Source organism: Myxocyprinus asiaticus, chromosome 43 (assembly GCF_019703515.2).
Source record: "Myxocyprinus asiaticus isolate MX2 ecotype Aquarium Trade chromosome 43, UBuf_Myxa_2, whole genome shotgun sequence".
In the NCBI taxonomy this organism is placed as follows: domain Eukaryota; kingdom Metazoa; phylum Chordata; class Actinopteri; order Cypriniformes; family Catostomidae; genus Myxocyprinus; species Myxocyprinus asiaticus.
The window spans coordinates 29,402,416-29,536,422 of record NC_059386.1 but is presented as its reverse complement, the minus strand read 5'-3'; the positions used below and the strand labels follow the sequence as shown (position 1 = coordinate 29,536,422).

At 38.5% G+C, this 134,007-nt stretch overlaps 8 protein-coding genes across 8 annotated transcripts; 3 read left to right on the top strand and 5 right to left on the bottom strand.

Annotated features, from left to right (window-relative positions):
- Positions 1 to 63,232: 63,232 nt before the first annotated feature.
- On the top strand, positions 63,233 to 63,910 carry smtlb (somatolactin beta). The gene is made up of 2 exons (XM_051685613.1): positions 63,233 to 63,337; positions 63,680 to 63,910. The coding sequence occupies exons 1-2, from the start codon at positions 63,233 to 63,235 to the stop codon at positions 63,908 to 63,910; spliced, it is 336 nt and encodes a 111-aa protein (XP_051541573.1).
- A 6,033-nt stretch (positions 63,911 to 69,943) lies between these two features.
- On the bottom strand, positions 69,944 to 71,080 carry kcnj1b (potassium inwardly rectifying channel subfamily J member 1b). Its single transcript, XM_051685119.1, has one exon. The coding sequence runs from the start codon at positions 71,078 to 71,080 to the stop codon at positions 69,944 to 69,946; it is 1,137 nt and encodes a 378-aa protein (XP_051541079.1).
- A 10,924-nt stretch (positions 71,081 to 82,004) lies between these two features.
- Positions 82,005 to 87,111, bottom strand: dcps (decapping enzyme, scavenger). Its single transcript, XM_051685124.1, has 6 exons — positions 86,499 to 87,111; positions 86,143 to 86,293; positions 83,683 to 83,828; positions 83,436 to 83,549; positions 83,240 to 83,350; positions 82,005 to 82,866 (listed from the first exon to the last, which is right to left on the bottom strand). Exons 1-6 carry the CDS (start codon positions 86,694 to 86,696, stop codon positions 82,600 to 82,602), a joined length of 987 nt encoding a protein of 328 aa, XP_051541084.1. The 5' UTR covers positions 86,697 to 87,111; the 3' UTR covers positions 82,005 to 82,599.
- Positions 87,112 to 87,296: 185 nt separating this feature from the next.
- cry5 (cryptochrome circadian regulator 5) lies at positions 87,297 to 95,786 on the top strand. Its single transcript, XM_051685117.1, has 11 exons — positions 87,297 to 87,441; positions 88,678 to 88,898; positions 89,084 to 89,278; positions 89,354 to 89,472; positions 91,305 to 91,459; positions 92,371 to 92,511; positions 93,300 to 93,467; positions 93,573 to 93,713; positions 94,925 to 95,076; positions 95,300 to 95,520; positions 95,636 to 95,786. Exons 2-11 carry the CDS (start codon positions 88,684 to 88,686, stop codon positions 95,692 to 95,694), a joined length of 1,566 nt encoding a protein of 521 aa, XP_051541077.1. The 5' UTR covers positions 87,297 to 87,441; positions 88,678 to 88,683; the 3' UTR covers positions 95,695 to 95,786.
- Positions 95,787 to 95,894: 108 nt separating this feature from the next.
- Positions 95,895 to 102,187, bottom strand: foxred1 (FAD-dependent oxidoreductase domain containing 1). Its single transcript, XM_051685118.1, has 11 exons — positions 101,665 to 102,187; positions 101,063 to 101,283; positions 100,526 to 100,636; positions 99,679 to 99,797; positions 99,270 to 99,364; positions 99,070 to 99,171; positions 98,816 to 98,892; positions 97,754 to 97,914; positions 97,469 to 97,598; positions 97,247 to 97,351; positions 95,895 to 96,895 (listed from the first exon to the last, which is right to left on the bottom strand). The coding sequence occupies exons 1-11, from the start codon at positions 101,777 to 101,779 to the stop codon at positions 96,641 to 96,643; spliced, it is 1,491 nt and encodes a 496-aa protein (XP_051541078.1). The 5' UTR covers positions 101,780 to 102,187; the 3' UTR covers positions 95,895 to 96,640.
- A 509-nt stretch (positions 102,188 to 102,696) lies between these two features.
- LOC127433321 (dolichyl-diphosphooligosaccharide--protein glycosyltransferase subunit STT3A-like) lies at positions 102,697 to 110,313 on the bottom strand. The gene is made up of 18 exons (XM_051685116.1): positions 110,228 to 110,313; positions 109,498 to 109,623; positions 109,336 to 109,396; positions 109,131 to 109,252; positions 107,764 to 107,909; positions 107,580 to 107,670; positions 107,062 to 107,168; positions 106,767 to 106,931; positions 106,303 to 106,483; positions 105,887 to 106,042; positions 105,691 to 105,782; positions 105,351 to 105,506; positions 104,780 to 104,968; positions 104,567 to 104,683; positions 104,369 to 104,471; positions 103,978 to 104,166; positions 103,714 to 103,829; positions 102,697 to 102,766 (listed from the first exon to the last, which is right to left on the bottom strand). Exons 2-18 carry the CDS (start codon positions 109,583 to 109,585, stop codon positions 102,728 to 102,730), a joined length of 2,118 nt encoding a protein of 705 aa, XP_051541076.1. The 5' UTR covers positions 109,586 to 109,623; positions 110,228 to 110,313; the 3' UTR covers positions 102,697 to 102,727.
- Positions 110,314 to 111,058: 745 nt separating this feature from the next.
- LOC127433326 (etoposide-induced protein 2.4 homolog) lies at positions 111,059 to 122,816 on the bottom strand. The gene is made up of 11 exons (XM_051685123.1): positions 122,716 to 122,816; positions 120,662 to 120,792; positions 120,250 to 120,395; positions 120,101 to 120,161; positions 119,924 to 119,990; positions 119,709 to 119,833; positions 117,327 to 117,446; positions 117,137 to 117,248; positions 116,939 to 117,050; positions 113,020 to 113,094; positions 111,059 to 112,927 (listed from the first exon to the last, which is right to left on the bottom strand). Exons 2-11 carry the CDS (start codon positions 120,701 to 120,703, stop codon positions 112,765 to 112,767), a joined length of 1,023 nt encoding a protein of 340 aa, XP_051541083.1. The 5' UTR covers positions 120,704 to 120,792; positions 122,716 to 122,816; the 3' UTR covers positions 111,059 to 112,764.
- LOC127433571 (beta-galactosidase-1-like protein 2) lies at positions 121,559 to 132,671 on the top strand. The gene is given in 20 exon segments (XM_051685612.1): positions 121,559 to 121,580; positions 123,020 to 123,125; positions 124,040 to 124,225; positions 124,311 to 124,379; positions 124,942 to 125,037; positions 125,249 to 125,357; positions 125,889 to 125,981; positions 126,177 to 126,258; positions 126,360 to 126,424; positions 127,712 to 127,796; positions 127,969 to 128,106; positions 128,534 to 128,614; positions 129,535 to 129,641; positions 130,639 to 130,785; positions 130,877 to 130,948; positions 131,174 to 131,252; positions 131,436 to 131,523; positions 131,920 to 132,031; positions 132,118 to 132,234; positions 132,536 to 132,671. Coding segments are annotated over 20 exon segments (1,938 nt in total). The 3' UTR covers positions 132,620 to 132,671.
- Positions 132,672 to 134,007: the final 1,336 nt, after the last annotated feature.

The window sequence follows — 134,007 nt, the reverse complement described above, 5'->3', positions numbered from 1 at the left end:
CCAGGGGTGGTAGTCAGTGTCTTTACTCGCTGAGCTACCCAGGCCCCTATAGATACAACCTTTAATTAAAAAAAGCAAAATTGCTAATGCATATCAGTGGATTTACTGTATATAAGAAATGCTTTAATTTTTTCATGATTTCACTGGAACGAATATATCGCCTCTACCAGGTTTGCAGCCTTTAACACCACTAGGGGGCACTTTGAATACTTTGTCATGCCCTTTGGCTTGGCCAACACCCCAGCTGTCTTCCAGGGGCTCATGAACGATGTGCTTTGAGACATGGTCGATCGGTTTGTTTATTTAGACGATATTCTGATCTTCTCCCAGAATATCCAAGACCATGTCTAGCACGTCAGGAGGATGCTCCAGTGGCTGTTAGAGAACCTGCTCTTTGTTAAGGCTGAGAAGTGTGTTTTTCATGCACAGTCTGTTCGTGTTGTTCTCATGGATCAGGGCTGTTTTGGATTGGCCAACCCCAGATTCCCAGAGAGTGGTGCAGTGGTTTCAGGGGTTTGCAAATTTTTACGGTGGTTCATCCAGAACACTCCTCTGACTGATCTCACCTCCACCAAAGTTCCTTTTCAGTGGTCGCCACAGGCTTAGTTCCTATTCCTCAAACTTAAGGAGAGTTTTTGCATGCATTTGCGTGGACAAACATCTAAACTCCAGACAGGAACATTGGGCACTATTTTTTTGGGTTCTAAAAACATCAAACCCAAAACTCTCTCTCTATGTTTTGAGGTCGAGACCTCCACCAACGCCCCAGACACCATTCTTCCTCCCTCACGGGTGGTGGGTGTGGTGTCCTGGGAGGTGAAGTCCAAAGTGCACTCCGCCCTACACGATATCATCATTCCTGCGCAGTGCCCAGCGGGCTTGTTGTTCGTTCCGTGATGCACACATGTCTGACAGTGGGGTCATTCATTCAACGTAGCCTGCCATACAGGAGGCGATCGCACTCAGGCCCTGATTAGACAAAGATCCTGGTGGCCATCTCTAGCATCAGCAACTGTCAGTTTGTGGCCGCTTGCCCTGTTTGTGCTACCAATAAGACCTCCCAATGCCCTCCGGCAGGGCTCCTCCAACCACTGTCAGTCTCTTTGTTACCCTGGTCTCACATTATCATGGATTTTGTTACTGGTTTACCCCATCCCATGGCAACACGGTCGTTTTAACCATAATGGACAGGTTTTCGAAGGTGGCTCATTTCATTCCCCTCCCCAAAATACAGTTAGTGAGGGAGACAGCGGTTGAGGTCGTTAACCACATCTTTCGCCTCCATGGCCTCCCTTTAGGCATAGTTTCCAACAGGGGCCCCAATTTGGGTCAAGGTTTTGAGCATAATTCTGTCGACAGCTGGGGGCAAAGGTGAATCTGTTTTCTGGGTTTCATCCCCAGACTAATGGTCAAGCGGAGCGGGCGAACCAAGACTTTGAGAGGGCGCTGCATTGTGTAGCTTCTCGGAATCCCTCGTCTTGAAGTTCCGAGCTGGCTTGGGTTGAGTACGCCCACAACTTGTTGCTTCTATTGTCTACGGGCTTATTGCCCTTCCAGTGTTGCCTGGGATATCAGCCACCTTTATTTCCAGACCAGGGACCCGATGTCATTGTTTCCTCTGCCCACGCTTTTATTCAGAGGTGTCAGCACACCTGGAAACAGGCCAGAGAAGCCCTCTTGAGGACTAGTGTCTGTCACAAGACCCAAGCTGACCGAGACCAGTCTAGGCCCCCAGTTTATGTGTGTGGGCAGAAGGTTTGGTTGTCCGCCAAGGACATCCCACTCCGACTTCCATCACGTAAACTGTGACCCAAATTAATTTGTCCCTTTGCCAGTCCCGGTGCTTAGCCCGGTGGCGGTTCAGCTCAAATTACCCCATCACCTTAAGCATGTCCACCCAGTATTTCGTGTTTCTAGAATTAAACCGGCCATCTGATCAGCGACAGCTATGGTTCATTTCCTTTCTCCCCATTTAAGCTCCCCAGTGTGTCATGTCTGTTGCCAGATTGTTGTGTAGTGATTTTGAGTTACCTCACTATGTCTCGCCTCGGTCTTGTCTCTCTGCTGTGCTGTTTCCTCCAGTGTCAGCTTCGGTCATTTGGATTACTTACCTGTCCTTGGATTGCTCACGATTCTTCGCTGTGTCGGCTGCTCACCCGCATTGCTCTACTTGCCTGGGGGGGTCCAGTCTCATCTCACACTCCTCTCCACCAGTCAAGCTCAAGATACGGTTCTTCGCCTCACTGCAGTCTGTGCCGGTTGACTTCTTCAGCTTGTTCAGTGACTATTTTTGCCTCTTTTGTTAATACATTCTGAACTGTTCCTCTGCATCTTGGGTCCTTTATTACATATGGTGACAACTTACTGTAATGTATTTTATAGGTTTTTTTGAGTACACTACAAGTACACTACATTGAGATTGAATGTTTGTACTGGATCAAACAAAAACTGTAGTGGAAAAGCAATGAACTGGGAGCAAACTGCTAATATTTTTTATGTATTCTCTTTTTAATCAAGGGTGCCGGAATGCCTGTAGACTAACTGAAGATTTTTTTTTTTCGTTTGGCAGAAGCTATTATCTAAAGCAACTAGCAGTGCTTTCAAAGCATACATTCTATCAGTCCATGAATTCCCAGAGAATTGAACCCATGACCTTGTGTTTCTAGCACTACTGAGCTTAGCTGTTGTCTGTTAAAAAAAGGGGCAAGCAATTTAACATGTCCTGCCCCAACTCCAATGACCTCTCTGAAACAATCCATCCAAGGGTCGAGAGAAATGTCAACTATATATATACACTCACTGAGCACTTTTTTAGGAACACTATGGTCCTAATAAAGTGCCCAACGCTATTTTCTGTTGTAGCCCATCCACCTCAAGATTTGATGTGTTGTGCATTCTGAGATGCTATTCTGCTCACTACAGTTTTACAGAGTGGTTATCTGAGTTACCGTAGCCTTTCTGTCAGCTCAAACCAATCTGGCCATTCTCCATTGACCTCTCTCATCAACAAGGCGTTTCCATCTGCAGAACTGCCACTCACTGGATGTTTTTTGTTTTTGGCACCATTCTGAGTAAACTCTAGAGACTGTTGTGCGTGAAAATCCCTGGAGATCAGCAGTCACAGAAATACTCAAACCAGCTCGTCTGGCACCAACAATCATGCTACGGTCGATATCACTGAGTTCAATTTTTTTTTCCCATTCTTTAATGCTCTCGTTAGCAACATGTTAACATCATTTTGTGAGGGCACTTTATTGTGTGGCACTTAAGTATGTCTATGTAGACATTAGACAGCTCACCAGGTTTTGGAACACTGCTATAAGCACATTTATCTGGCAAATTTTATCTGGCTGAAATAAATAAAGTTACATATTTCTCAGGAAATTTTAGCAATGCAGAGTTCAATGTTAAGTATTGCACATTTAATGTATATCCTTTTGAAAGCTCATCATGTAACTTTCTCCCATAACTAAAAGACTGCAATACACGAGGACACACTTTTCGACCGACAATAGAACAGCTAATTAATTTGTCTTTGCAACTTTTCCACAGGATGTGGAGGAGGGAACGATTTTCTTGTCGTTCCTGTGTTACCGATTTGTCTGGTGATTAAATTCATATGTCATCAGGACTCTGATGCAGGTTTAGGTTGGCTGATCTGGCTTTGAAATTCCAGGCTGAAGGGTTTTAAATGAGATTTCTCACCATATTTGAGGCAGTTTGAGTGATTTGTCTATTACGAACAGAGAGGAAATGTAGTGTCCAGTGGGCTGGAAAACTAGAGACTGCAGATGCCTCAGACTAGAAGTGATTGCATGACTTAAAAACCGAATGAATGGATCATGTGACTCCTGCATGTTCTCTCATTTTTTATCTGCTCTTTATCGCACCAGCACATTTGTAAGACCATATACTTGAATATAAATCACTCATAGGTTCATCTCTTGGTTCATCAGCATTATCGATAACAGGAAACGTTTCCAAATAATTCAGTCTGCTGCATGTAGCCATGATAAAGGTAACTGCATGATGCAGGGACCCTTCACCAGTAGATTTAAGTGCTTGTCCAAGGCTTACATCTTTGATAAGGAGTGTATTATTCCTGTATATACTTAAAATAATAATAATAATACAAAATTTTTTACTTATAATTAAATGGTTAGTTCACCCAAAAATAAACATTCTCTCATCTTTTACTCACCCTCATGCCATCCCAGATGTGTATGACTTAGTTTCTTCTATAGAACACAAACAACAATTTTTAGAAGAATATCTCTGTTGGTCCTTTCAATGCAAGTGAATGGTGGTTCATTATGCTGCTTTTATCTGTTTTGCCTGCTTTTATCTGCACCATTCACTTGAACTGTATGGATTTGCAGAGCTGAGATATTCTTCTAATAATCTTAATTTGTGTTCAGCATAAGAAAGAAAGTCATACTATCTGGGATGGCATGCGGGTGAGTTAATGATGAGAGAATTTTCATTTTTGGAACAATTATCCTTTTAAAACAAAGGCTCCAATTAGAACCAAAAAAGGGTTTTACTTCCAGATGCCATGTAGGAAAACATTTTCATTCTCTAGATGCTGAGAAAATCATCTACGTACTGGTGCTTAAAACCCCACAGAAATCAATAGGCTAATACATGCTGAAAAAAAAAAAAAATTTAACAACCTAAAGTGGTTTGCTGGTTTTAGCTGATTTGCCAGCCTGGCCTGATTTTGAGCACTTGGAAGACCAGCTGGCCGAAAAACAGCTTGGCCAGGCTCGCAGGCTCGCAGGCCAGCAAGACCAGCTAAAGACCAGCTTTACAAAGACCAGCTTTACGAAGACCAGCAAACTAGCGTACACTGGTTTAAGTTGAGTTACACTCATAAAGAAATAATATAAAAAACTAAACTTTCCTATTCTTGATAGGAAAAGGTTTCTTTGGTGAACCAGTGGTGGCGCAAACAACTATTTAACAGTGTTGTTTTAGTCTATTTCAAACTGATTCAGAATACATACATATTTACTAGGGCACAGAAATATGTTTGTCTCAAGATAGGATTTCATAACATTGTTTACTTTTTGGTCAAGAGGACATTTCAGAAATGTTTGAATAATTCACTAGGCGCCACGTCAACAGTTTCGATTCGCAAAGCTTCTGACCTCTTGCACTTAAGCTAGAATTATGACCTTAAAGTTCTCGCTGGTGCGGTGCTCAGAGCTTTCCACCAGTCCATACAAACATCCTGTGAACCCACAAAGAGCACGCTTTTCTCACTCGAGTTCGAGTGCCTCCAGGATGAGTGAAAATGATTGCTGAAAAATAATTTCCAAAAGGTGCAAACAGAGGCTGTTAATTACCCAATGCAGATACTGGGTACGGATGCATTTGCCTTCGGCAATAAACATCTCTGTCTGCTCCAATCCCATTCACTTCCCATGCAACATAAACATCAATGAGAGCCCCAGGACTGCAAGTTGTTGCTTTTTGAAAAGGAGGAATAAAACAAAGGCAAACAAACAAGCCATTAAAAGGCACGGGATGGCAGTGAGCATCCGCATCTGTGAGGTGTTAGAACTCTCAAGGTTCATTATGACACCACGGGACAGTGATGGACAGTCAGTCCATGATGCATTCGGGGTCTCGTTAGTGGGCAGATGGGGCATGGAAAAAGGCAGGCATCAGAGACTCACAGGCTCATTACCACGTGTTGCAGAGCCTCGAAAACACCGAGTGTGTGTTAGCTGCTGTCTGCCCGCTGCACATCTGATCATGTAAAAATGCTTAAATCTGTATGTGCGACCTGCAGGCCAAACTCAGCCCTGGCATATTGATTGATTCAAAGCAGAGCAACAGTACGCTGACCGGACGCTTGCGGTTAGTGCCTTCCTGCGAGAGATGTGTGTCAAGAGCCGAGAAAAATAAATAAATAATTAAATGCCTCTCGATTTCATAATGAGACACTGACGAGAGGAATCATGAGATGAACGTGCCACACCGGAGGTCGCTGCTGATGTTTTGATCGATTTGCTGAAAGATGCACTAGGTGACAACTTTAACACACAGTTTCTACCAGAATGGTTGCAGAATGTATTAATCGTGGGTATTTCTACAATGGCACTGGTAACCATAAACAGTTGCTTTTGCAAAATTCTGCATCCATACCAACAGTTGTCAGCATGAGGTCATATTTTGTCCTTTACGGCTCAGGTGATTGGTTCAAAAAAAAATTTCAGGCTGCATTTGCCAGCCAAGCAACTGCCAGCATATGCTACCATACAGTTCTCACAGGTCTTAAGGCCCTGGCACACTTCCTACGGAATCGAAGAACAAAGACGTCATTAAGAACAAAATCTGGCCAAAACAAAGGTGTTTTTGCATTCTTTTCGGTGGTACGTAACAGCTCATCAGGGTGAACTTTCAGGAAAACTTCTTACCAGCTGCTAAACACTTTCTTACCGCCATTGGTCCACGTCATTGGCAGGTGTGACCTGAAGCTCCACTTAATTTGAGGCCAACAACTAATTCTCATTCAGTCAGTAAAAATACATAAACATAAATAAACATAAACACACCGGCGTAAAGTGTTATGAGCGAGCTGGTGTAAATTTACCTACAGTACATCTGTACGATAGTGTGCATAAAGACCATTTTCCAGGACCATGTCATTAAATTTTTTTTTTTTTTTTTTTTTTTTTTGTGTACAAAAGGAATCAAATCTACTCAGATACTCTTAAGTGCCCATTGACTCATGTGCCCAAAGTAATATATGCCTATCATTATTATTTTGTCTGTATTCTTCCCATTAACACTCTTTTATACACTAATCTCTAGTATCAGTGTCATCATATATTACAATAACAGAGTGTAACCGGTGCATGTTATAACCGTGTATAGCCTGTTAGCCCAAAAGCGACACATGAATTAAGAATGTAACCAAGACATATTACACTTTTTCAACTGCATATATGGTATATTGCTTTAAATCATCATCTAGTGGTTAAAAAAAAAAAATCTTTTACTGATCTCATGTGAATTCTACTCATAGAATGAAGCTTGAAGGCATTTTTAACACATTTTAATGACACATTGGTTAAGTGTTTAGATGTAGTCTTGTGCATATTGTATTTAATTGCTCCTATAAACACCACCCCCAATGATGTTGCCGCGTCTGAATGTTCGCAAACAGTATGTCGTTGCTCAGCTGTTTAGAACTTCTTTTTGGCTCTGAGCGAAGAACAAAGAAGAACTTCTCCGTGAGTGTGCTGGGGCCTTTATATTATCAGTCCTCCTTGTCGGCTACCAAAAATAAATATTTAGCACCCCTTTATAGTACCTTTAATTTTTTCCTCATTAAAAAAGTTGTACTACTAAAGCAATGAATTGTAATTTTGAAACATAAGAATAAAATCATGACCACTCACATGAGATGAGGACCGCAGTCATTTCAGTAATCTTATAAATGCTGTTTTATTCTACATGGAGAGAGTCCCCTCATGGAGGATGCCATGTTAGAATCACAAGACTAGTAGAATACTACTCACTTTAAGGGATAGTTCACCCAAAAGTGAAAATTCTCTCATCATTTACTCACCCTCATGCCATACCAGATGTGTATGACGTTCTTTCTTGTGCTGAACACAAACAAAGATTTTTAGAAGAATACCTCAGCTCTGTATGTGTTACAATGCAAGTGAATGGTGACCAGAACTTTGAAGGTCCAAAAAGCATACACAGGCGCATAAAAGTAATCCATATGACTCCAGTGGTTAAATCTATGTATTTAAAGCCTGCAGTGTATGATAAGTGTTTGTGAGAAACAGATCAATATTTAAGTCCTGGTTTACTATAAATTCTACTCCCTGCCCAAGTGGTGATATGCATGAAGAATGTGAATTGCCAAAAACATAAGAAGAAAAATGTGGAAGTGAAAGTGGATTTATTGTTAAAATTACTTAAATATTGATCTGTTTCTTACCCACACATGTCATATTTCTTCAGAAGATATGAATTAAACCACTGGAGTCATATGGATTACTTTTATGCTGCCTTTATGTTCTTTTTTGGACCATCTGAGTTCTGGCCACCATTCACTTGCATTGTATGGACCTACAGAGCTGAGATATTGTTTTTTTTTTTTTTTAAATCTTCATTTGTGCTCAGCAGAACAAAGAAAGTCATATACATCTGGTATGGCACGAGGGTGAGTAAATAATGAGGGAATTTTCATTTTTGGGTGAAAAATCCCTTTAATCTCAGTAACCACCCTGTTACTGGCCACTTTATCTCTTTGATTAAATTAATTGTGACTGACTGTGAATTTATACAATGGCATCTGTAACTGAAAACTATTGTGTTGGAATCATGCTGCATCCACTCCACTAGGTGACAGTGTTAGTCCAAGATGACACAAACAATAAAAAGTTAGTGAGTGCACCTTTAAACTAAAATAAATTGTACAATAAACCTATTCTGATCAATTCTGTTCTGTTTATAAGTTGTTGCCGTAAACACAAGACTCGCATATAATGTTGCATATATGAAATCGACTGGCGTTAAAGTGGTACTGGCCTCATACTGCTTCTATTTCCCTGATGCGCCCCTCACACTAACAAGCAAAGCTTTTAGCAAAAGGTTATTGATTTTAAAACCCCAAAATTAGATTCAGCCATTCACTAAGTTAAGATACAGTGCGCCTGTATATTATGCTTGAACGTGTGTGCTTGTGTATACAGCGTCAAGCTCAGGGAGGCTTTATATAATATCTAGACTGTTTCAGCCCTCTAATTAGAGTCTCTCATCTAATGACACACGGTTGTGATGCAGGGAGCCACTCTGGGGTTTCTTTTGTCCTCGGGGATGTTATGATCTACTTAATTAACTAATGGCCTCAAATTCAGCTTCATTCGTCATCAGCAAATCGCTGATGGTTTCTGAAAGAGATAGAGTGCTTTTAAACAGGTGCTTCGCTAAGATCAGGAACAGAGGTGTTTGTTACAGCATGGCTTGAATTGATTTTATACACCTACCTTAGGATGTTTTGCCATGAGCTGAACGCTAATGGGGATTATTTTGAGTACAACTTTCAATCTGTCTGAAAAACAGCAGGGTCCAAAAGTCTCATACCATGTTGACAATCTGGATTTCTTTCCATTTAAACCTACATTTAAAATGAAAGATTTGTGACATAAAATGAAGACGAAATATTTAAAGCTGTTTGAAAACTGTTTGAATTGCAGGAAGTGGCACAGAAAACACACACTTCACCTTTAAATACATTTGATTCTTCTTCATCCATGTTAAATGACACAGATCTGGAATATAGTTTAATTGAGAATGAGCTGATCCCATTATTTCTTACTTGTGGCTCAGTACATTTGTATTGTGTTTTATTGATGAATAGCTTTCTAACATAATTATCTGATTAGCTGTGTGTTTATTTTAATATTAAAACCAGGTAAAATAATAATAATAATAATAATAATAATAATAATAATAATAATTTAGCAAAACCAAGGAGACAAGTTTAATCTATGACCCCATGTGTACAAAATGCATAAATAAACATGATTTTAAAAATATCAAGAAAACACTGACCTGTGCAGATGAATCATAAACCTCAGTGCAGTTTTCTGGAACATCATTAAACGAAGCAACCTAGGGTGTTTTAGACTTTCATAATCAGAAATGATCATGTTGGTTCTCCAGCAGAGGTTGATCAGATCTCAGCTTGTCTTGATGGTATGGTGCCGTGGCTGCGAATTACACCTACAGCTTCCTTTTAATCGCAGGCACCGTGAGTCACCTGTGAACTATTTTGCCTTATTGGCTGCTCGTTGGTCCTGTAACCACCTAGGAGTCTATTTCAATAGGCATGTTTGAAATAAAGAAGTTCTGCACAGAACTGGTCACCGCCAGGTGCATGTCGGTTAGAAATGTGATTAGTCAAACTTACTGTGACATCATGCTGACAAAATCCGGGTTCGCACACCTTTTGGCCAATGGATTTCCATGACATTTCCAGGTGTTCTTGATTACTGGGATAAGTATTTTTTTTATTTTATTTCTATCCTCTCATAAAGAAATTTTAGCAGATTAAATTTTTGAGCTTTGCACAACTAAAAAAATTATATTCATTCACTACAGAAATGTCAATGATTTTTTTAACCGTTGGAACCAGACACAACAGTCTTGCAACAACAAGGAATATGCAGATTTCAGAGTCAGGTGCACCCGTTGCTCTCCAGCAACTGCGCAATCTAAGCAACATGATCACACAGGAACTCGTCATGTTGCTACCGAATGTTTCAGTATCCTGACATCGACTCCATTCGGCAGAGTTACTGACAAACAGCATCTCCCATCAGACATCTTTGCATTAATTTACATATGTTTACCTTTTCCTGTGGCACTACAGATACACGTTCTGGTTCCATGGAAACTCGGAAAGAATCACTTTCACATAATCAACGATGAACGTGATTTGAAGGTTGCATATATTTTTACTCTACTGATGGTTAGGTTTAGGGTTGGGGTTTGGGTTAGGACATACTGTTAATAATAAATGCATTCTAGTTGACTTTATTACATATTTTACAACACAAAACAGCTCGCTTTACAGCCCGCTTTGCGCCACTCTATCGATATTTCACCCCGAAATTGGAGCTCACACGTGCCCATATGTTCAACAACACTTCCAGCTTCGGCCACTGGGGGGCAGTGGTTTGAATTTAAGGACGCACAAACCGATTTCAGCTGAAGAACCTTTGACCTACTTTCAACAAATTCATCTTTCTGAAACATCTTTATTAAACTAAAAATGTATGACTTTTGGTGTGAATTACAAATGAAACTCACTTACAAAAATCTAGAGTTTATGGCAAATTTGCCGCAAACTTACCGCAAATTCGCCAGTAATTATTTACACATGCAGATGAGCTTTGCGACAAATTGTCCATTGTTGCCAGAGGTTTGCTGCAGGTTCACCACAAACGGTAAAGAGCTGCAAATATCTGGAGAACATCTGCAGTGAATCACATGCTCATTTGCGGCTAGTTTGCCAGAACTCTAGATTTTTGTCAGGGAGGTTCATCCGATTATTTTTGTATTTTTGATTTTTCCCCCTTTTTCACCCAATTTGGAATGCCCAATTCCCAATGTGCTTTTAAGTCCTCGTGGTCGCGTAGTGATTCACCTCAATCTGGGTGGCAGAGGACGAGTCCCAGCTGCTTTCGCGTCTGAGACCATCAACCCGCGCATCTTATCACGTGGCTTGCTGAGCGCATTGCCACGGAGATATAGCGCGTGTGGAGGCTTCACGCCATCCACCATGGCATCCACGCTCAACTCACCACATGCCCCACTGAGAACGAACCACATTATAGCGACCACGAGGGGGTTACCCCATATGACTCTACCCTCCCTAGCAACCGGGCCAGTTTGGTTGCTTAGGAGACCTGGCTGGAGTCACTCAGCACGCCCTGGGATTCGAAATCCAGGGGTGGTAGCCAGCATCTTTTACAACTGAGTTACCCAGGCCCCTTGGTTCATCCGATTATTATATCATATTCGTCTTCACATAAAAGCATCAATATTTCAATTGCATCCATTTCAAACACAATATGTGTCTTGCTTGCTTTCCTAGATTACTACAAGAAGCAGGAATTGTTTGACTCCACAGCTCTTTTTTAGATTCTTCCCTTGACTGCAACTGCCTACTCTTGTCTATATTCTAGACAGAACACTTGACATATCCAACAAGCCTAATGAAGACACATCAAACTAGTTTGCATTGATTATTATGTCACTCCATGACCTCAGCCAATCAGTCTCCAGATGAAATAGAAAAATCTGCTGCATTTTCTCACTTTGCAGATAGTGTTGCATAGTTCCTGCATCGTTTTTACGACAAAAAAGTTTTTTGCGGATTTGTAAACCAGCGTGAGAACTTTGATTATTGACGACTTAGCACAAAGTCTCTAAAGTTTCTCTTTAATTCAGACTTGCCCATTTAAATCAGTTGGAATAATTTCCAAATGTATCCACCCACGAGGTTGGCTCAGCGTGGTATCATTAGAGAACCATTTAATCTGAATATAAGCTTTAAGTTTTAAAATCGTATCTATGAACTTCCTATGGTCTTTTTTAGATGCTCAGCGAAGTGTTTCTAATTCTAGATATATTTACACTACCCTCTTATTTGAAATAAATTGGTTTAAGAAGAATTAGCAATCCTTTAAATAGAAAAACACTCTAAAGAAATTTTTTATAGACAGAGTTCCTAAAGAACAGTGTTACAGAGTTAAAGAGTTTTCATGGATATTTTCACACTGTTTTTCTACCTTTTCTATGCTGTTATTTTTAGTGTGTTGTTTGTAGGACGTGAGTCAGTGGGGAAGACGCCTCCGGCAAGCGTTTGGGCGATGGTGTCCTGGTGACAGACCCCTCTCTCCTGTGGAATGAAGCTTGTCAGAAAACATCAGCGTGACTCTCCTCAAGAGAACATGCTGGCTCATTCTGCACTGCTAGCTGAGGTGCATGTCTGTTTTGTGAATCACATGCATTTGAAATGTGATTATTGCATTTATTAATGGAATAGTTCACCCAGAAAATTCTGCCATCATTTATTCACCCTCATACTCACCCATTTATGTCTTTTGTGGAACACAAAAGGAGAAGTCTGGAGCTCTCAAGCTTCAAAAGTAATGCAAAAGCACAACAGAATTATCATAAAAGTAGTCCATATTACTTTTCTGAAGTCCAGCCTGGATTTATGAACATTACGTGATCGTGGCAACATTTTTGCAAAATGAAATTACAAGCTTCATTACAAGTTTTGATACAGTTTCTCAGTGAAATGTCATGCGGGGGGTGCCAAAAGCGAGTGAAATGGTGTCGTAATCAGAAAAAGTTTTTAAGGTGAAAAGCAGATGGAGGTTTTAGTGAGTAAATGTATTTTCCTAATCTAAAACATTGACCTAAACATACCCAATAGTGTTCTAAATGCAAATGAAAGGTGAACAAAACAGACATCCTTTCCCTAAACCAACACCTAAACCTAACCGATAGTGTCCAAAAAAGCAAATGCGATATGAAGAGGAACTTTTCTAAAGTAACATCATTTCATGCCGTTTCTATGACTCTTTCAGTTCACATGTCAGCTCACATGCTTGGCTGGGCTTAAGCCTTGGTCTTCTGAGTCCAAATTCCTACACTTTATCAGGTGAGCTACCGCGCAAGCTAATCATGTTGGAACAAGTGTGTAAATGTAGGTGGATCTGTGATACAAATGTTAAAATGTATAGTTTTTCAAATGATGTGTTATAAAGTCATAATCATCCGTTGTAGTTGTGATTTGTGTGAAAGTGAAAAAAATGCAGTTGTTCTAGTGCCTCTATTAATTTCACCAGGAAACTGCGGCAAAACATACTGTAGAGCACGGCACGTAAAACTGGGTTTGCAAAAATTATAGTAATGTTAATTCTATGAGGTTGCTGAAGTCATACAATAGCTTTGTGTGAGAAACAGACCAAAGTCATGCTGATGAAGTCATTAAATTAGATAAGATTCAACCTTACTGTCATTGTGTAGAGAATAGTATAGAGCCAATGAAAAACAGTAACTAAAAATTTGAATATCACATTGAATATTCAAATAAGATAATTTGAATAATATTTAAATATTCAATTTTATCTTTAAATGTAAAATTTTTGTTTCATTGTAGTTTCACAATACTAAATACCTGTAAGAACCTAATCAGACTCATGAATGGGATTTGTGAATGAATCAATCAGACCGGTTCTGTGAATCGAATTATCTGATTTATTGAAAATATCCGACTGATATGAACAATTTGTTCACGAATTGGACATCATTACTTCTCTCATGAACACGTCAAGGAGATGTCAGAATTGTCTGTGAATAACTTTTTAAATTTCAGCATATTTTTCACACAGAGCTTTTGTATGGCTAGAGAAGACTTAAAATGTAGCACACGAGTCATATGTAACACTTTTATGATACTTCTATGATCCTTTTTGAAGCTGAAATTCTCCAATCCCTGTTCACTATAATTGAATGAAAAACAGCAACCAGTGCATTCTTAAAAATGTGTCCCACGCACAAAAATAACAGCAATAGGGTTTTGAACAACACTGGGATGAGTAAATAATGACATCATTTTCATTTTTAGGTAAACTTTTCCTTTAACACACAAATCTGGACTTTTTGAATGTGTATCTGATGTTAGTTTTTTCTTCTTTATTATGCCCTGGTCCTTTCCACAAGATCTTTAAGTGTCTAAAGGCAGACGCCTACATCGCAGGAACAGCTCTGTGAACTACAATCTAATTTACATGTGAATTCCAGGACTCTCTTTGTGTGCATGTGTGTATAAGTGTGTATGTGTTCCATTGGGTCTATAAATGTGGTCTGGACCGAATTGCTTAATTAGACACAGAGGGATATGAAGAGGGATGGTGATGTGAGTATACAGCTGAAGTCTCCAGGGCAGAAGCTCTGTGTTTGTGTGTTGTTCCAGGGAGATAAATGCCTCTTCGCTGTCCATGTGTACTACTGTTCAAAACCCCTGATGAATGATCTTCACTACTCCATCTGAACATGTGCATTCTTTCTAAAAACAGCTGGAAACTGATCCATAGATCCCTTATCCCAGAGATGACATCATGCATAACATGCTCATGGGGAAAATGAACTACAATGAAGAAACAACTACAAACTTCCAATGTATTACCCATCAGTTATTACATGGCTCTCAGGAATACTTGATTCTGATTGGTCAATCGTGGCATTCAGTGGTTAAATATTTTTGTATAATGACAGCTAAAATTTACAATTGGCCATTGTCCCAGGCATGAAATTAAAGTGCATGGAAATTATGAAGAAATTATAAAAAACATCAATGGCCCTAATTTTGAAGTCATCTCAACATGATCAAAATTGGCAAACTGACCAATTATTTTCCATATATGGGGCAATCGTTGATCTATCATTAAAGCGTCCAACCAACCGGAACGCTTATTAGCTAATGCGTCAAGCTGGCAAATCATGTGAAGGCATGTGTCTCGCTTCACTGTAAAAAGGAACAGATGTAAGTAATACAACAGCAGGTGCAGTTAATGGTTCTTTTCCACCCCAGGACTCTGTGCAATATCAAAAATTCCAAAAGCATGGGGTAATCAGTCATACCACTTTTTATTTTCTGTGAAGTGGAGAATCATAGCTTATTGTTTGACTATCTTTTTAACACTATCTTTTTAAAGGTAGCAAATAAAGGATCTAACTATGACCACAGAGAATAAATTTTAAATTGCTTTGAATCAAGCGCTCCTTCATAAAGATGTTATCTCATTACAGTGTTAATTGCTTCGTGTCACACAATAAATTTGCCAGAAAATAGATACAAACATTAAATATATAAAAATCCAGTGCATTGTCTATAGCGTCTATGGTCACATAAAGTACTGTCTATGGATCTTACATAATCCCAACGAGACTATCTTATTTCATATTCAATATTTACCCATATGCCAACAGCTCTGGTTACCCTTCCTGACCCTGTTTGTGGTTAATGCATGACCTTAACATGTGTTTGTCCAGTCATTAACCTTCATGTAAGTATTGGATACAGTGGGAATCAGATCCATAAAACAGGAGGTACAGATGGGTTTCCAGATGGAGGACTGAACAGCAGAGAGAATCAACTTCCATCTTTAATGTGTCATTCAGAAAATTGGATATACCTTTCAGTGGCAAACACTCCCCAATATTTAATGGAATAAATGTTTTATTGGATTCGTAGGTGACATAATGGTTGCTCATGAAAAATTTCTCTTTAACCAATAATATTTAGATTTTAAAGCTATCGTTTTCTTCATACACCATGAATTTCAGAGCATCCCAAATGGGCCTTTCAGTAAAACAGATGGACCACTTTAACTTATGCTGAATTGACCAATTTGTTAATGAGCTATTAAACGCATGTTGTTAAATATTTTAGAGCAAAGTGGTATAATTCAGAATAGTAGTTAGTCGAGCATGGTTACCCACACATACACAGCTTAATCCGAAACCAACCAACTCCATTAAATCTCCTGAGCAATGAAAGAGCAAGAACTGAGAAATACATTTTCCTCTGGGTTACCTGGCCTGTTCTGTTTTTCTTTTTTTCCAACTGTTTTAGAGCCACCATTGGCTAAGATATGATCAGTACTGATATCTCTACTGAACCTGACTGACTGAGCATCATCTCTTTATAAAAAGGTTCATTCACAGGCCGCATCAGTGCAGTTTCGCTCTCCACAGCCATGGCTGCCCAATGCCAAACGTCATCCTTTATAGAGTCAGATGGTGCAAATGCAGATAGATTAGCCCATTCCTTCCCATCTAGGTTTCTGTTACAGGATCTCCAATATGTTTACCGTGAGATTAGTTTCAGTATCCGTGCATTGCATGGAGGAAGTGTTCTGTGACAGAGCCGCATGGATTTCTAATCTCGTCTGTGCATAAATCCTCGCCTTATCTGGAACCTGCCTTCCCCTGCCAAAAACACTGAACCTTAACGATTAGAACCAGCCTTCTGCGAAAACTATCCGTGGCTATACTGATAGAGCGCTGTTGGGTTTTGAAAACAGGAGCTGTTCGTTTTAAATTGGCAGTCTGCTACAACTGTCAGACTTAAAGGTTTGGGTAATTTTCGAGGTGTCATCTTCAATTTCGTAACATTGTCACTGATGCGCTTTTCAAGAGCATTTTTCTATCTATTCACACTGGCTATATATATATTCCCGACTGCAATTCAAGTGTGTTTGCATTGGGTTGGCTGGAGTAAATGATATTTTAGTGGGATATTTTGCACATTTTATGAGCATTCACTTTGTAAGAAAGATATTCACAGAAATGGAGCACAGTGTGTCAAAATTCATACAGCAACATTCCTGGCGTTTGCCAAAAAGCGCTTCTCCTCTGTCACCAATCAAGAGGTCTCCAGTTTCCAAAGGCATTTCGCTAATTGGACATGACATAATAAGGACACGTTCACAAGTGGGATAAATGGAGAGAGCAGACAGGAAGAGGAGATGACATGAGCCATGTTTATCATCCGATTGATTGATGTGTTTTCAAACCTTCTTGTCATGTAAACTGTTCCTGACAGTGCGTTCTCATAAAAGATCAAAAACTCTCAAGGCTTGATGAGAAATGACAAGACCTGATACACTATTTTCCTATCAGTCGCTGAGAGTGCACCAAAGGTTCAGTTTCAATGGAGCTTGAAATAGCATCATGCAAATTGCGCGTGTCTTATTTGAAACAAAACAAATCATTTCTCAAAAGTATTGCCGTGTTATCCGTATCCCTTGCTGAACACGCATATACTTGAATCGCACATGCATGAGGCAAATTCAGTCAGGAGTTGTTGGACAGAAGGCACTGGTTAATGCAAAATTACTCGAGACACAAAATATGATGAAGATCTGGTTCTCGACTCTTGATTCTCATTCAATGGATTTCTCAGTGTGAGTTCCAGACAATTTTGCATCAGAAAGAAATGCTATTTTCTCCCTGAAAGAAATCCCATTTTCAAAACACAGAAGTGCAAATGCAAATATAAATGGTGCTGCCAAAATGTCAGAAGATTACATGCAATAATTTTTGCTTTTTGCTTGTTTATTCATAGTCATTACTGAAACAGGCAGCGTTGGAGGCACATCAGATAGAATCAGATCACAATAGCCCAGTGATTGAAAGCCAATTAGAGAGACAAAAAACATTATCTCCCTTCAGCCGCAGGGTGAGCAAGACTATCCTTAAACATTTCCTGGTTCATTTTCTGACAAGGACCTAAAGTTGTTGTCTTTTGTCTGAACTTATTCAAAAAGCCTCTACCGAGAAATTTACAGGCATCTGGTGTGCAATAAACAGCCACTTTAATTAGAGCACTTTCACCCACAATTACTCACTAAATTTAGCCCTAGCAATTTGTATGAATTAGGCCATTTCTCTATAGTATGTGCAGTTCAATAATAACCTGCCCGTTATGAAAGGCCATCACCGAAAACACCATGTAAATTAAGAATGGTTAAAAAATTGACCACATGGTTTTAACTATCTTGCAGCTGATGTCATAAATATAAAATATAAGAGGTAATTTTATGCATTTATTCAGTGCGATTAACTATGCGAAAATTAATGTTTTATCGTAGTAAACTCCACACACATAGTTAATTCCAAAAGAATTGTTTAGTGTAAAACATGTTGAAGATTAACGGACAGACGGTCAGCTGAGTACAATAGACTGCAGGGATCTCGAAACACGTTATTTAAAGTTTCAAGCTACTTTTAACTTAACACAGCATCCAAGAACGCAGAGTTTACTGCCCAAGACGCTTCAAGAGCATCCATCTGACTCGTTTGTACATAGAAAAATCTTTCAAATAGCACAGACGGAAAGCAAACTGTGAAAAATTGACGAACTTACGAATTTCACAATGGATTTCTGTCTAGAGTAGGCCAATAATACACTTACGTATGTGTAATGATAAGGAAATAAAAGAACAATGAATAGACTTCTAATGCCTTATAACACTTTTTGTCTAATAAATGCTTTACTTGTGTGCTCCCATAATAATGAATTTTAATTATCTGAATTATTTACATATATCGTATTATGTTTCTAATTTTTTGAATTACTATATACTAAACGTCTTGGTTACTGATGTAACCATGGGAACGAGACGTTGTGTCGATGTAGTGACACTAGGGGTTCGATCTTGAGAGCCCCAATCACCTTTGCTTAAAATAGAAAAGGCCAATGAAAATTGGCGAGTGGAATTTTCATGCCAATCTCCGCCCCGGACATATGGGTATAAAAGGAGATGGCGTGCATCACTCATTCAGATTTATGCTGAGGAGCCGATAGAGAGTCCCGGCCATGTCAGCGGCCTGTTCAGCGCCGTGGCAGGAGGGACACAACGTCTCGTTCCTTCCATCAGGGAACAGAGGTTACATCAGTAACCAAGACTTTCCCTGTCTGTCACTCACTTGACGTTGTGTCGATGTAGTGACACTAGGGGTTCCTATAGGAAATGCCGCAGGTGTTGAACCGTGTCACGAGGTACAGAAGAGTGGACAGGGGCAAGCTTCTGCGTGCTTCCCAGTGAGCACTCAACCACGTCGTGACCTTCCAGCGAGTTAGGTAAGGCATCTCCCTAGTCCCGTTAAGGGGGAGGAGGCACTTACCCAAGTAGGCTACCGGCAGTGCCTTTCTTAATTTTCTGTTAAGCAATCTCTTTCTAGAATTTTGCTGGGAAGTGCTCTTCCCTCTCCAGGAAGGAGAGCACTACGGAGACCACATCCTGCCAGAGGGAGGTTAACATGTGGAGCATACCTCACATGGACTTTCCAACGGGGAAGTTTACATATGGAATTATACCACAGGAGGACCCTATCTACAGAGAGGGTACGCAGCACAGTGGCCGAGGCAGAGAAAGCTCTGATGAGGGGAAACACAGGGTTCACCTAAGGGGAAAAATGAACAGTGGAAACTCATCATACGGGATTACCAAGGGGGAATCACCACGCATGGAGCACTGAGCCCGAGCACACGGGCTCACCTGAAAAAGGGGAATACCACAAGTACTGGGCCTGGTGGCGTTACTCCTCCACCGAGTTCGTCACCGAACAGTGCTTAAGAATTAAAGAGGTGTCCGGAGTTCACCGGGTACAGGGAACTGTTGTGGACCAAAAGGCGCAAATTATCACCTTTGAAAAAGGGGAAAGACGTAATGCAAGTGGTACACCCAACCAGCCGCCCAGTCTACCTGCTGTTACCGCGTAACACTCGGGTCGAAACCAGGTCTATGCGTAGGTTATAAAACCTCGCAAAGGTATTGGGTGTAGCCCAACCCGGAGCTCTGCAGATTTCTGCTAGAAAGCCCCCCCTCTAGTGGAGTGTGCCCGGACTCCCAAGGGCACGGCAAGTCCTGAGACTGGTATGTGAGGAAATGGCATCCACAATCCAATGGGCTAATCTCTGCTTGGAGACAGCTTTCCTTTTCTGCTGTCCTTCAAAACAGACAAAGAGCTGCTCCGAGCATCTAAAGCTCTGCATGCGGTCCAGATAGATGTGCAGGGTGCGAACTGGACACAGCAACGACAAGGCTGGGTCTTCCTCCTCTGAAGAGAGCACTTGCAGGTTCACCACCTGGTCCTGAAAAGGAGTGGTGGGAACTTTGGGCATGTAACTGGGCCAGGGCCTCAAGATCACGTGAGAGTGTGCCGGCCCGAACTCCAGGCATTCACTGGTAACAGAGAGCACCTGCAGGTCCCCCACCCTCTTGATGGAAGTGAGTGACACCAGGAGGGCCGTCTTAAGGGACAGAGTGCTGAGCTCGGCCTGTTCCAGGGGCTCAACGGGGGCTCTCTGTAGGGCAGGTAGGACCACAGAGAGATCCTAAGAGGGGATCAGGCACGGTCTAGGAGGATTCAACCTCGTGCCTTTGAGGAAACTGTTGAACAGGTCGTGCTGTCATGAGGGTCTCCTGTCCAGTGTATCATGGTGAGTTGCTATGGCAGCCACGTACACTTTCAGGGTAGAGGGAGACATCCGTCTCTCCAGCCCTTCCTGAAGGAAAGACAGCACAGACCCAACAGCACATCTCTGTGGGTCTTCCCCACGGGAAGAACACCAGCTACCGAAAAGACGGCACTTCAAGGTATACAGCCGTGCTAGGTCTTCCACGTCCCGTCCAGGAACCAGACGTGGAGATTCCAGAGGTCCGGCTGTGGGTGCTGGAGCATGCCTTGCCCCTGAGTGATAAGGTCCTGCCTCAGGGAGGTGCTACTGTCAGGAGCATCAGATCCGAGAACCAAGTCCGGTTGGGCCAGTACGGCGCAATGAACAGGACTTGCTGCTCGTCCTCCCTGACTTTGCACAGAGTCTGTGCAATGAGGCTCACAGGAGGAAACGCATACTTGCATAGCCCCCGAGGCCAGCTGTGTGCCAAGACATCCTCGGACAGGGAGTACCACGGGGGCAGTGAGAGGAGTCTTGGGAGGTGAACAGGTCTACCTGTGCTGAGCTGGACTACGTGGGGGTGGAGTCTCCACTGCCGTGACAGCGCATCCGCTGAGTGGCTCGCAGAGACTTCAAGGTCTGCTGACTCCAAAAGAAGGAGGCGGCGGGCGAGTTGCGACATGCAACATAAGTGTACACCATCTGGTGGTTTAAGTATGCTACGGTCGCTGTGTTGTCGGTTCGGACCAACACATGCTTGCCCTGAATCAACGGCCGAAGCCTCCTCAGGGCCAGCAATTCTAAGCAGTTGATGTGCCATTGGAGTTGGGGACCTGTCCAGAGCCCCGACACTGCTTGCCCATTGTACACAGCGCCTCAGCCCGAGTTCAAGGGGTCTGTCATGAGAATGCTCCCTCAGCAGGGCCAGGGCAGCCTTTGCGACCTTGGTAAAGATGCGAGGAGACAGGGACAGACCGAAGGGAAGGACCTTGTACTGGTATGCTCGTCCCTCGAAGGCAAAACGAAGAAAGGGCCTGTGTTGAGGAAGGATCGATATGTGAAAGTACGCATCCTTCAGGTCGATGGCCGCAAACCAATCCTGATGTCGTACTGACACCAGGATGTGCTTCTGCATTAACATCCTGAATGGAAGCCTGTGTAAGGCCTTGTTCAGGGCACGCAGGTCCAAGATTGGGCGCGACCCTCCTCCTCTCTTGGGCATGATAAAATAAGGGCTATAGAAGCCCTTCCGCAACTTGGCTATGGGGACGGCTCTATTGCTCCCTTTGCCAGAAGGGTGCCCGGGCAGGGTGGTTCGCGGCAAGGCAGAGCAGGCGCCCCACCTGGAAGACAGCTCAGGGGGGACGTGCTGCTCCACAAGCCCGCAACGGTGGCCGGTGACTGGAGCGGGCGAGCGGCCCCAGAGACCAGCACACTTACCTGTTCACCGGCTGTCTCTTGATGGAGAACAAGGGAATGGGAGGTACTCGCGTTCTCCTGTTAACCGGAAAGACATCCAGTGCCTGGCTGTTGCGAGTGCGCTGGCCCAGGGAATGAGGAAACTGCTGAGGGCACTCAGCGATGTAATACTCACCACGCACTGGCCCAGGGGCGATGGTGGGGCTGGAGAGATGGACAGACTGGTCAGGAGTAGTTGCCTCATCCCTGGGCGGCCCATGTCAGGACCACCTCGAAGCCCGTCTGGGGTTCTTGGAGGCCGGCTGATGGGCAGGTGAAGCCGACTTCCCGCAGGAGGATCTTTTTCTCTGATGCCGGCGTGCGGGCTCCAATGGTACAGGAGCCGGGGCCGGCACCGCAGGGGAACGGCTCAGGCGAGAAGCAGACGGGATGCAGGGCCTTGGTCATCGTCCGGCTCAGGGCACGCGCCGTGACCTTCGTCACACATGAGGCGAGGTCGGTTGCAGTGCGCAGTTCCTGCATCAGCCCCACTGAGTCGGTCCTACCCTCATGCAGATCTTTCAATGCCTTGGCCTGGTGGACCTGGCCATGGCGTGCAGGGTGGAAGCAGCCTGACCTGTGGCCTTGTAAGCTTTCTTCATTAAAGAGGAAGAGAACTTACAGGCCTTGGAAGGGAGCCTTGGTCAGTCGCGCCAGGTGGCTGCGCCCTGCGGGCATAAATGCACCACTACGGCACGCTCTAACTGGGGAAGCACGACATATCCCTTAGCCGCCCCGTCGTTTAGGGTAGTCAGAGTGGATGAGCCCGCGAAGCGTGTACGGGAAGAAAGGCACCGGGTGTGAGTCACGATCCGAGCCCAGAAACCAATCATTCAGCCGCAAACGCTCAGGGCAGGGTGGAGGGTTCCACTTCAGCCCAATGTTCGCAGCTGCCCGGGCAAGCACAGCTGCCATCTCAGCTCAGAAGATTCGTCTGCTTCCGATAGCAGAAGCCAATGCCGCGACCGAAAGCTCATCCTCGTCGCGAGCCGTGAATGACACATTAAACCCAACCGCAGTGGATCCTTGTTTCATGAAGAAGTGAGCCACGACTGCAACGTTCTCATGGGCATGTTCTCGCAATGAGAGTACAACCCTTCCACGAAAGCCACCTTGGCATGCTGGCGCCCCAGACAATCAAGGCAGATTTCATGGGTATCCGAAGGGGAGACATAACGGCCACATCCAGTAGCGCAAACGCGGAAGGACATCTTTAAAAAGACGGCAAGCGTTTGCGCGAGCTCTTTTAGAGAATTTATACTCTTTTGAATATACTCTTTTAGCACCCACAGACTCAGGCTGCCGAAGTGCCCAGGGGAAGCACCACACTCGACCATGCGAGGGTGACCACTGTTTTGCGGCATAAAAACTCCAGCAGCACAGCAATAGGTGAGAGGACAAACACACAAGCATTTGTCTTAGAATTAAAAATCTGAATGAGTGATGCACGCCATCTCCTTTTATACCCGTATGTCTGGGGTGGAAAGTGGCATGCAAATTCCACTCATCAATTTTCATTGGCCTTTTCTATTTTAAGCAAAGGTGATTGGGGCTCTCAAGATCGAACCCCTAGTGTCACTACATCGACACAATGTCGAGTGAGTGACAGACAGGGAATTATCTTTATTTGGGGCCTTTATCAGTAATTATTGATACATGTGATTAATTGGCATATCATGTTATTAATTAGATTAAAGAATGTTATCCACTGACAGCCCTAATAAGAAGCTAAATGCTTTTGCTCTGTTACTAGCCAAATTTCTCTAAAAGCCTTGTGACCTGTCTCTTAATAGATGGGTGCTTCAATTGACTTCGAGGGAGGGAAGTCTATAGTCCTCCAGCACTGGAGCTTGTCTGTTGAGCAAAAAGGAATATTCATATTTAATTCAATTCAGATTTGTTTTTGTATTTTTTGCTTTTTCCTACTGACTAACATATTCCGACGACCCCTTACCACACCCTCCACAGTTTTAGCATGTTTTAGCTCAATGTGTGGACTTTCCAGATGGCCTCTTACCTATCGTAAGCATGTGTCTGTTAAATCCGCATGTCTGTTAAATGTTTTGATGTAAAAAACTTTTAAAAACTCTATTATTTCAAATGTCACGCAAACACAGTTTACTTTCGTTGTCAGTCAGCGTTTTGTTATGTATTTAAAAGCACTCATAAAAAACAGATAGATGTAAGGCTGGGTATCGATACAGTTTTTATGATTTGATTCGATACTTATTCACAAGCTCTTGATTTGATTCGATTCCAGTTTCGATACAAGACTTGATTTGAATGTGATTAATTTGGGAATATTTCAGTAATAATGTCCATTTTGTTTACATATAAAATAATTGTTTCCCAGCTTATCTTGTAAATTATCCAAGGAACCTGGAACTTGGTACATTACGAAAATATTAATTTTCAAAAATTAACAACAGGACCCAAACTATGTGATTCAATTGCCATGTATTTAACAGATAAAATAATCAACACAGCCAAAACTGAAGTAAACATTAAAGTACCAGTAAAAGTAAAAAATCGATCTTGGATCTCATGAATCGCTAATGGGATTGTTCAAAAGAAGATCATGATTAACTGGGGTGCTAAGTAATTGAGTAAAAATACTTATTATATTGAAGTATTATTTTTTGGGATTTGTACTTTATTCGAGTGCAATTTAAACAGAATACTTGTACTTTTACTTAATTACATTTCAAAAGAAAAAATAGTACTTTTTACTCTTGAAAAGTACTCACTACATTTTTGAAGCCACCTTTTCACTGCAGCCGATAAACGACAGACCAGAGGTCAGTCATTTCAAATGGAGTGTCGCACGTGGCTGTGTGGAGTTCCGACCATCTGCAGAGGCAGAATTTCAGATCAGATTTGAGTATCAGATACATTGAAATATTTGTGCAACTAGACCATATTTGACCACCCGACTGAATGTGATGTATTCATTCAAAATTATGAGCACGAAGTGTGAAACACTGACAGTTTTTGTCATAAACCTTATTCTACGCCTGCTACCTCTACAGATTGGACAGTTTTGAAATAAAAAATGATCATTCATGTTGCAAAAATATATATAAAATAGGGGTGTAATAGTTCACTCATCTCACAGTTCGGTTTCTTTCATGATTTTTTAAACTAAGCCTGAATCAAGAAAAGTTAAGATTGAAAGTTTTATTATTATTATTATTATTATTGTTATTACTTTATAGGCATATGAAAACAGTTTGTTTCCTTAACCCTTGTGTGACCTTAAGGACATTTTTGTCTTTTTTGTTTTTCAATCATTTTGGCTGTGTTAATGCCAGTAGTGGTTCTAGCTTGTATGGCGCCCTGGGTGAAATCCGCTACAACACGCCCCCAAAGTTATTGACTGGTGCAAGATGCCACCGCCCCCCCCGCAAGATGCTGCCCTGGGCAACTGCCCATGTTGCCCATGCCAAAATCCACCACTGGTTAATGCCAATGGCATACATTTTTACAAAGGTGTGTATTTTTGGGGGAATTTTGATATTTCAACCTCAGTTCCTATGTACACAAAATAGTTACACTCAGGACCTTAAGGACAAAAATGTCCCCACTGAAACCCCTTAAAACTGCAATATTTGATCCCAGTGCCATTAAAGCATAAAATCATGAATTCTATGATATTAGGCTTTCATTCCAGAGCCCTGGCTTCAAAATTTTAATTTTTTATATTTTCCACCAGATGGCACCATTTTTCTCATGTTTAGCCTATGGAGCAAATACATGCTTTTTTCCTATTTTCTGTTCAGCTGTATTATAGAGCACTGCAGACCTATTGAATAAATTATGCAGCTAAAATTGTGTAAAAGTGTGTTTTGTATGTGTGTATTGAGATATTTGTGTTAAAATCCTGAAAATGAATGAATATTTGGTAGTTATGATCAGGACTGGTGTTGGTTAAAAAATCTAAGTCAGTGAAAGTGGAAAATAATATTAATATATAATCTTTTTATGGCAGTCATTTGACGTGGAAATGTTTGATCTCTAAGGTCCTGAGTGTGAGTTTGTTTGTTGTTTTTTTAAACTCTGACACTGCACAAAAAATAATAATGCATCAAAATCAATATTGTTGCTAATCAATAACATATCCCAGAAAGTGATAATCCAGTTGTCATAAAAAACAACTGTGGCATTATATAAACAAACTTGCATTTAAAGGGTTAAAATCCTAAAAGTTAATGAATATTTGGTAGTTATGATCAGGACTGATGTTGGTTAAAAACAATTGACTCACTGAATGTGGAAATTAAATTAATATATAATATTATTATGGCAGTTTTTTGACACCTCTGAGTAACTTTTTTTTTTTTTTTTATTGACACACAAGGGTTAAAAATGTAGCTAAAATTATTGTTCTTAAAAGTGCAAAATGATCCATCAAAGATGTACTGGAACTAAAAACAGCCCAGAACAGGGCAATGGTTTTTATATTATGGAATTATGTTAGATACATATGCTGCTATAACACTGTCACTGATTACAAACATTTAAAATATTTTACATTAAAATTGTTATTTTCTAAAATAGTATTGTCTTTGATTACATCTAAATATTCCTTTAAAAAATACATATGTAATGGAAGTGCATGCTTATCCAGATAAATAATAATAATTTACTGATATAATCAAATTGGACATTACATCTGACATTTGGAACATATTCCCCCATAGCATTATTATACATAATATTCAGCATTATAGGCTATAGAGTAGATATATGGCTGCCAATGTGTGTGCAATCGTACATTAGAGCTCCTTGTGCAAATTAAGCGATTTGAATTTGTATGCTCATGTTACTTAGGCGTAGGACATCACGTCGCATGTATTGGATAGAACAGACGCTAAAATAATAATTTAAAAAAATTAAAAAAATATGTCCCATCTCCATGATGCGTATCGTCACATTTTTGAACCGCGATGCATCGTGCCACAAAAAACCGTTACACCTGTAATATAAAAGCAAAAGACTTTCGTAATGAAAATGTCATTTGTTTGTACACTTGCCTTCATATTGAAATCATATCTATGAAATATTAATTATAATAATAACTATAAAATCAGAAATGATAATGAAAATAATAATTTTGATAAAAAATAATTGAATTTGAGTAAATATTATTTATGCATTTTATTGAATTCATCCATCTGCTCAACAGCAAGGTTTGGTAGCAAACCTCAAAAACAATTCACAAAACCAACAACATTACTTACTTTCTTCAAAGCTTATTTATTTATTTTTTATCTTCTCTGTTTCTCAAGGGGCTGGGTGCTCTTACATCGCCAGTAGCAGTTTTAACCACCATGCAAACCACGCAATTGCGTTGGGCCCTGGACATCGGGGGGCCCCCGCCCCAGTAGGAAAGCTCTGCAAAAACCGCTTGAGGGGTGGCATGCCACATGTTGTTCTGTTGTCACGCACGAATACGCTGTTGTCAGCGCTCTAAAAGCTGTTCATGTTAGATGTCCACCGGATTGGGTCATTTTTTTCAAGTAGGTCTTTTAGTTCGGGTTTGTAATTTATGAAAAAAATTATACAGGCCTTTCGAACTTGTTTCGCCCACACGCTCTCACTCACAGATACGTGCGAATGAATGAGTTAGGGGCCGTTCGTACCAAACGTGTTTTTTGTCTGCGTCTGCTCTGTTTTTCTATTATTTTCCTATGTAAACATGCGCTGGATGAACGTCCATGCCTTCTGCACTGCGTCTCGCTGTTTCTTCAGTGTCTCACAGGACCGGCACGTTTTTAGACACAGTGTCAAAAGTTAAAAAGGTCTCAAAAACACTTTTTCGTTTCATTCGTTGTGCTGCGTCTAGATTGTTTTTAGATATGCCATAAAGATTTAACATTCTGAACAAGTTCAGGTTGCATAGAGGTGACTGTTACAATGTTTAACATTATTCCAGATTGTTCTGCACAAGCAAAGTTTCAGCGCTTTCAGCAATGTTTTTTTTCCTTCTGCTCTAGTGTGCTGAAGGGCCACCATGCCTTATATGTCTACTGCAGCCGCGGGCTGTGCATTTTAAGTCTAGGCCTTCAGTGCGATTCATGCCATTAAGAAAACACAGTTTCACAATGAATAAGACACTATGTCTATCATACATTACGTGGCAGTCAACTAATAATACCAACTGACATTTTAAAAACACATCCACGCATAAAAGCCAGAATTTGAAACGACACTTAATGCTCAAGCAAGCCTAATTTTAACTGCAGCATGACTGTATTGTGAAATGTACGTCTCCCGAACAGACATTCAAAAATTATAATTTTTCATATGAATCTACCAAGGAGGTCTATAATACCTGGAAAAATCTATCTAATAATATTTGCAATTTAAATGTTGCTTGCAATAAATTTCGTTTCGTTAGGGTACACGGTTATGCTGCATTTCATTCATCATGGATGTGGGATATTCCTACTTGATATCTCCCTCTGACCATAAATGCATTCCATTCCCCGATATTCAGAACTGCAATGCTCCCGTTGGCTTAGCAGGAGTTTGACTTTCATTAGAGATGTCTCCTAGCAACCCAACTGATAAACAATGCTGCAGCGCTAGCATTTGTGCTACAGGTATATGATTATCAAAAGAGATTATAATGTTTTATACACCTGTTTCTGCAGGCATTTGTTAAACAAGCTTTAATATCATGTAATGTGGAAACAAACTCATTTATCGATATTACTTAATAAAGTGAATGTTTATCACTTACTTTGTACATCTCCCTGAGTTTCGACATGTTTGTGTGACATCATGCCCCTGCATCTTGGCGAGTTGAGAATTTCTGCACGAGCCTACAAGTTGTAATTCTGACTTAAAGATGCATTCCATTGCACTTTTCATAGTAGGAAGTTGTAAAATCCGACTTTCCGAGTTGAATGGAATGCAGCACTACTTCTCAAAACTTGATCTGACACTAAATGCTCAAGCAGCCTAATTTACACTTAGAAAACTTCTGATGTTGCTATAACAATGCAAAAAAGCACTTACCAATTTGCTTGAAGTGAAAATCAGTCCTCCTTTCCTGATTAATAAATTAAGCAATCACACGGTCATGCAGAACATTTTGTGTTTTTAAATCCATAAGGATCTCTTTCTCAATGGCGGTAGCGGTAGTAATGACAGTTGACTCCTCAGCAAGATCTCGCACTCTTCGCTTTCAAATTATATCACTTAAAGTGTGATGGCGTCACTCAAGGCCAGCTAGAAGGCCTAGACTGGGAAATATCCTAAAGATCACACCCACCAAGAACAAATAAATCAATCTGATTGGCTGATGAATCTGACAATCTGACTTTAGTTGCTCATTCATTTGCACTTTTGAGGGATTCTGTGGAAATTCTGAAGGCCTAATGGTGTGGAGCTCAGACTGACGTGCTGCTTCGGGCATGCGATTTGTGAAACAGTTGTCACGCTTCGCTTGTAAGCATCAAGGAATAAATTCTGACTGGATAAACTTTTTGTTTTTCTCTATTTGTTTGTAGATTAATTAAGAGTGGAAAGCGATTAAAAATACATAGACAAAAAGGTGATTGAGAATGAAAGAATGAAAAATATTAATTTATTTGACATGTTACACCAGCAGAGAAGGCTTTGCTGGCCCTGAGAATTCGCCACTGGTCTACTGTTACAATGCTGTAACGAATGTTGCCAACGATGTTAACATAAAATACAGCCTTTTTTCAACATGGTGAAAAATACACTGCAGTATCAGAATATAAGATTCTGGTGAAAATAAATTAAATAAGACAGAAAAATATTACTATTGTATACAACAAATCCTCAAAGTAATAATAATAATACTGTATCAAATTATAATGACAAACTGGACAACAATAAATTATTGTTGGCTTATAATAATAATAAATAAAAACTGAATTCCAAAAATGTTAGCGAGTATAGTAGGTTTTATACACCCTGTTCATAAAAAAAGAGTGTTTTGTAAAAATATATGTAGGTAAATATTGTTTTTTATCACTGTATTGCGGAAAACTGGAAAACATGCATTAATTAACTTTAACTAGATTTTTATGTTTCAGTAAACATTTTGAATGTACTTGGCTACAACAGCTGAGAGGATGAATTTAAAATTATGATTTAAAATAAATTTTATGTTCTTTTTTTAAGCAACAATGTTCTAAATGGGGCCCTGGGTTGATCAGTTGCTTGGGGCCTCAGAAATCGTAAACCCGCCCCTGGACATTGCAATTATTGAGTGCCTTCTTCCAAGCAATGAACATTGTGTGACTGTGGCAAAGTTTTTGCAAAATAAAATTATCTAATTCATTACACATCTCAGGGCAGTTCTGAAGTTAAATGCCACTGTGTGCTGCTAATGGCAAGTGAAATGTCTTAAACCTAAACCTATCCAATAGTGTCATAAAAAGCAAATGTGAGATGAAAAACAATTTCTGAACCAACCACGTCATTTTGTGGTGCTTCTATGACACTTTTGGCTCACGTGTAAACTCACATGCTTTTCAGGACTCGTAACCCGGTCCTTTGTATTGCATATGCCACACTCTATCAGTTGAGCTACCGTGCGATTTGATCACACTCAAATAAGCTTGAAAATGTACTGTAGTTGGTTGGTTGGTTGTGTAATGTAAACGTTAAAATGTGTTGTGCTACAGTAAGAGTGTTTAGATGTCATAAGACAGCATTGTGTGGGAACAGAGTGAAAAGTAATTGTTCATGAACTGATAATCTGCTGTTTTACTCATGATTTGATTGAAGGGGGATAAGTCATTGTTTTTAGTGCCTCTAGTGTTCATTCCACCAGGAAATTGCTATGTTACGTACAACATTTTGCAATCATTTTGCAAAAATGTAGTTAGTAACATGATTCTATGACCAGTTTGTGGATGCCACTGGGGGAGAAATATGACAGTTGTCAGAGACAGTAAAAAGGCGACATAAGAAACCAATCAAATTTAAAAAATATCTCTCTCACACAATCTCCTCTCTTCATTTCATTCTAGCTAGAAAAAGGGTACTTTTTGCAATTTAAATAAATACATTTTTACTTTCACTCAAGTATGTTTTTGGCTAGATACTTGGACTTTTAATTAAGTACAATTTTCACTCAGTGTCCATACTTTCACTTAAGTATAATTTCTGAGTAATTTTTACAAAGATCCATCTAGTGCCTTGACCAACGATTAAAAATAAATTCAGAAAAAGGCATCCTGACACCTCAAGAGACTATCTTCTTCATGTTTATTGTATCCGATAGAGCTGACAGCATTCACTATTTGGTGAACGCCACACATTTCACTACATATGGAAAGACGAACTGAATTTGTTCAAATCTGATGACCATTTAGACCAAATCGTATTTCATTAAAAAAATGTTCTTTGCTTTTTTTCTTTACGACTACAGACAACTACACGCTCAGATTTTTGCTGCCTGTCAAAGACAGTGTTTATTGTCAAATGACCATGGCCAAAGTTATTTAAGTGACTTCCAGTCCACTCACAGTGGTCATAGAGCAACTTAAGGTAAAGTGCATTGATCAAGGGTAAAATGGTGGAAGTTCATGGGTCATCCCTTGCAGGGTTTGAAACTTAACCTTTCAGTTTGCAGGCAAGATCTTAAACCTCTGGGCTACACCACAACCTACATATTCCCAGTGCTTATGTCTTCTGCTGTCATGCTCCCTTGAAGTGGTGATGAGCCACTTAATGTGAGGTTTTAACAGTAAGAGATCACAACCTGCGAACTGCCAGACACATCATCGGAGGTGAGCTTCCCTCCCTCCAGGACATATATACCAGGCGGTGTGTGAAAAACCTCGGAGGATCATCAGAGACTCCAGCCACCCGAGCCATGGGCTGCTCTCACTGCTACCATCAGACAGGCAGTATCGCAGCATCAGGACCCGCACCAGCCGAATCCATGACAGCTTCTTCCCCCAAGCAATCAGACTTTTGAACTCTTGATCTCTCACGATCAATATACATCAGCACTGCACTTTATTAATCTTATTATCTCACACTGGACTGTCATAAATTATATTCTCTCTTAACAACACACTGGCAACTGACTATCAACCGACAGCCTGAATGTCAATATAGTACAATACAACCTACTGTATATTTTATATATACTTTATATACTATTTTTATTGTATGTGTATTCTATATTGTGTGTATTGTATACTGTACATTGTATATTATTATTGTGTTGTGTAATTATGTGTATATTAGATATGTAAATTGTGAGTGTACATCACGACTCATGACTGCTATGTTGATCGGAACTGCACCCAAGACTTTCGCCCACTGTTGCACTTGTGCATATGGTTGTGTGACAATAAAGTGATTTGATTTTGATTTGATTTGAACCTCTCTCAAGATAGTGCAAATAATCTGTGCATATGTCACAAGAGCATGTATATAACATAAAAGAAACAAACTATGTTTGAGAAAATTGAGCTTTTCATGAAGAAAACATATTCCCAAAAGCCTGCCAGTAAGAATCCCAACACAGTTTGCAAAGTTGCTTTATGTAGTGCTATTTTTTATCAAGTTGTTGCCAACTACAGGTGTTGTATTAGTAAAATGTGACTTTCTGTTCAATTTCTTTAACTGTTTTTTCTGACTGTGGGGTGCAACACTGTGTAGCTCGGGAACAAAAGCCTCTCCTTAGTACAAACAGCAGTTCCTCCATCTGAAAACAGTCGCTTAAAAGCTTCTGTTCCTGTGCTCCATTCTACTGCCTTAAAAGGTGCGCATAAATCATGTGAATGCCATTAATGGAAGCGCTTCCTCCCGCGCTCTCCTCCGCGTTCACATCAAAACACGCCCAGGTGGAGCGGCTCAACCAGCACTGATGTGAGAAGTCTTTCCAGCCTTTCAAAACATAATCTACATAAATTTACCTGACTCGCTAAATCTATTTTATATTGATGTGGATGGAATTTTGCAGGAAATATCATATTTGTTCTGTGCGTAAATGAGAAGAACTGTCTTTTACTCTGTAAAGTAAACGTGAAAGCTTTGAGTTTTTCACCGATGTCTTCCTGGCATTTAAGAGGGAGTATCACGTCTCAGTCTTTACATATGTAGCTTATGCTGTTTTAGAAGTGCTTCCAGACACTTTCCCATGTGTTCTAACTGAAGAAAAGCCTAGGAATGTTGTTTGAAGTCATGAAACCCCTGATTTCAGCACAGGTCAGTTTCTCACAACAAATTTTAAAAAATAATAGTCAAAATGTACCTACATTAACAATTAAAATAAACACTTAAAGAAAAATAACACTTGCTATCTTCCATCATTTGTAACAACCATAACCGTTAATGTTAAAAAATGTGTTTTAGTATTTTATGACCCTTAAAGTTTAAGGTGACCGTGGGAGTATTTAACACTCTGAACAGCAATTACCAGCTCATGCCGAGCTGCGTGCATGCACACGCTCGCCTCAGCATGATCTTCATCTCAATTAACTCCTCCTCTGTCATCAGTGCTCTAATTATGACAACCAGGTGCAAACAGCATGTAATCCTGTTTGTCACTCCCCAGTCGCGTTTTTCATACCACCCATATTTATCATGCGAGCAGGAAAGGGGAGGTACGTTTTTGTAGGCCTCTGTGCCTGGGGCAAACACAGTTGGGGAGGAGAGAACATGGAGTTAGTGTGCTAAAAAGAATCGCTCACATGTGGGCCAGTGCCCTTTTCTCCAGTGGGTTTTCATCACCTAAATTATTTTTTTAGGTGTCTTTCATCTTCACGGAGATATGTGCATGATTATCAGCTTGCCGCCGTGAGTGTGTTTTTTGGGGCTTGTGTGGTGCTCAGGGTGGGAGGAAGGGCTGACAGTGGCCATTTTTTTTCCTGCAGCCTCAGGTCTGGTGCAAAACTTACATAAATAAATCAACATGCTCAAAAGAGGACATGCACACAAACTTTAATTCGAGACTCTGAAGTTTTGCACATTTGTCTATCTACACACACTGCATGCTTACCCCATCATACAATTTTTACCCCCAGATATGTTAAAAATATTTAAATAATCATAAGGTATGACACATCCCCTCCTCCTTAGACATGTTAGTGAATGTCAAAAACAACATTAGCCTTTTAATGACCTATTCAATCCGTGTATCATTCGTTCATTTCATATTCAAATAGGAATTCAAAATCAGAAAAATTTTATTCGTTTACAAAGCCAATATTAAAAAACATATAATTACTTGTTTTTTGTAATTTCGATTTAAGTTAAAAAAAAAAATTGGAAATTGGGAAAATAGCCACGGGACACTGTGCATTTTGATTATTTGATTTCATTAATATATGGCTTGAATATTTGATTCGCACACCTGGGTGGGCCTGAAACATCCCTTTCTTCTGATTGGTCAACCTGCACCGTCGTCTTCCTCAATGCTGTGAGACAGAATAAAAGTTCCCTGCTGTTTAATTGTTCAGATGAATTTGTCTCAGTTAATATTAAATTCTATATCATTTATACTCCAAAACGTGCTACGTTTATTGCAGCTGAGCTATCTCCCTCATCAAGTAGCCAGATTTATCAGACAGCCCTACACATAAACCTGCTGTCTTTGACATTGCTCCGGTTTGAAAAGGCATGGTTTTAAATGAGATGACGAAAATAACCATACATTCATAAGACCATTGAAGCATATGCCTACATTGTAAAGACATAGTCTTACTTTAACTGCGGGGTAAAGTTAGTTCTAGGTTCGATATTCGTTGGATATTCGTCAGTGGTGCGTAAGGGACCTTCTGAAAACTCCACCCACAACTAAAACGTCACTGGTGTCAGAGCACTCATTTATTTGACTATTGACTTGCATGTTCTATCATTAAAAAAAAAAAAAAAAAAAACATTGTTATTTAAAAAATAAAACAAACAAAAAAAATGGTTGTAGTTGTATGTGATGAGTAACGGACCAGATGCCATTCCAAAAGCCTTTGTTATGGAAGGGCCCCTCTCTACTTGTCAGGGGAAAGAAAATGTATTGGATTGGATCATGGTGGAACAACACAAACAAATGCCAAGCAGCCATCAGATAAACTCTTTGGACAACTGCCATATACCTTTTATGGGGAAGGAAGGAATGCCCCGGATAATTCCCCACATTGGAGGATACTACCCATTGGTCCAACGTGGGGGTTTTTCCCGCCAAAACCCATTGGCACATCTTGATTCTCACCCTAAAGTTTAAGTTAAGGAGGCCATAAAAAGTCCTCAGGACTTCCGGATGAAGCACATTAATTAACTGCCCACGTGGCAGCAGTGGCTGAAACAAAGAGAAGCCCCAAAGGACAATTTCATCAAATTTCATCCTTTCAATGGACACAAACTGCAACACATACACTCCATGTTCACTCACAGAGCTGTTTATTCTAATTGCGGTTGAGTGTTATCACAATAATTCATAGAAATTGACCTATTAACATATAAATGAATGTATGGGTGATAGCTCAACCATTTCAGATCATGTTTGGTCTCTATAAGTTCAGAATAATGCCTAGACCATTTTGAAAGAGGTTTGGAAAAGAAATAAAGCACTGATAAAACTTTAGGGACATTGATCTAACCGTGTACTTTAAGACATGCAAATGAGTTCCACACCAGGGTGGGCCATGCTGTGGCTACTTCTAATAACAACAGCCAACCACGTCGTTGGAATGGAAAGGCGGCAGATTTCAATTCCCGCCTTGTCAGAAAGGGATAAAGTATCTCCCAAATGGACACGCCTGTGTTCTGAGTTTCAAACCTGACGAGGAAAGAGACAACAGCACGACTAAGGTTAAGCTCTTGCAAGTAAAACCTTACTTGTACCTCTTCTCCAGCTGCACTCTATTTTGCAGAAGACCGCAGCATCTACAGGCTTTGCCGAATCCTCACAATTCCTTCAGCATTGCAGTCCAGTCTGCAAAGGAACCTTTGACAATTTCATCATCTGACCAGCTGCACGACCAAGACTCCAAGGACCCTCTTGGTGCAACAGGAATTCAGCATCCTCCAGCAATTTGTGGCCACGATAGTTGGAGTGCAATCCTGTGCTTTTCCCACTGCATGCAGTTTACACAGCCAGTGGAAGATGTCTCTGCTGCCAGACTGATCACCCGACTGTGTGGAACGTAAATATAACCTGTCCAAACCTCTTTCTTGAGACGTTGGCATTAGTTATATCTGCAGCTAATAATTATCTCTCTTGCTTAGATAATTTGTGTCTGAGGTCAGTTCATGACAAGTAGTAGTCAGATTATGTTTTTAAATAAGTATTTATCCACTATTATTTACCAGAGACCCTAAGCAGTCTTTCCCCCAAGAATGTTGGCTACCATATCATTCTATTTTATTGCTATATTCAACTCAACAGCATTGCATTGATCCATTCTGTGTTTATTCCATTTATTGATTCATGTATTGATTCAGTATTCTCTTATCAAGTTATTGGTTATTATTCATTAGCACTGCATATTCATTCATTAGAAGCATTTAGTAGTTGCAGTATTTACTCTTGCTTATCTTGTGTTAATAAAATTCATTTTATTATAATTGTGTCTGTCTTGTGTTGATGACCAGAGGCTTTACTAGTTATAAAAAAAATCTCACAAATCCTTCATATAAGTAAGATGTCAAACTCACTCTAATTTACATATTTCTTTCTAATTCATTGAACCATCCTCTTGGATCGTTCTTATATTGTTATGGTGAAATTCCCTAACTGGTGACCCAAAATCAGGGAGGGGCCATCTGACAGTAACACACATATTTGGATGAACGTGTGATTATCACTGTATCTAGTAGGTTGTAGCAGATCGCCAGAGTGATGGCTGTGCATTTGAGTGTACAGTATTCACTTATATTATGAAAAAAATGTTTACTAAATTTAATCAAAACATTATTTTCACATTCCAAAGGTTGTAGTAAGTTCCCAGTGGGCAGACTGACTTACATGTGAGATTTTTACAGTATGTCCAATAATATGAGTTGCATTAGATTATTTTAAAAATGAATTAACTAAAATTCACCAAAATGTTATTTTCACATTCCATAAGTTGTAGTAAGTTCCCAGTAGATAGACTGACTTACTACATGTGAGATTTTTTACAGTTAGTCAATCTATCCACTGGGAAGTTACTATAACCTTTGGAATGTGAAAATAACATTTTCAGGAATTTTTATGTGGTACATGACTTGTAAAATCGGGACTGTACCTGGTTTTAAAGTGACGTCTGGTCACCCTAACTGCGAATGCCAGTCGAATGCCCAGCGCAGTGTGGACCACCAGTGCCCAACTGATCAGCTGCACTGCATGGTACCACTTATAAATTAATAAAACAAGTTGTGTGGCACGAAGAAGGATAACTGTGAGAAGACATTTGGCATACACAGCGAGAGATTCATCTTAATAAATATCTTAAAGGTGCAGTATGTAACACTTTTCATGTAATATTCACCTTTTTTTGCCAATGTGTGAACGGCTTGTAACACAACTTAAAAAATAAGCCCCTCCCGGACTTTCTAGGTTGCCTATTAAAGCCAGTCTGATTTTCATGAAGGGAGCGGGTCGGTTTTACCGGGAAAATCTAAAGGATGTGCGCGCTCCCAAGAGCCTTCTACTGAATCCCGTCTGGCTAAGCGGGAACGTGATCGTGGTTGAGCGAAAACTAGAGTGAACTTCGGCAGGGCATTTGATTCCTGGAGGGACCTTCGTTCGGTTTTGGGGATCAAAACCGACCCTGAATTGGCGTTCTTCTTATTGGACAGGTAAGCTTACATAACTGCAAAGCATGTGAAATATAGTGCCATAAGGACTGATCTGTGTAATTTTAGCTAACTTGATCTTGCCTGCTAACGCTGAAGAATTGCAAGGTACCTTGCTTCGTAACTTTCAAATAATTTCAACAATTTTCTCTTTATACTAAAAGTCAGGTATACAGGATAAATTTAAGCAAATACACTGGTTTCTTAATCGTAGTACAACATATGACATACAAAACATACAATAGTGCAACATAACTGTGCAGTGCAACAGTAAACTCTCTGGTATAGTTCAGTAGTATGTAGCTGTATGTGTGTATCAGTATGCTATGTTAGCCGATAAATAGTTTTAGTTTAGTCTCAAAGTTTGTAGTAAAACAATCATAACTGTGTAATTTTAATTATGCTACCTCATCTGTCAGCATGATGCCGGTGGATCATGTTCAGTCTCTTTGTATGTTACGTCATTGTTTTGGCCGATGCTCACTCGCGTCCCTGTGGAGTGTGTGCACGAGCGCGAGCACGAGCAACAGGTAGCTGACTGCAGTTCACTTAATGGCCACAGGTGTCATTAATAACAAGGGTCTCTGAATCTTAAATACTGCACCTTTAAAAATGTGTGTGTGTGTATGTGTGTGTGTGTGTGTGTGTGTGTGTGTGTGTGTGTACATGTTTATGCTACATTGTGGGGACTGAATGTCCCCACAAGGATAGTAAAACCTAAGATCACCTACCTTGTGGGGCCCAGCCAGCAGTTCCTACGTGGGAAATGGCTTATTAAACATACTAAACTATGTTTTTTGAAAATGTAAAAATGCAAAAAGATTTCTGTGAGGGTTAGGTTTAGGGTTAAGGGATAGAAATTATCATTAGATCTGTATAAAATCCATAAAATGCATGGAAGCCTATGGAGAGTCCCCACAATGATATAAAAACAAGTGTGTGTGTGTGTGTGTGTGTGTGTGTGTGTCGCTCTTATCAATTGCTTCACGTGGCAATGATTGTCCCAATGCTTCACGCATGAAGACAAAACCCTGTCTGCATTCAGTGAACATTTTATGGTTGTGTGTAGGCACTGTGTCTGACTGTTTGATGAGAGAGATAGCTCAGCTGTAATAAATGTGGTGAGTTTTTGAGAATCAATTGAAAAGAATTTAATATTTAATATTAACTGAGATATTTCAGGTCCACCCATATGTGCGAATCAAATATTCAAGCCATTTTAGTGAAATCAAATAATCAAAACGTACAGTGTCCTGTGGCTATTTTTCCAATTTCCTATTTTTAACTTGATCATTAAATCGAAATTATGAAAAACAAGTCATTATTTGTTTTTTAATATTGGTTTTGTAAATGAACAATTAAATAAGTCATTTTTTGTTTTTCCAATTTTGAATTCCTAATTGAATATGAAATGAACGAATGATACATGGATTGTATTCCATATCTGAAAACAATTTATAATTATTAATTCTTTGTGCAGGGTTGGGAGGGTTAATTTAAAATGTATTCCACTACAAATTACATCCTCTAAACTGTAAATAATTTTTTCGTCATTAAAAAAGCTGTACTCCTTAAGAAATGAATTCTAATTTTGAAACTCGTGAAAATCATGAGCACTCACATGAGATAAAGACTCCAGTCACATCAGTAACCTAATAAAAGCTGTTTTATTCTACATGAAGAGGGTCCATTCATGGGGTCTGCCATGTTAGAATCACATGACCAGCCGAATACTACTCGCTTAATCTCAGTAACCGCCCTGTTATTGAACACTTTCACTCATTAATTAAATGAATAGTGGTTGACTGTGAGTTGTGAATTTTTACACTGGCATCTGTAACTGAAAACTATTGCATCTGAATGATACTGCATCCAGGCCACTAGGTGTCTGTGTAAGTCCAAGACGATATGAACAAAAACTTACTGAGTGCACCTTTAAGGCAAGTAAAGTGTTAAACAAGTGTTTTTTTTTTATTTTTTATTAAGAAATGCAATATATATATATATATATATATATATATATACACAATTGTGCTCAAAAGTTTGCATACCTTGGTAGAAATTGTGAAATTTTGGCATTGATTTTGAAAATATGACGGATAATGCATATTACTATGCTTTATTCAAGGATAGTGATCATATGAAGCAATTTATTATCACATAGTTGTTTGGCTCCTTTTTAAATCATAATGATAACAGAAATCACCCAAATTGCCCTGATCAAAAGTTTACAAACCCTTGAATGTTTGGCCTTGTTACAGACACACAAGGAGACACACACACAGGTTTAAATGGCAATTAAAGGCTAATTTCCCACACCTGTGGCTTTTTAAATTGCAATTAGTGTCTGTGTATAAATAGTCAATGAGTTTGTTAGCTCTCACGTGGATGCACTGAGCAGGCTAGATACTGAGCCATGAGGAGCAGAAAAGAACTGTCAAAAGACCTGCGTAACAAGGTAATTGAATTTATAAAGATGGAAAAGGATATAAAAAAGATATCCAAAGCCTTGAAAATGCCAGTCAGTACTGCTCAATCACTTATTAAGAAGTGGAAAATTCAGGGATCTCCTGATACCAAGTCAAGGTCAGGTAGACCAAGAAAGATTTCAGCCACAACTGCCAGAAGAATTGTTCGGGATACAAAGAAAAACCCACAGGTAACCTCAGGAGAAATACAGGCTGCTCTGGAAAAAGACGGTGTGGTTGTTTCCAGAAGCACAATACGACAATACTTGAACAAAAATGAGCTGCATTGTCGAGTTGCCAGAAATAAGCCTTTACTGTGCCAATGCCACAAAAAAGCCCTGTTACAATATGCCAGACAACACCTTGACATGCCTCACAGCTTCTGGCACACTGTAATTTGGAGTGATGAGACCAAAATAGAGCTTTATGGTCACAACCATAAGCGCTATGTTTGGAGAGGGGTCAACAAGGCCTATAGTGAAAAGAATACCATCCCCACTGTGAAGCATGGTGGTGGCTCACTGATGTTTTGGGGGTGTGTGAGCTCTAAAGGCACGGGGAATCTTGTAATAATTGATGGCAAGATGAATGCAGCATGTTATCAGAAAATACTGGCAGACAGTTTGCATTCTTCTGCACGAAAGCTGCGCATGGGATGCTCTTGGACTTTCCAGCACGACAATGACCCTAAGCACAAGGCCGAGTTGACCCTCCAGTGGTTACAGCAGAAAAAGGTGAAGGTTCTGGAGTGTCCATCACAGTCTCCTGACCTTAATATCATCGAGCCACTCGGGGGAGATCTCAAGCGTGCGGTTCATGCAAGACAACCAAAGACTTTGCATGACCTGGAGGCATTTTGCCAAGACAAATGGGCAGCTATACCACCTGCAAGAATTTGGGGCCTCATAGACAACAATTACAAAAGACTGCACGCTGTCTTTGATGCTAAAGGGGGCAATACACAGTATTAAGAACTAAGGGTGTGCAGACTTTTGAACAGGGGTCATTTAATTTTTTCTTTGTTGCCATGTTATGTTTTATGATTGTGCTATTCTGTTATAACCTACAGTTGAATATGAATCCCATATGAAATAAAAGAATGTGTTTTGCCTGCTCACTCATGTTTTCTAAAATGGTACATATATTACCAATTCTCCAAGGCTATGCAAACTTTTGAGCACAACTGTATATATATATATATATAAAGACTATGGGATCAATTTCCCACCAAAAGTATTCTTATGATTGGCAGTGGTGTTTGAGCCCTGCCCCTTTAGGTGCGCATTTGCCCTATATAAGCGGCTGCTCACACAATATTTCTTCAGAATTGTATTGCTTGAAGACTGACATCATCTCGTCTTGACTATGCACCTGGATCAGCCCTTTTTTTCACCATCGACGGACACCCATCAGCGGATGGGATTCCCTGCAGACGCATCAGGACGTTCTTCACCTGAATCTCAGCGTCTGTAGTGAGGATCATCCTCTACTGTTCCGGTGAAGAAGTCTCTCCACCTCACAGCTGGATCAGGTTCTTCACTCATCGAGACATCTACCCGCTTCCTACAGCATCCAGGCAGGAGCTGTATCCTTTCATATATTTTCGGAATATTACAATATATATATATATATATATATATTGTAATATTCCATCCAAGTGACGTAAAAAAACTCGTAAAAAAGCCGCTTGTGTGTACACGTCTTTTTAAAGATGTCGTATCGAGTGTTCCTGTGAGCGACACATCGTTCCGTCAGACCAACAAGAGAGCTGCATTCACTGTCTGGGCCACCCATGCTGAAGCACTTCTCATGGGGACTGACTGCTCTGCTCTAGGGTCGCACTCTTTCTGAGGGACGATTCCGACTCACGCGACCTCCCGACTGCTTCCTCTGTGTAAAGTCTCGAGGGACCACATGAGGAAGCACGGCTGAGGAAGAGCTGGAAGAAGCCGAGGAGGATCTCGTGCCGGCGCAAGCCCCACAAGCCCCTCAGTCTTCCCACGCAGTGCCTTTGCCAGTGCAGTACGCACGTGACGACCTTCAGCCCTCTGTGAATGAGCACGGTGTTGTCATATTCAGCGGGTCTGACGATGATAATGATGTGTGTCCATCGCAGCATTGGAGAATGGTTCATAGAAGATGCTGCAGCCCCTCCCCCCAGCGAGTGTGAGTAGCGCACACTGGCCATTAATACTAGTTACTCCGCGTCATTGTGCGGGTGGTCAAGGATCTTGGCCTTGAGTGGTCGACTCTTGTCGAGCCGGAAAAGTCGCGTCTGAATGAATGATTCTTGCGCACCATCTGCCGTCAAAACCATGGTTCAGAAAGCAGTGCCATTCTTTCCTGAGGTTCACACGGAGCTTACTGAGACCTGGCGCGTGCCCTACTCTGCACGTGCTCAGATCGGAGGGGCTGCCATCCTCAGGCATGTTTCAGCATCTTTGTACTGTGACGCAAATAGCGCTGTTAATCCCCAGCGGGACGAATCCGCCTAAAAGTATAGTGTTTATAGGAATCTAGAGCTCATGCCTATTATGTTTCGACTCGCCCTTCCCTGCTATTTTCGCTGTGAACGAGTCCATTTTTTATTGCAATACTTCCTATGCATTGCTTGAATAGCACGCGTACCTCGTAGCGACTTCCAACCAAACTCACTCGCCATGATAACCGTGGGTGATCGGTGTCTATTGTTAGCTTGCTCGAGCCTTTACACTATTAGTGCTGTACATGGATGTTTGACACGCTCTGAGTGAGAAGCTCCTGTCTGATAAGCGGCAACTATCTGTGCCCGTTATCCACGCCCCCTTGCGCGTTTCGCAATCGTGTGGTGCACTTCCTGGCATCTCACACGTGGCACATGTTTCTGAGCATTTCTCAGTGTGTTAAAAATACGAGGTAGTAAATCTCCTTGTGAAAGAGGCAATGGGGCCGTTCTCCATACCGTGCACAGAAAGAATGTCACAGCCATTATTTTCTCATCAAAATGCAGAAGGACCTTGGCCTTTGGCATACCTGTCACCTGTGTAGGCCGCTATCCAATTTTCTCCCACTAGAAGTCACTAGCACTTCCAATAAAAATAATAAAACCTCCCTCCCTACCTCTGGTACAAAGGGGTTAAATTATACTCTGTGTATTATATGACTCATACACATCCTCAGACTAAGATTAACTTCCCGCCTGGTTTTCACCATGTGGGGTTATTCATTTTCATACACACTAAGAGATATTATACTAAGTCACCACCTGATGGGCCTGTGACCTTATATACATATTTTTCTAAGTGTTTAATATCCTGGTGCATACATTACGTAGTACAGCATGATGGGACTCCGTTCCCCAAAGCATTCAGCAATGTCTCGTGAACTGAATCGATTGGGAACGTCTCCGGTTACTCTTGTAACCTCGAATCCCTGAGATGAAAGGAAAGAGACATTGCAAACTTGGCTGCACAACTACTTCAGAGTTTCGAGGTACGAGTGATGCGTTCTTGTACTCAGTCAGAAAATTCTGAAGAAATGGTGTGTGAGCACCCGCTTATATAGGGCAAATGCGCGCCTAAAGGGGCGGGGCTCAAACATCATTGCCAATCATAAGATTGGTGTTGTGATACAAAGGCTTCAACTAGGTCGTGGAAAAGGAATTCCCCAAAGCGTTCAGCAATGTCTCGTTCCCTTCATCTCAGGGAACCTCTTGGTTATGTACGTAACCTCGGTTCCCTGAGATGAAGGGAAGGAGACACTGTGTCCTGCTAACGCATATGGGGAGTGTCCTTCCACATGACCTAGTTGAAACCTCTCTACTATAACAGCAATATTCTAATATTGGCTATAGTGTTTGAGCCCCGCCCTTTTAGGCGAGAAGCTGTCTGCTATAAGCAGGCGCACAAACACCATTCCTCAGAATTTTCTTCCTTCAAGACAGCAATTCATCTCTCGTCTAGAAGCCCTCTATTGCTTCGCCGTCGACTACACGAGTCAGCGGGCGGGATCTTCATGACAACGAGAAGACTCTCCACTCCCCTGCAGTGCTCCGGCGAACATCACTCTGACGCTTGACACTTCACTGGTGAACAGGCCGCTTCAGCATCCTGATTCCCCACAGCACTTTTTTTTAAATTATTATTCCATAAGACTCCAGTGGATTAATCCATGCCTTATGAAGCAATCCAATAAATTTCAGATGAGAACAGCCCAAAATATATCACTTTTTTCACTGTACATTTTGCTATTGTAGTCTCTAGGCATGATCATGATTTCAAGCTCGATTACACTTTGAAGTGTGCGCAGAGCGCTAGATGGAGTGCTCAAGAGATTGCTTTCCCAAGCGCTTTTCAGTCATCCATGATTTTTTAACAGATAATTCCAAATGTTTTCTGTTATTTTGACATTAAAAAAAAAACAGCAAGAAAATAAAAACCATTTGAAACTAGCACATGAGTTTTCATTTATTCATCTGCACATGATATATACGGCTTCTCTCCCTCTCCGCACGCTTTTCAGTCATTGTTGTCCTACACACTGCAACTCCAAAAATCATATGTGTTATGTGTAAAGAAGACGCTTTAAAAAGGGATTGGGGTAATTGCCTTAAACTTAGCCCAACAACAACACAAGATAAAGTAATCAAATGAGCTTCAAACTCTGTCAGGCTCAACACAACAAACCCAGCACACTAAGGCCTGGATTGCCCATTCTGTGAATGCTCAGAATATAATGCATGAAATAACACTGTTAAAGCATGAATAACATATCATACGTGTTAGCTGGGTAACTTTTAAATGTAAGCTACACCCTGGTAAAACTGTCCGCTATTGGCTATGCCAAGATATCAAATACAAATAGAACAGCATACGTATACAAACAAAAAACTACTCAGATCGCTACTCGGCATCAGCCAATACCTAAAACTAGGTACTTGGTACTTGTATCAGTTTTCAAAAAAGGGTATTAGTGCATCAGATAAAATGTTGTCAAAGCACACGTTGTAGAAGCAGGTGTAAAACCAACTTGGACCCAGTTTCAATTCATCGGATCCTCCAAATCAAATCCTCATTGGATAATGCACATTTTTCCAACTGAATATACTATTATTATTGTATGTTTATAGATTGAATTTTAAATTAAACAAATGACAGTAAAATTCAAAGTAAGCCATTCAGTAATCTAATGTAACTGTAAACTGACTATGAACTATTCAATTGTAACTGCTACGGAATACAGTGCAGCAATGTGGCAACCTCCTGCGATTTAATCGCTGTCCGTGTGAATGGAAATGGCTGATGTAAGACAGCATAAACTTTTAGACAGGATGTAATGTGTTTATTTTACAATTTCGCACCTATTCATATCAGATTCAACCAATTAGATTCCTCTGTTGAATGACACCATGTATTGCAAACCCATGATGTTGGAAAAGTACAACAAAGGGATGCTGAAGTTTGTCCTATGTGTGAGATTCTCAAACTTCTAACTAAGCAAGATGACACTGGTTTAACCAGCAGCAAGAGGTAAATTTGAGCCCTATGCCTATTTGGAGCAGTTCAGGGCATGCAATATTGTTCTATTGTCGGGTTTAATTGGCTCTGAGCTCCCAATGCTGGCAGTCCTTTTACCGCTCACTTTTAGGAGCTCCATCCTCCTTTTTTCACATGCGTTTGTCTGTCTGTGTGTGTATGTGTGTGTGTGTGTGTGTGTGAGAGAGAGAGAGAGAGAGAGAGAGAGAGAGACCCACATTGCTGGTATTGGTGGTATTTCTCATCTGAAGAAAATGTTCCTCTGTGTCTAGACCCTGGAGAGCAAAGACACAGAAAACAAGCTTTTGTACCAGGATCATGACGCATTTTTTGTCTTCTCATTCGAACACAGGCGGATTTCCTTTGGAAGTTCCAAAAGCCTGCCTGCAATTTACCTGGAACAGTCTGTTATAAATAGGTTGTGGTTGTGGCTTTCCTTCCAATTTCCCCTTTTACCTCATGTTATTAAACTAAGAAGTGACTCTTTAGAAACATGAAAAACTCCCTCTCACAGAGAACCAAAAGTTAAAACCCAGTTAATGGAATTTTTCAAAAATGAAAATACTGTCATCACTTTTTCACCCTCATGTCGTTCGTGAATGTGAATAATGACAGAATTTTCATTTTTAGGTGTAATATTAGTTTAATGTAAAATAGCTCTTTCTTCTAATAGATTTGGATAAACGTGTCTAATAAAAGTTGTGTAATTCATAAATGTCCTTTTATGTAACCTGTCAGTCAAAGAGGTGAATAGAGGATATTTCAGGCTAAACAGTTATATATGAGTTTGAATTTCAAACTGGCGATAAGAGGGACAGCATATATAGAGATGAAGGGAGGCTCGAAGAACAGAAAATACCACAAGGCTTTCAATGGGTTCAGGTTTTTCTTAGGGCTGCCAGGCTTGGGTATATATCTGAAAAGGGGATATGGTTTTATTCTTCCTATCGACTCACCCAGGTCCCCGCAGTATTTCTCTGTCTTTAATTATTAATTTCATGGAATTTGTTATTGTATTCATTCAAAGGTTTCAGCCTTCTCTTCAGCTCCATGGAAATTGAATCTCTTTTCGGCTGGAGCTGAGACAGCTGCTTCAGTTCCTAATGGATTGAGTGAGTATTGAATACTTCAGTGCCTCCTCGGGGTAGGTGCAGCTTAGTGAAGGAATTAGCTGAGCGGCTTGAAAGCTGAGAAGAGAGCCAAGTCTGAATTGAAGAGCCGCTCCATCTCTCCAGCCCTTTGGAAATGCTCAGATGTGATCAGAAGGCAGACGGTGGGCTGATTCTATGACACTGGCTTCCGTTGTTGTGTGGACTCTCAAAGCACTGGAATAAAGCACTGCCGTCACTCTGTTGTAGACTTTAAAAAACTCAGACATACAGTTGAAGTCAGAAGTTTACATACACTTAGGTTGAAGTCATTAAAACTAAAAATTGTAACCACTCCACAGATTTATTATTAGCAAACTATTGTTTTGGTAAGGCGTTTCACAACGTATTCCAACAATAGTTTACAGTCAGATTGTTTCACTTTTAATGGATTATATCACAATTACAGTGGGTCAGAAGTTTAAATACACTAAGATAACTGTGCCTTCAAGCAGCTTAGAAAATTCCAGAAAATGATGTCAAGCCTTTAGACAATTAGCCAATTAGCTTCTGATAGGAGGTGTAATGAATTGGAGGTGTACCTGTGGATGTATTTTAAGGCTTACCTTCAAACTCAGTGCCTCTTTGCTTGAAATCATGGGAAAATCAAAAGAAATCAGCCAAGACCTGAGAAAAAAAATTTGTGGACCTCCAAAAGTCTGGTTCATCCTTGGTAGCAATTTCCAAATGCCTGAAGGTAATATGTTCATCTGTACAAACAATAATACACAAGTATAAACACCATGAGACCACACATCCATCATACCGATCAGGAAGGAGACGCATTCTGTCTCCTAGAGATGAACGTATTTTGATACGAAAAGTGCAAATCAATCCCAGAACAACAGCAAAGGACCTTGTGAAGATGCTGGAGGAAAAAGTCATAATAGTTACCACAGCAGCGTTGGGGTTTCTAATGCAGCTGCTGACAGAATGACATTATATTTGGCGTCTTCTCAATTCTGACTGTCAAAATCCTCTTGTAGAAAGTTGTGGAAACAATAGTGGGTTTTTCTTTTGCTGTTAGTGCAAATGGTTTAGTGAAAATACTATTTGCTGTTGTCTTCCATTCACCGCTATTGAAGTTTACCCTGCAATAGTTTAATTCCGCATTCCAAAATCCGGAAATGTGAGGAAGAAAAGGTATATTATCTGTTTATCTGCAATTCCGGAGGTGATATGAAATGTGTGATAACTGCAATTCTAGAACGTTAAAATGAAGTATCCAAATTAATCTCTTTAGACTTTTTTCTAAAGTTTTTTCCTATTTGTCATTCATTCTTTTGTCCTATTAGTGTGGATCTGTGAAGCCACAGTCAACAGTGTGATCAGCAGTACTGGAGCTAAATGCTATTGATCTCTTTAGACACTGACTCACTGTGCGTCACTCACAGTAGGGTGTTTTCTAATGAGAGTAGCGGAGCAGCCTGGGGTAGCAAAGAGAACAGATGCAAACTTGAGAACTTGGCAAAACTACCATGCAAGAGAAGCTCATCAAAAAAGTGAGAAGTAGAAAGAGTGATATGGTGAGAAAGGTGTAAGACTGAACAGATGGACTTGTGTTTTTAGTCTCTTGAGAGACTTTTCGTGAGGTTTATCGTTCACGGTTAGTATCACTAGTCAAGCTGAAATGGCAACTATTTTAAGGTGTGTGGCACGTTTTCCTAATTAAAGGAACATTCCAGGTTCAGTACAAGTTAAGCTCAATCAGCAGCATTTGTGGCATAATGTTGATTACCACAAAAAATAATTTCGACATGTCCCTCCTTTTCTTTTATAAAAAAATCAGAAATCAAAACTCGAGGTTACAGTAAGGCACTTACAATGGAAGTCAAAGGAAAACTGTTTTGATGGTTTAAAGGTAGAAATGTGAAGTTTATAATCTTATAAAAGCACTTTTATTAATTTTTCTGTTAAAACTTGTGTATTATTTTAGCTGTAAATTTGCTTTAATCATCGTTTTTGTAGCAGACTACCAAATTACCTGGATTTTAGGTTTATGGCATTAAGTCTTCATGACAACAAAGTTGTAAAATTGGATATAACTTTAAACAGAAAAGGTTAGTAAGCAATTTTATCACACTAAAATCATATTAATGCATGTTGTTTACATCTTGTGGCTATACTTTTTAAACAGTGAGTATTTAAACGTTTACAAATTGGCCCAATTCACTTCAGTTGTAAGTGCCTCACTGTAACCTCGGTTTTTGCTTTTTTAATGAAATGGAGGGACAAGACTAAATTAATTTTTGTGATAATCAATATTATGCCACAAATGCTGTCAACTGAGCTTAACTTGTATTGAACTTGTATTTGGGGGGGGGGTTGTTGCCCAAAAGTATTTGGACTTAAGACACATTTTATGTACTCACACAGGTGACCTCAAAGTGTAACTATAAGTGTAGTTCAAATACTTGGTCTTAATTTTGAACTGTATATTATTGTTTTCATGCAAACTTTTTTTTATGAAATGCTTTGCTTTGAAAGTGCTCCTTTAAAATAAAAGACAGTCACTTCGATAATTTATCTAGTGCAATGACATTCATACATTTTAATGTGTAGCTCAAATGTATTTTTGGGTGTGCATGTCTGCCAGATAATTGCCAAGATTTAATCTATCACAAAAGGAGAAAAATGATCTTATGATGTTCAAACCACTTTACCTTGATCTTATTTTTTCAAATGTCAGTGAGAGAGTTTGGATAAAACAGACTACTGCGAGCAAGCCAGAAGACGAAAAAGAAAAAAAAACACTGATGGAACAAAGGATTCTCACACATGATAACCTTTAAAAAAAATACTGCAAATATTTTTAAAGGCCTCAGATAAACTTGAGCTGAGATGCAACAAAACTCATATAGCATCAGACCATGGTCTTGACCAGATTGTACAATGCAAAAACAGCAGCTGAGACTGATAAAGAAATTGAATCTTTAAAGCCATAGCATGCAAGTGTAACTGCATTCCAAGTGTTTCAAACCTTTTTGATTATGTAGTCAGCCGAACAGTCCCACAGCTTTTAGATATACCCATAGAAATGCTTATACTGAAAATCTACCCTGGTGAGCTCTTTTTACGGCTCACTTTGGTGGTGTCTCTTTTGAATTCAGTCTCTCTTCCTCTTTCTATTAACCCTTTACTGTCGTAAAACTAAAGTATTTAATATCTGCGCCACTAGAACCAAACGAATTTGCAAAAAATAATGACTGTAAACAGGTTTTCCCACCCCAAACTCTCACTATTGGTTGAGCTAGTGTTGCTATTTCAGGCTGGTTGGGACATTCAAAGAAACAATGTTTTGAAAGTCCCACAGTGTTTACACTTTTCAGGTGAATCATCTTACAAATGGCTTACTTAGTGCTTTTTCACACCTGGTTAGTTTGGAGCATTTGTTTCGGAAAATGGTGCGTTTTCTCCCTTAGTTTGGTTAGTTTAGGTATATCTAAACACGGCAATTGCACTCGGATCTGCACCAAAACAATCGGACCGATTGCAAATGAACCCTGGAGCGGTTCGCTTCTGGTGAGAATGCAATCTCAACTCAATGGGCCAACGAACCAAACAATATCCCTATAAAAACCATGAACATGCCTGATGAATCTTTGGAGAAGACATCTGTAAGTCAGCACCTCACTGAAATTCATCATCAAAACATGTATATAGCTTTTTGGCGAGTATATTAGATAGTTGCAGGTTTAAAACAGGAGCTGTTTTATAATTCCTGAGGCAATTTTAGGATGATCGGTACAATTTAGTTCTCTCGGATAATGGCAAAACACAAGTTGGATAGCGTCTGCAACTTTCTGACATATTTAAAAAAATAAAAATCCTTGGTTTCTCTCTGCTGTTTGTTTGTGTGTGTGTGTGTGTGTGTGAGAGAGAGAGAGAGAGAGAGAGAGAGAGAGAGCCAGCTCTGTGACAATGAAAACAGGCACTTTTCATTAGTTGCAAAAGCAATGAATGATGGATCAAATTTAACATCACATATCATTCGTGTTGGATAAAGTGTATTTTCTGTGACTGGAACGTGCATTCTGTACAATGCGGTGATGTTTTGCATAAGCTTGACATAAACAACACTTGAAAATGTGTTATGGTTGACAACATTTTTAAAGGTATATCCTTTTAACCGGTATATCAATGGATGTGCTAAATCCCGGAACAGTGCACAAACATTCTGACCAATAAGGGGAGAGTTTGCTTACATGTGACTTTTATAGACACAGTTTTGGTCCATTTTAAAATGTTGCCTTGTGAAAGCGAACCGAACCAAGAGGAAAATGCTGCACAGTGACAATTTTAGCTCCTGATTCAGAACAAATCAAATGAGCTACAGGTCTGAAAATGCCTTACACTTACTGAGCACTTTATTAGGAACACTATGGTCCTAATAAAGTGCCCGAAGTGTTGTATCCCATCCGCCTCAAGGTTCGACATTTTGTGCATTCTGAGATGCTATTCTGCACACTACAATTGTACAGAGTGGTTATCCGAGTTACTGTAGGCTTTCTGTCCGCTTTAACCAGTCTGGCCATTCTCTGTTGACCTCTCTCATCAACAAGGTGTTTCTGTCTGCAGAACTGCAGCTCACTGAATGTTTTTTATTTTTGCCACCATTCTGAGTAAACTCTAGAGACCGTTGTGCGTGAAAATCCCAGGAGATCAGCAGTTAACAGAAATACTCAAACCAGCCTGTCTGGCACCAACAATCATGCCAGGGTCGAAATCACTGAGATCACATTTTTGCCCATTCTGATGGTTGATGTGAACATTAAAGCTGCACTATGTAAGATTTAAAAAAAATAACAAATTGCCTTTATTGATTGAGTACATAAACAATCAGTGTTCAAAACAATGTTCTTATCTTACCCCAATTCACTAGGTAAGCCTATAAAAATCATTTGTATTTAAGCTGTCGTGTTGGATTTGGCGCGAAATCGCTGGCTTATGATGTACATCCTTGCGTCATTACATCGTGTCCGTGAACATAGGAAAGAGCCTACTGTCTCCTCATGTAAACAGTAGATGGCGGTAATACACTGTATTAGTTTGCGAGTAGCCATTAAAAAGAAGAAAGAAACTACATTTCAGTTTAGTCACACTCACACTGTTCCGGACAGCATCGCAAAAATCTGGATGGATGTTTATCTGTTATCCGTTTGGCGAAGTTGTTTACCTGCTTTAATGCTGGGATTTGTTGTCTGGTAGGGTTGTTGAAGCTAATATTGCTTATCATGCTTGTATGAATTGAACAATTCTCGTGTTAACCGATCGCAGTGTATCTATGTTGTCTGGGGGAGTTACTGTGACATGTTTACAAATATTTATGACTTCTAAAAATGACTGTTAACTATTATATTGCATTTTAAAGCATATTATTTTCATATTTAAAAAAGAATATTTTATCCCCAACATTACTGAATCCTCGTTTTAAGTTTTTAGTTTACTGTGTTATTGTGTGCATTCAAAGACACTCTATTTTAGTATTACGGTTCACTTGCATTAACAGCTGAGGCTTTACAATATAATATAAAAATAATAAAGTCTTCCATTGAACTCGTATCAGCCATATCACGAGTATCGCCTCTTAAATTGATATGTAATACAATACAAACATTAATAGTAGATAAAACACTTGAAGAATTATATTAAAATATACTGGTAGTGATTGAGTCCCCTGTTCTTTATGTAAAAGCACTTTGTGTAGTGTCAGAAAAGCACTATAGGTGTAAGTGTAAAATTAATTCATTGAAATTATGTGAATACGAGTGTTGTTTACCTTCATCAAAGCAAGTACTATTTCAGTTTTAAATGTTTAACCGTATAACATTATATAAACATTAAATAGCATGTTATGACTCTGGCACTGAATATCTCCAGTCATGATCACACACAGGCGATGTCCAGGTAAGCTCAAATCATGAGATTCATCTGCCAGAAGAGCAATGCGGAAACATGACTCGCGTTTAGTGTTCTTCCGCAAATTGCTTTTAATTTTAAGTTTCAACCACAGATGTCGCTAGAGAGCACAAAGTTACATAGTGCAGCTTTAACTGAAGCTCCTGACCCTTATCTGCATGATTTTATGCATTACACTGCTGCCACACGAATGGCTAATTAGATAATTGCATGAATAAGTAGGTGTACAGGTGTTGCTAATAAAGTATTAAATGAGGGTATATTTGCCTCTGCATATTTATCTGGGTTAGTAGAAAGTAATTAAACATTTTTTTATTTTTTTTTAATTACACACTTCACCTTTAAGTAGTGCAAAGACAAAGACACAAAAGTATGGTGATGCATCCATGCCATGAACAGTGTATCCACAAATGCCAGTTGCAAAGCCGTTCTAACTTTTTCTCTCTCACTCCTCATCTAACAAGCAGAGAAAACTATGTGCGTATTATTTTAGAAATGCCAGAGAAAGCTTTCAGGACCTCAACCAATTATTACATTTGCTGAAACATCCAGGGCACTCGGGCTCAGGCTACAAGTGAGATTTCTCAAATGTGTTTTTATTAAAATACCTTTTAATCTATATGTTTTTTTTTTTTTTTGGGGGGGAGCTTCCATCATGTTAGAAGATCAGTCTCTATTCATTCTGTTCTGTCCACTCAAAGAGTTCAAAGTTTCTATGCTTTTGCATTTAAAAGCACAGTTAAAAATGAGATGGGAGAGAGAAAAAAATGCCTGAAAAAAAGCTGCAGATGATCAGTAACAGAAAAATAAAGCAACAAATGTCACACAAGCGCTTTCTAAACAGTTCTAAACCCATCATAGAAAGACCGACTGACAGTCATAACCTGCTTCTATCTCTTGATCTTTGGCTGTCTTTGTCATGCAAAAATGTAATAGACAGAGCCATAAAAAATCCATATCCCACCAAAAGGTGTGTGTGTGTAATGACGGTTGCTGTGTGCTGATGTTCTCTTTGTGCAGGAGAGTATTAAAGAGTTTAATGAGGTAAAACCGTTACTCTTTTTTATTCCCTGACTATTATTCAAACACACCCTATTAACTTGATGAATTGTGATAATTAATGGATATTTCTCTGTGTGGTTTTGTGCTATCAGGTATGCCGTGAATGTTTAACTGTTTATTTCACAGGTTCTTTCGAGTACTTTGCCAGGGGCTCCTGCGGGCCACAATTTACAGCTGTTTATTTCCATGCATCCTTACTCCCGCTCATGATTTAATTATGAGTCACACATTTGAATGAATAAAGTTCAGTATTAGCCAGCTGGCAGCAGACCAGCAGGGTTCAGTGAGCGAAAAGCCGTGTGATTTTCAGAGGGGATGGAGTCCAGCTGGAAGCCCGGGCACTCAGAACTACAGAGACAGTTGTTGGAGCCTTTCGTCTCCTCAGGCGATGACCTCCGTGCCACTGCAAAAACAGTGAAGCTGCATTCAAACGGTGCCAATGGACACTACAGTAGAGAGCATACTGTAGCATACTGTACATAATGCTGTGAAGGGGGTGATTTGCCCCCCCCCCATCATGCATCTATCCTTGTTTATATATTTTTTATCAACGCTGAAAATAATTTAGTATGAGATACCTTACAATTGTGTGACTGTGAGTCTGTCATAATCAGATAAAAAACTGAAACTTTAGAAAACATGAAATATATTACCTGAATAATGACACATCCAGTTGGATGGCACAGATGTTTAAGGTAACTCTATCACCCCCTTGAGTACTGGGGTTTGTTCCCGCCCCAATAACGCAAGAACACACATTAAGCATGTTCAACTGGACCGCGCGTTGGCAATGCGGTGGCAGTGCGGTGGTCAAGCAATCTCATCTGCATTCACGTACTTGCTTAGAGTATGTCTCGGCATTTATTATGCACTGTGTAATGTAATGAAACATTTCAAAATCTTCTCAATTGGTCGTGAGACTACAGCCGCTTTTCCACCATCAGGCCGAACGGTTACTGTGCCGTTCTGTACTGATCTGGGCTCGTTGGCACGGTAACGGTATATTTTTCCACTGTGGTGCTGTGAAATCCAATCAAGTGACCAATCGTGTGAGCAAATGACTAATTGTGAGTCACTATGTCACTATAGCCATTCCACCGGCACCATTCTTGAGTCTGATAAGCTAACCATGCCGAGAAATTTGGGAATGCTTTGTAATCGTACCCTACTGAAACGTGCTCAAGTGGAAATGCTACTGGAACCATTACCGTGCTCAGAACAGTGCGGCCCGATGGTGGAAAAGTGGCTTATGTTGGATAATCATGCAACTTAAATATCAAAAGCACAAACAATTTCATTGGAAGTTGCAAAATCCACTTAAGCCTAAGAGGGTACTGACATTATCTAGATGTAATATCTAGCCACATATGCTCTTACAACAGTTTAGTGACTGGTCTCAGAGTGTGTTGTGAATGTGAACAGTGTGATTTGAAACCACTAGATCATGTCAGTGCCGCAGCTTCAAGCTGTTTGCCAGCAAGTCCTTTATCTGACAGCACTGCCGAGCAAATACTGATCAGAAGAAGATAGCTCATAAGTATGGCAGAGCTATAAAATCCACCCCATTAAAGAGTCCAGCTCGGTAAAAGAGAACCAGCCCAGGGGGTATGGGCCTTACTCTTTGAAATGACCAATTATTTCGAGACATGCTCGCCGAGTTTTCCGCAGGCCTGTTTAGAAGATTGCACGTCAACTGGATGAGATTCCAAGTAAATGCGGCATTAGGAAGAGCATATTATCCTCTCAAATAGTTCCGATGCAATCTGCCATCATTATGTGTCTCGTAGATCCATTCACATGGGCATTATTTGAAAACTGCACGATGTGGGCTGAACTAACCTGTGAGAGGGAAACAGATTAAACCCATGTATGGTTCAAAAACATCTGAAACACAAATCAAACCAAGGAAGAATCTCCCATCTGCTTTATGAATACAGCCCTAATGTATATAAACCCTGTGCCCATATAAAAATACTCTAACACATCCATGATACTCTGATGCCCACAGCCAATCAAAATATCTTTCTTCTCTTTACTGTGCTTTTAATTAGAACATTCATGGTCTGACACAAATCCCAAATGAGTCTGATTTGATTTGGCAAACAAATGAACTCTCATCAATAGCAAACAGATCCACCGTGTGTGTTTGTGAGTGTGTGTGAGATGTACTGAAAGTAATGAATTTGTAAAGCTCATTCCCTTCCCTCAATTAAAAGAGAGCAAGAGCAGAAGACAGTCCAACAGGTAATCACACATTTCCATTCGCACTTTCATTTTCCTCCGTTTCATTCTTCATTAAACTTCACTTGATTTGTTTTCCTTCTTTGCACATCTGATTGATAGAGTGTATGATTTCACAATCTGTCTTTGTTATCATGACATCTCTCCTCTGCACAAATGAGCCCGAGCACTTCAGTGTTGGAACTAATGAATAGATGACAAAGTGCCCCAGACTTTTAGTGACACCTAGTGGAAGACAAATAAGATACACTATGTGGCCAAAAGTATGTGGACAGTGGAGTTTAGCTATTCCAATGATTTTTGTAAGAACATATCTTAATGCTACGCCATACCGTGACATTCTAGAGAATTTTATGTTTTCAACTTGCAAGAGAGGGGCCTTTTTCTACTCCAGAATGACAATGCGCCTGTGCAAAAAGCAGTCCATGAACAATAGTTTACTAAGTCTGATGTGGTAGAAATGGAAGCCTTACAGTTGTGCTGAAATCTTACTCCCCACTATCTGATTGGTTCATATCCTAAAAGCCCACCCCTACACCCACCTCTAACCATAGTTTGGAGACATTGGTCCCTATCCCTAAAGGCCAAACCTACATTTATATTAAACATAACCATCCTAGGGAGTCAGAAATGGGCACGACAGTTGGAAAGATGCCAGCTTGATTTTCGAATGTCTAAAGTAAACAAACAATGTTAATTTATTACACTTTTGGAGCAATCAGGTGGAGGGGAGTAAGGATCTGGCATGAAGTCAAATCCTCTCCCCTTCCCTTATCATCTTACGGCAGAATCTGATGGTTCAAGCAAAAATCTGAGCACTGACCCACAGAACGAGACTTGCACCAAAGAAAATATTCTCTTACTTTATTCACATTTTCTCCCAGTCTTTCTAGTAGAACTTCACATTCATACACAAAGCCAAGACCTGAGTACCAATTGAACACCTTTGGGATGAACTGGAACACAGGCCTCATCACCCAGCATCAGATATGTTTTAACTGGAATAGCCAAACCCGTTACTTAGAAGGTGATTTTCCACATTCTTTTGGACTGTATTGCAGGTTGTATTAAGAATGATACAAATTTCACAGTTGAAATAGTTAGTTAAATATTCTTAAAAAAAAAAAAAAAAATCCTATTTTTTAGTGGTACTTGCTATGGCAAATCAATTTAGTCCACCAAATCAAAGTCAGGTGGTGTAACCAAAATGCAGGTAGCCATTCTGCTGTCATGTGACAAGACAACATTAAAACAGAGGCAGAGTTGGAAATTGCATACTACCATACTACTCTTACTATTTCTGCCATATGGCAGAAGTAGTAGGAGTAGTATGGGTAGTATAAAATTCCAAACTCAACCATAGAGGACTGATTTAGACCTTCATGACTATGTGTGTTTAAAAAAAAAAAAAAAAAAAAAGTTAAATGTAAAAAAAATAATAACAGAATTGTAGAAATTTATGAAAAGGCACATTTTGTTAATGTCAAATGGAGTAACCCTAAGAAAACTGCTTAATATTCTGGACTGATTTTTTTTTTTTTTACCTTGAAACATATGTTTGAAAAATGTTTTAAATGAATGATTACGTTGTGGTTCAAGGAGCAAGGAAAGTATTTTAAAACTTGTTACTTAATGGTGACACCACTTTACATTTTTTAAGTCATATATTTATTTATTTATTTATTTATTTTATTCTAGAAAATATTTTTACAAAATTCATGAAACCAACATGGACATACATTACATTTATATGAACTTCATACATGTATTTGAAACTAGATTTTTAAATGATTTCTAATCTTTATCAGCTTGTCCGAAATAAAAAAAATTAAAAGGACTGAATGGAAATGTGCTTTTGATTTTGATTGAAAACCATGTAACAGTCCTGATATAACGCAAAACTGTTTCATTGGCGGCTTTTAGCTTGGCAGAGGTTTAATGTGGTGTCAAGGGGGGTTGTGTTAATTGCTAATTAGGAACTATTTAGCAAATGCATTTCACACAATTCAACTTACAAGAGACTAATTGCAATGCCAGAGGTAGGTCAAAACCTCAAGGGCACAACAGTGATAGAACAAGACTGTGATTTGAGGAACTCAACTCATGAGATAACAGGCTAGAGGAAAGCAACTGTGACATTCAGAGGAGCAATCAGATCATCAGATAAGATCAAAGTTGGTAAAAACAGGCCTGAGCAAAAGAGAGAATTTTAGTCCATGGACACACACACACACACACACACACACACACACAAACAGAGATAACAGCAAATACATAAATATGGATAAGATTATATTCTTTTGAAAATCATTTTACACTCCAGTACTGGACAATCTTTCATACTCTTTCTCTCTCAGAGGACACCTTGACAGCAAATGAAGAAATTTCAAAGGCAAGCACATTATCAAATCTGATAAAAACTTTGTTCACCCACTCGCAGGAGACCTGAGCTGCATCACAGTCCCGGATATTTAACTGAAATTGTGCGAGTCTTGAAAGAAGCCCTCAACATTTTCTCCGTTTTTGTATCAAGGGTTTGTATTACCATAGAAGTAATGCAAAACACCCAGTTACACCAAGGTTTTAAATAACATTAATAATATCTGCCTCTCACCTCAGTTACTCTTTGTCAATAAAAAAAAAGTAAAAGAAAGAGGAAGAAAGTAAAGTGCTTTTCACCTATCTATGTCTTTGAAAAAAGTAAAAATCGCAAGCTGGAAGGGAGTTTTCTAATGGCACAAAATATTTATTATATTTTATAGACTTGTTTATTTCATAAATATCAAAGGCTGCATATTTTGTCATTGTTTGAACAAAGTATAAAGTAAAAAGAATATTTTTTTCTGTTTGATTTTCCTTTGGTTATTGCAGGACTACATTCTGATAATTACCTGTGATTAGTTGCATTGTATGATGATAAACACAACAACAATGAAAAACAGTGCTTACTGCTGGTGACCAATGAGGCCTCAGGGTTTTTATTCAGGAGGTTTACTATGCCATTTAAAGTGTGTAATTTTTTTTATGTTAAAATAATTTCTCCTCATTTAATATGCAGAGATAACTATAATAAGCCATTTTGTAGGCTGGAATACCCTAGCTTATATGGCAGTTTTTGAACAGGCAACCACTCACATTTTCTTCAGAAAGTGGGGTTAAATATAGAACTTTTGCCATCTGAGCTATGTGTGAGTCAGATCCACTGTTCCACTTGTTCTGTTTGTTGGATCAGTCAATGTCATCAGGAAAGTTTAATCCTTACTTGCGTCATAAAGCAAAGGTGACTACATGTGTTTTGAGATGGCGAGCTTCAAAAGTTGAACCTGATCTCTGGACAGACCTTAAAATGTCCTTTCTGTATTCCTGCCCTGTGGACACATTGATGGAAATGGAAAACTATGAATAAAGAAATTTACGGGTGTCACAGCAGACTTCCACATGACTTTTAGTTTAAAATTTAGGTCTGTATGAATGTATATAAGAAAGTATATACAGGTGCATCTCAATAAATTAGAATGTTGTGGAAAAGTTCATTTATTTCAGTAATTCAACTCAAATTGTGAAACTCGTGTATTAAATAAATTCAGTGCACACAGACTGAAGTAGTTTAAGTCTTTGGTTCTTTTAATTGTGATGATTTTGGCTCACATTTAACAAAAACCCACCAATTCACTATCTCAAAAAATTAGAATACATCATAAGACCAATAAAAAAAAATTTTTTTTAGTGAATTGTTGGCCTTCTGGAAAGTATGTTCATTTACTGTATATGTACTCAATACTTGGTAGGGGCTCCTTTTGCTTTAATTACTGCCTCAATTCGGCGTGGCATGGAGGTGATCAGTTTTGGCACTGCTGAGGTGGTATGGAAGCCCAGGTTTCTTTGACAGTGGTCTTCAGCTCATCTGCATTTTTTGGTCTCTTGTTTCTCATTTTCCTCTTGACAATACCCCATAGATTCTCTATGGGGTTCAGGTCTGGTGAGTTTGCTGGCCAGTCAAGCACACCAACACCATGGTCATTTAACCAACTTTTGGTGCTTTTGGCAGTGTGGGCAGGTGCCAAATCCTGCTGGAAAATGAAATCAGCATCTTTAAAAAGCTGGTCAGCAGAAGGAAGCATGAAGTGCTCCAAAATTTCTTGGTAAACGGGTGCAGTGACATTGGTTTTCAAAAAACACAATGGACCAACACCAGCAGATGACATTGCACCCCAAATCATCACAGACTGTGGAAACTTAACACTGGACTTCAAGCAACTTGGGCTATGAGCTTCTCCACCCTTCCTCCAGACTCTAGGACCTTGGTTTCCAAATGAAATACAAAACTTGCTCTCATCTGAAAAGAGGACTTTGGACCACTGGGCAACAGTCCAGTTCTTCTTCTCCTTAGCCCTCTGACGTTGTCTGTGGTTCAGGAGTGGCTTAACAAGAGGAATACGACAACTGTAGCCAAATTCCTTGACATGCCTGTGTGTGGTGGCTCTTGATGCCTTGACCCCAGCCTCAGTCCATTCCTTGTGAAGTTCACCCAAATTTTTGAATCGATTTTGCTGGACAATCATAAGACTGCGGTTCTCTCGGTTGGTTGTGCATCTTTTTCTTCCACACATTTTCCTTCCACTCAACTTTCTGTTAACATGCTTGGAACAGCCAGCTTCTTTGGCAATGAATGTTTGTGGCTTACCCTCCTTGTGAAGGGTGTCAATGATTGTCTTCTGGACAACTGTCAGATCAGCAGTCTTCCCCATGATTGTGTAGACTAGTGAACCAAACTAAGAGACCATTTTGAAGGCTCAGGAAACCTTTGCAGGTGTTTTGAGTTGATTAGCTGATTGGCATGTCAAAATATTCTAATTTTTTGAGATAGTGAATTGGTGGGTTTTTGTTAAATGTGAGTCAAAATCATCACAATTAAAAGAACCAAAGACTTAAACTACTTCAGTCTGTGTGCACTGAATTTATTTAATACACGAGTTTCACAATTTGAGTTGAATTACTGAAATAAATGAACTTTTCCACGACATTCTAATTTATTGAGATGCACCTGTATATATTAGTTAAGGGGTTTTCAAACCAGGGTCCGGGGGTCCAAGAACATTTTTAGAGAATTGTTACAAAGCAATTTTGGAATGATAATTATTGTGAAAAGTTCTGAACAAATAAATTACATAACCTTTAATTTGAAAAACAATTAAAATACTATTGCAATTAACATTAGGGAAACATTTTAAAAAAAAAAACTGTCTTTTATTTAAGGATAGTGATCATATGAAGCCATTTATTATCACATAGTTGTTTGGCTCCTTTTTAAATCATAATGATAACAGAAATCACCCAAATGGCTCTGATCAAAAGTTTACATACCCTTGAATGTTTGGCCTTATTACAGACACACAAGGTGACACACACAGGTTTAAATGGCAATTAAAGGTTAATTTCCAACACCTATGGATTTTAAAATTGCAATTAGTGTCTGTGTATAAATAGTCTTTAGTTAACTCTCATGTGGATGCACTGAGCAGGCTAGATACTGAGCCATGGGGAGCAGAAAAGAACTGTCAAAAGACCTGCGTAACAAGGTAATGGAACTTTATAAAGATGGAAAAGGATATATAAAGATATCCAAAGCCTTGAAAATGCCAGTCAGTACTGTTCAATCACTTATTAAGAAGTGGAAAATTTGGGGATCTCTTGATACCAAGCCAAGGTCAGGTAGACCAAGAAAGATTTCAGCCACAACTGCCAGAAGAATTGTCCAGGATACAAAGAAAAACCCACAGGTAACCTCAGGAGAAATACAGGCTGCTCTGGAAAAAGACGGTGTGGTTGTTTCCAGGAGCACAATACGACGATACTTGAACAAAAATGAGCTGCATGGTCGAGCTGCCAGAAAGAAGCCAATGCCACAAAAAAGCCCGGTTACAATATGCCCGACAACTCCTTGACACGCCTCACAGCTTCTGGCACACTGTAATTTGAAGTGACGAGACCAAAATAGAGCTTTATGGTCACAACCATAAGCGCTATGTTTGGAGAGGGGTCAACTAGGCCTATAGTGAAAAGAATACATCCCCACTGTGAAGCATGGTGGTGGCTCACTGATGTATTGGGGGTGTGTGAGCTCTAAAGGCATGAGGAATCTAGTGAAAATTGATGGCAAGATGAATGCAGCATGTTATCAGAAAATACTGGCAGACAGTTTGCATTGTTCTGCACGAAAGCTGTGCATGGGACGCTCTTGGACTTTTCAGCACGACAGTGACCCTAAGCACAAGGCCAAGTTGACCCTCCAGTGGTTACAGCAGAAAAAGGTGAAGGTTCTGGAGTGGCCATCACAGTCTCCTGACCTTAATATCATCGAGCCACTCGGGGGAGATCTCAAACGTGCGGTTCATACAAGACAACCAAAGACTTTGCATGACCTGGAGGCATTTTGCCAAGACGAATGGGCAGCTATACCACCTGCAAGAATTTTGGGCCTCATAGACAACAATTACAAAAGACTGCACGCTGTCATTGATGCTAAAGGGGGCAATACACAGTATTAAGAACTAAGGGTATGCAGACTTTTGAACGGGGGTCATTTCATTTTTTTCTTTGTTGCCATGTTTTGTTTTATGATTGTGCCATTCTGTTATAAAATACAGTTGAATATGAATCCGATAAGAAATAAAAGAAATGTGTTTTGCCTCCTCACTCATGTTTTCTTTAAAAATGGTAGATATATTACCAATTCTCCAAGGGTATGCAAACTTTTGAGCACAACTGTACATTATACTGTGTATATATGTACACTTCCCATGATGACCCCTGTCCACCATCAAAAGCGCCTACAATGGGCATGCGAGCGTCGGAACTGGACCTTGGAGCAATGGAAGAAGATCGTCTGGTCCGATGAGTCCCGTTTTCTTTTACATCACGTGGACGGCCGTATACTGTATGTGTGTGCCGTTTACCTGGGGAAGTGATGGTGCCAGGATGCACTGTGGGAAGATGACAAGCCAGTGGAGGGAGTGTGATGCTCTGGACAATGTTCTGCTGGAAAACCCTGGGTCCGACCATTCATGTGGACGTCAACTTGACACGTGACACCTACCTAGTGTTTCCTTAATGTTTTAGGAAGAGATGTTTTTTCCAAACTCAGTGAATCAGCAGGTTCATGGAGGGCCAATATGTGCATCCAGAACGGTGCTGGTTCCCACTTCTAAAAGTGAAATCCAGCAGATCTTTGTGAGTAACACTAACACCATCTCCTCTGTCTTACTGTACACTGTAAACCCTAATACTCAAAATAATTAATTGTTTTGAGTTGACAAAAATTAAATCATACAAATTAGTTCAAATAAATTAACCTTGATGAGTATTTAGAACTTTTTCTTTTCACAAAACTGACACATTTTATGTATCGAGTTTTGCACAGGCAATATTCTTCATAAAATTTAAAAATCTAGTAATTATTTTCTTTGTGAATGCTCAAAATGTTCACATTTAATTAGATTTTTACTTTTATTTTATTATCTCAGGGACAGTAATCTTTCAGTCTCTCTCTCTCTCTCTCCCTTTCTCTGTCAGATACTGGCTGAAGGCGGTTTGCTGTTGGAGGGCCCTGAAACTTCCTCTGTTCCCTTCACCTCTCCTGACATGTTTGAATCAGTGAGAAGAGACTACAGTGTGCTCTACTGCTTCAGGAAAGATGCACACAAGATGGAGATTTTCCTAAAACTCCTAAAATGCCATCAGACTGAAAAGCAGAATTGCTCCTTTTTCTGGCTCTGTCAAAATTCTTCTGCCAACATATTTTGAGTGTTATTATTCTGCCACAGTTGATTCTTTGTTTGCATAATATACATTTGTTCAAAATATGTTTGCATCCTTATTTATTATAAATTAAAAACCCTAATTAGAAATGAAGTGTTTCTTGTTTGTTTTTCAAATGTTAATTTTTTCCAATGTCTTCTGAAGCGATCCAGTTTGTTTTAGGTAAGAACAGACAAAAATGTAACTCCTTTTTCACTGTACATCTTGTCATTGCAGTCAAGCTCAGTTACACTTCTTAGCCCTTGATGCATGTGCAGAGTGCTAGATGTCACTAATCACAAAGGAGACTGCAGATGTCATGTTTTATAGTGAAAAGGGAGTTATATTTTGGTTTGTTCTCACACAAAATCAACTGGATCGCTTCAGAAGACATTGATTAAACCAATGGAGTCATATAGATTACTTTTATACAGACTTTATCTCCTTTTTGGAGCTTTTGGAATTCTGGTCACTATTCACTTCACACTGTATGGACCTAGATGAAATATTCTTCTAAAAATCTATGTGTTCAGCAGAAGAAAGAAAGTCATACACTTCTGGTATGGCATGAGGGTGAGAAAATTATGAGAGAATTTTCATTTTTGGGTGAACTATCTCTTTAAGTTCAAGACTGAAATGTTATTTTCCATAAAAAAATGCATATTTGGGAGAATATTATCACCAGAAACAGACATAGATGTACAGAAAGAGCTGACAAGTGATTGTCTTGAAGTCTCAAAATAATGTTTGAAAATTTTTAAATAAAGCTATGACATCTATATTTATTTCACTAGTTAAATATAATAAATTTGTGACATTGACCTTTGAATGAAATGTCAGATTTACATGCTTCCATTGAAGCACACAAGATGGTCTTTGAAACTTTCTCAAATCTGGGATAATTGATCTTCAGATAAACAAACTTGTAGAATCCATGCCAGCTCAATTACATGTTGTCATTAAAGAAAAAGGGGGACACATCAAATACTAAGGAATTTGGAAAATCATGTCAATTTGTACAAAATGTATGTCGATAATATAACTATGTAAATATTCATATTGGAAATATTGTTTATTTAAAAAAAATCTAAATAAAAGCATAAATAGTCTCAAACTATTGGGCCCCAGTATCAGTGTATGGTGAGGAGAATCCCATTATTTTGTTTAGCTCTTGGGCTCAAGTCCCCATAATGTTGTGGATGAAATACACAGACTGATCAGAACAAGAGCTGTCAAACTGTGTGTTTAATATCGTCTAAATGTGGCTTAACAAAGTAGCGATTCATCCAAGAGTGATCGTGGCAAGTTACACTGAAAGGCTTCACAATATCCCACAGCAAAGTCCTCTAATGAGCACATCTAAGTTTCTGGCCAATTATCACTCAAGAAGGAGAAAATTAAATGCCTATCCTGAGCCGAGTCTTGCACATTCTCTCACAGAGCTGGTTAATTTGCAAAAACCAAGCGGCCGGGCTTTATCACACTCTGCAGCACATCTCAGAGGGACAATCTCTTTGATAAAACAGAGGAAGACTTTGTCTCTACCAAAATCTCTGTCATACAGGGACTGGGAGAGAGGTGTTGATGCTGCGAGCCTTTCGTGGCTGAAAAGTAGTTCACGGTCACAGTTTTAGTGACATATTGGCAAATTGAAATGGCCCACAGGAAGCCATATACATAGAAACTCTCAGAGTCTGGGAAATTCTAGGAAGGGTGAGAATTCAGCAACAAATTAACCTAACAAGTGAGGAAAATGTGCAACTTTATTTCCAGGCCATTAGGGGGCACTAGATGATTTAGTGTCTGATGATTTCTGTCCTAATACTGATTGTGTCTGCTTGAATGTCCATTGATTGTTTTGTGCTAGTGTAAAAGTTTCTCTTTATGCTATGTGAAACATACTCAGTTGTGTAAATATGCTTCACTCCACCAATCAGGCCTGTATGGTAGAGTGGCCAGACGGAAGCCACTCCTCAGTAAAAGGCACATGACAGCCTGCCTAGAGTTTGCCAAAAGGCACCTGAAGGACTCTCAGACCATGAGAAACAAAGACTGAACTCTTTGGCCTGAATGGCAAGCGTCATATATGGAGGAAACCAGGCACCGCTCATCACCTGGCCAATACCATCCCTACAGTATGCTGTAGGGATGTTTTTCAGCGGCAGGAACTGGGAGACTAGTCCGGATCGAGGGAAAGATGAATGCAGCAATGTACAGAGACATCCTTGATGAAAACCTGCTCCAGAGCACTCTGGACCTCAGACTGGGGTGACGGTTCATCTTCCAACAGAACAACGACCCTAAGCACACAACTAAGATAACAAAGGAGTGGCTACGGGACAACTCTGTGAATGTCCTTGAGTGGCCCAGCCAGAGCCCAGACTTGAACATCTCTGGAGAGATCTGAAAATGACTGTGCACCGACACTCCCCATCCAACCTGATGGAGCTTGAGAGGTCCTGCAAAGAAGAATGGGAGAAACTGCCCAAAAATAGGTGTGCCAAGCTTGTAGCATCATACTCAAAAAGACTTGAGGCTGTAATTAGTGCCAAAGGTGCTTCAACAAAGTATTGAGCAAAGGCTGTGAATACTTATGTACATTTTTTTATTTTTTTAATAAATTTGCAAAGATTTCAAACTTTCACGTTGTCATTATGGGGTATTGTTTGTAGAATTGAGGAAAATAATGAATTTAATCCATTTTGGAATAAGGCTGTAACATAACAAAATGTGGAAAAAGTGAAGCGCTGTGAATACTTTCCGGATGCACTGTATGTTATTCTTTCAAATTTGACTTTTTCCCAAGGAGGTCTATATACTAATACCTGGAGAAAGCAGTCTGTTAGCTTTCTCATTCAGTTGCACAGCTGCCTAGCACAGATATATTAAATATTTGTGATTTTTTAAGTGAAGCATGTAACTTCCGTGCCACTAGCATCATCAAACGGAATCACAAAAATAATGACTGTTTCCAGACATGTTTTCCAAACACTCGTCCTGACTTCCATTGTAAGACAAACCGTTATTCCCTCCCGAAACTTACGCCATTGGTGAGCCAATGTTGTTATGTCAAGCTCAAACATAGAGCAATTTTTTTTAAGCACCACAGTGTTTAAAATTCAGGGAAATCAATCTATGAATGGCTTACCTATAGTTGTCTCTGCATATTAAACTGTGGTAGAAGTACTTTAACACTGCGAAAATAACACACTTCACCTTTAACAAAAAAAAAACCTTCCAGGTTAAATTACAGCACTGATCAAACACTGAAGTAGTGTTCTGAAAAAAGTTACCAATCAAGATGTTACCCACAATAGATTAATTTTAAACTGTAAGTCAGTCAGATCTTTATAATGTCAGATAAATCACATTATACACATATACACATATCATATTATTAAACTGAGATATAAATGGTTAAATTAAACATGTCTCTGTTCTGTTTTCTCCAGTTAGCTCACAAGCTAACCGGTTAGCCTTTTATCATAGCATAGGATTAGGTATGGTTTCAGAAAACGTAACTGAGCAAACTGGTTTTGGGCAAAATGTTTTTCGAAACAAGAACAATTCAGCCTGATGTCTTATACCACTCTAAAGTGGTTCTCAACTGGTGGGTCGTAACCCAAAAATGGGTCGCAGGTTTATTCTGATAGGGTCATGGACAACAGGGAAAAAACAATGCCACACGGACATTCTAAAATGCAACTTATATAACAATATATAGTAAGGATAGAAAAATAAGTAGGCTTATCAACTTTTAAGATGGATGGTAAAAAATACTTCCCACTTTGGTCCACGTTAAAGGCTGTATGTCCAATTAAACTGGTATTTTGGTGCAAGATTATCTATCATCTGGTAGACGCAGACCAAATCAGGTAGATAGCAATATGGACAGGTTGCGTGACATGACCCCATCCTTAAAAACCATGAACAATACTATGCTAGATCAAATACGACCCTCAGTGCGCTAAATATAGGTTATGTTTGGTGTGGTGTTGGCTACCTCTATAAAATGTCATGACCTACTACCTACAAACTAAAAGCTGCTCAGTTCACAGTTAATGAACATAAGTCATTATATAGGTCAGTCCTTTTAATCTTCACAGAAAAATATTTACAATGCAGTTAGCGAAAATCACATTCATTGCCACATTTTATCTACTCTTGAAGGCAAAAAAACAGTGCATAAAACTGCTTGTGACATTATCTAAGGTCTCTCTCTCTGGTTCCAAATTATTTTAATGCATTAATAAATTAATAATATCCTCATATTAATAATTTAGTAACATATGTTGGAAAAAACTGTGTTCCACATGCTGCTGTTATGCCTTATTCTAATATAATTTGGCTTGCGCTTTAATCCTTCAGTGAACACTCAGCAGGCTTCTCTTGTCAATGTATGCAATCAAAGAGCACTGAACGAACTTATTCTAATGAGCTTTCCAAAACTGCTCTCCAATGATTCTGTTAAGAGTTAGATCTTTATGAAACAGAATGGAAAACATAGTACAATGTAACACAGATTACATCAAATGTAAATATACTGAGCCTCTGATGATACCAGACATCTCAAATGTGTGGGAAACAACAGCAGCCTCTGGTTTTTCTTCAGTTTAGTCTTGCAGCACAATCATAGTCAGTTCTCAGGTCTGAGACAGTTCTGTTTAACTAAAAAGACAGAGTTGTTTGTTCACCTTTAAGCTGAGCACGGCACTGTTTGGAAAGGCAAGTCAGGCTTTTCTGATCTGAAAACTGGTAGACAAGCAGACAATGGGTCTGTTCTAAACCTAGTGAGCTGGCTTGTTGTCTACTGCCCACACAGGCATCTGCCTTCTAAAAGCCGAAGTATACTTTGGTTGTCGTGTTGCTGATCACTCTAGGCACAGTAGGTGTGCTGAAATTTTTGTCATTAACACAGTCTGCGTGGACTGTCCGTGTGTGGCCCGGATTTTCTTGACAGTCCTTGTCTGTGCACACGCGCCTGCCGTTGATTGTACTAAAAGAGTTATTGAACACATTTGTATTCGCTCGTGGTCAAAATAGTATACTTTACAAGGTAATGAGGTCACCCAGGCGTGATCCAATACGGAACGAAAAACGAAGTATACCTGGACCTTAAGCCAGCCTCCTAGCTGAAACTGAACCACATGAGTGACCCATTTGAATACTCTACGTAGGCAGTATGTCATACAAATAGTGCTCTTCACGAAAAGCACAAGAGAGACTAAAATAAAAAATAGTTTCCATAGTTTACCGTTAGCATGTTGCTAAACTAACAACACAATACTTAAATAAGTATAAAATATAGAATACACACACAAATATTGGGTAAAATGGTCCATTTTAAATGTATTGAACAATTTTTTATGATAGTTGGTGATTGGTATTAAATGAATTATATGTGTTGTTTAAAAATCACATAATTTGTCTCGAATTGTCCACCATCTTGGATGAATTCTTCCCTGAGCTCACTCGTAATTCATTATAGGATTGCCTTCTCTGCAAAAGATACAGTACATGGAAGCTGCTTTTAAATCTGACCAAAAGAAGGTACAACCTCAGAAGTGCCTATGATGCCTTAAAATACAGCCTTCATTGGCAGCTCACTAGGTTTTATAACAGAACCAATGACTCGTTGAGGGCAGATCATCTATCTATATGGAGTTCCTCTTTTCCTCTCTCCCCTAATGTGGTTTCTAACTTTCAAAGAACAATGACACGAGATCGCAGGATGCTTATTGTGTAGGCTACCTATGTGCGTTTGAACGTTTTACTACAGCAGCAATCGTTTATGCCTTATTGGCTGTTCACACAGGATAGGTTCTAGCATTTTTTTAAAACTATGCGTAGCACAACAAAATGGAACAAAATGCAAAATGCAAAATGCTGTTTTTAACTTGACACAGCATCTTAAAAATGTGGCGCTCATGGCAAGAGACACTGAGAAAATTAAATGCTCCATCTAGCATGTTTAAAGAAGACATTTAAAAAATAGTGCAACACAAGAATGTGTCAAGTTTAAACAGTCCCTCAGTCACCCTACTCATTTACATCAAAAGAATCTTGAAGATCTATAACATCAAATCCCAGATTATCAACGCCTTCATGTCCATGTCGGTGGAGAATGAGTTCCTTATTATGTTCATTTTGGAAACAGCACGCACAGTGTGGTGTGACTACTGGCTCTGTTTTGGAGAAGTTAGACAGATCGACGCGGTATTTTCCTCCCTTGGTGCGAGATATGACGGGCAGGAAGTTGTAACCCCACTGGATTTCCCTGGGAAGAAAGGAGGTCCGAACTTGGCAGGACAAGCTGGTGGATTCGGCCATACCATCCAAAAAGACAACCAATTCAAAGTCCTGCTGTTGAAGAGTGTCTGCGGCCATCTCTGAAAATGGGCTGGACTTATCGATTACATGGTACAGAGTAATTGGACAAACAAAGAAGAGGTTGTCCTTACCAGCGTCAACCAAAAAGTCAATGTTCACCTGGTCCAGGATGACTGTCTGCCCTTCTGGAGTGATGGTTGTGCGAAGGAGCTTTCCATAAATCTGGCTTCCAATTAGAAGTGTTTTTCGCAAATTGGCCACTCGGATCTGAAGGCATAGATTTCCTTTCCACAAAGAGATGATTGCTGTTTCGCTGAAGGTGACTGTTTTTGCTCTCCTTTTTGGGAGCGAGATCTTTGCCAGAATAAGTCCACACATAAAGCAGTTTATTATGGCACCCATGAGGGACTGGATGATCAACAGGGCAACCGTGCTTGGGCAGTGACCTGTTAGAGCCCGACCGCCATAGCCAATAGTTGTTTGGGTCTCTAAAGAGTACAAGAAGGCTGTAGTGAGACTGTTAATGTTTTCTATACACTTCATCTGTTGGGACTCTGATGTATTCTGGAGTCTGTCTAAGTCTCCATTATTTTTTGCAAGTGAATACCAGAGTAACCCGAAAATGAACCAGCTTCCAGTGAAGGCAGCAACAAAAAAGACAATTACAAAACACCAGTGGATTTCAACAAATGTAGTCCAGAAGTCTATGATAAAAGCAAAATGGCTGTGATATTTATTGGTCCCAAATTTAATGTTGCAGTGCCCATCCTTGGTGACTAGACGGCTTCCCCTAATTTTACGCTCCACAAGTCGATTGTGAATCTTTTTCCGAATGAACTGGAACATCTTTCAGCTTGCAGAAAAGAATAGAAATAGGTTAAAAATCTGTTGCAGGACACAATAACTTTTTTCAAATGATTATTTAAATATTACAATATTATTAAATGAATTAAATATTATTAACATTATTATTTAGTATATGCAAATATAGTATATGAAATATGCTAAATATATAATACTACTGAAAATAAAAAACAAAATAAAAAATAGAATATAGTAAATATAAACAGAAAGGTTTATCAAATGTACTCTATTTTGAAGGCCAAAAACACATTTAAAAATGTTTCTCTCTCCCTAATAATTTATAACAATTATAATTATAACATAATTTTCATTATCACATAATTGACATAAATTGCTTTTATACTTTCTTAATATCTTGCAAGTTGCAAAACTCAGGTGAGAGTTAATTTACAATATTATAATTAAATATTATTTGCATTATTATTTAGTATATTTGAAATGTTCTAAATAAATAATACTACTGAAACACTGAAAATATAAAATAATATTTTATATATATATATATAATAAAAGTTTATAGCATCATTTTTTTGAAGGGTAAAAACACATTTAAAAATGTTTTCTCTCCAGCTAATAATATATAATTATAATATAACTTTAATTTATAATTAATTTGGTTCATTATCACATATTTGACAAACTTTTTTTTTTCTTGCAAGTTGCAAAACTCTCTTCTGTATATATATATATATATATATATATATATATATATATATATATATATATATATATATATATCACATTAAAATGAATATGCTGCTTACAAATCCAAACCCCTGGAGGCAATGAATGATAATACATTTTATTTACAGCTCATAATCCCCTCAAACACAGCAAACCACACAAATAAATAACTAATTGCTTTCTGTAACACCTACAAATGTTGAAAAAAGTCTACTTCCCATACCTGCTAACTGAAAACGTCCAGCAAACTTCAGAGTTGATTAATGTTCAGGCCATGACGTTGGCTCCTTCGAGCAGGCAACCAGCGGGGTGTTGCCAAAATCCTCAATAAAATGTCCTAATCCCAGGCACATGCCACAGTTTACACTCAAGAAAGCAAAAGACTGCTTTGAAAAAACAGTTCCAAAACTAACCTCAAATCAGTTATGTGCAGTCAGACAGCCAATGCAAATTACGGACCCCCTAAACGTATTGCTTTAGATTGGTTTGCATTGACAACAAGGGGCAAATTCAGGAATAAAACGTTCTAGCCTTCCAAATAGCTTCAGCTGCAATTGGGGAAAGGGAACCCCATCTGGAAACCTGTAGAGCACCTCGCTGGAATGTAAAAGCTTTGCAAAGAACAACAAAAAGAAATAGTTCAATCACACTTCCCTTGTTGGGCTGATCCCCCTCCCTCCTTTCCTCACACGAACTACCCACATCTATGATTTGCATTTACAGTGCTGTGAAAAAGTATTTGTCACCTTCCAGATTTCTTCTATTTTTGTGTATTTTTCATACTAAATTGTTTTAGATCTTTAAACAAGATGTAAAACAAAGGCAACCTGAGTAACACAAAATACAGTTTTCAAATATATTTTTGTTATTGAAAAAAAAAAGTAATCCAACACCTATATCACCCATGTGAAAAACGAACTGCCCCCTTAAACTTAATAGTTGGTTGTGCCACCTTTAGCAGCAACAACTGTAACCAAACACTTTGGATAACTGGAGATCAGTCTTTCACAACGCTGTGGTGGAATTTTAACCCACTTTTCTTTGCAGAACTGCTTTAGTTCAGCCACATTGGAGGGTTTTTGAGCATGAACTGTCCATTTAAGTTCCTCCCTTACGAAACAAAAATATATGTGAATATATTGGAAAATATTGTGTGATATATTAATAATAATTTCATTTATGGGAATCTCGTACTTATATTTTTCAATATTCTGTAATATATGCGTGAACCATGTATGGCTATATATTGATACATATAAAAAAAAAAATATATAGCAATAACAAGACAAAAAATTTACTACATTTTTACATGTAATAGCTTTATTGGAACACAAATCATTTCTCTTTCATTAGTTAATGCATGGGTTTACATACAGCATTAAATGTCTCAAAAATATATTCCCAATATGCCTACAAAGGTCCCCGATTCTTTACAGATTCGGGCAAATGAAGACATAAATGAAAATTCAGTGACAAATTTGCTTTCCACATTTTTACATTTTTCACACATTAATACACATACACACACACACACAGTGCATCCGGAAAGTATTCACAGCGCTTCACTTTTTCCACATTTTGTTATGTTACAGCCTTATTCCAAAATGGATTAAATTCATTATTTTCCTCAATTCTACAAACAATACCCCATAATGACAACATGAAAGAAGTTTGTTTGAAATCTTTGCAAATTTATAAAAAATAAATAAATACAAAAATAAATAAATCACATGTACATAAGTATTCACAGCCTTTGCTCAATACTTTGTTGAAGCACCTTTGGCACCAATTACAGCCTCAAGTCTTTTTGGGTATGATGCTACAAGCTTGGCACACCTATTTTTGGGCAGTTTCTCCCATTCTTCTTTGCAGGACCTCTCAAGCTCCATCAGGTTGGATGGGGAGCGTCGGTGCACAGCCATTTTCAGATCTCTCCAGAGATGTTCAATCGGGTTCAAGTCTGGGCTCTGACTGGGCCACTCAAGGACATTCACAGAGTTGTCCCAGAGCCACTCCTTTGTTATCTTGGCTGTGTGCTTAGGGTTGTTGTCCTGTTGGAAGATGAACCTTCGCCCCAGTCTGAGGTCCAGAGTTCTCTGGAGCAGGTTTTCATCAAGGATGTCTCTGTACATTGCTGCATTCATCTTTCCCTCGATCCTGACTAGTCTCCCAGTTCCTGCCGCTGAAAAACATCCCCACAGCATGATGCTGCCACCACCATGCTTCACTGTAGGGATGGTATTGGCTAAGTGATGAGCGGTGCCTGGTTTCCTCCAGACATGACGCTTGCCATTCAGGCCAAAGAGTTCAATCTTTGTTTCATCAGACCAGAGAACTTTGTGTCTCATGGTTTGGGAGTCCTTCAGGTGCCTTTTGGCAAACTCCAGGCGGGCTGTCATGTGCCTTTTACTGAGGAGTGGCTTCCGTCTGGCCAATCTACCATACAGGCCTGATTGGTGGAGTGCTCATTGGGACCTTCAATGCTGCAGAAATTTTTCTGTACCCTTCCCCAGATCTGTGCCTCGATACAATCCTGTCTCGGAGGTCTACAGACAATTCCTTGGACTTCATGGCTTGGTTTGTGCTCTGACATGCACTGTTAACTGTGGGATCTTATATAGACAGGTGTGTGCCTTTCCAAATCATGTCCAATCAACTGAATTTATCAACTGAATTTATCAACTAGATTGGAGGTGGACTCCAATCTAGTTGTAGAAACATCTCAAGGATGATCAGTGGAAACAGGATGCACCTGAGCTCAATTTTGAGTGTCATGGCAAAGGCTGTGAATACTTACGTACATGTGATTTTGTTTTTTCTTTTTTTATTTTTAATAAATTTGCAAAGATTTCAAACTTCTTTCACATTGTCATTATGGGGTATTGTTTGTAGAATTTTGAGGAAAATAATGAATTTAATCCATTTTGGAATAAGGCTGTAACATAACAAAATGTGGAAAAAGTGAAGCGCTGTGAATACTTTCCGGATGCACTGTGTGTGTATATATATATATACACACACATACACACACACACACACACACACACACTTTTTTCAAAAGTTTTGAAACACATTCTTTATTATAATTTTTTTCTTCACATTTTAGAATAATAGTAGTCATCAAAACTATGGAATAACATAAATGGAACTATGGACTTACTCCTATGCTTTGGATCATTGTCTTGCTGCATAATCCAGTTGCGCTTGAGCTTCAACTCTGATTGACCGGACGTTCTACTTTAGGATTTTCTGGTAGAGAGCAGAATTCATGTTTCCCTAAATTATTGCAAGTCGCCCTGGCCCTGAAGCAGCAAAGCATCCCCACACCATCACACTACCACAACCATGCTTGACCGTAAGTATTATGTTCTTTTTGTGGAATTCTGTATTTGAGTTACCCTAGATGTAACGGGACCCGTATACACAAAAACATATGAAATCAGGATGGGGGCAAATACTTTTTTCACAGCACTGTAAATAAGGTGCATGTTTCAAGTCCAGATAATACATTTACAGGGAAAGGCAAAGTTCAACTGGGAGCCAAAATTTTCTGAAAATGTCTTTATTTCCACCTCTGAAATGTTTGTGTTGTTATTTGCCAATTTACTGTTAAGATGAACAAAAGAGAGGAAAAACTGACAACTTTAACCTTTTTTGTGTGTCTCAAGTAATCCAGGCTGGGAAGTGATTTAATCCCAATCTAACAGATAGGTGATTTAATCCTAAACTAAAAAGCAAGAGTAACAACTTGAAAATTCTTTTGCACTCAACAAGTGAAAAGCACTATAAAATATTCCTCATAAAATAAAAGAGATGCTGCTAAAGTGCTCTACACAAATACCACACATATCATGTGGCCACATCAGCTTCCTCTGTAACACTTGCAGTAAGAAAAACCTCAAAACAGCCTCAACTCTTCATGGCATGGATTCCACAAGATGTTGGAAACATTCCTTTGAGATTCTAGTCCATATTGACATGACTGCATCATGCAGTTTCTGCAGATTTGTCAGCTGCACATTCATGCTGCGAATTTCCCATTCTACCACGTCAAGTCGTCAAGTCATTTTTATTTGTATAGCGCTTTTCACAACACACATCGTTTTAAAGCAGCTTTACAGAAAATCATGCTTTAACAGAAAATGAAACTGTAATATCTATAGTCTTAGAGTCATCAATGTGTAGTTTGATTAAATATGATCGTAAATTATGTATAAAAATAAATAATTAAATAACAATTGTATTTAGAGCCTCAGTGAGCAAGCCGAAGGCGACTGTGGCAAGGAACACAAAACTCCATAAGATGTTGGTTAATGGAGAAAAATAACCTTGGGAGAAACCAGGCTCACTGTGGGGGCCAATTCCCCTCTGGCTAACAGCATGAAAATAATGGCAATATTAGTTATTTCTGTGCCGTGCAAGTCATGGTTTAAAATTTGTAAACTAAGTAAGTGTTAAGGGCCAGTGTTTAAACAAAGATTTTGTATGAACCTAACTAAAGAAACCTAATTGTGAGTTGATGGATAAATTAGGTGTATGCCTGGCTAAATAGATGAGTCTTTAGTATAGATTTAAATTGAGTGAGTATGTCTGCATCCCGAAGAGCGTTAGGGAATCTCTTTTAAGAGCTTAGTTGGTTTTGGATCTAACACACACTTTGTGGCTTTTGATGTTTCTATAAGTTTTGTTAGCTCTTCATGAAATATGACAGCGAAGGATTGAAGCTGCTTGTGAGGAAAATTATGAGACACTGTTTTCTGAGGTACTGTGACAGGCGATTGCATAATTTAAATTTTATTTATGATGATTTCAATTTTAAAAGTAAAGAAATTCAAAAGTAAAGTCATTATCACTGTGCTGTGACAGAATATCTGGTTCAGTCAAGGCTTTATTCCTAAACAATTTAGTCACAGTACTGAATAAACAACTAGGATTTTTGTGGTTATGTTCTACGAGTTTCTGCCTGTCCTTCTATGCACAACGAAATTCCTCTAATTTTGTATTTTTCCATTTTCCAAGCTGCTCTCTTGAGAGCATAAGTGTGATCATTGTACCATGGTGCGGGGCTTTTTTCTTTAATCGAAGGGGGTCAACACTATCAAGAGTGCTAGAGAAGACTGTATTTATATTTTCTGTTATTACTTCAAGTTCTTCTAGACTTTTTGGCTTACTGAGTATATAAGATAAATCTGGAAGATTATTAGTGAAGCTATCTTTAGTGGTTGAAAGAACTGTTCTACCAGAACGATAGAGTTGTGTAGATTGAGTAATATTAGCTGATCGCAGCATACAAGAGACGATGTAATGATCTGAGATGTCGTCGCTCTGCGGAAGAATTTCTATAGTATCAACATCAACTCCATATGACAGAAGAAATCTAGCGTATAATTATGGCAATGAGTTGGTCCTGTCACATTTTCTCTGACTCCAAGAGGGTTGAGAACATCAATAAATGCTAATCTCAATGTGTCATTTTCATTATCTATGTGAATGTTGAAGTCACCAACAATTAAAACTCTATCCACAGTTATTAATAACTTGAAACATTTTTTGTCTTAAGATGATTATTTACACTACAATTCAAAAGTTTGGGTTCACTTGCCTGAAATGTTTCTCATGATCTTAAAAATCCTTTGATCTGAAGGCATATGCTTAAAAGTTTGAAATTAGTTTTGTAGACAAAAATATAATTGTGCCAACATATTAATTTAATTACAAAACTAAAATTTTATAAAAAAAAATGTATGACTTGGACCGAATAATTAAGAAAAGCAGTCACTATGTGCCCAGAATATAGATGGGAACTCCTTCAATACTGTTTAAAAAGCATCCCAGGGTGATATCTCAAGAAGTTGGTTGAGAAAATGTCGAGTACATGTCTGCAAATTCTAGGCAAAGTGTGGCCACTTTGAAGATGCTAAAATATAACAGTTTTGATTTATTTAGGATTTTTTTAGTCACAACATAATTCCCATATTTCCATTTCTATTATTCCATAGTTGTGATGATTTTACTATTATTCTAAAATGTGGAGAAAAAAAAAATAATAAAGAAAGAATGAGTAAGTGACCCTAAACTTTTGAACGGTAGTGTATATCTTCAGCTTTAGCATGATAATAGGAAAAATAAGACTCCCAAACATTACTTTTGCAAACAGAAAAGACTAGAATAGAAGAACAGGGAGCCCTGCAACAGATGTCATGACCCCCACAAAGCCCCCTACTGAACATCGTGTCAGTCTGGGATTACATAAAGAGACAGAAGCAATTGAGACAGCCGAAATAGATAGAAGAACTGTGGCAAATTCTCCAAGAAGCTTGGAACATCCTATCTGCCAACAACCAAGAAATACTGTGTCCAGGTGTACCTAGGAGAATTGGTGCTGTTTTAAAGGCAAAGGTGGTCACACCGAATATTGATTTAGGTTTTTTTATGTTTACTGGACTTTGTATGACATTAAGTGATAAATGAAAACTATTTATGTCATTATTTTTGAAGACATCCTCACTATGCAACATTTTTCACAAGTACTTTTGCACAGTATTGTATATACTATATATACTGCATATATATATATATATATATATATATATATATATATATATATATATATATATATTAGAGCTGTTAGAATTAATGCATTAACGCATGCGATTAATTAAAGTTTAGCGTGTTAATTTTTTTAATCGCGATTAACACATTAACCGTTAATAAAGCATAAACCAGCTTAAACACTTGTTGGATGGGCGAAACCTTTGAGATGTGTCCTCCCGGAGTCATTAAACTGACACGCAGACAACAGCACTTCCCTGTCAGTGATAAAATGATGGAAAAAGGACCTCTTAACACTATTTGATGGACAAAACAATCCCAGACTTGTGACAGAAATCAAGTATTTTTCAGCCTAGGTAAGATGCATTTTAATTACCACAGAATCAGGTTAAGTCTTAACCATCACAAAAGGGCAGAATGAGACGTTTTCGTCTACAAGTGCTTTTCATTCGGAGTTCAAAGTGACGCTTGATTCTGGTTTGTCTCCCTGATGCGAATCATGAACATGGCTTCACGATTGCTGTAACAAAGCGGATAACCACAGTCTACCGGCAGATTAATATTGTGGAGACTTTGGGAAATGCTTAATGTTACTTTAATTGGTGCTATTTTAGTGCATTTCTATCTTTATACTGTGGAAGGCTTTGTTTAGAAAATGTTAATAAAGCATTATATTCTTACATATTAGGAAAGAAAGAAAAAAATAAATGCATTTTGACAGGAAAAGAAATATATTTAGAGTCAAATTTTAGCACTTTCAAAACCTGATTAATTGCGATTAACTACAAAAAATTATGCGATCAATCACAATTAAACATTTTAATCGACTTACAGCACTAAGATATATATACACACACACACTCACCAGCCACTTTATTAGGTACATCTGTACATGCAGATATGGGTCAGGAGCTTCAGTTAATGTTCACATTAACCATCAGTATGGGGAAAAAATTTGATCTCAGTGATTTAGACTGTGGCATGACTGTTGGTGCCAGACCAGCTGGTTTGAATATTTCTGCACAACAATCTCTAGAGTTTGCTGAGAATGGTGCGAAAAACAAAAAAACTTCCAACGAGCGGCAGTTCTGTGGGCAAAAACGGCTTGTTAATGACAGAGGTTAGAGGAGAATGGTCAGACTGGTCCATGCTGACAGGAAGGTGACAGTAACCCAAATAAACATGCATTACAACAGTGCTATGCAGAAAAGCATTTCTGAATGTACAACACGTCGAACATTGAGGCGAATGGGCTACAGCAGCAGAAGACCCCTCCAGGTACCACTACTGTCAGCTTAGAACAGGAAACTGAGGCTGCAGTGGGCACAGGCTCACCAAAACTGGACAGCAGACGATTGGAAAAACATCGCCTGGTCTGACAAATCTGGATTTCTGCTGAGGTACACAAATGGTAGGCCCACTTCTGCCTCAGTTTTCTATTCTTGGCTGACAGAAGTGGAACCCAATGTGGTCTTCTGCTGTTGTAGCCCATCCGCCTCAAGGTTTGACATGATGTGCATTCTGAGATGCTATTCTGCTCACTACAATTGTACAGAGTGGTTATCTGAGTTACTGTAGCCCTTTAAACCAGTCTGGCCATTCTCTGTTGACCTCTCTCATCAACAAGGTGTTTCTGTCCACAGAACTGCCACTCACTGGATGTTTTTTTGTTTTTGGCACCATTCTGAGTAAATTCTAAAGACTCTTATGCATGAAAATCCCAGGAGATCAGCAGTTACAGAAATACTCAAACCAACCCATCTTGCACCAACAATCATGCCACGGTCGAAATCACTGAGATCACATTTTTCCCCATTCTGATGGTTGATGTGAACATTAACTAAAGCTCCTGACCCATATCTGCATGCTTTTATACATTACACTGCTGCCACAAGTTTGGCCGATTAGAAAATCGCATGAATAAGATGATGTATGGGTGTACCCAATAAAGTGGCCAGTGAGTGAGTGAGTGAGTGAGTGTGTGTGTGTGTGTGTGTGTGTGTGTGTGTGTATATATATATGCAACCGATCGCAACACGGCAAGTTTAGATATGCAAAAGTGCAAATAAGATCTGAGAGCTGTGATGAAGGGTAACATTTTCACACTTGGCTTCAGAAGACTTGGAATACGGAACACAAGATGTACGGACTAGTTTTATAGTTCTTTATGATACTTTTCTGTCCTAGGACAGCCCCCGTCACTGTATGCTTTCATTGTATGGAAAAGAGCAGCATGAACATTCTTCAAAACATTTCCTTTTGTGTTCCATTGAAGAAAGTCACAGGTTTGGAATGTAAAGAACAATAATTTTCATTTTGGCTGAACTATTTACAAAATTACCAAATTAATTGTCTAGTAATAATTCAATTTGCTCTATTAATTCTGAGATCAGAACAGAGTGATATCAGGATATGAAGAGAAAAGGTTTTGTCTGAAAGGAACACTTATTAAGTGCTATTATGTAATTGTTCTGAAAACCCCAGTAAGGTCATTTAAAAGCTCTTAAGGGGTTTAACATTGTTCTCAGGAATGTTCTGTCTAAATATTGAATGCTGCAGGACAGATCACAGAAATTAACAAGATCTGTTAATTAGTTGGAATGAATGAACATATAAGATGAAAAGAAAAATGAAACTACAAGAGACACAGACTGAAACAGCCACATAAATCATTGAGGTAGTGAAAAAACTGAAAGTGAAAAATCTTTTTCCAATGAAAGCAGATAAGTGTCCGATGGCTGTCAAGCTTCAAAAAGCACAAAACAGAACAAATAAAAGTGGTTCACAAATAGAGTTACACAATAAGTACATTGTATTGCATGTATTTTAATATTAGTACATAGTAGTTAAAGACACCTAATATAAAGTGGGACCAAAGTGGATTATGAATTACCTGAGGTGATCACCTACAGAAATCATTCCACAGAAACAAACATCTTGTGTTTTGTGATTCACTTCCATTATACAACATATAGCAGTTAAATCTTCTTTTAAAGCTTATGTTAAACCACATAAACAGACTTTGAACAGTCAATCTTTGAGCATTTTTTTCCTGCTGAGAAGTTTTGGACTTTTTTTTTTTTTTTTTTTACCTCCCTAGCCCTGGATTTACACTGAGACAAAGAATTATGTTCCTTACAAAAATGCTAAATGCCCGAATGCAATAGCAGACTTTTTAGAAAGCAATGGCAATACTGTTATGTTTCTAATATTTTAGTGTTCATGTTTCTGGCTGTCTTAGTTAATAATATAAAATCAGTTGGTTTCCTTTGTTTTGTTTGAAGATAACAAAAAGCAATTGGGGTGTAATTTCACTCAGGCCTGCTGTTCCATCAGTCACAGCCAAATCTCTTCAAAGTACCCCTTAAAACTCAAAGAATGAAGCCTTGAGGCCCCACTGGAACCAGTTGTGCTTCAAAATGAATTTCCACCACTGGCAGGTGCACATTCCAACAAAAAATTAAATTATGAATTTGGGCTTTGAGTTTAGGATCTGTCCAAATGATCAACTACAGCACAAAATGGACAGTCGTCATACAACTCTGCGGTTTAAAAAAGCAGTATTTTAAAATAAAATGCAAATGACCATATAATCCAATAATTTATATCATTTTACATCAAATTTACCTTTAAAAATGAAAAACAACCCTAATCATAAACTGGAATTGGGTATAATTTCAAAGGCTTTTAATGGGGATTTTCTCATACGATTACAGTTACCTAAAACAACAAATAGAGAACAAAGCAACAACTAGATCTTTACTAACACATTGCTCCCAATAGGATTATGAGGTTTGCAATCACAACAGGATAAAATACCTTTGTAGGCAATCTTAAAAAAAAATCTATCTTTCAGGAGTTTAGCTGTTCTGTATTCTAATACAACACATATTCTGATAAACTTTACACAATATCCAACAGCACTCCTGTTAGAAATTGTTCATGCAGTAAATCTTAATTGTTTCGTATCAGACTCTTACTTCATTTCATTAGGTTTGGTTCCAAAAGATGATTTCAAAATTTCAATAAAAATAAAAAATAAACAGTACACTATACACATTTCTTAAGTATTTTTGAATAATAAAAAAACAAGGTTAAAGACATTAAGAAAATCTTATTTCACTGAGCGGATGATGTAAATAGGTTTTTCTTGTTTAAAATGGCTAGCAGTGGCCTTTAACCAAAGGGTTTTTCAAAACTAGTAAAAAAACAATGTTACCACAAAAAATTCAAAAACAGGTCAGGCCCTCAGAGGTCACTGGTTTCTAGAGCTTTCCAGCCTCTTTGAATCTGATGAGCAAACCGTCATCGGCTCGCAGAGGGAAAGTCAGGCTGCGGTTATGATAGTACCTGGCATCTGCCTGTAAGTTTTGAATGACGTCTGAAAGCAGGTGGGCCCTTTCCACCCCACAGCCAGGAGCCTCGTAGTCCAGTGAGGTGAAATGAACATGGAGATGATAGTATGACGGCTGATAGTGCAGATATATGCGCAGTTTGCTGGGAGGGATGCCATATTGCTGCTTAATGGTGTACTGTGGATACAGACGACATCATGTTGTCATTTTTCCTAGCATTAGAATTTTTACTGTTGTATTTTTAGGGCTTTTGTTGGCCAGAATTGAACCTGTACATCCTGAATGAGCGCCAAAACATGTCTAAAGCACCAACTGCTGTACTTTATTTTTGCACACAAGCTTTTCAAAAACAAGTATGGTAAACAGTGGACGAGGAGAAAATAAACCATCCTTTTCTGTTGAAATACATAGATCAACAGTGACATCTGCTGGACAACAGAGTAATTGCACCAATATTTTAATGTGAAGACTAAAAGTTCCTTTAACATTCGGAACAAATTTAATTTATAGATGCATCTTGAAAAATAATCTGTAACTCAGTACAGCTCACCTCTCCTTTGCTGCGGATGTTTTTCAGTAATGGCAGGTGCTCTGATGTAAGATCCCTCAAACTTTTAATGTCCCTCCGGTGGACAATCGCAATCAAGTATAAGTCTTCTGGCTAGATAGGTGAGGAAATGTTCAATATTTTTGACTTGCCTTTTTATTCACCCTCAAATATAACAGTGATCCTCAATTTTTTTAACCTGCTTTTGGTCCCACTTGAAATCCGGTAACAAGACAAAACCAGTATTGGGGTCTGGATCTTCGAAAATAATCCGGTCGGCTTCAGCTTTCTTGTCCAAGATATTGTGCACCCACTGCAAATTAAATGCGGAACGGCTTTGATAATATAGCACAAAATGTACAGTGCAATACCTCTAATTTCTATATAAGTTAGGACAGAAATATTAGGCTACTTAAATTCAAGTGCACTAGTCAGTAGATTCTCACCTGCACACTGAAGCTCTGGCCGCTGATGTACGGCAGTGTGAGTTGACGATAATCCTCCCCCGATTCTTCGACCAGAAAAATCTCCTGACGCAAATATTTCTTAATATGCTTCTCTGTTGCAGGGCACACCACTGTTGTCTTGATTTCTGTTATCAAAAAAAGAAATAAAATATAAAAAAAAATTAAAAAAAAAAAAATATATATATATATATATATATATATATATATATATATATATATATATATATATATATATATATAGTTTACATGTATTGTCCATTACTGATCCCTAATGGAAAACAGCCACGTACTATAGTTTATTTCACAGTGTAATTAAAAAAAAAAGACAGTGTGAAATACAAAGTGCAAACATCACAAATAAATGCAATGGTAAATATAGCTGCAAGCAGCCATTACGGGGCCAAGAATCACAACCTAAAGAACACTGAATATACATGATACGCAGACCAAAATAACACCAAGTTGCATCTTGCCTCAGCGCAGGATGGTACTGGAAACTTCCCATTTGACATTTCATGGCTCTAACCACTGCTCCACTCAGCCGCTGGACTAACAGCCACCAAGAGGACTTTGTATTCATGGAACTTTTAAATGGAGATCAAATTCAGAATTTAATTGTGGAACAAGCCAAGCAACCAAAAATCACCACAGAATGACTTAGAGGTGGGGATTCAAACACACAACCTTTTGAACTATAAACCAGTGCTTTAACACAGTGCCTTCAAACTTCTCAGTTACCCTCAGGACATGATGTCGATGATGCATACCACTTTATGTAATGATTTATCACTTCTTTTTTTTTTTTTATAAAATTAAATAAAGCATAGAGACTATATGGCTGACATGGAAAAGCATGCTAGCTGGTTAGCATGCTAAGCTAATGTTGCCTATGGATAACATTGTGATCAAATAGCCTAACAAATGTGCTGGTTAGAATCCTAACTGATTAGCATGCAAGCTGATTAGCATGCTAAGCTAATGTTGTCTACAGATAATGTTGTGATCAAACTGCCTTACAAATGCAGTGGCAAGCATGCTAACTGATTAGCATGCTAACCGATTAGCATGCTAAGCTAATGCTGCCCTACAGATAGCATTGAGATCAAATAACCTTTTAAGCCAGAAAACCCCACAGTTAGCATGCTAGCTGGTTAGCATGCTAAGCTATCATAGCATGTAGCATGATAACCATGCTAAATAGACCATGTTCTTTTGAAATACATGTGATGCTGTCTCTAAACTTCTCAATCCTTTCAAAAGATATCACTCCCTTATATATCAGAAGAACAACACTAAGACAAAGAAGAACAAGAAGTATACCTGTAAACAGAAATGATCTGTGATAAGCCCTGCAGCTGTTCAGTAAATAAATACAAAGACCTCCAGTACAATATAGCATAAACTCTAACACTGGTCTAAACACCTTCGGTGCTTGGCCCCCAAATAATAATACTAACGGATACAGTAGGTGCCACAGCACCTTCGGTGCTTGGCCCCTAAATACCGTGCATAAACATATTGAAATAAGTTTGAACATAAATAATTGCTCATGATCGAATATAAACATATATATAGTTGACAATAATCATATAAAACACCCTCCGGACCCCAGGTTGGAAACCACTGCCCAAACAGATACAATAATTAAAGGAACAGTTCAGCCAAAAATTCAAATTATCTCATCATTTACTCACCCTCATGCCATCCCAGATGTGTATGACTTTCTTTCTTCTGCAGAACAGAAACAAAGATTTTTAGAAGAATATCTCAGCTCTGTAGGTCCATACAATGCAAGTGAATGGGACCAAAACTTCGAAGCTCCAAAAAGCACATGAAGTCAGCATAAAAGTAATCCATAGGACACCAGTGGTTTAATCCATGTCTTCTGAAGCGATCCAATCGGTTTTGGGTGAAAACAGACCAAAATATAACTATTTTCTTTTCACTATAAATCTTGACATAAGCAGTCTCTGCGGCAATCATGATTTCAAGCTTGATTACACTTCCGAACGCCATATAGCACTCTGCGCACTTGTGGTGCACTAGGAAGTGTAATCAAGCTTGAAATCATGATCGTACCTAGAGACTGCAATGGTAAGATGTACAGTGAATAAGGAGTTATATTTTGGTCTGTTCTAACCCAAAACTGATTGGATCACTTCAGAAGACCATTGGAGTCTTATTGATTACTTTTATGCTGTCTTTATGTGCTTTTTGGATCTTCAAAGTTTTGGCCACCATTCACTTGCATTGTATGGACCTACAGAGCTGAGAAATTCTTCTAAAAATCTTTGTTTGTGTTCAGCAGAAGAAAGAAAGTCAAAAACATCTGGGATGGCATGAGTGTGAGTAAAAGATGAGAGAATTTTCATTTTTGGGTGAACTATCTATTAACAGAACAGACAAAAGCTGGTGAAATGGGGTCAGTAATGATCCTACCATTAAGGTGAGCTGGTGCCTGTAGCTTATATGTGCTGTACACATCATTCCTCATCTCCAACTTCAATGTACTGCTCTTTAATAACTCAGGCAGTGTGTCCTGTCTAATAGGACTTTTCTCCAGGATCACAACTGCATCCTGGTCCTTCACCTAAAAAAAGAGCACATGTGAGAAGTTCCCCATTATGTACAATCAGAAAGAGGTGCTAAGGCTAAGTATTGTCCTTTATCGAACTTTTCCAAACACTAATTCTTAATAAAATACTAAGTGCCAAATCTGTATTCTAAGATAGCAGTAATACCCCCAAACCCAGAAAGATGTATTATAATGTCTGATCTCTCTAATGCAAACGAACCTTTCCATGAACAAAGATATTTTTTTCCCGCGCAGACTCGCGCAAAATGCGGGTGATTTCGAAGCCCGATACCGGACTATCGGATGAGATCTCATCGCCGTCGCTGTGCTGCTCATTGTCGGTGTGTTTTTGTTCAGTATCGCCGGTCTCGTGTGTTTTGAGTCTTTTTGCAGCGCTGCCATTCTCGGATTCCGCCATGATTCACCCTCCGCAAAATCAACCAATCAGAACCAACCGTGCGTCATGTAGTCGTTTGGAGGCAGTTTCGATCCTTCTCAGCCTCTTGATGCGTCTTATTCAGAAGTGATTGTCCCTATACCCTATTCCCTTCGAAGACCTCTAATGAGTATGTGAGATTTTCGGAGGGCTGAAAGGTTTTTTTTATTGTAAATTCTGTTTGGAACAACCCTACTGCTTAGCTTCCATGACTGTTCTCCCTTCAAAGTGCCCTTCAAATTGAATCATTGATGAGGCCTTCATTTATTCCATTCGGAACGCAGTATAAGTAAACTTCATCTAGGGGCGTATGGCGGCTCAAACGCCGAGCCCCTGTTCAGAGTCTCACGCCGTCTTTTGTCCTACTCCAGACGTTTGTACTATAAAAAGTAAAATAATTTAAATATTTTACGGAGTATATGGAAACGTCGCCCAATAAATCTCTTTTTAAAGAATCCATCATCCAGCAATCACAAACGGCTGTGATTGGTCCGTTTTGACCAGCACGGAGAAAAGTAACAGATACCACATGACAACAGCGTGAACGGTGTGTGTTTGCTGAAGCGAGCGTGATTGGCCAGAATCGACACGTGCATCTGAATTACAAGTTTTGTAACGATTGTACAACAGTTGTTACAAAACCTTTATAGGCATCGTTATACAAAACACAGGACGAACCTCTGAAAGCAGTCTTCTTATCAGTGGATGTTTGGAAATACATTAAAAAGTAAGTAAATATATTAATTTACAACGCCCTGTTACTGTATTGTTTAGTTTTATTTCTCCAATGCACCTTAATATGACGGCAGTGGCTTTAAATGGAAGTTAGTATACACAAGGAGTAAACACACACAATAAATACAAACACTATTATATATGCTTTGATTATACTACTCGCAATTTTTATTTTTTATTGTATTTTATTTTTTACCGTTTTTGTTGTTATGTCTGCATTTACATCACATGTTTGTTGCTTAAAGGAATATTCCAGGTTAAATACAAGTTAAGGTCAATCGACAGCATTTGTGACATAATATTGATTACCACAAAAATTTATTTTGACTTGCCCCTCCTTTTCTTTAAAAAAATAAAAATTCTGGGCTAGTGAGGCACTTACAATGGAAGTGAATGGTGGCCATTTCGAAAGACGTTACTCACTATTTCAGAAGTATAGCCACAAGACAAACAATATGTGTTTAACATGATTTTAGTGTGATAAAATTACTAACTAACATTTTCTGTGTAAAATTATAGCTAATTTTACAACTTCGTTCCCATGAAGATGTAATATCAACAAACCCAAAAATGATTAATTAAACAACTTTACAGCTCAAATAATAAATTAGTTTGAACAGAATAATTAATGTAGGTGCTTTTTATAAAAAATATAAGCTTCACATTTCTGTTTTTAAACCCTTCAAAAAATGGCCCCATTCACATCCATTGTAAGTGCCTCACAGTTACTTCGATTTTTCCTACTTCGAGGAGGGACGAGTCAAAATTGGTAATCAACATTATGCCACAAATGCTGTCAATTGAGCTTAACTTGTATTGAACCCGGAATATTTCTTTAACATTATTTGTGACATTACAATACATACAGCAAATGGACTATATACGATATACTAACTTTTGATTGTACAAAATATATACGATATACAAATAGTATAACATAATATTTGTTTGTTGTTTTACATTATTTGTTGCATTACAGTAAATACAGAAAATTTCTTATTTATAATATACTAAGAGTGCTATGGATAAACAGCCTAAAAGTTGCTGTATACATTGTAGTGCAATGATAAAATAGCAATTAAGAGATTTGTACACTATCACACTTTCATACATCAGATGTGTGAAAATGCATATTAAAAAAGCCAATAACCCATGCAGAAGCTAGTTTAATGCAAAACACATCTATAAACTAATTTTTGTCAACTGTAATATGTTTTTGTAATTTTAGGCGATCATGAGCCAAAACTGCATTTACTGGTTCCGCAAGGGGCTGCGGTTGCATGATAACCCTGCTCTCATTGCTGCCTTAAAAGACTGCAGAAACATCTACCCTCTATTCATACTGGACCCCTGGTACCCCAACAACACTCACATCGGCATTAACCGATGGCGATTTCTGATCGAAGCTCTCAAAGACCTGGACTCCAGTCTGAAGAAACTCCACTCCAGGTAGGAAGAGGAAAAAAAAGGGTTATAAGAGGCAACTGAAAGTTGGTTCCTCCATCTTTTAGTATAAAACTTAAACACGTTTGTCAACCTTTGTTCTCCTTATGCAACTACACTTTTTTGTGTGCTTGTACATGTAATATCTTTAAAACTGATGTCATTATGTTTTGTGTATCTTGTTCTTTTAGGCTCTTTGTTGTCAAAGGGTCACCCACAGAGGTCCTTCCAAAACTCTTAGAGAAATGGAAGATCACACGGTTGACTTTTGAGGTTGATACAGAGCCATACAGTCAAAGCCGAGACAAGGAGGTCATGAAGTTGGCTAAAAAATGTGGTGTGGAAGTTATTCCAAAGATTTCCCACACTCTCTACAATATTGACAGGTAGCCTGTTATAATTTTTAAATCATATTCTGCTGAAAATATGCATGGAAAATACTCATCTGCATTTTCAAATAGGATTATTGAAGAGAACAACGGAAAGCCTCCCTTGACCTACGTTCGCTTCCAGAGTGTGATCAAGGCCATCGGGCCCCCTAAAAAACCTATTCCTGCCCCAACCAAAGAGGACATGAAAGGTATCAATAAAATCACAAACATCATTTACACTTTCTTGTTTTCCAGTAAAAAAAAAAAAAAAAATGTATATCCTGAAAACAAAATCAAACGCTGCAACAATTCATTATAATTATACTCTAAATATATAATTCATTGTATTTATATTTTATTACTGTTTTAGTTTTTATATTTGCATTTACATCACAAAATATTTGTTTGTTGCATATATATATATATATATATAGCTCTGGAAAAAATTAAGAGACCACTGAAAAATTATAAGTTTCTTTGGATTTACTATTTATAGGTATGTGTTTGAGTAAAATTAACATTTTTGTTTTATTCTATAAAGTACTGACAAAATTTCTCCCAAATTTCAAATAAAAATATTGTCATTTAGAGCATTTATTTGCAGAAAAAGACAACTGGTCAAAATAACACAAAAGATGCTGTGTTTTCAGACCTCGAATAATGCAAAGAAAACAAGTTCATATTCATTTTTTTCTCCCCAATTTTGAATGCCCAATTCCCAATGCGCTCTAAGTCCTTGTGGTGGCGTAGTGATTCGCCTCAATCCGGGTGGCGGGGGACGAATCTCATTTGCCTCCTTGTCTGAGACTGTCAATCCGTGCATTTTATCACGTGGCTTGTTGAGCGTGCATCCACGCAAAACTCACCGCGTGCACCACCGAGAGTAAGAACCACATTATAGCGACCACGAGGAGGTTAACCCAACGTGACTTTACCCACCCTAACAACTGGGCCAATTGATTGTTTAGGAAGCCTGGCTGGAGTCACTCAGCACACCCTGGATTTGAACTTGCGACTCCAGGTGTGGTAGTCAGCGTCTTTACTTGCTGAGCTATCCAGGCCCCCAGTTCATATTCATTTTTAAACAACACAATACTAATGTTTTAACATAGGAAGAGTTCAGAAAACAATATTTGGTGGAATAACCCTGATTTTCAATCACAGCTTTAATGCATCTTGGCATGCTCTCTACCAGTCTTTCACATTGTTGCTGGGTGACTTTATGCCACTCCTGGCACAAAAATTCAAGCAGCTCGGCTTTGTTTGATGGCGTGTGGCAATCCATCTTCCTCTTGATCACATTCCAGAGGTTTTCAATGGAGATTGGGCTGGCCATGACAGGGTCTTGATCTTGTGCTCCTCTTTCCACACCTTGATTGACCTGGCTGTGTGGCATGGAGCATTGTCCTGCTGGAAAAACCAATCCTCAGAGTTGGAGAACATTGTCAGAGCAGGAGGAAGCAAGTTGTCTTCCAGGATAACCTTGTACGTGGCTTGATTAATGCGTCCTTCACAAAGACAAATCTACCCGATTCCAGCCTTGCCGAAGCACCCCCAGATCATCACCGATCCTCCACCATATTTCACAGTGGGTGCGAGACACTGGCTTGAAGGCCTCTCTAGGTCTCCGTCTAACCATTTGATGACCAGGTGGAGGATCGGTGATGATCTGGGGGTGCGCCAACCCTCATCACAGAATAGCATTCTAAGATGCTATTCTTCTCACCACAATTGTAGAGTTCGGAGTAAATTCTAGAGACTGTTGTGGGTGAAAATCCCAGGAGATCAGCAGTTACAGAAATACTCAAACCAGCCCATCTGGCACCAACATTCATGCCACAATCCAAATCACTGAGATCACAATTTTTCCCCATTCTGATGGTTGATTTTATGCACTGCTGCCACACGATTGGCTGATCAATCAAACAACAATTTCTGAAAACTATTCTTATTATCATACACAACAGTGTTGGACACCATGCCAGATGATAAGTGAAATGATTGCTAATTTTCACTTCACTCCAATGACTATTTCTGGAAGGTGTCTCCACTCCATTTTCTAAGAATCATGAAGAGGAGTATGGGATTCCAACTCTTGAGGACCTTGGGCTGGACACATCATCTTTAGGGCCAAATCTGTTTCCAGGTGGCGAGCAGGAAGCTCTACGCAGACTGGATGAGCACATGCAGAGAACGGTACATACCACAACACCTCTCAGTGCCTGAGCTGTTAAAGGGATAGTTCACCCAAAAATGAAAATTCTCTCATCATTTACTCACCTTCATGTCATCCTAGATGTGTGACTTCCTTTCTTCTGCTGAACACACATTAAGATTTTTAGGAGAATATCTCAGCTCTGTAGGTCCATACATTGCAAGTCAACAGGTATCAAAACTTTGAAGCTCAAAAAAGCATATAAAGGCAGCATAAAAGTAATCCATATGACCCCAGTGGTTAAATCCATGTCTTCTGAAGCGATATGATAGGTGTGGGTGAAAAACAGATCAATATTTATATCCTTTTTAACTATAAATATCTACATTTAAACAGCCCTCCTAAGTGCTCTTCTCTCATAAGTGTTCTTCTTTTCTTTTTGGCGATTCACATTCTTTGTGCATATCGCCACCTACTGGGCAGGGAGGAGAATTATAGTAAAAAAAGGACTTAAATATTGATAAGTTTCTCACGCACACCTATCATATTGCTTCTGAAGACATGGATTAAACCACTGGAGTCTTATGGGTTATTTTTATGCTGCCTTTTTGTGCTTTTTTGACCCTGTTGACTTGCGTTGTATAGACCTACAGAGCTGAGATATTCTTCTAAAAATCTTTGTTTGTGTTCAGCAGAAGAAAGTAAGTCCTACACATCTTGGATGGCATTTGTGAGTAAATGATGAGAGAATTTTTATTTTTGGGTGGACTATCCCTTTAACAACATAAATAAATATATATATATATGAGAGAGAGAGAGAGAGAGAGAGAGAGAGAGAGAGAACAGATGAATAGCTAAAGTCTTAAGATATCAAGATATGAGGTGGTACATTATGTTGCAAATCTTTTGACTGGTGAAAAACATTTTTGGATTTTATCTTGATAAATTGTAGGAGTGGGTGTGCAGCTTCGAAAAACCCCAGACGTCCCCCAACTCATTGATCCCCAGCACCACCGTCCTCAGTCCCTACGTCCGATTCGGTTGCTTGTCTGCACGCACCTTCTGGTGGAGACTCACAGACGTGTACAGAGGGGTATGTCAGACAATCCCAAAAGTTGGACAAATTCTGTGCTGTAAAAATTCACTTTTAAAGGTGCACTCAGTAATTTTAATCCAATACCCTTTTTGTCAAATTCTGCAAATATCTCCTCAGTCTGCTGTCCGTTCTGTTGGTGGGCTGAAAAAAAAATCTAGTATTTTTACACAGCCCTGGCTCTGTAAATGGGACAAAAACACTACTCCAGCCAATCAGCAACAAGGGGTGGTTCTTGCGCGTGCACAGGATGGGGGTGGGGGCAGAGCGAGAGGGAAATTCATTAGAAGAGCGACGGCAAATCTGGCTGATACGAACTTTCTAAACTCCAAGGAGGACAAATGGCTGAGAAACAGACCAAGAGAAAAATGTCAGACGAATATAAACTAAAAAAGAAGGATTATGATAAGTCGAGGGCTAGGAGCCGTGTCAAAATTGGCATGGCTGTTCAGCGGTGGAGAGACCTCCGAGAGGTAAAAGGCTTGAAGACTAATGCAGAAGTTGCTCTTTTTCTTCTCGATAGGTGGGTAACATAAATTTTGCTACGTTTCACAGAACCCATATATGCTGTTGTTGTGATGTTAGATTTAGTAACAGGAGAGTTGTGAGTCTGGAGCTGGTGGGGGCGGAGCTTCCAAAGGAGCACTCAAGGGGGTGGGTGTTTGTTTTGGCAGTTGAGTTTGAATACCAACAGTGTTTCTCTGGAATCGCTGAGTGCACCTTTAACTGCTCTTCTTAACTATAGTTATTATCCAGGTGTTGTACTGAAAGTGTGGTATCTCTTGCAGAAGAAGCATTCTGCACCTCCAGTGTCACTGCATGGACAGCTGCTGTGGAGAGAGTTTTTCTACACCACAGCTGTCGGAATCCCGAACTTTAACAAAATGGAAGGTAATCCTCACTGTGTGCAGGTGGATTGGGACAATAACCCCGAGCACCTGGCTGCATGGAGAGAGGTAAAGTTGAATAAATCCATTAAAGAGCTTTTCTTGCCTTTGTTAATATATAATCTTAATATCACACAATTATTGAGCAACTCCTAAAGACGAATGTGTTTTCAGGCTCGTACAGGCTTTCCTTTCATTGATGCCATAATGACACAGTTACAACAGGAGGGCTGGATCCATCACCTGGCCCGGCATGCAGTCGCCTGTTTCCTGACTCGAGGAGACTTGTGGATAAGCTGGGAGGAGGGACAAAAGGTTTGTGCCCAAAAGGCCCATTTACCCACAAACCAAAACCAGTTATATTTATAGAAAAATATAGGATTATTGGAATAATGGGCATTTTTAGCACTTACAAAATGGTGCAGTATACCTTAATTGCCATGTTTTTAGACATTTTACCATGGTAATATCATGTTTTTTCTGGAAATGTACTATAGTAACACCATGGTATTCTTTGAAGTTCCTTGAGTACCATGTTAAATACCATGGTATATAGGTTAACTAGGTAAAATTATTGATTTTCTGATGTATCATGATCTTCCTTTGAACAATCTTGATATTGATTCTTAAATCCCAAGATCAGTCTTTTACTATATGCGCAACTCTCTACAATGCTCTTTACAGAACTGCCGGTTTTCTTAAAGAGACCGTGCCAATTTTTAGTACTTCAGTTATTTTTAGCACAATCAATGTACATACTTGTTAATAGTATATATTATGCATTAAACAATAATCATGTAACAAAAATATGCAATATAATATCACATTTATTGATTTAATATATGGATTTGTAAAAAAATTTTAAAGCTAAAATGTGACCAAAATGATAAAAAACAAATAAAATATAATTAGTCAAATGAATACAATGGATATAAAAAAGTCTACACACCCTTGTGTAGGTTTTTGTGATGTCAAAGATAAATCATATCAGACTTTTTGCACCTTTAATGTAAAAATTACAACCTATGCAATGCCACTGAAAACCAAAGTGACACATTTCAGTAAAAAAAAAAAAAAACTTAGAATAACTTAACTGCATAAGTGTGCACATCCCTGAACTAATACATAGTTCACAAAAACACAAAAACAAAAACCTGCTTTTTTAACGGGTGTGTAGACATTTTATATCCACTGTAGCTTAGTAATGTACCATGTTAGAAGGTCCCCTCTATAATTAACAGCATTAGCTGGGAGATAATTTATTTAATATGTAAAAAATGGACATTTATAACTCAAATATACCCATATGAATCGATATCGAATCGAGAGCTTGTAAATCCGAATCGAATCTAGAAATCTGAATACCAAGCCCTAGCATATGGTAATCACTGGTCCATGGTATTACCATCTGACATCATTACTGTAACATGGAACTACCGCAACAGTACTTTTTTTGTGCTTTATTGTACCATAGATCAGAGATATAGTTGGTAACCTGCTATGTTTCTGGCCACTGTCATTTGCAGGTATTTGAAAAGTTACTGCTGGATGCTGATTGGTCATTAAATGCCGGAAACTGGCAGTGGCTCTCAGCCAGCGCGTTCTTCCATCAGTACTTCAGGGTCTATTCCCCTATCGCCTTCGGAAAGAAAACTGACAAATATGGGGATTACATCAAGTTAGTGTTTTTTCTACATTCTGTAAGGTGGCATAGGTCTGGTCACTGAAAGACCGTAGGTTTGAACCCTGCAAGCGGTGATCCACAAACTATTTGTTCACCACTGTGCTCTTGAAAAAGACTGTCCTTATATAAAAGTATACTAAAAATCACCTTGGATAAAAATATCTGCTAATTGACTACTTACTAATTGCTAACTCAGCTTGGCTTATACGTCTTCTAGGAAATACCTCCCGGTGCTGAAGAAATTTCCTCCTGAGTACATCTATGAACCCTGGAAAGCTCCTCTGAGCATTCAGGAGAAAGCAGGGTGCATTGTGGGAAATGATTATCCTCGACCGATTGTACAGCACGAGGTTATTTATAAAAAGAACATTCTAAGAATGAAAGCAGCATATGCTAAGCGATCTCCAGAAGACCATGTGGACAAAACTGTGAAACATGGTATTTAGGCCACTTACAACAATATTAGGAAATCAGAGTTTATTGTTGGTGTCTTAAGCTGAGTTTTTTTACTTGAGTAGACTTTGATAATGATTTTTGTGTTCTTTCTTTCTAGGTGTAAAACGCAAGTCAACATCTGTCATGGATATGTTTGCAAAGAAGGCAAAGAGATGAATAATTCAGATTTTTATACTGTGTTGCTTAATCAGTCAAATATTATTTATACTCCTTTATAACTTTAATAAACCATGTTTTAATATACTGTAGCATGTGTATTTGTATTAGTCATTTACTGGCATTGCTTAGCTGTGGTGGGATTGCACTAATAAATTTGTAAGTGTTAAGTCTGCAGAAAAAAACAAGCAAAGTACCACTTTTTATGTAGGTTTCTGTAGCCTTTTATTAAAAAGTGAAATCTTGTTAGATGCTGTAAATATGTGGACTTAATGCATAGCTTGTATATTTAGTTTTTTTTCTGATTAATTCTAAAGTATCCCATATATGTAAAAATGCATGCTGCAATACAACTTAATTTTTTACAATTCATGTGTATTCACATCCATGTCAATAAGCATTTCAAAATATAAGAATAAGATAAACAGATTAAAGACTTCACAGATACAAAATTCAACCCATGAGGTTTGATTACTCACCACAAGATTTAGGGGTGAACCTTTAAAAAGTTCACGATTACCTTTGGTACTCATTCTGAAAGGTAAAACTTAAGATCTACAGATCTTCTAACATCCTCCTGTTCTGATCTGTCTATCATGATCTATTTCATACTCCGTATATATTTAAATATATGCATTTCCAAAATATCAAAAGACGCAAATGAACTCCAAATGACCTTACATCTTATAAGACTTCAAATGTTTACTGTGCAGTATGCGTGTTGTCAAAACATACCGTTTCTCACTCTTTCATATCCTAATAATTTCAAGTCTCATAGGATTTGCTAACCAAACTGATCTCATTCTTCTAAAAATGGATTCAAGTTTCAGAGATCTGTCTGAACTACACAGACAAGGTCCTTATCTTGGAGATCACGGCGAATACTGCCCTGCCTAATGAGGGTACAGACAAACAGTTATCATCTTCTCAAATGTTTCCCTCCTCCTCACACGATGTTTCGTTCCAGAATGGGTTCTTGCAGGAGGATCCGTTTAAGATCAAAGGCACTGAGGTCAATGGTCTTGTAGCACCCGTCGATAATCAGCTCAGCCACAGCGCGGCCGACTGCAGGGGACTGCTGTAGACCGTGACCACTGAAGCCTGTGGCAAAGTACATGTTGGTCACCAGAGGGTGCTGTCCTATAATGCCATTCTGGTCGAAGGTATTGTAGTCATAAAATCCAGCCCAGGCGCTTGAAACCTGACAAAAATGGACTATAAAAGTGAGAAAAGGCAGAACCAAAAGCTGGGTTTATTGAAATCAGTTGAACGGCTGAATTTAGTCACACTTTACAGCAAAAACCTCTTTAGGAGATAGGAGCAGGCTATTAGGGATAGAAGTACAGTGGAAAGATGAAGGGTTTTTTAATGTCCAATTAGCTGAATAATTGACACCCAGGTATAAAATGCATGACATATTTCGATCCCTCACAGCCTTGTTTTTGTTCACGTCAAATCAAATATGGTGTCGATTTCCAGATCAGTACAGAAAGCAATTTCTACCAACTCGCCCTTTTGCTCAAACTGAATTCCTGTCTTTGATCATTCTAACCTTCAGACTCTCAAATGCAGGAAGACGGTGGGCCAAATGTGGCCAGACTTTCTCCTGAAAGAACTCATGGTCCACATCAAGGTTACTGATATCTGGTTCTTCTGTCTGCAAAAGGTAAAAGGAATATATGCATAAAAACAACAAAAAGAATACTTTTGAAATTAAACTCAGCTTGAGGTCAAGACTTAATTTTGATATCAGCCCCTTAAAACTTGCCCATACCTCCTCTGGCGACATTCCCGTGATGTAATTTCCTCCCAGTCCCTCTCGTCTGCAATAAACCCCTGAATAGTCAATCAGAAATGGAGTGTCTAACCCTGGGCCATCAGGACAATGCACCACATAAACAAATCTGTGAGAGATGCCCAAAGTCAAAAAAAAATTTCACAAATAAGTGTCATATATTTCAAAATATTTGGCAATGCTAAGGAGGTATGAAAAAAAGCAAATTAAAACTATTGCTTTACAAGAAAAATTTCCAAGGTGTGTCTAATCATAAATCTTAACCTCTTTCTGGGTTCAACAGGTAATGGAATTCCAGATATACTTTGTTTCGGGCCTAATCCTATGCCCAGCATGGCAGCTATCTTTCCTGAGTTTGCACCTGCTGCATTCACCACAACTGCACACTCCACGGGCTGGTACTCCAAACTATTGGGCATCCGTACCTAACACAAGATTAATTTGATTAATAATAATATTAACATATATTAATAATGATACTTATGCAGTTAAAGGAACAGTTCACCCAAAAATGAAATACATTTTTTCATTTACTCACCATCCCAAATGTGTATGACGTTCTTTTTTTCTGCAGAACACAAACAAAGATTTTAAGAAGAATATTTCAGCTCTGTAGGTCCATGCAATGTAAGTGAATGGTGACCAAAACTTTGAAGCTCCAAAAAGCACATGAAGTCAGCATAAATGTAATCCACATGACTTCAGTGGTTTAATCCAGGTCTTCTGAAGTGATCCAATCGGTTTTGGGTAAGAACAGACTAAAATATAACTCCTTTTCACAATAAATCTTGACATCTGCAGTCTTGACGATCATGATTTCAAGTGCGGTTACACTTCCTAGCGCCGTCTAGCGCTCTGCGCATGCATCAAGCACTAGGATGTGTAATCGAGCTTGAAATGATGATGGTGCCTAGACAATGCAATGGCAAGATGTTTTGGTCTATTCTCACCCAAAAATCGATTAGTTCGCTTCTGAAGATATGGATTAAACCACTGGAGTTTTTTTGGAGCTTGAAAGTTTTGGTCACCATTCACTTGCATTGTATGGACCTACAGATCTGAAATATTCTTCTAAAAATTTTTGTTTGGGTTCATCAGAAGAAAGCAAGTCATACACATCTGGGATGGCATGAGGGTGAGTAAATGATGAGAGAATTTTCATTTTTGAGTGAACTATCCCTTTAAACTCTACAACAAGAAATCTCAGGTCTATAAAAACAGTGTGTTGTGTAGGATGTCCTAAAAAAATCTTATATTAATGCAAAGGTATTGTTTAAACAACATGTCTCAAATTTTGTGCAGAGAATAAAAGGCATATGTACTTACATTAACATATTTTATCCTATTGACATTAAAAAAGTCTCCATCTAAAGTTTCTGCCATCTTTGTGGAGCATCTAAATCCTGAAATAATATTCAAGTAAAACAACATGAGTCTTAAAGGTGAGAAAGTTTGCACATAAAAAACACTCCAGTCACACCAACACATACAAGTTAGTTAAAACAGTACCAAATGCAGTTAAAGTCCACTGCTGTAGTAAAATTTGACAAACTTTAACATATTAAGTTATGAATGCAGACCTGTGACCTCTCCAAAGCACTGATACACGCCCATAGACACAGCCTTACGTCTGAGAGCGTTCAGGAGAGACCAGGGATCAAACCAGCCCTCGTTCTCTAGTCCTTAGTGAGGGATAAATACATCACTCAGTAATGAAGACAAAGCGGGAGATGTATCAACAATTTAAGACATTCTGATGCATAGAAAACTGAATACCAACCAAGAGAGGCCAGAGCAACACCGTCTGTGTTCAACCAAGGGAATCGCTCCTTCAGTTGTGTTGGTGACAGGAGGGTGACCTTAGCACCAGCGTATCTCCAAATCAAATCAGTAATACAAAGAAATAAACAACAAGTTTTATTAAACTTTAACTTTTGTATCATGAGTCTGTTTAGCAACTGAAAGAAAAAGTTGAGTTTGCACACTGGCAATCATTTTCCTGCCATAGACTACACATAATACTGTTTTCTATATGGAAATCTGCATTTATAATTGAGCTCAGTCTATGATCAGGCAAATTTAGGGTCCAATAAGCCACCTTTTCTTGTGTCGCATGTTTTTAAAAGAAATAAGACAAAGAGATAGAGGTGTAATGTGAGAGAGAGTGCTGTAATTTGTCAAATTTTCACCTTTGAGTGCTGTAGTTTTCTTCCATGATATGAGCTACTTTCTCGCTGGCGAGGAAGAGATATCCTGAGTGATTAAACTGTAGATCTACAGGGTCTTCATTTATCACCCCAAGATGATCCTGTGGCATTGCAATAGAAAAGCACATTTACAAATATACTTTTCACTATTAAACCATAACCCACTCCAAATTATTACAACTAAGTAATAAACACAGTTACAAACTAATTCTACATTCTAATTTTGTATAGTTTTGTATAGTTTACAGAAATGTGTTAATTCATCCCCACACTTGGCTTAAGAATTTAGGATTGGGGGCCTGGGTTGCTCAGCGAGCACTGATGCTGACTACCACCCCTGGAGTCACAGGTTCAAATCCAGGGTGTGCTGAGTGACTCCAGACAGGTCTCCTAAGCAACCAAATTGGCCCGGTTGCTAGGGAGGGTAGAGTCACATGGGGTAACCTCCTCGTGGTCATGATTAGTGGTTCTCGCTATCAATGGGGTGCGTGGTAAGTTGCGCATGGATCGCGGAGAGTAGCATGAGCCTTCACATTTTGTGAGTCTCCGCGGTGTCATGCACAACGAACCACGTGATAAGATGCGCGGATTGACTGACTCAGAAGCGGAGGCAACTGAGACTTGTCCTCCACCACCCGGACTGAGGTGAGTAATCGCGCCACCATGAGGACCTACTAAGTAGTGGGAATTGGGCATTCCAAATTGGGAGAAAAGGGAATAAAAGAAAGAAAAAAAAAAGATTTAAGGATTTACTATATGGCGTAGTGCTTTTTTGCTTTTAGCTGTTATAAAGCAAGTCAGAAATAATATGCAATATAGGTGATACTACATTAATGTTCTTCATGAAATCAGCTGAAGCCAACGACAGCAGGATGTTTTCTTTTAAGGAGAACTGCTGTCGAATTCCACCACATGACAGCACAGTTGATGCCTGAGAATACTGCAAAAAGAGAAAATGTGAATATGTTTTTATATACATTTTTACAACCCCCAAACATTCACATAAAACACTGCATTTGACCTTCTCACACGTTTAATATCATAACAGTATAAGTGCAAATGACAGCATTTATACAGTACATGTCTAAAAAAAACAAAAAACATGGTATTACCATGGTACCATGTCCAAAACACCATGTTAGTACCATAATACTTTCTGGAACTTTCTTGTTTGTGATGCTTAATTCTAAAATATTGATTGTAGAGCTTTCCGCAGTGTCAAAATCCAATGAGCTGTTTACCTAGAAAGCTGCTGCCTCGGAATGCATCTAAAGGTACCCCACAAATGTTGCACTTGCCAGGGGTGTTCAAAAATGCTGTCTAGGTAGGCAGCTCAATAGCCACCAAGTGTCCTTTTTAAACTCACAGTCGGGTCTTTCTCCACCACCAGCACTCTTAGAGCATCTCGCACTGTCTCCTTCCTCTTCAGCCAGTACGCAATGGACCAGCCCACGACCCCACCTCCAACTATTACCACATCAGCCCTCTCTGGGGGCAGCCCGGGGTTCAGCTCGAACGGGCTCCAGTCACTGCCGGGCATCGCTGCAGCCGCTTTCTCACGGAAAGACCGAAACTGAGCCTCCAAATCTGTGGCAAAACACGAATCATACTATGATGAAGGTTTAGCTCATGAATATAAATTACCACGTTCGTCTCTGAATACTTCAGTGATTTGCTGAAAAGTAGGCGGTTGCAAGTGGGCGTTACTCAGCTGGCAAATGGACGAATCATACTGCGAGGAAGGCTTGGCTCATGAATATTAATTCTGATGCACGATAGGCCGCTCCAGAACGCTAACAGGAATGTTTGCATGACAAAATAAATATTCATGAGCGCACCCTTTTCCATAGTAGGATTGGGAAAATCAGGATCCAGAGACTCTTGCCACAGTCATATATATGAAGAGTTTAACGTCTTACACATTGATATACGCAGAAAATACGATTGTTTAAGGTATATTCAGATCACCTTTAAAGAAGTCCTTCTCTGCTCCTCTGCTACAGCTGCTTTTAAAACTCCGGCAGGGCGCATTCATCGCTCTGAAAGCAGAGACGGAGGCGAACAATTTTCGCCACGCTGCCATTGCTGTCAGACTCTCAAGTAGGCAGTGTGCAATAACACTGCAATCACCTTTCCACTCTGACACGCCGCTTACAGCGAAGTGTAAACTCTCATTGTCAAGTGCGCAATCTGCGCATGCTCACAAAGACGTCACAGCACGACCAATTGAGGTCTTATTAGTGGACAGTAGGGGGCGACAGAACATGAAAATAAGCTTGTGATAGTTCTCAACGTACAAATACTTTTGTACATTGATGTTTTGCTTCGTTTTTGCCTGTTACATGAACTGAAAATAATGGGAAATTCAGTGTGATATACTTTATTAACCATTATAGGATTTAAAATATTCTAAATAGAAAAGATCTAAATCGAATAGCTCTAACATCTGATTTGGCTTCTTAGCTGACATGACTATAGAGTGGAGTTTTGATCTTTTGGTCTTAGTCTTGAGACTTCTCAAAACAAAGTGGCACAGTGTTAGAAGAATTTTCTCAATTTCTCAATATATTAAAATGGACAGCTTCATTTTTGGGCCAGCAGGTCTTGGTCTGGATCTGGACTTCAGGGGGTTTAGGTCTTAGGGGTCTTGTGTACATGTGATTCTTATTGGTTAAAAAGAAAGACGCTGATAAATTGTATCCCAGTCACTCCTTTATTCACCCATTTAAACACAAATCAAATCGTTATCTGGCCAGCTGATTGCAGAAATGTTTCTCACCTTAAGTCACCTTCTCAGGTGATTGAGTTTGACACCTTGTGCCACCAGTACAGACAAAGTATCACATTTGTAAATGAAATAAAAAAAAAAAAAAAAAAAAAAAAAAGGTATAAAAAGAAAATCTCTTTTAGCAATTGCAACAAAAAGTATAAAAAGTATTCACGCTTTCTCTTCAAATCAAGGGGAAGGGGGCCGCAGACATTCAGTGCCATGTGCGCAATGGGGGGGGGGGGGTTATGAGCTTCTGGGTTTTTACGTTCTTGAGAGGCCACGGTTGTCGAGGTCTTTCACCTGGGTAGAAGACGCAAGAGATCATCAGTTATGCGGTTTTATTAACACACAAAGAAAGAAAAAAAAAGATTGCAAATAAAGTCATGACATTATGAGATTAAAATAGTAATATGTTGAGAATAGTCAAAATTACGAGAGGTCATAGCGTTCCAAGATTCAAATCATAATATTTTGAGAATAGGGTCTTAAAATGATCAGATTATAGCTGTAAATTTGCACAAATAAAGTAGAAAAAGGCGTGATTATCTCAATAGGAGCAGATCTTAAAAGGCATATTCTGGATCAATACAAGTTAAGCTCAGTCGACAGCATTTGTGGCATAATGTTGATTAACAAAAAATAATTGCGACTCGTCCCTATTTTTCTTTAAAAAAAACAAAACAAACAAGAGCAAAAATCGAGGTTACAGTGAAGCACTTACAATGGAAGTGAATGGGGACAATTTTTGGAGGGTTTAAAAGGCAAAACGGTGAAGCTTATAATTTTATAAAATCATACATTCATTCTCCTGTTAAAACTTGCGTATTATTAGAGCTGTAAAGTTTATAATATCGTCATTTTTACAGGGTTAGTTGATATTACATCATCATAGCAACAAAGTTGTAAAATTGGCTATAACTTTACAAAGAAAAGGTTAGCAATGATTTTATCACACTAAAAATAATGTTAACTTGCATTTTGTTTACGTCTTGTGTCTATGCTTTTTAAATGAGTATTTTAACATTTACAGATTGGCCCTATTCACTTCCATTGTGCCTCACTGTAAACCAGATTATTGCTTTTTTTAAAGAAAAGGATGCACGAGTCAAAATAATTTTTTGTGGTAATTAATATTATGCCACAAATGCTGTAGATTAAGCTTAACTTGCATTGAACCTGAAATATTCCTTAAATCGCTGTATGTAAAACATTACTGGTTACAGCTTTACAGGAGAGTTCATGTGTACCTTGTATATCCTGACGAGCCAGTGCTCTGTAGTATACGCTTCTTCCAACACATCCAGCTCAAAGTCCTTGTTGCCAATCTCAGCATTACGAACTCTGTCGTAACCAGGAGGGCGCTCTGGAAAGAAATTTATATATGTACTTAAATACCTTTTTGGCAGTTTTATGCCTCAAATTAGTGGCTAGAACTTCTTAAGATGTTTTTTTGTTGAAAACTTTAACATTGGCAGTTACAACCAATACTATTTCTGCAATGTGATACTCACTAGCCTCAGTGTAGACCTGGCCGAAGCGATAGTAGCACATCTTGTACATGAGGCAGTTGAGCAGGACAGGGGAACCCTCCCGATCCACGCGGAACTCTCCGGTGGGCGTGTAGTAGTCGTGTTCCTTAATGTGCTTCCCTGTGTCTGTGCTGCCTCCGATACGGACCATCCACAGGAACTTATTTATATCTAAACAAATAAATATACAGCAAACATGAGTAAGGGATATCAGTCCTGCTTATTACATTGCTAATTACCAAATAAATGAATAAATAGACATGAAATATTAATTGATGATAAAAAAATAAAAGATGATATTCTAAATGTTAACGGATACAAAGCCGATTTCTTTGGCTCCAAGTGGATCAGAGTTCTGAATTATAGACCGTACCATCTGATGAATATCCTGTCAGTCCTCCAAAGATTACCAAGACATAGCTGACATCCAGTTCTCGCATGATCTCATAGGCTTTCTCCTCTGTAGACGCCATGGCCTGTGAAGAGGGGGAAAAAAACCCATGAATAATCCTAAAAGAATTGTACAACAGCATTCTGTAAACAGCATCTTAATAAATGCGTGCATCCTCACCTGGCCGACTCTGGAAATGTGCGTGTTATTCCACGTGTTGTTGTCAACCAGAATCGTTCGATTGGCCATCGCTGTTATTTGATACCCATAATCCCACCATGACATGACTTTAGCATCCTGTACACAAATACACAAAGACGAGAAGGCTGAAACTGTTTTGAATCAAAGGAGACAGAATGGTCTTGATCTGAAGGTATGATGTCTGTCACTGACCTCTGGTGTGTTGTGTCTGAGCCAGTAATAAGCCTCTCTGAAGTCATCAAAGATGATGCGGCTGCCGTCACCACCGCGGGCGGACAGGACGATGGAGGGGGAGGAGTATGCCTCGCTGGTCACCCAGGTGGAGTGGAAGGTGTATGTGATGAGGAAGAACGCCATGACCAGAATCATGCTACTCGCTACCTACAGGTAGACCAGAGCAGAATGTCACTGAATAAACAAATAAAGGGGCGTTGACTTCTATATTTAAAGAATGAATACATTGACCATGAACCTGAATACTATATCATAGTAAATAAGTGAGTGAACCATAATTTTAAAGTAATTATCTATAACATTAAAATAAAAATAAAAAATAAAAACAGGCCACATCAATGATAAAGGAGAGAGAATAGAGAAAATGATTGGGAACAGAGATGGGAATGGGGACTGGGACATGTTGCAAGTCTAATTTGATGCTTGCTCATGTGGGTGAGCAGGATGTGCTCCAACAACTGTGCCATGGCTCTGACCAATTAACCTTTAATACTGCTAAGACATATTTGTTACAGCACACCAATCTCACCTCATTCTTGATGGGGTAAGTGGAGTCCTGTTGCTTCTTGGATTTCTTGTCCGGTCGGCTGACATCCAGGTTCTTCATGTAAGTGGTGAGAACCTGAGAAACGCCAATGCCAGACAGGATGCACATTACGGGAGCCAGAACCAACATGAGACGGACCTGAGCAGGAAAGGTAAAACCTGGGTCAAAGGTCACATCATAAGCACTCCCTCCAATCAACTAGGATATGAATGTAGATGTTATACTCCTATACCTTCCTACACAAAGTAGGAGAGAAATGACAACAAAGCAAACAACAACTTTGACTTTTGTAATGACATTGATTGAAGTAAACATATTTTACCATCACAGCTGAAAAGTACATGCTTGTGACTCCATACATGATGATGAAAATCGTGGCGTCGGACAGGTTGTTAAAGCAGTAATACAGGCCAACTGGAGAAACAAGAGAGCAGAGATTGTAATACGGAAAGACCAGAATGATTAGATAAACTGCATATGCAGCGAGTGTAAATACGTGACCAAAGGGGGCGCTATACCTGGAAACATGAAGACCAGCAGCTGCAGGTCAAAGTAGTAGGAGGACCAGGTGGTGGGCTGATGCTCAGACACAGAGGCGATGATGGGGATGTTGTTCTTGGCGTATGATGGATCCAGCAGAGAGTAAAAACGGCCGGTCCAAGGTGAGATTTTCCCTTAAATAAGCCGATACAAAATGTAAGTACATATTACACCAATTATTACTAATACTCACATCCCACCAAGTACAGCCATTCATTAAAACATGAGAGCCATTGATTATTGTTTTGACACTATATTTCTACACAATAATACTCCCAACAACACAAATATTTGAATACCAGGGCAGTCAGCAGAAGTAGAGCATGAATTCGTAAATGAGCACAATTTTGTTCAGATATGAGCACCTGTGCATGCGTATAGGGACGTGTCTCACCTGTCAGCATGAGTACCCCACCCACAGAGAGCAGGATGATACTGACTAGCGAAATGACGCTCTTGAACAAAACCTCAAACTGCTGTGCGTTCAGTTTGCTACGGAGGTAATCGACAAAGGCGTGAATCTGACACAGGCCAAAGACTCCAAAAGCAGCCATGTGTTCAGAGGACTGGACAGGCTGCATAGAGAGAAAGAGAGATTGTATGTTTTTGGTAAGACTTTTTATAAGAATATAATATTTAAAGAGAATATTATGGGTATGGTTTAGTACTAGCGCTATCAACTTAATGTGTTTAGTATTATCAATTTTAAAATGTATGAATTTAACCCATACGCAAAATTCCGAAATAAGGAATTTTCCTTACTAGGCAATTAATCAAATTACAGCCCTTGTAACTTCTGCTGCTTGATTCAGTTGCTGCTGTTCTTGAATGAAGACAAGTTGTTGTTCAACTTCTTACCTGGAATCCAACGAAGGAGATCTGCATAGAGAGGATAGTACCCAGACAGTAAACTGTACAGTACGCCACATATATGCGATGAGAGAAACGGCCCGTGAGCATCAACACCAGCACGTGGAGGGGAATGAGGTTAATCAGGAACACGTAACCACCCCAGGAGGACACCTAACAGCACACAAACAAAACATACAAGTACTGTGTTATTGAAAAACAGCATGATTTGTTCAGCTTGTAAATTAGCGGCTCTAAAACAATGCAATATCAGGAGAGGCACTGCATCTTAAATGCTGTTCACCATGTAGAAATAAGCCAGTGCGCACATGGACGACCAATAAATGGAGCCCGACTTCACCGCCTTGATCCACATGTAGTACGTCAGCAGCATGCAGAAAATGGCGATTCCTTCATATCACAAGAGGAATACAATATTAGAGAATTATTTTATACACTTCTACTCTAGCATCGTACAGGGTTCCCACACTTTTTGACCAATTAATTTCCATGATGATTTTTATGACATTCCTGATTTTTAAAAATAATTTTATAGAGATGGCACTTTTTAAGTTTTATTCGCTGTGGAAATGTCCATGACTGTTTAACTCATTTCCATGATGTTTTCAGCTCAGGAAATTCCTTTTTTAAATTCCCTGGTTTGACTACTCTGGTACCTCTTGTATTGTGTTCTCCCCTAGATTAATTGCTTTTGCTATTCTTGTTTGCAAGTCGCTATGGATAAAATTGTCTGCTAAATAAAACAAATTTAAAAGTGTAAATAAAATATTGGCGAAAATACATTTTGAATCTAGATGATACCTTCATTGTCATATGAGCCCGCCACAGAACGCGAGATGTATCCAGGGACGACAGCGATCATGGCGGCAGCCAGAAGCCCGGCACCTGCATCCTGGAATGAGCAAAAATAAAGCATCAGTCAGACTGCTAGATAGATCAATAATGAGCAGGTGGCAAGAAGAGGGTGTGCTGTGGTTCATCTGACCTTCAGCTCTTTGGTGAAGTGGTAGGTGACTATGGCAGTGAAAGAGGAGAAGAGAGGGGCAAGGAACACACACACGTTGCGGATGTCGATTGTAATGTGGAAGAAATGTAGCGCATGGTATAAAGCCGCAGACGTTATCATCAGTCCTGCAGAAAAAAATAAACATGATGAATAAACATGACATTTACATTTTCTTAAAAACATACTACACCCAAAACCGCTAAATTTGTCACTGTTTACTCACCCTCGTGGCTTCCTTTCTTCCATGAAACAACAAAGATGATGTTAGGCAGAATGTTAGCCTCAGTCACTCTTCACCTTCATTGTATCTTTTGGTGACTAGGGCTGTCAATAGGGCTGAGAAACTAAATTTGAATTTTTACCTCAAATATTACCAAAATTCAAATTAAATTCGAATCTTATAGTCAGAGGAATGCAATAACATACTTGGCTGTTAAATTCACATATTAAAAAGAAATAATAAAATAAAGATTTAGTTGGTTCATATTTTCAAATGTTAAAAATGCGGAATGTGGAAAATGCTACAGTACACATTTGTTAACATGGTGTTGAACTGAAGTATAGGTCTCTGCCGAACAATAATGAGCGTTTCCAAATCTGTGGGCATTTACAAACCAGGATGGCCATTTCTCAACTATCCAATAAAGAAGGGAATCTCAATGTAGTAGGCAAATCGTGTAAAGCGCTTGAAAAATGCCCATCCCGGTTTGAAAATGCCCACTGAATGAGAAAAGCCAGTTTTTTAGTTTTTTTTCATTCATTGCAGTTGTTTGTACGGTATAAATATTCCCAGATTGTAGTGGTATTCGGTTGAACTAGGTGGTGAAACGGCTCAGACATCGAGCGCACGGGCTGTTCAAACAGACGGAGTACAACAGAATGGAACGCAACGTGAGGATCTCGAGACACACAATTCAAATTTAACTCTGACAAACCATTTTAAAGCCCATTGCTTAATCTGAGAAACGCTGATAAGAGAGCAAGACGCAGCGGTCAAAGACCTCCACCTAAGGGGCTGTTCACACTGAAAGCTTTTGCAACAACCCAGTTTAACATTTGCTTTTCTTTGCAAACATGCGATAAATGAATGTCTTTGAATATTTTTACATGTTTCGTAGTTTATTCAGCGTATTTTAGAGCATGACATTTTATTTGCCAGTCTTAATGGTCACTTAGGCTAACATCATCTTTTGTGCTCCACAGAAGAAAGGGAGTCACAAGGGTTTGGAGTGATGATGATTTAAGGCCATAACTTCATTTGAGAGATTAAGGAGATGTAAGAGGATGAAAAACACAGTTATTCTTATGTTACTTTTAGTTGTAAAATCAGAGTCATTCAGCTGTACCGGGATAGATGGTGCCTCCTATAATCCTCCCCAGTGGATACCAAGCACGATCATCAAACCAGTTGTGAAACTTGTAAAAGCCCTCTTCCGCCAAGAAGCGAGTGGTTCGGTAATTGAAATACCTGTGGATGAAACAGAACAAAAAGTCATCAAACATGTGCTTGGACTGCTCCAATCACCATAAAGACCCAACAACTGTACTCACGGATCAAACTCATGGATGACACTCTCGAACCGCAGGACAGAGAACAGTCTGGTGGAGAATGCTGGAAAGAAAACAAAAAGAAAGACAGACAGAATAAAAGGACAGTACATTTATAGCACATCCATTGAGAGGCAGGTCATAGAGGGATGTGGATCCACTCACACAGGACGGCTGCCATGGACAGGATGAGCAGCTTCAGCAGGGTGTCCTGTTTCTCATAGGACAGACGCAGGAAGCCCAGCTTGGTCATCTTAACACACGGGAAGAAGCAGGACTAACTCTTGATACCTGACAAAAAGCAAAACATTAGAGGGGACATATGCTATGGAAAACAGGACTTTCCTCTCTTGCACATTAACATTAAAGGCCAATTTTTATGCAAACTTAATTCCTAGGCTACATGTTATGCAACCCTGAAACAACTTCTTGATCTGATAAGAGGTTCTGCTTATTAATTAAACATCAAACATGACATTCAGAGGTAAAGCAGTTGTATCTGTATTTTATATAATCTTATAGTGTCAGATCTCTATGAATTCAGGAAGAGTCATTATCTTTGCCATTAATGTGCACAATTCCTGTACAAAACCCTATGAAGTGATACTCTAACACACAAATAAAGACTAAGAAACCAACGTAGGGTGTGAATGTTGGCTCAACGTGCAAATGAACAGTGTTTTCCTCACAGAATATTAATAATAATTAACTAATACACCTATAAAACTCTCTATTTGCTACTTAGCTGCTAGCTAACATCACAACCACCTCACATCTTTGCAAGCTATTAAATGATAATTTCGTTCATTATGCATAGCACATAAATAAATTCAATGCAAATAAAAGCATATAGTTGCGATAAATTATCCTATAAATTATAAATGTGTAATATTACCAGTGTAATTCATCGGCGGCTCACTCACTCCAAACCTTTCACACTTTCACATACAACCCTCCCTATGCACAAGCCCCGCCTATCCACGTGGAGAGGGCGCTTATTGGCTCTGTGTCAGGAATTGACAAGAACGGCTTTCTCTGATTGGTCTTTTACCTGTCATTCAAGTGTGTCAAGACAAGTTCCGCATGGCGCTCCACAAATGACGTGTCCTAAAGCGAGAGAGCCAGTCAGCACAGTAGTTCATATAAAACTAAACTGTAACACTTATAACGATCACTAAATCCTTTATGTAAATTTCTAACCACTATATAACATTTTACTTACAGTTCAAATTGGCTTTATGTTAAGAAGTTTTATGCCATTTTAAAACAAACTTTTAAGTGTCTATTTATTCAACTGAGTAAAAATTTGAGTTTTCTGATATATTACACTGTGATTAAAACAATTTAATATGATTTTTCTTGAGTTATCTGGTCTATTTTAATAAAAGAGTCAGCTCAACAAAATAAAAATCTGTCATAATTTACTCACCCTAACGTTGCTCTAAACCCGTATGACTTTTAAGCAGTTAAGCATAATATTAATGACAGCCTCAGTCACAATTCACTTTCATTGCATCTTGTTTCAATACAATGAAAGTGAATGGTGACTGAGCCTGAAAGTCCCTAACATTCTGCCTAACATCTTTCGTATATCCTAAAAAAAAAAAAAAAGAAAAAAAAAGAAGAAAGTCATTGAGGTTTGTAACAACACAAGGGTGAATAAATGACAACAGAATTTTAATTTTTGGGTGAACGGTCCCTTTAAGACATAAAAAAACTAATAACAACAACAAGACCACTTTGTAAAAAGTACTGTATACAGACCAAATTTATTGAAATAATGCAACACCTTTACAAAATGTCACTCACAAATATCCATCTCAGTTGTAACACTATGGACTCCTGACGATAATTGCAACCCATTTTAAAATACACCTACCCCAAAAATGCAAGGACATCAAAGGGGCCTTTTGTATGTGCTTCAGTTTTATAAGTTCAAAACCAGGTTCCAGGTATGTGCTCCAGGAACATACACGTCATTGGACTTCCATTGGACTCTGACATGCCAGCATTCATCAGAAACCGGATCATTTAAAGAGCAATTTCAAACGTATCGCAGTTTCGCAGTTTGGCAGTGTCACCTGACAGCAGCAGAAGAGTAAAGCTTGTGCATACCTTCGAATAACTGTAGGAAATCATCCTAGAACCATTACGGATGACACTGTATAATGTCGACATGGAATTCCCAAAAAAAAAAACGAATTAAAAAAAGAGAAATCAAACAAAAAACAGCTCCCTTTTGAGTTTTACATTGTAAGATTAAAGGAATAGTCTAACCAAAAATAAAAACTCACCGTAATCATTTACACACCTTCACGTCGTTCAAAATCCATAACATTTTCTTCCGTGGAACGCACGGACATTATGAAGAAAGTTCGCAATGCTCTTTTCCATGTAATGAAAGCATATAATGTCGTGACTAGGTGCTGTCAAGCTCCAAAATGGACAAAAAAGAAACAAAGTACCATAAGTAGTCCATATAAGTCATGCAAAATCTTGCTCTCCACCATAGCTCTCAAATATATTTGTGGCATGCCAACATGCATCGCACCACGTTTGCAGTCAATGATGCCAAACATGATTGCTTTTTTGTCCTTTTTGGAGCTTGACAGCCCCTGGTCACTATTTACTATAGTTGTATTGAAAAGAATAGCGTGGACATTCTGCCAAACATCTCCTTTTGTGTTCCATAGAAGAATGAATGTCATACAGGTTTGGAACAGACATGAGGGTGAGTAAATGATGACAGAATTTTCATTTTTGGCAGAACTATTCCTTTAAGGGCTGATATCAAGTAAAAGTAGCTTTAAAAAGTCTGCTAGCAGACAACATTATTTTAGGTCAAGAAACATCCCTTGCATAAAAAGAGGCCTTTCAATTTGATCGTTTTCCAGATTTCAGTGCAGAAAAATAAAGACATCTGGGGAAGGGCCATTTCAACTCATTTCTTAGGTAATTAGCTAAACAGCCATGTCAGAGTTTAGTGTTAACTGTTTGGGCCTCACAAGGCAGAAAAAGTAATTACATGAAATGAAAAAAGGCCATAAACAGATCAAATGAGTCAACGATGGGGCCTAAAAGAGGGTGGGTCAATTTACATAAAATGTGCATGCAGAGCTCTTTGTGCTGTCTTTGAAAACTACAAATAAACCAAATGGCACATTAAGGGTACAACAATAGTCCAACGAAATCACACAGAGTAGGAATCATGACCTTGTGTGTACCCACATGTGTGGAATAGGCACAGGGCGATCCAATCCCAAACACAGGCCATTCACATTACTAACAGGTCTGCTTCATCCCACAAAACAACATCGACAGGGCTGACACACGTTTTCAAATACAGAGAATGCAAAGCAAATCATTTTCAAGTCCCTCTGTATACCGCGAAGAACCTCTGAACCTGAACCGAGTTACGTATCCTGAAAGAGGTCACTGGTGGGGTAGAGGTCGCTGGCGGGTCGGGGATACGTGAGGCGAGGGCACTTTCTCTACAGAAGTGGAGGGCATAAGGGAACTCTGAAGGTGCACCGTCTTGTGGAACAGTTTGTTACTGATGAGCACGACCACGGAAAAGAGGCGGAGCTGGAAGTGGCTGCAAGAAAAGTGGTGACAAAAAATAATAAAAACATACCGTTGCCGTTTTCTTATGGAATTCAAAAGGAAATACAAAAAGCAAATACTTACAAGAGTTTGACTGGAGTCTTTGCTTCGTTAGCGCTGATGATGAAGAGTGGGAAGAGGATGGAAAATAGACAGCCACTGGAGGAAAAAGCGCAAGATTCAAATCCCATAAACACATGAGAAAACCAAAAATAATTAAAGCTGAAGTATGTAATTTCTGCGCCACTAGCGCCACTTAATGGAATTGCAAAAATACACAATGTTTTCAAAAGAGCTCTCTTTCGATTAAAATCTTAAATCGTGATTAATCGCATCATTTTTCAAAGTTAATCGCGATTAATCGCAGATTTTGTAAGAGCTGAAATTTTACTCTATATATTTCTTTTCCTGTCAAAATGAACTTATTTCCACCACCAAAATAGCACCGATTCAAGAAACATTAAACATTTCCCAAAGTATCTTTTTACTTTTGTTTTCCCTACATTTCTTTTAATCCATTTAAACATTTTATCTTTGTACTGTTTCATTTTAATTGCCATGATTTGTTTTACTTTGTCTGAAATGTTGAATTCTATGTTTTTTATACTTCCAACTGTGAAGCACTTTGAGCAGCATTTTATGAATGAAAGGTGCTATAAAAAATAAAATGTATTATTATTATTATTATTATTATTATTAAGTGGGAGGCTGACTAATTGAAAGAACTAGTCTTCCCATTGATTGCATTTTCATTGCAATTGGCATTAATTCTCTTAAACTCTCATCTGCCACAATATTAATCTGCCGGTAGACTGTTGCTATCCACTTTGCTGCAGCAATCATGAGCAGCATTCTTCGTTCACATCAGGGCGTCAACGCCAGCGAAAAGTGCTGCTTTTAACTCCACATTAAAACCATTTGCAAGCGTCTCCTTCTGCATTTTCATGATAGTTAAAAACTTGACGTGCTCCTGTGGTAATTAAATTGCACCTTACAGAGGCTGCAAAGTACTTGATTTATCTGGCCTTGTTTTTGTACAACAAAAAAATGTCCTTTCCCCATCATCTGGTCACTGACACGGCTGTTGTGTGTGTTTGTGGTGTGTGCTTCAGTGTAATGACTCCAGGCAAACACATCACAAAGGTTTTGCCCTGCTCCGACCAGTGAATATGCTAGTTAAAGCTTTATTAACTGTAAATGCGTTAATCGCAATTAAGAAAAATTAACGCGTTAAAACTTTTACAATTAATTTCATGCGTTAATGTGTTAACTTTCACAGCTCTAATTTTAACACTGATAAAGTTACATACTTCAGCTTTAAATGTTAGATTGGGAACATTTCCCAAAACTAGGTTTAAGTGCAGATCTCAAAATTCAAAGAAAAACAATTTGCCTTAAAACAAAGTAGAGCTGTCAACAGGGCTGAAAAACTACATTTGAATTTTTCACTTAAAAATGACCAAAATTCAAATTATATTTGATTATATGCTGATTATATTTGAATTTTAAAGACATTATTTCAGGTAGGGGGAAGAATCTACAAGACATCTGATTTTTAAATGGACATTGTTTCCTACATCCTCGAGAGGGTCCAACAAATCAATATAAACCAATCAGCACAGGGTTGTAGCGTTTGTTTATTGCAATGAAAATATCTATCTGTTAACAAATGTGCATAAATGATGAATTCAAAAGATTAAGCCAATTCATATTCTCAAATATTAAGTTAAAAAGTAAAACGAGAAAAGGAACTTTAATAGACGGTTCTAGGTTGACTTAGTGTTGCACAGTAGGGATGGGCTTTTTGGTCATTTTGTCTACTCGAGTGGCAATGACATGTAAATAACTGTATATATAATAACAATGTCTGACAAACATCTTTGGCTGCTGAACTGCATCTTGTTGTTCCAGTGTATCTTCTATTAATTGTAGGTGTTATAAAATAATCTGTTACAAAATGCACAAAAGATTGCCTAATCAAAATATAATGCATCATATTTTGTCATTATGTGAAGGTTCGCTGCCCAACTCAATGAAAGAATGTGCACAACGTGCATCTGTCTGTTCTTCCTTCAGGTTACCTTAGTAATCGTGCATCAGTTTTTTTAGCGACAGTCTGAACCGTCTATTTTCAATTTGCAGTTGGCTTAACAGGAGACACCATATCCATTGAGATTTTTATATGCGTGTTAAGTTGAAGTTCAGTTTTGAAGATGCTGCATTCTATTCCATTCAGCTGCGCTCTGTCTTGCTGTTTGAAACACTCGCCTGCTGTATTTACACTGCCTTAGCGTGTTGAGTCCACAGCCACATGCCTGGTGTGTGTGTCTCCCCAAGTGTTCGCTCCTGTGGGGAAAGCCGCGATGCTCCATATTGTTGTTGCTGTGATAATTCATGAAGCGTTCCATTCAACTCGGAGAGTCGAATTTCCACCTTTCAACTGGGGAAAGTGCAACGGAATGACACTTTATGTTGGACTTCTAACTTGGAAACTTGTGCGGAAATCTTCAACTCCCATTTCATCGAGATGCAGGTGTGTGTTACGTCACGCAAACTTGTCGGCACGCAGGGCAGGGAGGTTTACAGTCAGTAACAAACATTCCTTTTATTAAATAATATTCATTAATGAGTCAAAGTTCTTACATTAAATGATAAAACGTGTTAAGCAGGTGTTCAAAACCCAGTTAATTACACTCTCTTTTGATTATCGTAATGACAGCATTGCAGCATCGTATATCAGTCTCTGACAATCAATGTATCCCTCAAAATCACAACGTAATCAATCTCAAAATTAAAAATAAGCTCCCTCTTTGACATGTTTTTGTTTAGTTGTCAGGCAATTGTCACTGAATTTCGAATTAAGTAAAAGTCACATCATGAATGATCACCATTGATCATCGTTTTCATGAATGATCATTGCTGCCATGTCCGAGTACTCGTGCCCATCCCTATTGCACAGTAGCCTATACCGGTGCCATGGTACAACCATGAACTCAAGTTTCATAATACTGGCGGTACATCTGTGTTTTTCATTAAATAAAGTTGTATGCATGCACCTAATGCTTATGCAACGAGATGGTGACAAGAGAGCAAGGCATAGTCATGACACAACCAGTGAAGACCTCCACCTCTGGAGGCCATTCACTCCAAACGCATCTGAGTTTTTTTATGCAAGCATGTGCTAGACAGACCTCTTTGACTGTTGCGTCATGTCTTGCTGTTTTTTCAGCGTCTTGTGCATTAATGATGCATTTTTAGATGCTGTGTCAATTTAAAGGAAATTCAACCTTTAAAACGCGTCTTGAGACTGTTTTATTACTTGCACTGCGCCTGTTTCAGTCCAAAAATGCAAATTGTCATCATGTGCACTTTTATCTTAAATTTGAGAAATTTCTAATTGTAATTTGACAGCCCTACTAAGTCAATTAGGACCACTTTTTACAATGTGATATGTCACAATTAAGCACATTTTCCCTTCAATTCTCATCAGTGTATTGCTTTCGGACATTTTATTTGTGATTTTTCTATAATATTATTACATGGTGATTCTCATTACTATAATACAGTAATTTTTTACTATAATTTATTTAAATCTGCATAATTAAAGGCAGTACAACAAATACTGCTTTGATGTATAAATGTCACAATTTCAGTAATATATAATTTTTGTTTTCGTGTTACAGTAATGGGAATGCATTAAAGTAATTTGAAATGGTGGGTGCTTTATTGAAATAAAAATATATTTTACAATGCAAAAAAAAATTAAAAAAAAAAAAAATGCAATGGTAATAAAAACCATGGTTAAATATATCCTGGACACGTTCTTGACGGGTTTTGTGAGATTCACCTAGAAAGACGATGAATATACTATATGTTCCTGCTCTGCTACATTTATGCCACATTCCGACAGAGAAAATCAGTCTTACAAATTTAGAGATATTAATAATAATAAGACCTGAACATGACCTTTAGAATGAATAAAAAGAAATGCAACAGATTTTACCTTATGATATATGAAGAGGGCAGTGCAGTCAGTAGTGCCATGGGTAAACCAAAGCCAAAATAATATGGCCAGTTCCTCTCAATGTTTGACAGCCTGTGGTGCATCTCAATCCCTTTAAAGAGAAAAAATGCCAATGAAAAGACTCTTTAAACAGACAGAGATCTGATGTAACATCTATCAGAAGAGTAATTAACTTACCGTGATTAAACCAGCGATACTCAAAGCAGTAAAGCGAGTAGAGCAGAGACATGTGCAGGAGACTGACCAGCTGACCAATAGCATCAATGGGGAAGAGACTCACAATCCATCCCTAAAAGACAGACAGACTCAGAGATAAGAAGGTTGAGAGAATCGGAGCACAGACGTAAAGAATCCAGCCATTTTTTACCTGAATGAGGAAGAGGGCCTGGAGCAGAAGATTGAAAAGCATGTCTGCAATGATCTTACTGACACTGGGAAACGGCTGAGCTTTACGTCCAGACACCTCAAACGCCAGATCAGCAATGTCCTGCCCAAATGAAACAGCGCAAAATTCACAAACTCCACATTCAGAAACCAAAGATAACTTATTATAAAACAGATAGTTGTGGTTTGAATATCTGATTGGCTGAGTCATGTTTGAAGCAGTTGTACCATAAACAGCATTACGCTAATTAACTATATTACTTGGTGGAAGAAATTTGTGTCCTTAATATTTTTCTATATTTTAAAATGTATCTAGTAACCATTTTTTAAAAGCAATAAAGTTTTAAACTACTTGGTTGACATGTTGCCGTGCGTCCCCTTGTTTTGAGCACAAGACTAAAAAGGACATCCTTAAAATAACTCCACTGTATTACAGGCATAATTGTGGTCTCTTTGAAGGTACACACTTGACACACTTATTTCAAATTTGAGGATAACTTTAAAACTCTGAGTTTTATAAAACATTTTCCAAGACCATGTAATGTGATTCTGGCCGCATATTGCATTAGCCTTTAGCACCATGAATGCATTATGTAAACATGACAAATTACACATTATCTAGTGCATATATCTTACTTCCGATCATAATTGAGTTGTTATAACAGTGTCTTTCACTGATTTCATGTGGATTCAATATCCAGCATGCACCTGATAGCTGATGTGCAGCTCTTCTGCAGTGACAGCTCCAGAACTGTTAATAAAAATACCAGAGACTGCAAGGAATTACAGAAAAAACATATATTTTTGTAATTGTCAATGTATTTACAACATGTTCCATCAGTCAAATAATTAGTTTTATGCTTTATCCAGTGTTTATAAGGCTACTATTCTAATATGGTATGATAGGGCTGTCACGATTATGAAATTTGGCTGACGATTAATTGTCAAACAAATAATTGTGATTATGACGATTAATTGTCTGTTTTAGGGCTATGACGACTAATTATCTCTTACAGTGCTTTCACGATTAATTGTCCTTAAAATTTTCATATTTCTTAAGGTGCATGTATGCTTTAGACACCTTAAGAAATTATTTTTACATTATTTAACTTTAAATATATAGATCAAATAATAAAACGGGGATATATGATTTCCTTTTAAGGCTTTGAAAACTTATAAATGACATGAAAAATAATGTTTTAATTATCAAAATATTTCTAAATATAAAATGTGTCTCTTTTTGGTCAACTTTAGTTTTGGTAAATTTTACACTGTTTTTGGAACTCTATTTAATATTTATAACATATTATATTATGTAATATATTTCTGTCCTCATTTCTTCACTTTTTACACATTATTTTAATGCATTTTGATTAAACCCATGAGCCCTTTTTTTATCATTTAATTTTATCACTCCGCAGAAATAGACCATAATTAGAAAGAGAACTGACCTTGTGCACCTCTAGCTTCATATAGGAATAGAGCTCACATGAGAGTAGTGGAAAATGGACATGAACATTAATTCTCTATGAAGTAAACATATGAGAATCCATCAATATCTCTAAATGTGCTCACTTTGGACTAAAAGTTATTTTGGATGTTGTTCACTGAAGCCTGCTAGGGACAAATCAGTGGGAGTTTACATCATTGAATAGGTATATGCATTTTTATAACGGTTTCATTTTCATAACTCTCACTTTAATTTTTTTATATGTTGACATAAATTAAGAAATTACTCTCATGGGCCTGGGTAGTTCAGCGAGCATTGACACTGACTATTTCGAATTTAGGGCATGCTGAGTGACTCCAGCCAGGTCTCCTAAGCAACCAAATTGGCACGATTGCTAGGGAGGGTAGAGTCACAAGGGGTAACCTCTTCGTGGTCGCGATTAGTGGTTCTCACTCTCAGTTGGGCGCATGGTAAGTTGTGCGTGGATTGCGGAGAGTAGCATGAGCCTCCACATGCTGTGAGTCTCTGCAGTGTCATGCACAGCGAGCCACGTGATAAGATGCGCGGATTGACTGTCTCAGAAGCGGAGGCAACTGAAACTTGTCCTCCGCCACCCGGATTGAAGTGAGTAACCGCGCCACCACGAGGACCTACTAAGTAGTGGGAATTGTGCATTCCAAATTGGCAGAAAAGGGGATAAAAACAAAAAAATTAAAAAATAAATAAATATCAAAGCGGGAGAATTAGACCTTTCTAATGATGGATTGTTTGGGGATAACATGCATTTAATGTACACAAAACCGATTGTGAAGCCGTCTGCTATCCCCACTTGGAAAGGGGTTATAAGAACTCAGATACGAACATCATACAGGATTGAACACCACAACCACCCATATATGTTCAGAATTGTCTTACCTGGAACCAAATGGCGTTGACTACCTTACTAAGCACAAAAAGAGGCAAAACCCAGAGAGCACTGAACACAGACGTCAGAATAAACTCCAGCCAGGACCACACATTACCATGCAACGAAGGGTCACCTGAAAAGAAACCAGCAGGCGAGGGATACTGTAAATAAAAAGGAAATACATATCTGCAGTATATGGCATGGAAGTAGTAGAGACACATACCTATGATTCTAGCAGTAAGGGACTGTAGCAGTGGGATAAACACTCGATAAAACAGCAACAGACTTAGCTGTGAGACAAAAGAAACAGGACTTAAAGCATTAATAAATCTTTACTGTCAGATGATATTCAACTTGAGTTAGTGCACAAACGAAAACTGGAAAAGACTGAAGAACGTACCCAAAACACGCCCCCATTCCAGGCACAGCACTGAAAAATTCGACTCGCTAGTTTTGGTTCACTGTGATAAGGAAAAGTAAAGAAACTCATTTTGTCATGATCACAGAATTAGAGTACAGTGATTAACAGAGGAGAAACAGTGTGTCTACCTGTCCTGTTTTCGCTCCTCACTCTGAGCCCGTCTCATCGCCAGCGCCCCGCTCGTTCTGCGCCTCCTCTGCTCCTCCCTCTTCTGCTGAATCCGGGAATCCAGCTTGGAGATGGTTCCGATCCCCAGGATTGAGTCCTTGATCCCCTGGAAAGAAACGAGAAGCTTTGGTGGTTACAAATGAGTTTGAAATCCATTTGTGTGTGTGACAAATGTTTCTGTTGTAAAATTGAGGTAAACTTCAACAAATACCAACTTTGAAGTTTAACAATGATACTATCAGGTCAATAATGAACTGTGCTGGCAGCCGATACTCACCAGCAGTGACCATAAACCTAACAGAGGCTGATGTGACTACATGGCAATGAGACCTTACAGCATATCGTTTATCACAAGTAAAATTAAGTTCTGACCATTGCAACATTGCAGAGAAATGCTCTGACACTGTCCGTCATCTCCAGACCGGCTGCAGAGTCATCAACTGCAGGAGGGGCAGCCAGGGGTCAAACAAGATCTCATGACAGGAGGACACAACGCCTGCAAACTGTTTAGAGAAAGAGAAGTCTTCATCTCTGTGGATCACACTTTCATTTTTAATGTTAAACAATCTGATCTGACAATTTGATACAGCAGCCTTTGAAAACATGGAGAGACATTCATTTTGAACTAAAAGAAAACAATAACAAATAAATGTGCCTAAAAATTTTAATAATAAAATGATTCCACAAAGAGCAATTTCTAGCTGAAATAAACTAACCATTTTTAGAAAATCAAAAAGATTTCCGAAATCAGAATTTTAAAATTCCATTATATTTCCAAGTTTTCCATGATCATGGGAACTCTCAGGAGGTTCTATTTATGTTTTATTTTTTTAAGTTTCTTTATCCCTTAAACGCATACCTTAGTCTTAGGTGACCAGGGACTTCATTTCACCCCCTGTACCTCATCCATTTTTTGGAGTTGTGCACACACCTCTTTAGTATTCCTCAATCTCTCTCTTATAAATAATGTAACACAACTTATGTGTAGCTTAGCTTATGTGTTATGTGTAGCTCAATTTGTTTTGCATCTCAGGAAATTTCAGTGTGAAAGTTATGCATCCTGTTCTAGATTTGTTCTGATTTGTTGCCATTTCTCTATGATATATGAAGAATAAAACATCAAAATATATTTTATTCTATTATTTTCTAATTGTCTTGAAAGTATTTTGAAAATTTGACACTATCTCAGCATTTTGTAGCTGCAATTGTGATAGATATAAGTGCCGGGTCTCTAAAAACCCGAATATGTAAGTGTTTGGTGAAGTTCCCATGCGTTTAAAGGTTAACCCTTGTGCGACCTTCGAGAATTTTTTTTTTTTTTTTTATCATTTTGGCTGTGTTAATGCCAATGGCATAAATTTTGCCAAAGGTGTGTATTTTTGGGGGAATTTTGATATTTCAACCTCAGTTCCTATAATACATCTATAATACACTGTGTACACAAAATAGTTATACTCAGGACCTTAAGGACAAAAATGTTCCCATTGAAACCCATTAAAACTGTAATATTTGATCCCAGTGCCATTAAAGCATAAAATCATGAATTATATGATATGATGCTTTCATTCCGGAGCCCTGGCTTCAAAATTAAAAAAAAATATATTTTCCACCAGATGGCACCATTTTTCTCATGTTTAGCCTATGGAGCAACTACATGCTTTTTTCATATTTTCTGTTTGCTGTATTATAGAGCACCGCAGGCCAATTGCGTAAATTATTCAGCTAATATTGTGTGGGTGTGTTGGTATGGATATCAGAGTGTGATTTGTATGTATGTATTGAGAACTTTGTGTGTGTGTGTGTAAAAACAACAGTGGCATTATATAAACAAACTGACATTTAAAGGGCTAAAATCCTGAAAATAAATGAACATTTGGTAGTTATGATCAGGACTGATGTTGGTTAAAAAATCTAAGTCAGTGAAAGTGGAAAATAATATTAATATATAATATTATTATGGCAGTTTTTTGACGCGGATATTTTTGTCCTCTAAGGACCACCGAGTAACTTATTTAAATTGACGCACAAGGTTTAATGAACTGACATGACATATAGGTTAAACGCATCAGATTTATATATTGTTTGTAATCAAGGTTCACACCCCAACACCAACAAACATGTTTTTGACAGATGTTTAGATCAGAACTAAAGCTTGGAGCCTAAAAAAAAATCCTCTATCACTCTAAAAGACCAATTTATATATTCAGGCTAGATCAGATTATTAATATTCGATTATTAGAAAATCTATCATGAAGCTCTTTAATTATAAGTAATCTTGTAAACAACAAACCCAGAAGCATGAGCCAACAAATCATTAGCTAAGCAGCTAACAGCAGCTAAATCAACATTAACAGACCATAGTTTTACACAAATAACCATACAAACACATGTCTAGGTATCAATACAGTACATAGTTCCTCGTGTACCTGTTTAGGCTAAAATCTTCTGTTCAGCTGGAGCCTGGAAGTCCACTCTTTTCTCAAGCTTTTAACAAAACAGCATCAGGCCAGTGCAACTGCGCAAGCGCAGTCCGTTCTGAAACATTCTGGGATTTGTAGTTTTTAAAAAAATGCGCTGGTTAACAGGAACTACACAGCAGATACCCAAGCGACGCTTTCTGTTTGTTTCTAAGAAACTTGTAACACAAATGTCGCTCCCTTCTACCGGATCTTCCTGGAGAGCTTTTTTTTTATTTTAAATTGTATTTATATTTGTCAAAACATTGTGCAGCTTTTAAATAAAATATGGTTGTTTTCCGTGTAAGGAACAATCATAGGAGGCGTTATGCTATTCTGTTGTTGAGTCTCGCGGGTTTTATTATTTACAGACACTTCGGGTAAGACTCAGTTTTGTACTATTCTTCAAAGTGGAAAAGTCTGTGATAAATTTTAAATGTTTCTTACATGCATTTGTTTCTTACATGCATTTGGGGGGAGGGGGGGGCGGGAATTTTATTCTCAGACATTCTCATTTGCAAAGAAAGAAATTCAAAAGTGTATTAAAATTTAAATGGGATTTTTAACTTCTCTTCTGCGACGTCCAATGTATTTATTTATTTACTAAAATAAGACTAAAATAAGAACTAAAAATAAATGTATAACAATACAATATCTATAGTATTTTTAATTTATGACTAAAATAACGATATAAAATGTATTATATACATTATAAAAGTATAAAGTGTATCCTATTTATTTATTTGTTTGTTTATTTATTTATATCTAAAATAACAATATGAAAATATATCAATTGTAAAAAAAAATAATATGTATACTGTTTATTTAATTATGATAAAAATAATAAGTATAACTAATTTTATTTATACTGTATGTTATTTATTTGTGAATGTATTTATATATGACTTAAAATATAAAAATATATTACATAAATTATAACCATATAATATGTGTACTATTTATTTATTTATGACTAAAATTACAATTTATTATGTTTTCTAAACATTCTAAAAGTAAAACATTTATACTATTTATTTATTTACAGTATTTATAAAATAACATACAATATAAATGTATAATTTATATATATATATATATATATATATATATATATATATATATATATATATATATATATATATATATATTACAAAAATATAATATGTACACATTTATTCATTTACTTATCCATTTATTTATTACTAAAATAACAATATAAAAATATGGTATATAATTTAGTATTTATTTTCTGTTTTCATGCTTTAATATGGTGTGTATCTTTTTGTGCATCCAGAGCTCAGTCAGGGAAGATGAGTATTAATCGGACCATGGGGCTGCGAGTGAACTCTTCTCAGTTCACCCTGGGAGGTGAGCAGTTTCGCATTCTGGGGGGCTCTCTACACTACTTCCGTGTGCCCAGGGCTTACTGGAAGGATCGGATGGTGAAGATGAAAGCCTGTGGTCTCAACACTCTTACTGTGTAGGTTTGAAATGGGGCATCACAATCAAATAGTATCAGGAAATGGGCAGAGGTGGGTAATGATCACACTGTGTTTATCTTGCAGTGATGTGCCATGGTCTCTTCATCAGCCTGAGAAAGGAGAATTCCGTTTTCAAGGAGGCCTTGATGTAGAGTAAGAATTCCTCCCTTTTCATTTTCCTAATTCCCACATGTGAGAACAACACTATGTGATTCACATATTTATTCACATCTGTTTAACCTGTTTAATGCCTTGTTAGATTTTTACTTAGATAGATAAACATCTCAGAGAGCTCCTGTTGCCGGTCCCCTGACAGTACTGTCAGTTTGCGGTTGTCAGGAGGGACTTTTGTTTCATCCTGGTCCTGATCATTATCTGGGCCCGGCACACCACAGGGAATACATCATTAAAGTAGAGAAGCTCCCCATAACAACACAAACCCTCCATCCAGCTTAAAAGCTTCAATCCTATGATAAGACAAATATCATTGCAAAATTTATTTCAAACAGTGTGAGGCTTTCTGTAAAAGGCGTTTTATTCTAAACTGATACACATTTTAAGTGGTCAAATGATTTCTTATGGCATAATAATGAACTGATAGTGATGGTAAGCTTTTCATTAAAGATGTTCTAATTATCTGTTTAACTCCATTACGATAATTTCGATTTTTCCATATGAGTGAAGTTCCTCATTCTTTTGCCCATTCAATTCACAGAGCTTTCCTTCACTTGGCCGCAGAGGTGGGACTCTGGGTAATTTTACGGCCAGGACCATACATAGGCTCTGATCTTGACCTCGGAGGATTGCCCAGGTAACTTTGATGTTAAATGTATCATCTATTTGGTCGGTGTTGCCGCTTTATTCATTCCAGCACACATAGGTGTATTAAGGACCAGGCCAGTGCCCAGGGGCCCTTGAGTACCAGGGGCACGGGGGGGCCCTGGGCTGCAAGATCTGGAAAGATCCGGCATGCAAATCACACTTCTATTTTAACCAGTACAAATAAATCCCCCTTTCTACAGCTGGCTTTTGCGGGATAGAGAGATGATGCTAAGGACCACCTATCCAGAGTTTCTAGCGGCTTTAAACGGATACTACAACAAGCTCATTCCGAAAGTAGTGCCTTTTCAGGTAAGATTTCTCGAAACATGAAGAGCATTCAGTGTTTAAAAAAATGTCTTGAGTGCTGGGGGCCTGGGTAGCTCAGTGGTAAAATACACTAGCTACCACCCCTGGAGTTCGCTAGTTCGCTAGTTCAAATCCCAGGGCGAGCTGAGTGACTCCAGCCAGGTCTCCTAAGCAACCAAATTGGCCCGGTCGCTAGGGAGGGTAGAGTCACATGGGGTAACCTCCTCGTGGTCGCTATAATGTGGTTTGTTCTCGGTGGGGCGCATGGTGAATTGAGCATGGTTGCCGCGGTGGATGGCGTGAAGCCTCCACACGCGCTATGTCTCCGTGGCAACGTGCTCAACAAGCCACGTGATAAGATGCGTGGGTTGACTGTCTCAGACACAGAGGCAACTGGGATTCGTCCTCCGCCACCCGGACTGAGGCAAATCACTACGCCACCACGAGGACTTAGAGCGCATTGGGAATTGGGCATTCCAAATTGGGAGAAAAAAAAAAAATGTCTTGAGTAATCTTTGACATATTTGTTGTCAGTTTAAGAAAGGTGGACCTATCATTGCTGTTCAAGTGGAGAACAAATATGGATCACATGCAAGAGATGGCAACTACATGTCATTTATTAAAGAGGTATGTATTTGGAAACTCAGGTTCATGTTCAGGCTGTGTCATGTTCCAATCCAATTCCTCCTCTGTTGCTATGCTTCACTAAGTAAAAAAAAAAGGAAGTAAAATTAAAATAAAAAAAATTCTCATTTGCTTTGAAACAGGAAGTTTTATTTATTTATTTACATTGCTTCATTAACATCTTGTTGTTCCTGTCAGGCTCTCCAGGAACGGGGCATCAGCGAACTTCTCTTAACATCAGACAACCATGAAGGCCTAAAATATGGTGGAATCAAAGGAGGTGCAAATATTGTAATGCAACTGTAAATGTCAAACATTACAAGTTATGTCTAATGTTTATATTGACAATTAAAAAAGTTTGCTGTCTTCTCTCTATCACAGCCTTAAGAGCTCTAAATCTACAGAAAATTAATTATGATGACATCAAATATCTGGAAACAGTGCAGGTAAATATTTTGGTGTCATCTTTGTAGCTGACAGAAAAGTACTTTTCATGGATTTTTGAAAAGTTTTGAAATTACTTTAAAGCTTTAATGCATACCTCGGGTCTTTAGTGACCCGGGACCTTATTCCACCCATTGTACCTCATCCATTTTTTGGAGTTATGCCTAGTATTCCTCAACCTTTCTCTTCTGAATAGTGTACAAAAAAATGGCAAAATTTCAAAAATGTATAACACCCTAAATACCAAAAGTCTATAGGGTCATTAAAGACTCGAGATATGTAATAGTGTTGCTTTTTTTTTTCTTTTTTGCACTTCCATTAATCATGTTTTTATGATTATTTCATATCTAAATATATTTACTATCACATGATACAGTATATATTTCTTTGTTTATTACAAGAGAAATTAGAACTATATTCATACAAATAATTACTATATCACGTTGATTTTTCTGTGACACTGGTGAATTATCAGTATTCCATATACATGTGCATACAGGGAAAAAAATGGTTCAAGGAACAAAAAACTTTTTTGCAGAACGTAACTGAAAACGGGAACCAAGTCATTTTCAGTTGTTCTGGAGAGTAAATGATTAACCATTCTTTTACTTTGTTCTAACCAGTTACCATTTGGAAAGGACGCAGCGGAATGTCCGAACTGGAACAAAAAAATACAGTTTCTGCTCAGAACGAACCGAAATGAAAAATATTTCGTTTTAGTCCCTATGTACACATACATATTATGCATGCTATTTCTTACTCAAGGTGGCACTGATGTGTCAGTGATAGACTTGATTTACATTTGACTGCTATTTGATGAAGAAGTAACATGGAAGTAAACTATAGCAAGTGTAATACATGAACAGTATGATTTTGCTTTTGACATTTGGGTGCACTACTGAAATTATATAAGTTGTGCATCTATTTAGACTCAAAAAGTGCCTGAGAAAATACATATTTGTAGTTTATGTGTAGATTATGTGTTATGTGTAGCTCATTATTTGACAGCCAGTTGTGTCTCATGAAATTTCTGTGTGGAAGTAATGAATCTTATTCTATATTTGTTGCATCGTCTCTTTGATATATGAAAAATAAAACATCAATATTTATCAGAAAATAGACTATTCTATCATTTTCTAATTGTCTTGAAAATGTTTTGAAAATTAGACACTCTCTGGTTATTTTGTAGATCCATTTGTGATAGATACCAGAAACCGCTAAAGACAAGAGTATGTAAAAATGTTTGCCGAAACACCCATGCATTTAAGGGTTAAATGTGTGTTTAAAAGCCCAACAGTCCTGTACTGGTGATGGAACTCTGGACGGGGCGTTGTGATGGCTGGGGTGGTTTACACCATAGTTTCCCTGCTGAGGGTAAGATGCTTACTCAAGATGATCATTTGGCACCTGATTTTTAAATTTAGAGACATACAGAATATTTATCATTAAGAAAAGGTATTTACTGTAAGCAATCCTTGATGCATTTAATAATATGAAATGCTCTTAGGGCCAAAGCATTGATGTAAATATCTCTCTTTGATGACAGATCTGGTTGCCGTGGTGAGAGAGATACTGAGGCGAGGGATGTCCATTAATCTGTATATGTTCCATGGAGGGACAAACTTTGGCTTCATGAGTGGGGCACTGGCCAACCCCTCTTACAAGGCTCTGGTCACAAGCTATGGTTTGAGTCTGATACTCTCATTTCAATCTCAGTTTTAGGTCTGTGATGTTGTACTACACAACATGGCCACCATGAGGCACTAACAAACCTGTAGATGGTTATGGTACAAGCACGTTAAAGGCTTGTTCACCCAAAAATTTAAATTCTGTTATTTTTAACACAACCACCCTCCATGTTGCTCCGGACTTGTATTACCTTCTTTCTTCCATGAAGCATAAAAGAAGATGCTAGGCAGAATGACAGCCTCAGTCACCATTCATATTCATTGTATGGAGAAAAAAAAAGATGAACTGAAAGTCAATAGTGACTGAGGCTAACATATTGAAAAAGCAGCATAACATATTTTTTGTATTTTTCACAATGTATAACGCAAGTCATTTTGTCTTTCTTTCTCTCTGCCTGTCTGGTCAACTCTGCTTTCTCACAGATTATGATGCTCCTCTGTCAGAGGCAGGAGATTACACACCAAAGTTCCACCTTCTCAGAGATCTCCTCAGCGGTTTTAACCGTTCGTGATCCCTTTCTTAAAATCAATTTAGTTAAAGCACTTCTTACTGTTAATACAACATGAATGCACTTGCAATGCATTAAATGTTCATAATCTTTTAAATTCCTGAGTAAAACTGAATATTCGGTGCAAATAAATATTTTTTTTTACATCGGGGTTTGATTGAATCTTGAAAAGTGTGCTGTTATTAATTGTTAATATTATTTTCACCACATGGCCTTGGTTACATCAACAGACAAGAAAAGCATTATATTTTGATAAAAAATTATACTTTTTTTTCTTCTTTAGAATACTGTTCACTAATGAATTGTGCACATTTGTTAAAAGGATAGTTGATCCAAAAATTTAAATTCTCTCATCATTTACTTTCCCTCATGCAATCTCAGATGTGTATTACTTTCTTTCTTCTGCAGAACACCAACAAATATTTTTAGAAGAATACCTTTCTAGAAGAATTACTTTCAAAATGTGAAAGAATGTGAAAGTGGAGATTTATAGTAAAAAAGGACTCTAATATTGATCTGTTTCTCACCCACACTTATCACATCGCTTCTGAAGGTATCGATTTAACCACTGGAGTCGTATGAATTACTTTTATGTGGCCTTTATGCGATTTTTGAAGCTTCAAAGGTCTGGTCACCATTCACTTGCATTGTATGGACCAACAGAGCTGAGGTACTCTTCTAAAATCTCAGTTTGTGTTCTGCAGAAGAAAAAAAGTCCTACCCATCTGGGATGGCATGAGGGTGAGGAAATGATGAGAGAATATTCATTTTTGGGTGAACTATACCTTTAAGAAAGTAAATAGAGTCAATTTTGATTTCATTGTTGTCTTTAAGCTGTCAGAAGTAACACCTCATTGTAATAATTTGTTATGATCAACTCACCAGATTTTTCTGCTGATTTTTTGTGTTTTTCAGGCGAATCACTGCCAGAGATGCCTGGACTCCGCTGGAAAGAAGAATATGAGGCAGCAATTATGTTTCAACACCTCTCACTATGGGATGCCCTACCATACACACATGAGGTGAGGCGACAAGCTCATCACAGTTTAATATGTAGAATACTCAGACAGACTCCTCAGGGAAAATACTTTCTGTTATTTGAGGTCATTGTGATGGATATGTAGTTTTTTTTGTTACCATGGTACTTTCTATTTTGACATGTACCATGATGCTGAATGATTACCAAGTTAAAGGAATATTTCAGGTTCAACACAAGTTAAGCTCAATCGACAGCATGTGTGGCATAATATTGATTTCCACAAAAATTTATATCGACTTGTCCCTCCTTTTCTTTGAAAAAAGCAAAAATCTGGGTTTCAGTGAAGCACTTGGAAGTGAAAGGGGCCAATCCGTAAACGTTAAAATACTCACAGTTTCAAAATTTTTGCCACAAGACATAAACAATATGCGTGTTAACATGATTTTAGTGTGATAAAATCACTTACTAACCTTTTCTGTGTAAAGTTATAGCTAATTTTACAACTTTGTTGCCATGATGATATAATGTCAACAAACCCTAAACAGCAATTTAAACAACTTTTCAGCTCAAATAATACACAAGTTTTAAAAGAAGAATTAAAGTAAGTGCCTTAATAATACTATAAGCTTCACATTTCTGCCTTTAAACCCTCCAAAAATTGGCCCCATTCTCTATTGTCAGTGCCTCACTGTAACCTCAATTGTTGCTTTTTTTAAAGGAGGGACAAGCTGAAATAATTTTTTGTGATACTCAACATTATGCCACAAATGCTGTCGATTGAGCTTAACTTGTATTGAACCTGGAATATTCCTTTAATTTGCCATGGTATGTTTACAGCAAGGTAATTCAAAGAATACATGGTATTCCTTGGTACATGTCCTAAAAACATGGTATTACCACAGTATCATGGTAAAAAAAAACAAAAAAAAATAACAGTAATAGCATGGTACATTTCTGTAAGTGAACTGAAAAGTGAGCTTTTTATAGACAAGATTTGTTGGAAAGCTAGCATATCAAGATCCAATTCTTTTTGTCTCAAGCCTTTCAAAACCCAGATCCCTGTTAATATGGAGAATCTTCCTGTGAATAACGGTAATGGCCAGGCTTATGGATACACCCTCTATGAGACCACCATAACCAGCGGAGGCTCTTTAAAATCAGGACACAACATACAAGACAGAGCCCTGGTTAGTGCTGATAAACAGTCAGAGCTGCTGTGGAGCATGAATATGCAGCTATTCTAACTTCATTTTAATAACTGAGGATTTTTATCCTTAGGTGTTTGTGAACCAAAGTTTCATTGGCATTTTTCACCACAGGAATTTAGAATTAGCAGCTCCTGATGGAAAGGTATAGCATTTTTCCGTAGGTATAAATTAGATGCACCTCTAATATCTGCTTTTTAATGATCTTATCTTATCTTATTATGTTTTGTTGTTTAAGCTACTTATATTAAATATCAAATAAAGGAATTATTATATTAAATTATTATATTTCCTTATATATTATCATTTTTAAATCATGTGCCTATAATTCATGGTTGCTTCATGTTTTCATAGTAAATATTTTCTGTAGGGGAAACGGTCTTTGAGTCTGTTGGTGGAAAACTGCGGCCGCGTACATTATGGTAAAGACATGGACAACCAGCGCAAAGGTACAATAACATGTCTTCAGGAACAACCCACAGAATTAATTTACATCAATGTTAAATTTGTGTGTGTGTGTGTGTGTGTGTGTGTGTGTGTTGATCATCAATGCTTTGGGTTTTTAAATGACAAAAAAAGTCATCACCTCTCTCAAACACTTTATCGTCATTATATATAAAATCTGTTTTCAGGTATTGTTGGGGACATTTTGTTGAATAATACACCACTTAGAGACTTCAGCATCTATAGCCTGGATATGACTTCAGAGTTTATTGACAGGTTTGTATAATAATTCATTAATAATGTGAGGGGGGACTTGACAGCAATTGTATGAGGATTAACAGAAAATCTTAAAGCGATAGTTCACCCTAAAATAAAGATTGATGTCATTTACTCACCTTCATGTTGTTCAAACCCCATATGACTTTCTTTCTTCTGTGGAACATAAAAGATGATGTTAGGCAGAATGTTAGCCAGCAGTCACCATCTTTTTTTTCCATACAATAAAAGTAAATGGTGGCTGAGGCTAACATTCTGCATAACATCCTAACATCTCCTTTTGTGTTACACGGAAGGAAGTCATATGGATTTGGAATAACATGAGGGTGTATAAATGACAGAATTGTAATTTTTGGTTAACTGTCCCTTTAAGAATGACGAATATATTTGTTTCAGCTTGTACAATGCACCTTGGAAGTCACTCCCTAGCAAACCAAGTTTCCCAGGCTTTTTCCAGGGAAGGATATTTGTGAATGGTTATCCTAGTGATACATACATCAAGCTGCCAGTGAGTTAAATATTTCACAGATCAAAAATCGCTCCCTTTTTTAATGTTGTCAGCAGTCATAATTTACTGATTGTAAATGTGTCCAGGGCTGGAGTAAAGGTGTAGTCTTCATTAATGGACAGAATATTGGACGTTACTGGGACGCTGGACCACAGCAAGCTCTGTTTCTGCCAGGACCGTTCCTCAACAGTGGAATAAACCAAGTTAGTTTATAGTAATATTTCTCTCTTGATAATTTCTGTGGCATCTGTCTGCCTTAGATCATCTGTTGTGTTTGGCTGTGTTTTTGCCATTTTTAGGACTGAACCCAGGTTATATTATCTATATCTAACTGAATCTAACTGAAAATGAGCTTTATCACCACACATTATAAGGCTGGTAGAATTGTTTCCTTGGATTGCACATAACAAATAAAAAATAAAAACATAAATTATCAACAAAAATTCAGACCATTTGAAAATCAAGGCAAATTCAGCTAGATTTGTTGTTCTTTTTATTTTTCAGGTGATTGTGTTTGAAGAAGCAGAAGCAGATTTTAAAATCCAGTTTGAAGACTCTCCTGATCTGGGAATGACAGTTGACATTTAACAAGGAAAATTCAAAAAAGTTTATGGACAACATGAGGCTGAAGACATGCCTGAACAAGAAATATGTCATTGTTGGATTTTTAAGCCAGACATTTGTTTTATTATAGCAATAAATTGTGCATTTTGATTGTTTCATGCTGTTTAGTCAAATCAAATCAAATCAAATCAAATCACTTTTACTGTCACACAACCATATACACAAGTGCAATAGTGTGTGAAATTCTTGGGTGCAGTTCCAAGCATCATAGCAGTCGTGACTGTGATGAGACATATACCAATTACGATAAACATCAGATCTACACAACACAATTTAAAATCTAATATACACATAATTACACACAACACAATATACAAATAATAACATACAATGTACATTATACAATACACACAATACAGAATACACATTATACAATAAAACATTTTTTATATATAGTATATATAAAATGTACAGTAGGTTGTATTGTACTGTATTGACATTCAGGCTGTCGGTTGATAGTCAGTTGCCAGTGTGTTGTTAAGAGAGAATATAATTTATGACAGTCCAGTGTGAGATAATAAGATTAATAAAGTGCAGTGCTAATGTATATTGATCGTGAGAGATCAAGAGTTCAAAAGTCTGATTGCTTGAAGGAAGAAGCTGTCATGGAGTCGGCTGGTGCGGGTCCTGATGCTGCGATACCGCCTGCCTGATGGTAGCAGTGAGAGCAGCCCATGGCTCAGGTGGCTGGAGTCTCTGATGATCCTCCGAGCTTTTTCACACACCGCCTGGTGTATATGTCCTGGAGGGAGAGAAGCTCACCTCAGATGATGTGTCTGGCAGTTCGCACCACCCTTTGCAGGGCATTGCGGTTGTGGGCGGTGATATTGCCGTACCAGGCAGAGATGCAGCCAGTCAGGATGCTCTCTACAGTGCTGGTGTAGAACCGTGTGAGGATGTGGTCGTTCATTCCAAACTTCCTCAGCCATCTCAGGAAGAAGAGGCGCTGATGAGCCTTCTTCACAATGGCCTCAGTGTGGACAGACCATGTGAGTTCCTCAGTGATGTGGACACCCAGGAACTTGAAGCTGCTGACTCTCTCCACTGGTGCTCCATTGATGGTGATGGGGCTGTGTTCTCTTTCTCTTCTCCTGAAGTCCACCACAAGCTCCTTTGTCTTACTGACGTTGAGGGAGAGGTTGTGCTCCTGACACCAGCATGTCAAGAGTGTGCACCTCCTCTCTGTAGGCTGTTTCATCATTGTCAGTGATCAGACCTACCACCGTCGTATCATCAGCAAACTTAATGATGGCATTGGAGCTATGTGTTGCCACACAGTCATGTGTGTACAGGGAATACAGGAGTGGGCTAAGAACACAGCCCTGCAGGGCTCCAGTGTTGAGGGTCAGTGA

Bases quoted from the DNA above. Each gene is read 5' to 3' on its own strand.
- LOC127433326 (XM_051685123.1), bottom strand. From the start codon at position 120,703: ATGACGGACAGTGTCAGAGCATTTCTCTGCAATGTTGCAATG. The intron at 119,991-120,100 runs GTACGTTCTTCA...TTTGTCTCACAG, and splicing joins GGAATGGGGGCGTGTTTTGG to CTAAGTCTGTTGCTGTTTTA. The intron at 113,095-116,938 runs GTAAAATCTGTT...TTTTTCCTCCAG, and splicing joins CCCTCTTCATATATCATAAG to TGGCTGTCTATTTTCCATCC.
- smtlb (XM_051685613.1), top strand. From the start codon at position 63,233: ATGTTTTTTCCAAACTCAGTGAATCAGCAGGTTCATGGAGGGCCAATA. The intron at 63,338-63,679 runs GTGAGTAACACT...TTTCTCTGTCAG, and splicing joins GTGAAATCCAGCAGATCTTT to ATACTGGCTGAAGGCGGTTT.
- cry5 (XM_051685117.1), top strand. From the start codon at position 88,684: ATGAGCCAAAACTGCATTTACTGGTTCCGCAAGGGGCTGCGGTTGCAT. The intron at 92,512-93,299 runs GTATGTCAGACA...TATCTCTTGCAG, and splicing joins TCACAGACGTGTACAGAGGG to AAGAAGCATTCTGCACCTCC. The intron at 93,468-93,572 runs GTAAAGTTGAAT...ATGTGTTTTCAG, and splicing joins ACCTGGCTGCATGGAGAGAG to GCTCGTACAGGCTTTCCTTT.
- LOC127433321 (XM_051685116.1), bottom strand. From the start codon at position 109,585: ATGACCAAGCTGGGCTTCCTGCGTCTGTCCTATGAGAAACAGGACACC. The intron at 107,910-109,130 runs GTACAGCTGAAT...TTTTTTCTGCAG, and splicing joins AGGAGGCACCATCTATCCCG to GACTGATGATAACGTCTGCG. The intron at 105,507-105,690 runs GTAAAATATGTT...TTTCCTGCTCAG, and splicing joins TGTACTTTTCAGCTGTGATG to GTCCGTCTCATGTTGGTTCT.
- dcps (XM_051685124.1), bottom strand. From the start codon at position 86,696: ATGGCGGAATCCGAGAATGGCAGCGCTGCAAAAAGACTCAAAACACAC. The intron at 83,829-86,142 runs GTAGGATCATTA...TTTTGATAACAG, and splicing joins GGCACCAGCTCACCTTAATG to AAATCAAGACAACAGTGGTG. The intron at 83,550-83,682 runs GTGAGAATCTAC...TTTAATTTGCAG, and splicing joins GCCAGAGCTTCAGTGTGCAG to TGGGTGCACAATATCTTGGA.
- kcnj1b (XM_051685119.1), bottom strand. From the start codon at position 71,080: ATGTTCCAGTTCATTCGGAAAAAGATTCACAATCGACTTGTGGAGCGT.
- foxred1 (XM_051685118.1), bottom strand. From the start codon at position 101,779: ATGGCAGCGTGGCGAAAATTGTTCGCCTCCGTCTCTGCTTTCAGAGCG. The intron at 98,893-99,069 runs GTCTGCATTCAT...ATATTATTTCAG, and splicing joins GTGCTTTGGAGAGGTCACAG to GATTTAGATGCTCCACAAAG. The intron at 97,599-97,753 runs GTTAAGATTTAT...CATCTCTCACAG, and splicing joins CCTGTTGAACCCAGAAAGAG to ATTTGTTTATGTGGTGCATT.